The sequence below is a fragment of the Ctenopharyngodon idella genome, chromosome 14 (assembly GCF_019924925.1).
Source record: "Ctenopharyngodon idella isolate HZGC_01 chromosome 14, HZGC01, whole genome shotgun sequence".
NCBI classification, from domain to species: Eukaryota; Metazoa; Chordata; class Actinopteri; order Cypriniformes; family Xenocyprididae; genus Ctenopharyngodon; species Ctenopharyngodon idella.
The window spans coordinates 23,134,918-23,279,096 of record NC_067233.1 but is presented as its reverse complement, the minus strand read 5'-3'; the positions used below and the strand labels follow the sequence as shown (position 1 = coordinate 23,279,096).

Here is a 144,179-nt window from a genome sequence, read left to right as displayed (position 1 = left end):
ACTGGGGGGAAAAAGTTACATTTGAGGTGTTCTGACACTTTTGAGTGGGAGGAGTATGAGTGTGATCCCTAAATGGCTAATTGTTTAGGATTTATAATTGTTTTTTGCATCTTACGCCAAAATCTCTAGAAGGCAAACAGCTGAGGAAAGAGAGGCGGGTCGTCAGCAAGCCAATCGGATGCTGCTTCAGCTTCAGGCCGACGCCCTCCAGAAGTCCATGAGCGAATCGGTGTCATCGGATCCTCTATGTGTCCATAACTCCTCCCTCTATGCCCTCCAGAACCTCCAGCCTTGGGCCCAAGAGAGACCTGGTAAAATGGCCCCAACATCCACTACACTGGCTTAACATCACTCCCGTGGTGCTTTAGACTCACTAAGAATGGAAAGATTGAACTAAGATGATAAAACCACTTTATCTGGAAATGAATCAGGCTTTTTGACCGGTTATTTTATATGTGTGGAGCATTTGTAAATCTCAAACCATCTAAGCACTTTTTGTGGGAAAAGTGAACTAATGATGTCTATGTGTTTGTTACGGACAAAAAAACGTAGATGCTGCCTTTTGGAAAGAAAGGTGAAACGTTCACAGAAACTAACTGGCAATCAATCTGAATCACAGCGCTGTAAATATATGAACTGCTTAAATGATGTCTGTGAGAAAGTCTACAAAATATTGTTCTGGTCATGAAAAAAATTGTAATTATTTTGTGCTATTATGGTGACGATACATTACCGCCTAATGTCTGTCGTTGTTGACGTGCTTTCAACTGGAAAAGCAATGGTGTGTAAAATACAACACTGAACAATCAGCATTATGCATTGAAAATTTTATTGTTAAATAGTTTATACATCATTTCAACAAGAGGATATTTAAGCTTCCCGTCTCCTCAGTCTGTCTGTCTGATTGACCGTCTGTCTCTCTGTCACCTCAGAACAGGTTTCCCCGTCTCCTCTTTTACATCATCATGAAAAATAATCGGCACCTGTGCTCTATAAAGCTTATTCAGTTTTATATAGATACTGCTGCTACTAATCGGATCATTCAGGCCAACTTTGCAGAGTATAAAATATACAATGTGTGTAATAAATCAAATATCATAGGCTACTGTATACTTTAAACTCATCACGCTGTACCGGCACAGTGATTGCTCAAAAACACATCATAATATGATCCAAAAAATGATCAGAAACGATAATAATAATAAAAAAGCAACACTAAGGTTATCAGAGCATATTAGAGTCTGCCAGGACTGTTTGTGACCGTGATGAACACGGGTTTAACTTTCAACACACTTTTTACCATGATGGCTTCAGTTTCCTGCCACAAAAGTACTTGTTCACATTTTTAGGAGCTTTTCAATGGCTACTTTAAAGTAGTGCTGTCAAACGATTAATCGCATTTAAAATAAAAGTTTGTGTTTGCATAATATATGTGTGTAGTATGTATATTTATTATGTATATATAAATACACACATACATATATATATATATATATATATATATATATATATTTAAGAAATATTTACATACATATATATATATATATATATATATATATATATATACAAATAATTTATATATAAATATATTTTTGTAAAATATATACATGTATGTGTGTGTATTTATATATACATAATAAATATACATACTAAACACATATATTATGCAAACACAAACTTTTATTTTGGATGTGATTAATCGTTTGACAGCACTACTTTAAAGTCAAAATGAAATCTAAATTGACCATATTTACTTTCTCTCTTTTATATATATATATATATATATATAATGCCTACTTTCTTGATCTAATCAATTTAATACAAATTGGGTGCCACCTTACATGTTTTTAATATTTATGTCAGATTATACAGTAAAATGGATTGTGAATGCTCTTCATGTTGAGTTTAAACATCATGCTTGCTGTCTTTAAATTAATTTCCTTATAATTATTATTTTTCTTGCTTTCTCTTCACAAATTACATCACAGTAAGGTGGCATTATGGCTGTATAAAACAGTACTAAGTTTTGGCAATTCACAGCTTTCACGCAGTAAAAATAAAATGTATTTACATAAATATTACACAAACAAAGACACAAATATAGTAACTGCTAAAGTTTGCTACGGCACCTGTCAATCAAAATCCATTTTCACAAGGAGAGTCTCCATCTGCACAAGAGTGAAACTCAAAACCAATTAGTCATATTTCACCCCAAAATCAAAAAACAAGAAACTTGCTGCCTTTAATTTATGCATATTTCAATAAATCACTGCATTTCATTTATGAGGACACTGGGGTGAAATGTGACCTGGACGTGATGTCATGAGATTCACCCACAAACATGATTCTGACAGACAAACAGACCGATCAGAAGGCAGATATTCGAGTGGGCGGAGCTAAGAGCGATCACAAGCCAACAGAGACAGGTACGAGTGACGAGGCTATCACTAGTAATGGACACGAACACACATCAGATCAACAGCGAGCAGTGATGATCAGAGACGGATGACAAGATGCACAAATACTGTCAGAAACAGAAACACAGCGTAACACTGGCTCATGGTTCACCGCAGATTCAGCAACTTCTGCAGAAAGCCAGTTAAATGACTGGTCGTTCATAAGAAAACCACTGAGACACTGGTTATACTACTGGATCAGAACATTTCTATCTAAATGACGGACACATCAATAATGTGCTACAAATATTCCGCACATCTTTTTGAGAAATATCACAGGTCGAGTGTATCGGATGTTACATACACAAAATCCACCATGGACAACTCAAACTGGTTAAAATGCTCGGATGCATCAAACATCAGGACATGATGCTTGATGCATATTTTCATATGCATATTTTTTTTAAATCCCTCACAGTAAATTCAGTCGGTCCTGTGGAAAGAGTTCAGCTGGGTTCTACAGGACCTCTTGGAAACCCGCTGGGCTTTTGTAAACACGGCTTTGACACACAATTACTCACATGTTCTTTTAACTAGCTGCTTTTTTTGGTTATAGACATACAATTCTCACATCTGCAACAGAACACCAGGGTTTAAAGGACATGTCGTTTCCCGGCATGTGAAGCACAGAGCCGCTGTTTGACGTCTGTCAAACTTCCAGAGTTATCATGGTGATGGGGTAAAAGTTAACAGAACACTGGTCAGATTCAACAGTTCAGTGGTTTGTTTCTCTCACTAATTTCCCTTTTCCTCCCTTCATCCTCCTCTTCCTGTGGCTCTATATCACATTCTCAAAGAGCTGCAGTGATCGCATGATGTTTTCATCCTGAAGAGACAAAATATGAACAGAAGAAAGAAGGAAAGATTTAATGAGAGATGGCTAAAGAAACACGAGGAAGAGACAGAGAGAAGGAACACAAACAAGCTAATTATTCTTAAAAACTATTACAAAGGCAAAAGAAGAGAAATTCTGTCTTTAGACTATCTGAGTATTCTAGTAAATAAATAAATAAATAAATAAAAGTACCACAATTATCAAATAATACAAAACTAAATATTCATTTTTGAAAGATAAAAAATGAGGGGAAAAATGTGGACATCTGGCAAAAACATTTCTGGCATAAAGCACATAAAGGAGAATATTCACCACTTTAACAAAAACTTATTCTGGAGTGGCCTAATATTCAACAAAACTAACATTAAAAAATAAAAAAGTAATATTTTCAAAACTAGAATAACCCTTCCCAAAAGATTTTATAAATTCAAATAGGACTGGATGGTATGGATGGATTATTTATTTATAATTTTTATTTTATTAATATATATTTTTAATATTTAAAATTGTTCAATAAAATAAAATTAATTAATTAAATAAATAATACAAAAATAAATAAAATTTAAAATAAAAATATAAAAATAAATAAAACATAAATAAAATAAAATAAATACATACATATATACATACAATTATTTGCATGGCTAAGAGGCCATTACTCCACATTTCTCCAAACATTACTCATGATGAAGCAACATAGAATAATGTTCCAAATGAGCAAAATGAAGAGTCTGTTATTTGTTTTCACTAATTTTTTGTTGCTGCTTTAATAAAGAATTGAACTGCCGTTTAATCAATGCTTGCAGTACTCACTCTCTGACACTAGAGGGCACTGCTTACATTTAAGAGAGAAAGAAAGCGACATGCTATGATTAGAACAGAATACTAATGTACTGCTTACTACACACTGCACAGTATATACTATATTCTTTTTAAAGAAATCGTACGTGAAGCAGTATGCAACGAGAAAGTCTACATCATTGTCACAATCTCATTATGTTTATTTTTTTTGATAATCTTAGAAATAAATGTTTATTTTTGCTTTTTGAAATGTCTTCACTTTCAATAGTCTGATCTAAAGGTAAAAAAAAAGGTGTTAAAAACAACAGTTGATAATACTTCCAGTAGACTTAATCACACTGAACATGGAAGGCGTGTGTTGCATTGTGTGACACAGAATTTAATGCACTGTACTCTGCTCATATACTGCACATTTTTGCAAATGGTCTAGGTCATTCGGTTATTCCATGCATACTAATTTTGTATGGTATTTTAAACAGGTACCTCTTGACAGGAGAGGATAAACTCATCAAGAGTGACGAATCCATCTCTGTTCTTGTCCATTTTCTGCAAGGGAAACACAGTCATCTGTCTTTATACAAATAGTGATTTATAATGTAATAAGTAAGGAATAATTGATCAAGGGCTGTTGAATTATTAGAAACTAATGATGCACATTATGATGCACATACTACAGTTACCACCTCAAGACATTGTTCATTTCAAGACATTTGTCAGGTTTTCTCCTTAAAACTCTTGTGTGTGGGACTATATTCTTACGTATCTCATCCCACGCCTCCATTGCTAATTCCAAAACGTCATTTTAGAGCTAGTAACAGAGGCTTGAGCCATTTATAGTAGACTATAGTTATTAACGCAGTTATTTGCATGACGCGTTTGTGAATTACCCGAGTCTGTGCGTCTCTCAACAGTGTTCGACAGCAGCGTCTCTACTAATAGCGAAACTGTAAGTTTATCTGCTTCAAGAACAGCGCTGTTATTATCTCGCTACTGAGGAATGTCTTGTAGCTTTTAAGTTGATAAACTATTTTACTGATAAAATCGTCAGAGCAGCGCTGACAACGTTTCTGTGTGAGTGTGTGTCTGTACTGTATGTGTGTGCGTTTGAGTGAGAGAAAGAGAGTATGTGCTTTCCGTACATAATAAAACGTCATTTTGTGGCAAAAAACATGGAACTAATATGTTGTTTTTATGGTATTGTTTACTATATTTATTTGCTTGGTCAGTGTCGTTGTGGGTTTTGGTTCTTTTGCTGTTGTAGTCTGTAAGAACCTTTAAATTAAACTGAAATCATCTGGTGAAGTGATATGGAACTGTAATGTGGTCAAGACCTGTCTGGAACTACTTTAGCCGTGTGTTTCCCTGAAAATAATTGCACACCTTAGAACGTTCGTCTCAAGCATTCAACAGCCCCGTAGTGTAATATGTGATAACATTTACGCTGCACTGTCAGAGTCTGACCTGAAAGAAAGCATCCACGTGCTGTTTGGTGGTGTCTGTCTTCAGAGCAGGATACGTGAAGCGGCCCATCATGTCATATATGGCTTTCACTATATCGGTCATTTCCTGGAACAAAACATACACATTCATACAATATTATTATTTGAAAAACATGATTACTACATAATTCAGATGTGTTATTTCAGTGTTTAAATGATTGTACTATTATGCTAAAATGTGGAAAACAGTCATCCTAAAGAATGAATAGATGTGTCCAAGCTTTTGACTACAGTATTTTACGTAAAATAAGTCACATTTTGTCAAAATTGCATTCTTGAGAGGAAAAAAAACACAGATAAGTCACATGTTATAATTACATTCAGAAGTATTCTAAAACACTTGCAAATAAAACAGTGTATAAACACTGTAAACATGCATTTTAGTTTCTGTCACTCCACAACAAACTTAAAATTTAACCCTATAAAGCCGACTGTATCATATTTGATACACAAATTTTGTAAGACCTCTAAATGATCAACATGATTAAAACTTTGCAGAAAAACCTGTGGCACACAATCTTTATATTCCTCTAGACACTCATTCAAAAAGGGCTAATGTGCAGCAGACATCTGGGCTAGTCGTGATGTAAATTTGAGTGTTAAAGGAGTAGTTCACTCAAAAATGAAAATTCTGTCATTTATTACTCACCCTCATGTCGTTCCACACCCGTAAGACCTTCGTTAATCTTTGGAACGCATTTTTGTTGAAATCCAATGGCTCTGTGAGGCCTACATTGGGAGCAATGACATTTCCTCTCTCAAGATCCATAAAGGTACTAAAAACATATTTAAATTAGTTCATGTGCGTACAGTGGTTCAATATTAATATTATAAAGCGGCAAGAATATTTTTGATGCGCCAAAAAAACCAAAATAACGACTTATTTAGTGATGGCCGATTTCAAAACACTGCTTCAGGAAGCTTCGGAGCATAATGAATCAGCGTGTCGAATCAGCGGCTCGGAGCGCCAAAGTCACGTGATTTCAGCAGTTTGGCGATACGCTGATTCATTATGCTGCGAAGCTTCATGAAGCAGTGTTTTGAAATCGGCCATCACTATGTAAGTCGTTATTTTGTTTTTTTGGCACACCAAAAATATTCTCGTCGCTTTATAATATTAATATTGAACCACTGTACTCACATGAACTGATTTAAATATGTTTTTGGTACCTTTATTGATCTTGAGAGAGGAAATGGCATTGCTCCCTATGTAGGCCTCACGGAGCCATCGGATTTCAACAAAAATATCTCAATTTGTGTTCTGAAGATGAATTAAGGTCTTACGGGTGTGGAACGGCATGAGGGTGAGCAATAAATGACATTATTTTCATTTTTGGGTGAACTAACCCTTTAATAAAGCTGGGCCCAACACTGAACCCTGAGGAACTCCCTGTCAAACTGGTCCATATAAATATCAGCATCTGCACTAAATTGCATATTTTTGCTAAGTTTGGACTTCTGAACAAAATTGAGTTGTTTTTTCCTCCTTGAGTTTGAGCTCCATATTTTCACTATATCATATGAGCCATAAAAGCCTGATGTTTCAAATATGATACTCAACAAAAACATATATGCAAACGTTTTTTGTTTTTTTGTCTTAAGGTTCTATAAACAGGTTTTTCTGACTATTATTTCAAATGTCAGACTTTAACAGGATAACAGTAGTCAGAACAGAACAGGAATTAAAAATATAAGCATAAAACAAATAAATTATAGACAACATTTATTATAAACACCAAGCCTGAATGAAATTATTTAAAGCAAAACTATTAGAATGTGGGAAATGCACTATACAAATGAACTTGGACTCACAAATATCTCCCATTCAACACAAATCCAAAAGAGTTCGCTTTGAGCATGTTTTGTGTGCCTGATGTCATTCACATTATATACTGTAAGTCGCTCTGGAATATAAGTCACACAACATTTCAGATGATAAAAAAACATGACTTATATTCCAGAAAATACAGTAGAAGTGTACGATCAAACACACCTCTTTATTAATGAGACCATCTCTGTTAATGTCATATAGGTTGAAGGTCCACTGTAATTTCTCTGTTGTTGTTCCTCTCAACAAGATGGACAGAGCCGTTACAAAGTCCTGACAGAGAGAAAGAGAAACAATGGGCCAAGAGGAGTGATTTATCATTAATGACGCAATCAAAAACCCCTGCTGTCACAGAAATGAAAATAACAATAGAATAACAAAGTGGGTGAAGAACAATGAACGAATGGAGAGAAATGTCACCTCAAATTTGATTGATCCGCTTTGGGTAGAGTCAAAAGCGTTGAACAGGTAATGTGCATATGTGCTGGCGTCTGCAGAGAGAACACACACACACACACACACACAGAGAGAGAGAGAGGGTATTGACAGGGTTTTTAAAACAAATGTAAGACTTTTTGAGACCTTTATGGGGACTACTGTGTGGGGGTGTTAGGGCAATGCCTATAGTAACATAGTAACAGTAAAATGACTGATTTAAACATTACGGTTAAAAAAAAACAAAGTTTTATAAAATAATAAACCTCACATTTCAGCCTTTTAACCATTTAAGAAAAGGGATGATTCGACATTTTAAACAATCATACAGTATATATTCCCGTTTCCGTCCTTAAATATAAGACCTCTTGAAATTATAATTAAACTTTTTGTGCGCACGATTTACATGCATACGATTTACTTGTTCTTTCCCTCAATTTACTAAATTGTGCGCACACTTTACTAAGTCGTTCCCTCGATTAATACACTGTGCGCACGACTTACTAATTCGTTCCTAATGCACACGATTTAGTAAATCGAGGGAACGATTTAGTAAAGCGTGCGCACGATTTACTTTTTTTCCTGCATGTCATGTGCGGGGCTCCGTACTCTACTGTGGAATTGTTTACAATTAATTTCTTTGGTGAAGTAGAGCAAAAACAGACAATATTCTGAGACTAAAATGTAAGTCACCTAATATTAACTTCTTGTTTATTGAACTGTTGTCTAAAACTGATATCACATTTGCAATTGTGCTGATATTCGGGAAAACCGCACTCTTGCTAATGTGATATTGCTTAACTAGCTATATCCTTTATAAAAATTTTAAAAACAAGAACTTACACAGAGACATTTTTTGCCCCATATCTTAAATTTTGGGGGTATTTATATTCATTTTGGTGGTTAATTTCCTAAACGTGTGGCTACTTCTATTGCGAGGCTCGTTTCAAGTGAAACGGAAGAAATGTAGCAAAGACCGCTACTGCTCACTGTAGTAAGCAAGATAATGTTAACTAATGATGAAAACTTTGTAACTCCATAATCAAGCAATGTCAGTGCTGTGAGAGAGAATGGATAACTGCAAACACACTGACCCCCGTGAGGAAAGAACTGCGAGTAGATCTGTTTGAACGTCTCCTCGTTGACCACGCCACTGGGACATTCCTGAGAAACAACGAGAAAACACACAAGTGCATGTGTGTGTGAGTTTAATTTCACAGCAGTCCATCAGAAAATCATGTCTACATGTGTGTGAGCCTGCATACGTTTTTAAAGCCTCTGTACAGCACTTGCAGCTCTTTCTTGTTGAATTTCGTTAGAGCCTCCAGCTGCTCCAATCCCTCCGGACGGTGGCATACTACAGACAGCTCCAGATCATCATCCACCCTATCTACACACAGAAATTAAAAACATTTACAATAAAACGTGCAATCCATCGTATTTCATTGGTATATGATGCATTTAATATATATTCAATAAAAAAAAAACTGAAATAAATTAACTACATGGTAAAAAAAATGTCTCTATCATTTCAGAGGCAGAGTAAATTACATTTTAAAATAATAATAATGTGCTCTTTTACATATAATCATGTTAATAAAATGCAATATACAGTGTAACATTAAAAAAAAAAAAACTCTATAAAATACCATGTAAAAAAACAGGCATGTAAATTAATTTCCTTTCAAATAATGTCTTTACAGATCCATGAAATATACAAATAGCAAACATACAAAAATAGATAATCATCCCAGAATACATCTATTTCATCTCTAAACCTTATTGTTTAGCATTTTGATTGACATTACACTACTGATCATAAGTTTGGGGTCAGTAAGAAGAAGTATTTAATACTTTTATTCTGCAAGGACACATTCAAATGATCAAAAGTGACAATAAAAACATTTATAATGTTACAAAAGATTTATATTTTAAATAAATGCTGCTCATTTGAACTTGTCCATTCATCAAAGAATCCTGAAAAAAATATGGTTTCCACATTGTCAACATTAATAATAATCAAAGCAAAGCAAATCATCATATTAGGATGATTTCTAAAGGATCATGTGACACTGAAGACGCTTTGATCACAGGAATAAATTACATTTTACAATTTATTCAGGTAAAAAACAGCTATTTTAAATTGTAATAATAGTTCACAATATTACTGATGTAGATCTAAAAGTCTGTATGAGATGCACTGTCTCCAAAAAAACACACAGTGAGAGATGTTGTCCTGGATTTGAAGCACTCAATCATTTGCTTCTGAAACGAACAAGTACAGAGGAAGTCCCATGTGTGTTAAAGATGACGACAGCACCGCCACACCGCAGGAAAACACACGTTTGACATTTACAGCATCGGATCACTTGTTCATTTACATTTATTCATTTAGCAGATGCTCTTTTATCTAAAATAACAACAATGACAGACATCACAAGCTATCTGACCTTTCAAAATGTCTTTCAGTATGTTTACATATGTATTTTTAATAACAGGATTATTAAATAAATTAAAATGATTAAATAAAAGGTAAAAAAAAAAAAACCTGTTTCAGCTAGTTGCCAAGCCAACATTTCTCATTTTAATTAAAACTGAAATAAAACTAAAACTAAAATAAAAATGACTAAAAACTAAATATACATTTAAAAAACATACACAACAAACTTACTAAAATTAAAACAGAAAATATAAAAATGCAAACAATTAATAAAAACTATAATAGTTTCTCAATAACTCTTCTGTATATAAACTCTACTGTACCGCATAAAGCTCAACTGAACTGAATTGAGAAAAACAAACAGACATTCAGTTTGAAATATGAAGGTGACACATGGCTAGGATCTTTTTTGCATGTTAATCATCATACATAAGGACGGACGGTATGTGTGTGTGTTAGAGCACTGAAGGACACACACAGGTGAGGTCAAAGGTCATGTGCCTGAGGCTCTCACTGCTGCTCAATGTCCTTTCCAGCACTGCACTCTCTCTAACACACACACACACCTGCACATATACACAAATCTGCAAGAACACACACAGCACAACTGTACAATGTAAAAAAAATGATTTGTCAAAATTGCAAATAAAACAAAGGTAATTCAGTATGACTTTCTACTTCGAAATTCATGTTTAATTCAATGCATTACTTGCCATTTCTTTGTAACTATTTGTGAAATTTACTATATATATATATATATATATATATGGAAGTCCAAATATATATATATATATATATATATATATATATATATATACATATATAATTATAATTTACATAATCTGTAAATAAAACATTCCTACAACAATTAAGTCTAAAACATTTTCCCTGTTTGCTATAAAAATGATCACGATGAACATTTCTCTCTTTTGATCTTATTCCGCAGCTGGTAAAATTCATTTTTCCACATTAGAATTACAGTGTGAAAAATGTGACTCTCTGGCAGAGGTTAAATCTGATTCAGCAAATATCAAACGTGGCAAAAATTCATTATCAGACGTCTGTTTGAATCGCTGTCAGGTTTAAATTCTGTTAAACCCACACAAACATCTGATAAAACATCAAAAACTTCACTCCATCCATCCAAACTGTTCATCTCTCTGCTGAAACTCAATGTCACTATGTGTGTGCGACTCACCGTCAGTGCTGATGAGTCCGAGCGTGTGCAGAAGTTTCAGAGCTCCACACAACAGCAGCACTATAGCTAAAGTTTGCAGTCCTTCTCCCTCTCCTTTCTCCATCACTCCTGATTCCATTTACTAGCCGTAATATTCTTTTCTGTACTTGCTGAGTCCTCAGCATCCATCTTTATATACCTCTCTCTCTCTCTCTCTCTCTCTCTCACCTCTTTGACATCTGATTCTTTGTTTCCCAGTTTGTCCTCTCTCTCTCTCTCTCTCTCTCTCTCTCTCTCTCTCTCTGTGTGTGTTTGTGTTTCAGAAATATTCACTGTGCTATTTATCAAATATTCATTGTGCAGGACAATCAGAGTTGAGCAAAATACAGAATTTGCCCCTTTTCAAATCACGAGTATGAATATGAATTGAACATCAGACAAAATGTTAAAGGAATTTACAGAATTACAATTCAAAGAAATCACACAAAAGTAGTACAACACAAATAATTACACATTAATTTTGACTGTTAACACCATTCCCTGATATTTTGAGTAATACTAAAATATATTCTAAAAATATTCTAGACTCAATGTCAAAACAATTAACACAAAATATATGTTTATAAATATGAAAAAGATGGATGGATGAATGGATGGATGGATGGATGGATAGACGGATGGATAGACGGATGGATGGATGGATGGATGGATGGATGGATGGATGGATGGATGGATGGATGGATGGATCGGTAGTCCGACGGATGGATGGACAGATGGATTGACAGATGGATGGACGGACGGCTGACCTGAATGACCAAATGAATGAATATAATTTTCATATCATTTTAAAAAAGTCCTAGAGGACTTGAGATATTGCCAAACAGATTTTAATTTTGCCATACAGCACTATAAAATGTCCATCAAACTGTTTTCAAATTATCAGTATAGCAGGTGTATGATGTATATTACAATGTTATGATGAACTATATGCCTATATGAGTTGTTCATAGCGTTTGTAAGGATACTGATTTTTAGAAGGCAGCTGTCTGACTCTTGAGATGGTAAACAGGAACATGGTTTGTGTAACAATAGCAACACATTATTAGCTGTTTGATAACATACTAATCATATTAATTACTGTTATGTGTCCGATGTTGTAAAGAGCGATGCCATTGTGCAGAGTTACCGAGTGGATCTCTGAGCTCGTGTTAGTGAATGGAGGCGGGGCTAATTAGTATATTCATATATCAGCATATACTAAATTAAGCAAGCGTGTCGAGTTACATTCAAGCTATTTTAAGGCATAAAGAAATTTTTTCACAGGAAAAAACATTTAAATGTGTCATTTTGATGTTCAAAGATGATTTTTAAGGGATAAAATTATTGACTACAGGGGGACTTTAAACATTAACAAAGATTAATAAATACTCTAATAAATGTACTGTATTGCTCATTATTAGTTGACATTAGTGAAAGCATTAAGTAATGTTAACAAATGAGACCTTATTGGAAGACCTAAGTGTTACCAGTAATTCACACTGAAAAAAATGCAGCTCTATTTATACCATTCCATTTTAATTCTCTTCAATTCAAAATACTTCAATTCACATTCATGCATTTTGGATTCTGAATGACGCAGAAGCCTGAGCGGAGTGTGTGTGTGTGTGTGTGTGTGTGTGTGTGTGTGTGTCCTTCACACTCTCAGGTGAGACTGCAGCCCCAGGTGAGTCCTGCCCTCAGGTAGGACATTAAGAACAATGTCAACTCATCGAGTGTGTGTGTGTGTGTGTGTGTGTGTGTGTGAGAGTGAGTGAGAGAAGAATGAAAATTAAATACCATGGTTTGTAGATCCGAACATTGTTGCTATAAAACAATTCACAATAAACATCACATCAGAATTACATCACAATGTCCTCCTAAAAAAAAATAATTGTTATGAGGAAGAACGAGTCAACACATGCACACACACACCCACATGCACACACACACACACACACACACACACACACAAGTAGTGCTGCCGGTTTGATTAACGAGCCTCGTTTAGATGGCGAAGTTCATGTACAACACACAGAGACAACAAAAGATATATTAACCCAGACATATTATTCCAGATCCAAATATACCAAAACATGAATTAATTCATTAATGGTGCTGTAAGTGATTAATATTTATTTCATAGAATCATAAAGTAGAGCACCTTTAATTCATGAAACTGCATGTTTCTACTGTCTTTAGTTTATTTGTGTATCTACAATGTTTCTGATGCCTGACATTCACTACAGTGAAGAGTAAAGAGAAATATATGATAGTAATAAATTAATAAATATTTTATATTTTCTGTTTTCTTTATAATTTCAGTTAAATAAAATATTCTTGTTATAAAAAAAATTAATATTCTTGTTATGAAGAAAAAAAATTCTCTGTTATTTAATCATTCTTCCATTTGGAGGTTAAAATGGCCACTAGATGGAGACAAACATCCACAAAACCAAACAGCATCACCCGCAGCTTGGCATTCAAATTCATGTATTCATAAATAAATAAATACAAAAGGAAATACTACATCACAACACTTTTACTACAACATTTCATACACCTATTATATGGCGGCTGTTCTAAATCCGCAGGGACTCGTTTTCAGTGTCATGACACACACACACTCACTTCACTGTAATCCTCGGTTTAACTAGTTTGCATAATCTGAATTAGCATAATCTTTGTACTAACATAGAAAAGGAGAAGAGCTCAGTTTTTTGAGAGCGAGAGTGAAATATATCCAGAGAAATACACACACTTCTCTCAAACACACACACACACACGGTTGTGTCGACAGTAGTGAGAAATTACACTGCGCAAATCAAGGCTTGACGCATCACTAATTAAGACAAACGTTAATCACACACACTTCTCATCACTCCAGCCGTGTAAAAACCCACTACATGCCGTTCCACTTCAGCCATCTTCCTGAAGCTATATTCAGCTTATAATGACACAAAGAGGACGTTTTCTGTGATTTTGTACATGTTAATTACAAATCATTTATCTTACACCATCAACAACAAGCAACCAATATTAATATATTTTTAATTCTTGCATTAACATTATATTTATTATAACATTTTGTGCAAGTTTAAGCAGTAAGCAGTAAGCTTCAAAAAATGAGTGCAGGTGTCATGATGACCGCAGACATGGGAATGAAGATTAAAAGACGAAAGGTCACTAAAAATGCAATTCACTCACTGCAAGTTGCATTTTATTGACGTTACTGAAATCAAACCTGCTGACATTTGAGTGAGCGAGATGTTTACTTGATAACTAGTCTGTCCATTACCCCCCCAAGCCTGACCTATTTAGGCTGATTTGCAGACTGGTTGGGCCTGTTCACATCTGGTCACTTCAAGTGTTTTCGGACCAGGGCTGTGTCCGAAACCGACACCTATACCCTTAAATAGGGAACTATTTGAGGGGACAGCCATTTGTAGTGGTGTCCGAAACCACTATAGAGTGCACTCATTCAATCCCACTATGCACCACAATAATGAGTATACTACCGATGTACGCTCAACGGCTAGAGAATACCCATAATGCACTGTGAGAGTTGCGCACTGAATGAATTCCCGCATCTGACCAGAAGATGGCCAGAATCATTCATTCATCCATTTTCCAAACCGCTGGTCCAGTGTGGCTACCAAGCGATGTGTCTGAAATCGCCCCCCTATACCTTCATTCACTATTCCCTACATTAGTCCACTAATATAGTTCACTTGAAGGAGTGAATGAAAACGAGTGACTTTTGCATAGTTTGTGCTTGCTGTTTAATTATTTGAAACTTAGCAAACTGGCAGCTGCAGTAGTAATGAAAAGATTTACCTTGAACTCTGTCATGGAAACTAGCATGTATAAACCTTACAGGGGTCCTTGAATATGATTACACTTTTTTAACTTTAGTTAGTGTGTAATGTTGCTGTTTGAGCATAAACAACATCTGCAAAGTTACGACGCTCAAAGTTCAATGCAAAAGGAAATATTTTCTTTTATAGAAATCGCTTTTTAAGAACTACAACAAACGGCTGGTAGGGACTACAACGAGCATCTTCCCGGGTTGGTGACATCACAAACCCCAAAATAAACCCCGCCCCCAAGAACACACAACAAAGGGGGCGAGGCCATGTTGGGCTGCTTTAGAGAAGCGCTAGAGTTGTTGTAGTAGAGTGTTGTTGTCATGCCGTCATTTTACGCCGGACTGCTTCACAAACGAGGGTCAATTCAACGCTGGATTTGCACAAAAGATTAACATGACGGCACATGCTAGTCGATGAGTTGAATCAACTCCACAGAAACTACATAAATTTATCCATTAATCATTCAGAAACATCCAGTTTCATTCTAAAAGTTGTAACTTCTTCCTGAGTCTCTCCATCAGTGTCGACTCCGGTTTGAACAATGTAAGGCTGAACACCGTTACTGACAATCCTCATTTTGGCTGCGTGAGATTCTCCAGCTTTGTTGTTGTTGAGCAACCGAAGCGCGAGCTGTTAAAGCTCCGCCCTCTTCTGGAAAGGGGGCCAGGAGCAGCAGCTCAAAAATGGCATGTTTTTGCTCACACCCAAATAGGGGCAAATTTGACAAGCTATAATAAATGATCTGTGGGGTATTTTGAGCTGAAACTTCACAGACACATTCTGGGGACACCAGAGACTTATATTACATCTTGTGAAAGGAGCATAATAGATCCCCTTTAATTAAACAAATTAATAACCAATTAATGTTATTCACATTTGTTATTATGCTGTACCCACATTGGACCAGCGGTTTGGAAAACATGCAATGTTTATATTATATATTCACTTAGTATTAACTGTGTGTGTGTGATATTTATTGTTTTAGTCCTCGTGACCACCTACTACTTGTTATTGTTGTTCCCTGATTGAACCGTTTCATTTTTATTCATTGCCATGCGATGTGCTAAAAATGACAATAAAGCTGGCTTTGTAATTTAAACTAGATGCGCATTCAGACACATCAAGTGTATAAATAACTCTCTCTGACTCTCAACAACACAGAAAGAGCTCTGCTGCAGTTCTCCATCAGTGTCCAAACCACACACACCAGTGCAGGCAGAGAAAGAGAAGAGAAAATAACGCAAAAAAGCGAGCGGTCGACCAGACATCGATATCTAGAGAGTATGGTGGCCAGTAAACGAGATGTGCACAAGAATGACGTACGTTTACACAATATTTACTCAAGATTTTACCAAAATAATCCACTGACAGGCCTTGAGGATCAAGTAGAAATAGATGATGCTGATAATCTCAAATTATCCAAGTGCAACCAGAATTATTCAGCCCATCTGATATATGCAAACACATTCTTACAATGTTTGTAACACACAGAGAATGTTCCAGAAGAGTGATTCAACAAACAAGCAGCAACTTAGAGAGAGTGAATGAATGGTGTGTGTGTGTGTGTGCGTGCGTGCGTGCGTGCGTGCGTGTGTGTGTGTGTGTGTGTGTGTGTTGGGGGGGGGGGATTAAGACGTAACTGCAGGCAGTGTGGGTGTGCAATTCAAGACATCTGAAATATTCACTAGAGAAAAACCTACAGCCGCAGGTTTATAACACACACACACACACACACACAAAACATCCTGAATAAACTCTAAAACTATATATTACATATTTATACTAAATATTTTCATACCTTCATATTGCCTTAAGGGTATTCCACATTTTGTAAATCTAGGATTAGTATAAATGTTCTTCACCTAGTTAACCCTCTGGTGCTCTTTGGTCATTTTTGACCGAAAAAATGTTATGTTTGTTTGTTTGTTTGTTTTTTTTAGAATTTTTTACTTCGTCGGAATGCTAAAAAAGTTGGTAAAGGTTTTGGTACTTGCTATGTGTACACAAAAAAATAAAATAAAATAAAATCATGGACATGACTTGAAAAGTTAAATGTTCCTGAAAAAAATAGTTACACTTATATCGTTCGCGGTCAAAAATGATCGCATTGGAAACGAAAGGGAGACGAATTTCATCTAGTGGAAACATTTGGTACTGCGCCCAAACAAAATCTTACTGAAAGCTCATTTTTTGAGATATCAACCTCAAATTTGGAGAATAATTTGTTTAAGGCTTTGATTTTCTCATGGTTTTAGAGTAAAATGTGTTTTGGAAAATATATATGTCATATAAAATTTGAAAATAGTTTTTTGCGCATTTCTCATAACAAATAAATGTAAAATTCTATAACTTTTTTTTTTAAGTTCACCTTTTTTCAGCAATAATCTGCCAAGTGTCATGTTTAAAAAGAGACCATACTTCAGTCTGTGCTCCAAAGCATTCAAGATTTATGACCGTTTAAGTTGGAAATTTCATTTTCAGGACTATGCCCAAAAAGTGAATAAATGAATTATAAATATAATTTAGTAGCATAAAATCCCCTAAAAATACAAACTATTAAATAAAAAACTTTATCGAACTAAAATATAGTACATTAATTTCATTGAAATAAAAAAAGGTCATTTTTGACCGCCCCTCGAGCAGCACCAGAGGGTTAAATGATCTTACTGTGAAGACATGTTTATCAATTTATACATATTCAATCAAAAGTGATCAGCTATTCTGAAGAAGCTTCTGTCAGATCAATATCTCACTCTCTGCTGGCCGTCTGAGCCGATGACGGCTCACATCAATCACTGACGATGCATGTAAAAAAAATCTGGCATTTAAATTCTGTCCGTACTCTCGTGTTGCTGCGGTTTTCCCATCTTGAATTTAATCTACAAGCTACATCTGAATTCAAAATGATGAAAATTATTCATTGCTATCAATTATTCATGGTATCTAACAAAAGTAATTAGCTTTCATAAAGCAAACAATGAAAGGTGAGTGATTAATTTCACACTTATTGTCTATAAGCTGTTCTGTTCATGGCGCCTTTAAAATGATTGAAATGCAGCGTGAATAAAATCATTTTGCAAAGTCATTCACTACCATTCACAACAAAATTGCTTTCTGCTACGTTTCAAACTGATACGCTTCCTCACAACTCTGCAACTCGTGGATCATCTATAGTTTAGCCAGACAATTTTGAGAAATATCCTCTCATTTCTGTCTGCAATACACATCAGGTGGTCCATTACCAGTTCTGTTGGTGTGGAACTAAACAGGAAGTGACATCACAAGCACTCTTAATTGGTAAACGGAAGCGCAAGAACAAAGATCCCAGACTCATTAATTTACAGGCCTAGACTGAAGATTTCACACACATGAACAAGAACAAGAGAGCGAGAGTGAAAGAGTGAGAACTTAATAGAGCGTATCGAGTTTAATTTATGGATCACTGTACAGATGATTTCATATTCCTCATGCTTTGCCCCATTTTGCTAATTTTAAATGCTAATTTTGAAGCTGCATATTATTAACAAAATTAATGTGCGACTTCAGCTCTGAAACATGTAAATGATCAGATTTGGATTTGTTTTTTAATGCCATGCCAGTTTCTTTAGATATTTTTATAGGCGAAACTGTACTTGAGTTATTCAAATTTAAAATAGAAATTAAAAATGTAAAATTAATATAAAATGTAAAAAATTAACAAAATGGCTGTGTGACGTCAGGTCTCAGACATGTAAACGATCAGTTTTGGATTTGTTTGTTTTGTAATGTCAAGCCAGCTTCTTTGGCTATTTTCATGGCAAAAACTACTTTAGTTATTAATTTAAAATAAAAAAATTACATTTTATTGTAACCTCAGCTCTCGGACATGCTTTTGCTATTTTCATAGGGAAAACTATACTTGAGTTAATTTAAAAAAGAAATTTTAAATAAAAAGTAAAAAATGTAATGAAATTAATGTGTAACTTCAGCTCTCGGACATGCAAACGATACATTTTGGATTTGTTTGTTTGTTTGTTTGTTTGTTTTTTAATGCCATGCCAACTTCCTTTGCTATTTTCATGGGGAAAACTATACTTAATTTGAAAAATAAATTTTAAATAAAATTAAAAAAATTAACAAAATTAATGTGTGACTTTAGCTCTCGGACATGTAAACGATTAGATCTGGATTTGTTTGTTTGCTTTTTAACGCCATGCCAGCTTCTTTGGATATTTTATCTTATTGTAGTACTTCCTACAATATCTTTACTCGCTGATAACAGCTTTGGTCTTGAACGGTCAGAAATGTGAACAATTTTATTTAATTTACTGAAATAATTTGAAAATATTAGTACTAATTTTTATTTGCTGGTAACATTTTCATGTCTAATGCCCACTGCCATAAGTCTTTCCTTTCTTTTCTCGTTTTATAATTTTTCTTTAAAAAAACTTTTATCTGTAAATTTTAATGTCTTTATGGTCCTTCTAACATCTGGACTAGGGGTGGGTGATATACCAGTAGATTAACCGGTAGAAATTGGTCACATAATCTTATCGTTTACATGAGTTTTAGGCATTGCGGTTTAAAAACAAGTGATTTTAAACCACTGAAGAGCAATAAGCAGTCTGAGTTCTTTTTGACGCGTAATTGGGCTTGAACGGTTAAATACACATACTTACGTGTATAAATGCCCGTCTTTGCAAGTATCCACGTAAACACAGTCATTTATATCTTAAGTGAACGTAAATAGTTGAGAAAGAAAATGCATGTGTAACAGTATATTTGATCCGTGCATTCGCTCTTAAAGTGACAGCAGCCTAATATTTAACATGTAACATATAAAGACTACGCAGCTAATATTGTGTTGGTCCCCCTTTTGCTGCAAAAACAGCCTTGACCGGTCAGACTCCACTAGACCCCTGAAGGTGTGCTGTGGTTTCTGGCACCAAGATGTTAGCAGCAGATCCTTTAAGTCCTGCAAGTTGCGAAGTGGAGCCTCCATGGATCGGACTTGTTTGTTCAACACATCCCACAGATGCGTGATTGGATTTGGAGGCCAAGTCAACACCTCAAACTCATTGTTGTGCTCCTCAAACCATTCCTGAACCATTTTTGCTTTGTGGCAGGGAGCATTATCCTGCTGAAAGAGGTCACAGCCACCAGAGAATACCGTTTCCATGAAAGGGTGTACATGGTCTGCAACAATGCTTAGGTAGGTGGTACGTGTCAAAGTAACATCCACATGGATGGCAGGACCCAAGGTTTCTCAGCAGAACATTGCCCAAAGCATTACACTGCCTCCGCTGGCTTGCCTTCTTCCCATAGTGCATCCTGGTGTCATGTGTTCCCCAGGTAAGCGACGCACACACACCCGGTCATCCACGTGATGTAAAAGAAAACGTGATTCATCAGACCAGGCCACCTTCTTCCATTGCTCCGTGTTTCAGTTCTGATGCTCACGTGCCCACTGTTGGCTCTTTTGGCGGTGGACAGGGGTCAGCATGGGCATCCTGACTGGTCAGCAGCAGTTTTGGAGATGCTCTGACCCAGTCGTCTAGCCATCACAATTTGGCCCTTGTCAAACTCTCTCAAATCCTTACGCTTGCCCATTTTTCCTGCTTCTAACGCATCAACTTTGAGGACAAAATGTTCACTTGCTGCCTAATATATCCCACCCACTAACAGGTGCCGTGATGAAGAGATACTCAGTGTTATTCACTTCACCTGTCAGTGCTCATAATGTTATGCCTGATCGGTGTATGATTACTTTATACAATTTATGTAGTATTTCTTATTTCTAGGGCTTGAAGTTTTTCAGGTAGGTCTATTTCATTTGTGTCTGTTCTATTGTACTTTTTTGTCCTATTGTTTGTAATTAGTTTATTTGTTCTTATGTTATTGCTGAGTGTTTACTTCTGTTTTTCAGTAATTTTGAGAGTTTTTTTTTTTTTTTTACTTAGGCTATAGTAGTTTTTTGTGATATTGAAATTGGCGACGAGAATTATGAAATTTCAATAGTATTAATAGTATAGTATAGTATAGTATAGTATAGTATAAATTTTGATATAAAAATAAATTTGTATAAATATTAAGATTAAACATTAAAAATATAAACTAAAAATATTTTCAAAACCCATTTTTCCTAAAAGATCTAAAACTAAATATGGATCAACATTATTAAAAACCTTTTCAAGGGTGTTATATTGAAACAATTTCCAATAAGCTTTGGAAAAGCTTCATGCGTAGCTTCCTCTCACTACGGATCACGTGAACACTGAAGACAGCCAAATCAACAGGTGCTGCTGATGTCTCTCTCTTTCTCTCCCTCATCCCTCGCAGTCTAATTCGTCTTTCAGCTTTTCGGACATGAGCGATGGTTCGGGACCCTTCAGACGTGCACACAAAAACACTCCATCGCCGCGTTACCATGACAACAGTGCTTCCAAGGTAACAGGCGGGAACGGATTGAGTGTGTGAGTAGAGTAATAAACAACATGAGCATGTTTCAAACACATATGCAGCATACATGACCCGAAAACAAACACACACACATCAGGCACGCTCTCTTCTCTTCTGCAAGCTAACTCACTTCACATTAAAATAATCCGCAGCTTCACGAGTCACGTGTTTGAGCGTTGACTTTATTACAGGGCAGAAACACGCAGCTGCGACACAGGCGTCAGTCAAACGGCACTTGTTGCACAGATCAGCGAGGATGTGTGTGAGTCATCTAATCACTGAAAACACACGCATGCATGCATGCACATACAGACACACATTCAGGCATTCATGTTATTCAAGGATGCACACACTCATGCACGCAGTTTATATCTGAAGTTCTCAGTCTCTCTGTCTGTCTCTCTGACGCACACAGACAGGTAGACTGAGCTCACGTCTTACCTCTTGATGGTCGTCGCTGTCTTGTCTGCAAGGTCAATGTGCCAACAACTGCCCCCATGTTGTCACCGTAGTAACAAGCGTGTGTGTGTGTGTGTGTGTGTGTTTTAGTCGCTCGCGCTCTTTCTCTGTCCAACTATCATTCTGTCTTCTCTGAATCTAACGCGCTCTGATTCCAACTGCTCCCTTTCTGCCTCGATTTACCCCTCCCTCCACAAACTCTCCCTCTCTTTCTCTCTGCCTCTCTCTTTCTCTCTCTCTCTCTTTCTCACACATACACACGTTCATCTTTACTCGCTCCATCTCACGAAAACATGTCTAGGTCATATATATATATATATATATATATATACACACACACACACACACAAATATATATATATATATATATATATATATATATATATTTTTTTTTTTTTTTTTTTCCAAAATGTAAAAAAAATCATATTTTGAATTTTAAAAAAAAAATAACCATAAATTAAATGCTTTAGTACAATTAAGATTTGTTTTTGCAATTAGATTTTCATATATTAATTTAATATATTTTTATTTTTTGACATTTTAATGACAATTAAAGGTGCAATATGTAAGATTTTGCAGTAAAATATCCAAAAACCACTAGGCCAGTGTTATATATTTTGTTCAATTGAGTACTAATAATATCCCAAATGTTTCCAACTATTTGTAAATCGTTAGAAAATTGCAGTTTTAACCAAGGCTCCGGGACGTGTGAGGAGTCGCCTGTCAATTGCGTCATACCCGCGTTACCCTCGGTTTCCGGTTTTATTTTGTAAAAACCATGGAAACACCAAAGACTCTTTAATATATTACATGTTTTAATAGACAAGGGAACAACTGTTTGGTTACATTTATAGACAGAAAACTAATTGTTGTTATATAGCTCAACACGTTTGGTTTTATTGTTTAAATCTAATTTTCTTGATTTTTTTTGCGAGTACCATGCTTTACCATGCCTCAGAGAAAAACACTATTTTGTCAAGTAGCTAACATAGCATAATCAGATGCAGCTTTATTTTTAGTAACAGTAATACAGAATTTTCTCCATCATACAATACGTTTTAAAATTAATTGTATGCCATTTATCAACACAAGCCATCCAGCATTTATTATGATATTCTAAAATCAATCTAGCTTTAACAGTGTCTCACAGCAGCCGCCGAGCGAACGCACGGAGTAACGTTATAACACTCTCAAATGTATCTAATATGATAAACAGAGCTGCGTTACCAACATACTCATGACCGGAAAAGCGGAAGCAGCGCCGGCGACTGTGTCATAATAAATGTTCCGCTGCTCGTGAGGCGTGTGTTGCGCAATCGCTCCAGCGGCCTCGTTCAGCTCCGACAACACTCGGTCCTGCTCTGCTTCATACTACAATAACGTTAATAATCGCATCCATGAACATGATTTCTTCCCGAGTCCTAACCCTATTCTTTTGCACCGGCTGTGAAGTGAAGACCTTCTAATTTTAAAAATAATTAAATATTTTTATTGTAATTTTAAAAAAATATTTATACATAATGTTAGAAATTTCTGATGACTTACTCATGAATTACAATAATGTGAATCAATATTGAAAATTACAAAAAAAAAAAAATAATTAAAAAGTTAATGCAAAAAAAAAAAAAAACTTAATGGGCCAAAAAAATGCTTAATTTTTACGCAATTCTTTATCAGTTATAAAAGACAGCATTGCATAAATCCTTAATGAGCCATCCCAGAATGCACTGCAACAACATTAATGAAAAGATTCACCCAAGATGGTAACAACCTGAGAGAAATTTCATTTCAAAGTTTACATTTCATTCAATACCAAAAAGTATAGCCAAAAATAGTTCTGTTGCTGCCTGCGTTCCAGATCAGTTACTACTAACATACTTTATACGCAGATAGTTAAAGCTTAAAGAGATAAAGTGCATCTCTTCTCATCAATCGTGAGGAAATATCTGCCAAGAACGTCAATGTAAGAGTGTCTAAGTTATGACACCCTCCTGCTGATTCATAAGCATTCCAAGGAGTTGAAATTACACCGTCATTAATTATTAACGAACAGTCATAATTACCCAAACCTGTTCTTGAATCATAATGAGGTGAAACCACAGAACCAATGGAGATTATAAATGTATTACTTGTAACGTCTGCTTAAGATAAAAGGTCTGAACCCGAGCAGGGTGATGTGGATGTGTTCAAAATACTACCGTCATACTGTTTCATATACTGTTATTTAATACGAGTATGTCGTATATAGTGCACAGTATGCAGTGACCCTAGACTTTGACATTTTCTCATGACTGTTTCCTACAGCTCACTCTTAAAATGGAATGTTCTTTATTAGCATCGAGAGTTCCATGAAGAATCTTTAACATCCACGGAACTTTTCAATTCCACAAAATGTTCTTTATAGTGGAAAAAGGTTCTTTAGATTATTTAATCACATTTTATTATAATAACAGAAAGGTTCTTGTGGAACCAAAATTTTTATATGGCATCACTGAGTGAAGACGATTGAACTCACTTGAGACGAGCTCTGGAGACTGAGATATCGCTCCAGAGACTTACACAATTATAAGATATGATTCCAGTGGATCAATTATGTAAGGGATAATACAGTTAAAATAAACCCTGATAAGGTGATCCGGTATCGCCATGAAGGGGGTTATGCTAACCTCCTGATCCCACTCATTACACAGATACTTACTAGGGGTTCTGCCACTAGTTGACCAGTTGGGTCTGTGTTGGTGAGACATGGATCAATTAGATGGCAATTAGAGAAAAGCATGTCTACGTTTCTCATCCTCATCCTATGGATCTTCTCTCCATGCACAAATGCTACCGTTATGCAGTAACAGCAAAGACTGCTAATGCTGCTCAGAGTCATTTTCATAGGGTAAACATTGACCTGACAATTAAGGAGCTTTCGAACAGGGTAGTAGAAACTAGTAGAAACTCTGAAGTGTTGTGAGCCGGCCGACAGCGATGCCATTTAAGCGCGGCATTCAACAACGTCAACAACTGGCGGACGCCATGATTGGAGCTGCATTTTTGTTGTGTGTCGTGAGTTTCGTGATAACGAAGATGGAATTACATAATTTTATTTGAGTGTAAAATACACTCTGAAACTCAGTGGTCTTCACTACAACCCGTCAAAAATAAAGGTTCGGTTTAATTTCAAGAAATATATTACTATTGTACATAATATACAAATATATTACTATTGGGTGCCGGTGTTTCTTATGGCATGCGTTCGGCCAATCAACGTACACTTACGTCACTGGTAGTTCCTATTGTGTGGGGTCAGACCCTACTCTGAAGTAGGAGTTAATTTAGTCCCCCAAAGCAGTTCTATAACTAAAATCGTTCCCAGTACTTCTGCCAGTAGTTATAGGAAATATGAAAACGTTCCTCCAGTGCAAAAGCCACTTTAGACAACTACATTTCTGGATGATTGGTCAAAAGTACCGGTACTTTGGTACCAGTATCATTTTGAGCACTATTGAGCAGATTCTGAACAACTTAAACACCTCTGATTGGCCGTTGTGTTCATGCACTCATGAGATACATCTGTGTCAAATGCTCCTGTGAGCTCGTTGAACAACATGTTTTTGAAGCGTTGAACCCAGTGGCCAATCAGAAGTGTTTAATTTAGTCATAACAGCGCTCAAAATGCTAGGGGGAAATGCTGGTATCGTCACATTTTTAAAATTTCAGTACCGACTTAGTATCGATCCGGTACTTTTGACAACCCTAGATTGGTCTAGTGGTCAAAATGTGTATTAGTGCAAGCTACATACTTACTAAAAATTAAATAAATAAAATGTAAATAAATGAAACAAATAAATGTATAATTTATTAAATTAAAATGAATAATTTATTACAGTTCATAAAAGTAAATAATATAATTTAAACTTAATTAATTAATTAATTGTTAACATTAATATTAATTTAAATAATTAATAAATATTGAGTATAAATTATTTTATGTGAAAAGAAAGAGAACCTGGTGTTATGCAAGAAACATGAAACTAATACAGCAAAATCTGTTGCCTGGAATAAAAGGCACATAATAAGCTTATTTAAATATTTAAAACATCATAAAGCTATTAAAGCTCATAATTGTAAGAATGTTAATAACTGAGATTTTCAAGGGATGGATGTACACAAGGTTTTATGTAATGTGTTCTTCTACCAACTGAGAGATGAAACTAAATGAAAAGGTGGGTCTTTTCCAAAAGACAGAACTTAAAATTTAGATTTAAAAAAAAATAGTGCACTGCATCAGGACGTTCAATCAGAGACAGAATAACGCTCAGATGTGAGGGCTGTGAGACGTCCATCTCACTCGTCTGTCTGCGCTTTCTCTCCTCCTCTTACACGCAACAGAAACAGAAAGAAATGTGTTTTTCTCCAGACATGGTATGAGTTCTTTGATGTTTTACACCCAGCAGCGGTTTAATAAAGACTGAAACGGAGATGGAAATGGAAGATGAGGCGAGAGAGAGAGAGAGAGAGACAGACGGCCTCAATAACATACCGCCATGCCTGTGGAAGGGGAATTGGCTATAGAGTTATATTAGAACGTCGCTGACAGAAGGGATGAAAAAGGCAGGACATGTTTTGATCGAAGGATTGTTGCCGTCTGTTTCTAAATGATGTCAGTGAAGGAAACGACTGCATGCCAAAAAACATGAATATAAATGTTGCTCATTCATGTATGTGTTTATGTCATGAAAAGCTGGGCAATATATTTGCAGCCTTCTGATGATCTTATGTTTTTGCTCTGACATAAAGGGACATAAAAATGAAAAATCTGTCATTATTTAATCATCCTCACACGTTGCTACAAACCTTTATTTCTTCTGCTGAACACAAAAGATGTTTTTTGTTTTTTCAATCAGAGTAAATTAATGTATATATACAGTATATATAAACATTTAAATATTAAATGCAAATAAAAACACTATGACAATCTAAATCTTGTTGAAGACATAAATGAAGGCATGTTTTCCACAGGAAGAATTATATTTTAATTAATTTCTTTAAGTTAATAAAATGCCACATGAACAATGCCACACAAAGACTTCAGTGAATGATAAGGGAAACAAACAAATCAAAATACTGAATTGATTTGATAAAATAGACAGCTACAAATGAATCAAATTTAAAATTATATAGTGTGAAATACTGTTGAGCTGTAGTATTTTAATGTATTAGCTAGTCACTATTTTGTCAAATATGCTGTAAATCGTCAGACCCAATAGTCAAATTTCATGATCTGATCACACTGACCAGAAGTGAACATCAAAACTCTTAATTTCAGCACAAATCACTTCACGTCTGGTATTCTTAGGACCTGGTGGAACAAAAGTACAAAAAATGTCATATAAAAACTATGGAAATGAATTGTAACCATGGCAGGAAAAAAACTGCATCAAAGTATTTTTCTCTTTCACACACAAACTCATCTAAAAGAAGTCTGTAAAACTGAATAGTGAAATTCACTCAAATAATAATGAAAGTTTATTGTACTTAATAGAAAAAAGTTGCGTGAACTCAAAATTTGATTGTAGTACGCTGAACTTAATATGATTGGGTTGCAACTTCCAGCAGACTTCTAATTCCCAGCATGCTACACGTCAGACTGAAAAAGGAAAATAAATGTTGAAATTAAGTGTTATTTTGTGTGTTTTTGCACAAAATTAACATAGGGAGGCACAAGTTAGAGTTTAATGTTGTGTTATGTTGGGATTTAAAGGGGGTTCATATTCTGTTACGTTAGTTTTGTCACACTTTTGTCACACAAAACTAAGTTCTACTAACTTAAAAAAAAAATGAATTAGTTTACTTAAATGTTTTGAGTATTGTGAACTTACTGAGTTTTACAGTGTAAATGAGGATATACCTCAGACCTCAATTGTTTTATATGAAGCTAATTATAACAATCAATAACTCAAAAACATTATGTAATTCATTTATGAATCGTTATTAAGGATGTTTCCGGATTTGCTCAAAGGGAGGTTTTGTCAGATTTAGCTCAATTCAGGGTAAGTAAAGCAACACACACACACACACAAACACACACACACACACACACACTCACAATTATAAAGTATATCTGACAGGACTGTGTTATGCAACAGGCCTCAGTAATTACTGAGCATACAACAGCATAAATCAAATGTCATTCTTGAAAGCACACATATTAATTCAACAAATAATCACACACAAACACCAAACGTGTACACGTCAGCTTGACTAACAATCTATTTGTCGGGTTAAAAATGGAAATATGATGAAATGAACATTACAGGCTAATTGTTCAGGTCTCGGAAGCAAATCTTATATAACGTATAACTGACTAGCTTAATTCCGCCAAACAACGTGATACTGTGACGTTCCCAGCAAACCCTGCAAACATTTTACATCACCTGTTTGTAGTCAAATACTGCTGTTTATCACAATGTTATCTGAACAAGTAACATTGTGCCACACTGTGTTTATGTTTGAACATGTCAGTCAGCTCTCAAGGGTGAAACTTTCACGTGCTTCATAAATCATGCAATCCTTACAAAAAATGTACCATGGTAACTATTACTTTTTCAGCAAAAAGTACTACAGTTTTTGCAAGGGTATTTTTTTGACTGAATAATTGACAAGACCTGGTCCTTCAGAGCTGCGGTCGAGCAGTTCCAGTGCATATGTGGATTTCGAGGTATGTACTGAAAGGAATAACTGATGAAGCACTGATGAATTATTGAAAATTACAGTACACCTATAGTGCTCCTTGAGCACACATAAACTTTGAGTTTTTCCACCTACATCATGATTACCACAGGTACAGCTTCATATAATGTGTTAAGGCATTTTTAGGTTTTTGTGCATAAAACGCTCATGTGTAGAAATAATTCACAATACTGACTGTAAATAATAACAGATTAAAAAGTAATCTTGGTGCAGGCCTTTAAAGGTAGGGAAAGCAATTTCAGAGAGGCTAGTGATAGCAAGCTAGCTTTGAAAGCATGAGATCCCACCTTCCCTTCAGGGCGTCTTCGAAGAACTTCTGGATTTCTTCCATGACTCTACTAAGAAAGCACTAACTAAGGGCAAGGGCAGTCTGACTAGTCTGATCTGCTTGGCGTCTCGCTCTGCTCATACTGACATATTACAAATAACAATTAGCCCGTGATGTTCATTTTCCACAGCTGAAGTCGCACAGCACTGACTGCTGCCAACATCTCACGGGTGCAGCTCCCTCTGCTTCACAGCTTCTCTCTTATGTTCATTTCCTCCAGTGGGAATAAAGCAGCTCCAGATAACAGCTTAAATCTTAATGCGCTTTAAGAGCTCTGAAAATTTGCATTTGCATACAAAAAAAAAAGTATCAAATGTACCGTGGTATCACCAAGAATATGTACCATGGTTTTTAGACACGCTTTATGCTAAAACCATCCATGTTTGTCATGTTTTACTTGATGCGCCAATATTAATGCTGAAAAAGGTGACATTTGTATTGTTGCGAGGCAGAGAAATGAAAATGCACGACAAAGAAAGCGGATGCGTAGTTCCGTCTCTGTCTCATCACCCACACTTTTCATTCATTGCCTTTGATTTTTTCTTGGTATCCTGACCTGATTTTCCTCTCTCTCTCTGTGGAGGTCTCAGTAAAGAGCCACACGTCTTTATGTAATGAATGAATCATCTGTAATGTCTGCCATTTCAGGGCCGTTAAACTCATACAGCTGGAAGACGGAGAGAGAGAGAGAGAGACATTGAGAGAATTCAGAGACATTTAATCTGCCCACAACCTGTTTGTTCAACAGTCCATAAAAGAGCCGTGTAATAAACACACCTTATGTGTGTTTTTCAGCTGTTCATCCATACTCCACTCGCTCTCATTCTCTCAGCACAGAAACATCTAGAACAGAAACTGCTTTCCACACCATCAGGTTTTCTTAAAGATGTTAAAATACTCTCTCCTAACTTCATTTAATCTACAGACTACAACTGAGCCATTCATAGGTTGAGTCCACAAAATCACAGTGTATACACTACAGCATTATCAAAACATTGCTGTGAGTGTGGGGCGGTACTAACTGTTTGTCTGAGCAATGGCAGACAAGGGAGTGTTCGGGACCGAGGCCAAAAAGAAGTCATGACAAGCTGATTTTAATAATTATTTCTGTCTATAAACTTAAGTATTTTGCCTCAAGTATGGTATTTTCAGAAGAGATACACAAAAGTTAACAAAATTTTGCTTATGCATTATTTTTATTGAAAAAAAAAAATAACAATGTGATTATTTATGCATTTTCCATGCATATTAGTGAAAAACAGCACAGGTCATACTCACAGCATTATAGTATCTCAGTGCAACTGGACCCGTTGCAAAAACTGAACACATTGTTATTTTAATTTTGGTGGCTAAATTTGTTCTAGAAAATGGAAAATAAAACGTGATTTTCTTTAGTAGGTGGTTAAATTCTAATTGCTCACATCACCTACATAAGCGAGGATCAAACAATCATAGTCTGGTTTAAAACATCTAATGTTGCCATTTCTAACAAAGATCTCAGCTGTTTTATTTACCTGCCAAAACTAATTTTACCTTAATTTAGCATTTGGCAAGTGTTTATATTGGGCCCTGGGCATCAGTTTCACACACCAATCTGCTGATATATTGAAATTAGGCTTTCAGAGCAGGTGTTTAGCTCCAGTGGGAGGGAAAATACACTGAAAATATTGATAAATCAAGACAAAAATCATACAAAAACATGTGCTACAGTTTCAATATCTTATGCCTGTCCACTTTAACCAATTTTAGCCATTCATGCCGTGATGTTACATCCAAATTACCACACATGATGACATTTGACCCGATTGTCCTCCATATACCATGCATTATGTTTTTATTTACAACATAAATTCAGGATGCCTGAACAACCTATGCAATATTGCAATATTAACTTTATTTTCTATTGCAATGGACAGATGTATAACTTAAAATTCATCACTTTGCAAAAAAAAAAAAAAAAAACTATATTGGCATGCATTATATTCTTGTTATTAAAGTAAAATGAAATATTATAAGATATTATATTCCTTTGTGGTTTAATTATAGATGCATCACTGTTAAATCAACAGCAACTAAGTGGCTTAGTGTGAATTGAAGCAGCACACACAAGCCTACGCACACACACATGCATACACACACATACACACACACGCATACACACACATACATACACGCATGCACACACATGCATACACACACACACACACACACACACACACACATCAGCTCAGTGGAATGCTTCCGCTTCATTTAAAAGAATCTGAACAAATGGAGCCAATTTTCCATGGCACAGACCCCTGGGCCAAAAGTGCTTCATTAGTATGACTTATACAGACAAATAGTAATCTAGAATTTATTTATTCCAGCCATTAGTTATTAGCGGTGGATACCTGTAATCCTACAGCACAGACCTCTGTGTGTCTGGATACCAATACAAAAGCAGAGCAGCTAGTGATCTGAATGCTAATGCAGCCCACAGTCTCAGATCTGACTCGATGACAATTAACATACTCAATGACCAAAAGTCACAATCTATAACCAAAGACTGAAACTTTCAGGACGTATAAGTGTGAGCTGGTCAAAAGGGTGGGCGGGCTCTTTTGACTTAGGCCAATAAGCAACCACCCAGAACACGATAGAGTGCAACAGTCAGTTCCAGAAGTAAAAGCTCCATTCATTTTCTCCATAAGGATATTGATTTTGAATAATAACTTAAACCTTTAAAGACAGATCTAATGTGAGGTACGAGGTTGTTAATCCATGGTATTTGCTTCTGTTGAAGCATTATTTCAGCTTATTTTAAAGGGGACCTATAATGCCCAAGATGTAATATAAGTCTCTGGTGTCCCCAGAATGTGTCTGTGAAGTTTCAGCTCAAAATACCCCACTGATCATTTTTTTTATAGCTTGTTAAATTTGACCCTGTTTGGGTGTGATTAAAAACACGCCATTTTTGTGTGTGTCCCTATAAATGCAAATGAGCTGCTGCTCCCGGCCCCCTTTCCAGAAGAGGGCGGAGCTTTAACAGCTCGTGCTTCGGTTGCTCAACAACAACAAAGCTGGAGAATCTCACGCAGCCAAAATGAGGATTGTCAGTAACGGTGTTCAGCCTTACATTGTTCAAACCGGAGTCGGACACTGATGGAGAGACTCAGGAAGAAGTTACAACTTTTAGAATGAAACTGGTGTCACCAACCCGGGAAGAAGCTCGTTGTAGTCCCTACCAGCCATTTGTTGTAGTCCTTAAACAGTGAATTCTATAAAAGAAAATATCTCCCTTTGCATTGAACTTTGAGCGTCGTAACTTTGCAGATGTTGTTTATGCTCAAACAGCAACATTACACACTAACTAAAGTTAAAAAAGTGTAATCATAATCAACCACCCCATTAAAATAGTCGTGTTTAACAGTGGAATTCCTGGTTTAAAACTACATTACCCATGATGCTGTACAGAAAATGACACCACAGAGTTGGAAAAAAGCAGCAAAATAGCTTTTTAGCTCCGCCCACTCCCATGAAGCACTACAAATAATCGAGTCAATCTCCCTACACTCTCAAAATACTGAAATGTATATATGTATATATAAATATATTGTTTTTATACATAATCAACATTTGTAAATGAGTAAATAAAAGAAAAAAAAAATTCCTGAAAAAGGGCACTGTTGCACTCTATAGCAACCACATAGCAACACCCTGGCAACCACCCAGAACACCATAGAAACCACATAGCAATGACCTAGCAACTACCTAGAACACCTTAGCAACCACATAGCAATGCCCCAGCAAAAAAACAGAATACCCTAGCATCAGTGAAAAAGTGTCACAAAAGAAAGCGCCACTAACATTCTATTTTGGAAATCTGTTGCTACGGTTACATTGGATACTGAGTTAGAGATGAAGACTGACTTTATTTACCTGTTCATACCGCCATCATTCAATCCACTCTGGTCGGTTAAAAGGTCACTATTAATTACAGTTTTCAATTTCAAACTCTGACTGTGAGTGCAACCTATAAGCTATTACCGTATATAAAGGTTTCAAGACAAACATTACATTTAACCTTTGTAAAATGATTTCTTTACCCTTTTGGTTCCATTATTTACACAAACACACACACACACACACACACACACACACAGACAGTGTTCACTCTCTTACACAACTGGTTTTCCATCATGAGATTGTTGTTTTTATACATTAAAATCATTATTATAAATTATATCTCATTTTTCCTATATAATTATATTTATTTACGCTATATTTTCTATCCAAGCATTTTTCAGGTCAACACAGACAGGGAGCCATGTGTATAAAATTATGTCAAATTGTAAGCCAGACTTATAATAACAATTGGACGGAATCATTTCGGAATATTTTTATATTTGTATTATTCTTGCATTCAAAGCCATTAAAATAATCACTATAGTAGTAAGCCAATTTTTCCATATACATTTTAATGTGGGAAATATATACACACATATATATACACTTTTTATTTTAATAAAACTTTTACAAGTAAGTCCATAACGTATGTAGCCCCGCCCCTTTCAGCGCTGCGCTCGATGTGTTCTGTCTTCCGGTTTGTATTTCCACCGCATTAAGGTATGATATTACGGATTTATGAATGAATTGCTCGTTTTAAAATCTTCCTGGTCTAACTGACTTTTGTTATGACATCCGCTTCAAACATTACAGTGCTCATGATAACTTTCGTTAACTCTACAACAAGTAAATCCACTAATTACTCTTCGACAGCGATACCATAGAAATATACAGAGCTACCGCAAAAAAAGGAAGTTCAAAGATAAAATTCTAAAGATGGCTGCGCGCTTGTTTCTCTGGCGCATAAGGTCTTTATATTTTCTGATTTTTATAAAGACACACACACAGAGAACAGATGATTAAATGCTAGAGTGAATACCATAACCTTTTATAGACCACCAGCTCATTCTGTATTTACACAACGTCTCGTCCGGGAACATCGCCCATAGAGACAGTCAGTGTACGCGCGAGCGCGCGCACGAGAGAGAAATCTATGAATGAATAACGTTCATGAATAACCATTGTTTTACCCTGAAGACACACAAACAAACTCCTACTAAACAAAAGCATCTCTCTCCTTCACGTTTGTTTTTAAAGGTAATGCACTTCACGTTTTATTGCATACCAACAAAATTAAAACAGCTGGAGTTATAAAAGAGGTGAAAAAAAAAAAAAAAATCCGACACAGACGCACATCGAAGGAGGAACCCGAGTCATCTATACAGACCAGAAGATCACAGAGACGCTTTTCACTGCAGACAGTAAACAACCACATAGCAACCACACAGCAACATACTAAAACAAACATAATACACAGCAACCCCAAAACAAAGCCCTATAGCATCATAGCAGCAAGTTTTCCATGTGCAAAAAAAAAAAAACCCTCACATTTTCTTCAAAAAAATCTAGAAAGCATAGTTTTAAATTTATTTTCCCACACAAACATGTGTGGTCCGCTTACCTGTGTGATAGTTCACCTGTTTGCTCTGCATCGAGTACGTTCCCATGACGGGACCCATAACTGAATCTGCAGCTACACACCTGTAGCATGAGACAGCAACTCGCTCAGATGAGACCGAAACGTGTGTTCGTTGGCGGTAGTTCAGCTTGTGTGTGTGTCTGCTCTCATATCATAGATCCTTCCCCTCTCTCTCTCTCTCTCTCTCTCTCACACACTCCTCCTTTCTTTATCCACCTCCATCAATGCATATTAATCTTTCTCTCTTTCTGTCCATCAAAATCTCTCTCTCTCTCTTTTCCTCCCACCCTGGAGACAAACAGAAAGAGTGCGAGAGAGAGTTAATGCCAAAAAGGAAGAGGACAACAACCAGGGAATGAGAAAAACCTCAGGGAGACAGAAACTCTCTGGCAGAGGAATAGAGAACAGAGGAAGTGAGCGAGCGATTCTGGTGTGTTTCAGCGTGTGTGTCGTCATCCTAAAGCAGAAACGACAACCCAACCTTTCAGACAAAAGTGAAAACACTTCAGAAAATCCATCTTTTATTATTTGCTCATTTCACAGTGCTCCACATGAAGCTTCTCCTGTGGTTTAAGGCAAGACACAGAAGGTGAATATATAACAATTTAAACTCCTTAGATATCAACATACTTCTTCAGGTCATTAATCACAGTACATTAAGACTGCTGTTTTGCATTACAAGTTTTCTGAAATGGTATGTTTAAATATGCAAATGACACATTATCTAATTAAATATGCACTAATTTACATACATTTCCAGAACAAACATTTGTCAAAACAAACGCCTTTGTTTGGAATAAGTGACCTCTAGCGGAGAAAATTACATATTGTGCCTTTAAATGTCTGAAAACTGAAAACGTGTCAAAAAATATTTTGGTTTTACAAATGTTGCACACACAAAAAACATCCAGTAGAATTGATTGATTTAGCTGTACTTGAAACCATCGAATGAGGTCGTTGATTAATTGAACTTATTGACACTATATTATCTTCTGTAGAGCCGCATACAGTTGAAATTGAAGTTGTACTTATAATTGAAATGACTGATTCCTGAAATTAAAAGTTTTTGTGACTGAAAAATATGGTCAATAAGTCAACAACATATGTTTTACATTACTTTAACTCAAAGTAAATTTAAAAAAAAAAATTGCTAAACTTATTTTGATAAGTTTTATAAGATTCAACTCATTTTTAGTCAGTTTAATATAATTTAAGCTGAAATTACTTATACAGCCAAGTTGATTGTACATACTTAAAAATTTAAGGCAGCAAGTTATTTACAGTGTTATATATACTATTATATTTTATTTCTTTGATTTAGCTTTATTTTTATATTTTCACTTTTCATTTTAATTTTAGTTTTAATAACGTACTTTTGTCATTTATGTATGTATATATATATATATACATATATATATATATATATATATATATACATACATATATATATATATATATATATATTTCTGTTTACTTTTTATTTCAGTTTTAGTAATATCAGTATTTCAACAAACGTTTTATTGCAGTTAGTTGACAGCAACATTTCTATTTTTTGTTCATGTTCTTTAAGTTTAACTTTTTCATCTAATATTTACATTTTTATTTTATTTCAGCTTTATTACAATAAACAATACCTTTTTTAATAGTTGAAGTAAACCATAACAACACTGACATTGTTTTTCCTGTTTATTACTGTAAAGCTGCTTTAAAGCATATTGTATAAAGCTATATAAATTAACATGAAAACTATATAAATAAACATGAATTGATTCAACAAAAACACCAAAAAACTTAGAAGTGAAAAGAAAAAAAATATGTAGAGATTTTGCGGCCTGAATTTCTGTCTGTCCAAAAGTAATAAGACAATTACAAAACAAAACCAAAACCTTCAATTGTGCTCAAGATTCTCATTTACTTGCTACGTGCCTCAAACAAAACCTCTCAAACTTTGTCAGTTCCAGCGACTGGTTTTTGTTCGTCAAAAATGCTGTTTGTAGCTGTCGAGACGAAGGCCATTTTGTGCAATATGCATCAAGCAATATGTGAATGATCTGACAAAACGATATGAGCAAAGCATAAAAGCAAAGATTGTGTTTGATTGTTTTTTTGAGAACTCAAATCTCACTTTGTCACTGAGTTTGTTGTTTTGGTTTTACATTGATCTCAGTTTTTACTCAGAGCAAAACCTAACACATCAAAGAAAGACACTGTGGATGAAACCGGGTGAAAGAATAGTTTGAAATGAATGAAAATTAAATTATACACTTAAGAACAGCTTGTCTGCTTTGCACAACTCTGTTCTCTGTATATCCTTTGGACTATAATTAGTGGTCTTTAAGAAGTCAAGCATCACTGTAACTATTGCTTATATGCAAGGATAGTGATTTGAACCAACCCAGTGGTTGAAGTTTAATACTAAGTATTAAACTTCAGCATGTTCACTGTTTTGTTTGTATATGGCCAGAAAAAGCGTCAAAAGAAATCAGCACTACTGCATCTCTCTCTCTGACACATGCAGTGAGCCGTGCGTAAAGGTAGCACATTCTTGCATATTCCACGTTTCTAAACATGGACCGCTCGATAAATGCTAAATAAACGTGTTAATTTGACATGCAAATACTGTCACACACATGCTTGCGTCATCATTACCTGATAGCTCATCGAGCAAAACACAGTGAAACGGGTGAGTAAGTGATTCAATGAATCATTCATTAAGACTTGCGTTCTTGAATGAATCAGTTGATTTCAAATTAATAGGTTGAATGAATGATTCAATGACAAACACACCTGCCTATACTGATTTAATTTGATTGGTAACAGCCCGACTGTGTCTTATTATTCTAATTTAATGTACTGTTTTAATACATTTTTAAACAAGTTTATACATTTAAATTTAAGAATTTGACATAAATTACATTTAATAAGGTTAGAAAAAAATGCCCTTACATTCAAAAGATTCAATTTAAGGAGGCAAATATCACCTCGTAGTTGGAAAGTTAATTGATCAGAAGGCGCTCCTAAAATATTATATAAGTGTAGAGCCGTGCTTTAGCAGTGTAACAGCTTGAGTCGCTGCAGTAGCACCCTCAAAAACATCTCATACCTTAGTGTACTACTACTAAAATGCCCCCCTTTAGGGTTAGATAACATACAAAGGTGTAGCCTACCTTTGAGAGTACTGGCCCAGTACAGCTAAAGGTTCAACACTTGCACTGTTATTATGAAGGTGTACTGTGTAACACACACACACAATGTATTCATTTGATATTCATTACAACACAAGGTAGTTTTAAATGAGGAGAGGAGAGAAGAGGAGTCAGCTGTCGGACACATGCTTTAAACATCTTCTGGACTGAGGCAGATATGAGCTTTATTTTATTCCCTATAATATATATTTAATTCAAAATGAAATATTGATATTTTAGAATTGAATGTTTCAGAGGGACACCGTTTGTCCTGAGGGCTGTTGGGTTGCATGTGGGTGTCCTGTCACACTGCATGGGCTATGAATGTACATCACAACTTCACAAAACAACACATTCTCACGCAAAATGCACCTACAAATGAGTTTGCGAAGACAGAAATACACATGAATACAGAGAATCAGGGCACTAGTACAAGACAGGCTAAATTCAGCTCCAAATCCTGTTCTGTTCACACACATAGATTGGTTATGTATAGAAATGGCATGATATATGAACCACATTTAATATTTCTGTTGGCATCATTTCAACAAACAAATTTGACTTTTACGAGCAGCTCTTTTTAGTGAATGGAAAACATGCAGTGTGATCAGTGCAATCTGATTCACAAACAAATGACTCTTATGAGTCGGTTCTTCATAGTGAATCAAAAACATTTGCGAGATCAGTGCAGTCTGATTCACGAACAAATTGTTTTTAGTGAGTCAAAAAATATACTGCATGGTCAGAGTAGTCCGACTCAAACAAATGAGTCTTGAGTCGGTTCTTCTTAGTGAAAGCTTTAGCACGACCAGTCCAGTATGATTCCCAAACAATTTACTCTTATGAACTGGTTCTTTTAATGAATACTAAATGGATAGTTCACCCAAAAATGAAAATTCTCTCATCATTTACTCACTTTCATGTCGTTCCAAACCTGTAAGACTTTCATTCATCTTCAAAACACAAACAAAGATATTTTTAATGAAATTGGAGAGATTTCTGTCCCATTGACAGTCTATGCAACTACCACTATGACACTTCAAACTGTTCACAAAGAGACAGTAAAACTAATCCATATGAAGTTAATTTAGTCACGATCACTTTATATGATGAACAAATTAAATTTAGGCTTTTATTCGCATATAAACATTCATCAACGCACATATCAGTTGTGGTAAACAGAAGCTCAAGCATGTTCGTTTGATGTGTGAAAACCAATGAGGTTCATTCGTGTGTTACGCAGCATGTTTGAGCTTCAGCAGGAACCAATGAGGTTCATTCTTGTGTTACGCAGCACGTTTGAGCTTCCACAAGAACCAATGAGGTTCATTCTCGTGTTACGCAGCATGTTTGAGCTTCAGCAGGAACCAATGAGGTTCATTCTTGTGTTACGCAGCACGTTTGAGCTTCTGCAAGAACCAATGAGGTTCATTCTCATGTTACGCAGCACGTTTCAGCTTCTGCGAGAACCAATGAGGTTCATTCTTGTGTTACGCTGCATGTTTGAGCTTCCACAAGAACCAATGAGGTTCATCCTCGTGTTAAGCAGCATGTTAGAGCTTTTGCAATAGCCAAAGAGGTTCATTCTCATGTTACGCAGCACGTTTGAGCTTCTGCGAGAACCAATGAGGTTCATTCTCATGTTACGCAGCACGTTTGAGCTTCTGCAAGAACCAATGAGGTTCATTCTTGTGTTATGCGGCATGTTTGAGCTTCCGCAAGAACCAATGAGGTTCATTCTTGTGTTATGCGGCATGTTTGAGCTTCCACAAGAACCAATGAGGTTCATTCTCGTGTTACGCAGCACGTTTGAGCTTCTGCGAGAACCAATTAGGTTCATTCTTGTTACGCAGCACGTTTGAGCTTCTGCGAGAACCAATGAGGTTCATTCTTGTGTTACGCAGCACGTTTGAGCTTCTGCAGAACAATGAGGGGTCATTCTTGTGTTCAAGGGGCATGTTTGAGCTTCCACAAGAACCAATGAGGTTCATTCTCGTGTTACGCAGCACGTTTGAGCTTCTGCGAGAACCAATGAGGTTCATTCTTGTGTTACGCAGCACGTTTGAGCTTCTGCAAGAACCAATGAGGTTCATTCTCGTGTTACGCAGCACGTCTGAGCTTCTGCGAGAACCAATGAGGTTCATTCTTGTGTTATGCGGCATGTTTGAGCTTCCGCAAGAACCAATGAGGTTCATTCTTGTGTTATGCGGCATGTTTGAGCTTCCACAAGAACCAATGAGGTTCATTCTCGTGTTACGCAGCACGTTTGAGCTTCTGCGAGAACCAATTAGGTTCATTCTTGTTACGCAGCACGTTTGAGCTTCTGCAAGAACCAATGAGGTTCATTCTTGTGTTACGCAGCACGTCTGAGCTTCTGCGAGAACCAATGAGGTTCATTCTTGTGTTACGCAGCACGTTTGAGCTTCTGCGAGAACCAATGAGGTTCATTCTTGTGTTACGCAGCACGTTTGAGCTTCTGCGAGAACCAATGAGGTTCATTCTCATGTCACGCAGCACGTTTGAGCTTCTGCAAGAACCAATGAGGTTCATTCTCGTGTTACGCAGCACGTTTGAGCTTCTGCGAGAACCAATGAGGTTCATTCTCATGTCACGCAGCACGTTTGAGCTTCTGCGAGAACCAATGAGGTTCATTCTTGTGTTACGCGGCATGTTTGAGCTTCCACAAGAACCAATGAGGTTCATTCTCATGTCACGCAGCACGTTTGAGCTTCCACAAGAACCAATGAGGTTCATTCTTGTGTTACGCAGCACGTTTGAGCTTCCTCAAGAACCAATGAGGTTCATTCTCGTGTTACGCAGCACGTTTGAGCTTCTGCAAGAACCAATGAGGTTCATTCTCGTGTTACGCAGCACGTTTGAGCTTCTGCGAGAACCAATGAGGTTCATTCTTGTGTTACGCAGCACGTTTGAGCTTCTGCGAGAACCAATGAGGTTCATTCTCGTGTTACGCAGCACGTTTGAGCTTCTGCGAGAACCAATGAGGTTCATTCTCATGTCACGCAGCACGTTTGAGCTTCTGCGAGAACCAATGAGGTTCATTCTTGTGTTACGCGGCACGTTTGAGCTTCCACAAGAACCAATGAGGTTCATTCTTGTGTTACGCAGCACGTTTGAGCTTCCTCAAGAACCAATGAGGTTCATTCTCATGTCACGCAGCACGTTTGAGCTTCTGCGAGAACCAATGAGGTTCATTCTTGTGTTACGCGGCACGTTTGAGCTTCCACAAGAACCAATGAGGTTCATTCTTGTGTTACGCAGCACGTTTGAGCTTCCTCAAGAACCAATGAGGTTCATTCTCGTGTTACGCAGCACGTTTGAGCTTCTGCAAGAACCAATGAGGTTCATTCTTGTGTTACGCGGCATGTTTGAGCTTCCACAAGAACCAATGAGGTTCATTCTTGTGTTACGCGGCATGTTTGAGCTTCCACAAGAACCAATGAGGTTCATTCTCGTGTTACGCAGCACGTTTGAGCTTCTGCGAGAACCAATGAGGTTCATTCTTGTGTTACGCGGCATGTTTGAGCTTCCACAAGAACCAATGAGGTTCATTCTCGTGTTACGCAGCACGTTTGAGCTTCTGCAAGAACCAATAAGGTTCATTCTCATTCCGACTCACTTACTGAACTGCAGGTTATCATTATTCTGTGAAACATAATTAGCGACCAGAATGTAAATATGGTTGTCAATTTTTCAAGAGTAAGTTAAATTGAAAACATACGCACATGGGAAGTACCACTGTGAAGTGTTTTGATGGCTCAGAGATCTAGATCCCTTGAGAGAAAAATGTGACCCCTCCCTGACAGCAAACTTTAATTAATCACATTAATGATGACAAATTACCATTTCAATTTCAAAGACAAGCACTCCCTGCAGGCAGAGATATAGCCTAACAAAGTACATCTGACTCTGTGAATACAAATATCTTCCTGTCTCATCAGAAAGATGCCTTTGAACGATGATTAAAAAATAATGTTAATATTTAATTGAGAATCTCAGTGAAAGTGTAGCTGGCAGAATCTGTGTCCTAACCAACTCAAAAGCAGATCTATGGTTGTATGACAAATGAATATCCGTAATTTTTCCAGTCAATCATGATTGCTGGATGATTTTTCTAATCTAGCCGATGAAATGCAGTATTTGAGAGCTCAGTGTCATGTCTTAAATTAATCAATTGTCATGAAAAAATGGAAACTGCATTGTTTTAACAGCATCCACCAATACCCACATAGGTCTACAGATGAACAGCAATGTCAAAAGACACTTTTAATTAACATGTCTTGTCAAACAGATGTCAGGTTTAATTGGCCTGTCATTGAAAATAAAGACGCACTTTCCGCCCTCTAGTGTTTAAAAAGAACATCACAGTCAACCACACAGAGAGCTGAACAAAAGCACACAGCTGCCACCCAGCGGCAGACTCAGGAATTACAGGCTGCAATATCAAAGCCAGCACACAAGACAACAGCGAATTTTAATCAACACACATTCAGACAACAGCATATACAGTCGCACTTTATGTGTAAATCCCAATTACAGAAGCCCTTATCAACAATTAAACGAAACTTTCATTTACAAAAAAAATGCATTTTTCAAGCACTATGGCGTCCTCTTGGTCATGCTTATCATCAGACCTGACAATAAATTAAAGAATATAAAGCTTACGGAAGACATGATGGATTCAGTATACAAATGTGAATTTATATCGTAACCCAGTCAGTGTGAAATCTTTATTTTGGCCTTTTCTCTCCTTGACTTGCTAATAGTGCATCTCTGAAGTATCATAGGAGGAGCAGGTACGCTAGGGGGGGCCAATAAGCCTAAATAACAATTTTCATATTTTAATTATTTCGTTAGGCTAGAGTTCTATTAAAATGTCTAGGTGTTGTTTTTATATAATTTATTTTCTATAGATCACTCATGAGGCAGTACGTAGACGGCATTGTCACATGATACCTGTTTTTTTTTTTTTCAGCGTTGGTCAGAATTCATCAATCACTGTCGCTTGTGATTACAGATTAATTTTTAAAAAATAATTCTGACCGAAATCTACACTACACGAAGCCATACATCACTGCTACTTTTTAAAAACAAGTAAGTAAATAAATAATGCTATCTTGATAAAGCAACAGCTAAATTAATGGTCTCATACGAAATTTGCAGCGGTATATATATATATATATATATATACACAGTGGGTACGGAAAGTATTCAGACCCCCTTAAATTTTTCACTCTGTTATATTGCAGCCATTTGCTAAAATCATTTAAGTTCATTTTTTTTCCTCATTAATGTACACACAGCACCCCATATTGACAGAAAAACACAGAATTGTTGACATTTTTGCAGATTTATTAAAAAAGGAAAACTGAAATATCACATGGTCCTAAGTATTCAGACCCTTTGCTCAGTATTTAGTAGAAGCACCCTTTTGATCTAATACAGCCATGAGTCTTTTTGAAAAAGATGCAACAAGGTTTTCACACCTGGATTTGGGGATCCTCTGCCATTCCTCCTTGCAGATCCTCTCCAGTTCTGTCAGGTTGGATGGTAAACGTTGGTGGACAGCCATTTTTAGGTCTCTCCAGAGATGCTCAATTGGGTTTAAGTCAGGGCTCTGGCTGGGCCATTCAAGAACAGTCACAGAGTTGTTGTGAAGCCACTCCTTCGTTATTTTAGCTGTGTGCTTAGGGTCATTGTCTTGTTGGAAGGTAAACCTTCGGCCCAGTCTGAGGTCCTGAGCACTCTGGAGAAGGTTTTCGTCCAGGATATCCCTGTACTTGGCCGCAATCATCTTTCCCTCGATTGCAACCAGTCGTCCTGTCCCTGCAGCTGAAAAACACCCCCACAGCATGATGCTGCCACCACCATGCTTCACTGTTGGGACTGTATTGGACAGGTGATGAGCAGTGCCTGGTTTTTCTTCAAAAAGTTCTATCTTGGTCTCATCAGACCAGAGAATCTTATTTCTCACCATCTTGGAGTCCTTCCATGCAGGCTTTCATGTGTCTTGCACTGAGGAGAGGCTTCCGTCGGGCCACTCTGCCGTAAAGCCCCAACTGGTGGAGGGCTGCAGTGATGGTTGACTTTCTACAACTTTCTCCCATCTCCCGACTGCATCTCTGGAGCTCAGCCACAGTGATCTTTGGGTTCTTCTTTACCTCTCTCACCAAGGCTCTTCTCCCCCGATAGCTCAGTTTGGCCGGACGGCCAGCTCTAGGAAGGGTTCTGGTCGTCCCAAACGTCTTCCATTTAAGGATTATGGAGGCCACTGTGCTCTTAGGAACCTTAAGTGCAGCAGAAATTTTTTTGTAACCTTGGCCAGATCTGTGCCTTGCCACAATTCTGTCTCTGAGCTCTTCAGGCAGTTCCTTTGACCTCATGATTCTCATTTGCTCTGACATGCACTGTGAGCTGTAAGGTCTTATATAGACAGGTGTGTGGCTTTCCTAATCAAGTCCAATCAGTATAATCAAACACAGCTGGACTCAAATGAAGGCGTAGAACCATCTCAAGGATGATCAGAAGAAATGGACAGCACCTGAGTTAAATATATGAGTGTCACAGCAAAGGGTCTGAATACTTAGGACCATGTGATATTTCAGTTTTTCTTTTTTAATAAATCTGCAAAAATGTCAACAATTCTGTGTTTTTCTGTCAGTATGGGGTGCTGTGTGTACATTAATGAGGAAAAAAACTTAAATGATTTTAGCAAATGGCTGCAATATAACAAAGAGTGGAAAATTTAAGGGGGTCTGAATACTTTCCGTACCCACTGTATATATAATGATTGCTCTATGAATCCAGTAGGTGGCAGTATAAACTAGAAATCATCCCCCTGCTGCGTGTACAGGCTCCCAAAGTGAGTTCAAGCAAGCTGCGAGTTTAAAGGTAAGATAATAGAGTGTAAGTAATGAAATAATGCGTGATTACAGGCATTCCCACTGACTGCTTGAACACACATTTAAAGCAGATCAGTTCTACTAAACCTGCTCATGACAGAGCCCAGAGCACTTTTACAAACATAAAATACGTCGAGACCGTGGAAAATGAATTCCATGCATCAGAAAGGCTGAAATTGAAAAGTACAAGTGTTAGAAGTGAATGGTTTCCGCAGTGAGGTTTACAGTAACTGTCTGAAGGGAACGTTCACCTGCAGCAGCTGAACATGATGATGAGAGTTTCTTCATGCTGCAGGGAAGGAACATGATGACTCGAGAATCATTAAAACCAGCAGGAGAACTGAATTTAACGACAGAGTTGGGAAAAATATGAGGAACATGTTGAGTGTTTCTTCATCTTTTAGTCATATTGAGTTTAGTAAAACAATATTTTCAAAGATTTCAAGATAGTGTCAAAAAGTGTCATGGTATTTAATTACTACCGTGTACTATGGTATTCTTAGAAGGACCTTGTACCTATTATATATGTAGACTCAAACACACACACACACACACACACATATATATATATATATATATATATATGCACAATTATTGCAATACATACAGAAAATGGCAGTGAACCAGCTTTGTGTTTTATGTGGCTGTGACCTTTGTCATGGTAAATCTACATCAATATGTCTGCTTTCTATAAATATAGGACACACACACACAGAGCTGTCAGTCTTAGTGTTGGCTGGGTCTGGATGATATCTGCCCATGCCAGAATATCTCCTGAGGTTACTGCACTTAAAAGGCAACAATGCAAATACAACTTCACACATTTTCAATGCTAGGAAGTGAAATCACACAACAAACACAGACGCATATGCTGTTAAAGCCAGAGGCGTGATGTGCGTTCCCTGTGGGGATGGGCATAAAACACACACACACACACACACACACATACACACACTGGACTGTGTCTCTGCTTCAGCTCAGGGCTCCACGGGGAGCTCTTTGTACCATCTGAATCTGAGGAAATCACATTACTTTAGAGTCATCGAGTGTGTGTGTGTGTGTGTGTGTGTGTGTGTGTTCAATGCAGCACTTATGGCCTGAAGTCACACAAACAAATACATTCTATATACAATATCAAAAGTACAGAATGGAACTTGCTTAGTGAATGTATGTACAGTATGTGCATGTACAGTACATAGTCACTTGTCTCTTAGATGCAGTAGTCTTTGCCTGCAGGTTTACAGCAAAACACAGTGATATTGTGTGTGTGTGTGTGTGTGTGTGTGTGTGTGTGTGTGTGTGTGTGTGTGTGTGTGTGTGTGTGTGAGAGGGAGAGAGAGAGAGAGAGAGAGAGAGAGAGAGAGAGAGAAACAGCTTTAGCATTAAAAGGAATCTTTACATTTTCAGATTTTCACATGCATATGTTGTTTTTCACATACGTATTAGAATCCACAGTAAAGGAAAATCACATGAGATCTCTTTCATGTCAGCTGTCTCACCAACAATCTTAAAAATAAAGGTTCCAAAAATGGATTTTTGCAGCAATGCCATTGAAGAACCATTTTTGGTTCCACAAAGAATCTTTCAGTGAACAGTTCTGTGTCAAGAATTGTGAGGACTCAGGTGCAGAAAGTATTGAAGGGTTTTATTTAATCAAAAAATAAACAAAACACAACTTAAACCACGAATAGGGGAAAAACACAGTCCAAGGCAGCAGGATTGGAGCAAGGCATGACAAACAGATAAGGCTTCCACACGAAGAACATGGATAATGATCTAGCACATGATAGAGAACAAAAGGAGAATAAATAGGGAAGGAAATCGGGAGGGTAACAACAGAGAGCAGGTGGGGCAAATGAACCAATAATCAGGTAACAAGAGGGCGGGGCAAACACTAGAGACTGACAGAAGAGCACATGGCACACAGAAACAAACAAAAAGTCATGTGCAAAATGCATATGGCAACCAAACATGACAGAAGCCAGCCATGTGCTCTCACAAACCCACAGGACAGAAGAGCACATGGCAGACGAACACGCCCATCCACCATGTGCCCAAACAGAAAACAAGACACAAGACAGACAGAAGTGCACAGAGGATGGATGTCAGAACCCTGACACCGAAACTGAACCAAGACTAGACAGAAGTGTCAGGATCCAGACACCATGCCCCGAATACGCTCACATAAACACGAGACAAACACATAAATGTGTCAGGATCCTGTCACCAAACTAAAAACAAGACCAATCAAGGTGACAAGACCCTGACAAGTTCTTAAAAGAACCATTTTTTCTTAGTGTGAAGAATAACCTAAAGAACATTTTTCCAAAGAATCTTTTGTGCAATGGAAAGCCTCTAGGGATGAAAATGGTTCTTTAAGAAACCATAGATGCCAATAAAGAACCTTTATTTTTAAGAGGGAATGATATTAAGTGAAGAGTCTCCTGCTCCTCAGACGGTTCTCCAGATAATCTCACATGTGTCTCCTGAGTTTCAGAAGAGATCTCAGCAGTGTCTCAAACTGTGCTCAGATTTGCCAGAGATCTCAATATTATGAACTTGTTTACATTAAATTTCCTGAGCTGCTATCCACATTCATTTGTATGACAACTATTGACTAATTTGCATCTATTTTATGTTTCAGAAGGATTTTTAGGAGAAACATCTGAAGTTGATGCTTTAATGAGTTATGAAAGAGCAAACGCTGAGCAATAATAGTTTATTTGATTTGTATGAAAACTGGTGGCAGTTTTGTAATGTTTGATGCTTTTTATTTCTTTTCTTTTTTTCTCGTTTTTTAGCCCATGTGTGTACCTAACCATTTTTGGGGACAAATTTGTACCCAGACCAGAAGTGAGCTAAACCTGACAAAATCTTCCAAAACCTCCTTTTGGGGATGCCTATATTTGTAAAAACAGTATAAAAATGAGCAAAATAATTTTTTTAAATTGTAAAGATGCAGAAAATTTTCTGTTATAGGCCTAGGGTTATAGTATCTATAACTAGCTGCATATGCGTGTGTGGTCCTGGTAAACCCTATGTTATGAGAACAAAATGTCCCCACCAAGATGGCAATATCCTAAATCACTGTGGGGACATTTTTGGTCCCCATGAGGAAAATGGCTTATAAGTCATACTAAGTGATGTTTTTAGAAAATGTAAAATGTTTTCTGTGATGAGTAGGTTTAGGATACGGTTATTGTAGGGGATTGAATATACAGTTTGTACAGTATAAAAATCATTACGTCTATGGAATGTCCACACAAAACATGGAAACCCAATGTGTGTGTATATGTGTGTGTGTGTGTGTGTGTGTGTGTGTGTGTTGTATTTTGTTTTCCTTTCGTTCTATTTGACAAGTGGCAGTAAAATCAGATGGTAAATCAAAGCAGTAAACCAATCACACACACACACACACAAGATTACATCCAATGTGTGATCACTCCCATAGGTCTTTGCTCACACATAAAACACACAGTCTCCTCTTGTAAACAACACCATTACCTCTATTTCTCCCACATGACGCTCACTGTGCACGGCTCACACATAAAATATAGTCATCACTGTTGTTCCACCCAGCAGTCAATATACCATAAATATATGACACAAGTGCACGGGGTTCCTCAGATGCCCTGGAGAATCTCTAGACACCTTGTAAAGAGGCCTTGAATATCCTAGTGTGTACTCAAAGAACTTTGATTTATAATTCTACACAGCAAAATCACAGTTAAATCAACTCTGCTCAGAGTACATATGGTCCCTCTCTAAATAGTGCTAAAGTAACACTAAAGCAGAGTTAAAGTTAATGAGATAATTAAGTGATTAATTAAGTGATGATTAAGCGTTAGTGATGAACACCTGCTGTTAACAAGCAGAATCAATGAAGAAAAGAGAAACACAAGAAATACAACTGACTTCAGCCACAATCTTAGATGAAATCAACTGAAGATAAAATACATTATATCTCTCAAGATCTCAGCAGAGGCGGATTATATTTCCTTCAGTGATTCTGCTTGTTAACAGAAGGTGTTCATCATTAATGCTCATTCATCAATTAATTGCTTCATTATCTCATTAACTTTAACTCTGCTTCAGTGCTACAGAGTTGATTTAACTCTGGTGATTTTGTTGTGTAGTGCATTGAAATATTTCCTTTATTATAAAGGAGCTGAAGGAACAACTGACAGTGACAGAGTTCATTCAGAAGGTAAGATTCATTTTGTACATTCTTCAGCTGTCTGTCCTTTATTCAAGATGTCTAGAGGTTCTCCAGAAGAAACCAGCTGTGTGACGATCTGAGGAACAAATAGTGCCTCTAAAACCTTTGACACTGATGTTTCCGTACCGTGATGCTCTCAGTACTAGCAAACACAAAACATGCTTCAATGAATGCAGATTCTTTGATTTAAATAAATAGGCCTACACTAAATTGCTTACAAATAATTACAAAGAAATGGAAAGTAATGCATTAAACATTAAATTTTAAAAGTAAAAAAGACTGGAATAATATTTTCTTGAAAAACGCACTCCAAAAACCTTTGGTTTATATACAACTTCCAAAAAAAAAAAAAAAAAACATTTTCGGGGTGTAGATCATCCATATTTGAGTTATGTACCCTTTAAATTAATTATGCACACATTTTCATACCTTTAATGAGTGTTCCAGTCACCAGTCTGCTCACAGACAGAGCAAACTTCACTAACCCATGTTTGCAGCGTCTGGCACAGCCGGGCATCCTCAGAAAGTCTCGGGGTGAGAGCTAGTTAAATCCAAAACTAGTTCAATATTCAGCTCAAGAAGAGATCAGACAGTCAACAGAGTAAAATAGGACCATCAAGAAGGAGATGCAAAGTTCAGGAGCTCAGAGAATCAACTGCAGGCGAACAAAAGTTAAATCCACACCAACTCGACTGAAAAGTGTTTGATTGTCTTCTACAGTGTGAAATCCTTCACCTCTTCACTTTTCTTTCTTCAGTTTCCGCTCAGATGAAGGATGCACAAAAATCAATGAAGGGACGAATCAATGAAGCACCATGAATAAAAAACAAAAACTCCATATAAAGTCCAACTTTCAATAAAACAGGAACTTTGTGTCCTCTCTTCTCTAAAGAAAAAAAAATGAAAAAGGACAGAAGAATGAATAATCACTGAATGAATAATTAAAGAATGTCAGAGTCCCTCTGATGAAGAGTGATGATCAGCCTCAAACTGACGCACAGCTCGATTCCATCCGCTTTTATTCCCACCCTCTCTCTCTCTCTCTCTCCCTCTCTCTCTCTCTCTCTCTCTCTCTCTCTCTCTCTCTCTCTCTGCTGCAGAGCACCGTTTCACTTCCAGCACTGTTATGTGGACGTTTCCCTCCGAGGCAAGATGGTTCAATATTACAGATGTGCCTGCATGTTCTTTCTCTATACTGTATCTCCTCCCTCTCTCTTACATGCTCTGCCCTTCTCTTTTTTTTTCTTTCTTGAAGAAGGTTTTGCATGGATGGAGCCATGGAGGACATTACTGTGGTTAGTGATGAGAAACACTGAAATGATTTACTGCACTGTATTGTAAGAGGAAGCTAAATAAATAATAATAAATAACAAAATAAATAAGTGATGATTGGTTCAGTGCAATTTAATCTCAGTTACTGAATGCAATTTTGAGTCATCCTTCAAAATCCCAAATTCACTAAAATGACAATTATCAAAACATTATTGTTCAAACTATATATATATATATATGTGTGTGTGTGTGTGTGTGTGTGTGTACATTATATATATACTGTGTGTTTGTATGTATATATATATATATATATATATATATATATATATATAAAACATTGCACATAACTGTACATAGATCTGTAATCTCTAGCATATCTGTATTTTTATTAGTGTATTTTATTGTATTTAATTGTATTGTTTTTTTTTATTGTGCTTGTTGTGTTCCCTTTTATTGTCTTTATCCCTATGTATGTACTTTTTTTCAGCACATGAAGCAAATTCCTTGTCTGTTTAAACATACTTGCCATTAAAGGCACAGTAAGTGAGTTTCTGAGAAACTCTGTTGATATTTGAGACACAGGCACCTTCCCCATCATGAGTGGACACGCCCCTTACTGCTGATTGGCTACAAGTGTGCTGTGGTGCTCGATCCACTTTCATCAGCATTTCTCAGAAATCACTTACTGCAGCTTTAAAGCTCATTCTAATTCTTAAAAGTCACGTGATAGGAGGCAACGCCTTCGTCACACTGTGATTGGCCTATTACTGTGTCTACACAATAAGTCCCGCCCATCATGTTCACGAGCGTTACGCAAATCTGACTGAATTAGGGTGTACTCACACTAGATACTCTGAACCGTGCCCGAGCATGTTTGACCCGCAAAGCCCGGTTCGCTTGACTAGTGTGATCGCTCCGAACCATGCCTGGGCATGGTTCGTTTAGCCGGCTCTGGCCAGCTTGGAAGAGGTGGGCCAGAGCGCGGTTCAGTTGGGCTCGAGCGCGGTTCGCATGAGCGCTAACCGTGCCTGAGCACGGAACAGCTGCTACTTTTTCTGCTCTTTTTTACTACTTTGAAAATCGATGCGTGGCATAAATGATAATATATATTTCTTCCTGTTTTCTTCCATTCTAAAAGTTGCATCCTAAATGACGTAAGCGTGCTCCAGCCTGGAACGTTAAGTGCATTGTGAGTGCAGGGCAGTGGGGGAGTGGGGAGGGGGAACAATTGCGCTCGGTCTCGGTTCAAGGCAACCGTGCCTAATGTGAGTACACCCTTAATCGAAACTGGTGCAAAAGGACAGATTCATTAAAAAGCAAACAACTCATCTGCGTTCAGATTTCACAGCTTTCTGTCCAAAACAAACTGGAAATAATATAATAATGATCTGTGAAGTGTTTTCTCCATAGTGCCTGAGACCGTCAGTAAATGTAAGTAAATGTCAGCAAGTTTTGTTCAAAATTAACAAAATTTAAATAATGAGTCTTCACATCATCCATACTTCTTCTAAAACGTGTTTTTGTCTTACCCTGATTCACTATGGTAAGCCCATTTGTTTATATTTTAGCAGGATGTTTTTCGCGTGAAATTGCGTACATACATCACTCGTCCCCGTAAATAGAGAAAAGTTGCTCTGGCTACGCATATGGGAGTGGTAGAGGTTAGATGTCACAACAACCATGAAATGTTGACATGAAGAAGCTAAATCTCCAACCTCTGGGGAATCACCCATTTTAAACAAACACCTAACAGAGGAGCTTCTGCCTGCAAAAAGAGAACGTAATAGAGCTCGTAATAAAACAAGAATCAACATTAGCTTGTCTTTTCGGGATAGCGAGAACTGTGGGATTTGAAATATTGTATTGTAGCTCTCTGAAATCATTTAAAAGCATTATCTATTGTGAAGGGTCATTTCATTATGGTTATTGTAGCGCTGTGCTGGATTTATTTTCAAGCAAGTATTGTGTCTATTAATGGATAAAGCTACAGTAAAGTTTTCAGCAAGGATCCTTTCCATCTAAACCAGTTATATCTATTAAACATAGTAGTGAATGTTTTATGCGCATAGGAGAACCATATTCATCCGCACAGTCACGAAGAGCGAAGCACAACCAAAACAATGTTCTTCCGCAAAATGCATGCAGTTTTGTTTTAACCACTAGAGGGCCAAAAGTTACATAGTGTAGAACTACCTTTAATCAATAGAATGTTAATGTAAACATACAAAATATATTGTATGGACTTTTGTTAATAGTGTAAGTTTTTATTATTTTTATTTATTTATTTATTTTACCTAAAAAGTGTATAAGTGTTACGTAAAACTGGAACGTTAAGAAAGGGAGATGGATATGTGTATTTTAGCTTGTCGTATTCCTCATTTGTAAGTCGCTTTGGGTAAAAGCATATGCTAAATGAATAAATGGAAATGTAGTCAGCACAGGCTCTGCACTGGAGCGCATGTAAAGTATCTGTTGATTTGGCTGCATGGCTCTAGTTTGTCTCGGCCATGTTTAATCTTTAGTACACAACAAGATTCCCAGGACAAACCCAGACTTTACTGTCACTGGATGTTATATGCAAATCAGATCAGAATTACAGTAGGAATCTCAGAGGATGCTCTTCTTATCTGTACTAACCCAAAGCTCTACAGCTTTACACCTGCAGTGTGACGCAGACATTGTGAAGCACAACGGATCGGAAGAACACCGGATCTCTGTCTGCATTTAAAGTCATATTCTATCCATCCTAAATAATATACAAGATTTAGGTCCAGTTCTACAGACAAGGATTAAATTAAGCCAGGATTAGGCCTTAGTTAATTAGGACATTTAAGTAGCTTTTATATACTGTATGTCTTAGAAAAAAACATTTCTGGTGTGCATCTTGAGACAAAAACAAAAATTAAATTTTTTTTAAAGCTATGTCAGTGCAAGTTGTATTAGTTGAAACAGCTCAAACATACATTTTAGTCTGGGATTAGGTTTAAGCCTTGTCTGTGAAACTGGGAATAAGATTAGTGAGTCCCAAATCATAGTGCATATAGGAAATAGTATGCCAAAGTTGCCGAGATTGTGTACTATTTCCAGTGTGTTTTCAAATTTCATTAAAACTATCACTTTGCTCTGCTATGAAAGAGATCTGTATTTTATTAATCAAATTACTAATAATTTGAATTAAATATTTCAACAGTTTTTTGAGAATGTTTATTAAGCAGACCTTATTTACAATAATATACTATATAGAGAGACGTTGTTTCTAGGGACTTTCATGCACACCGATAATTTATTTTTCTCTGTATTCTCGGTGGTGGCAGAGATGCATTAATGCTTATAATGAGAGAAAATGTATTTTAAAAAAACCTTTCCGTGTATTTTCTCTCTCTCTCTTTCTCTTGACCCACCATAATCTCGCTGAGCCCACATATATTCATCACTGTTTATCTATAAGTCCCTTAATAGAAAAATGAACCCCTCTGTTCCCACAAGCAAAGAGCCTCATCACTGGAGGAAGTGCAAAGACGGAGAGGAAGTTATTAAACCTTGATGAAAGGCAGAAAGAAAGAGAGCGAGCGAGCGATGTGTCTGACTGAAGGAAACTTGGCCCGTTTAGCGACGCTGCTTTCTGCTTTATGGCTGTTCAAATGTTTGGTGCTTGGAACAGTTTGTGTTATCAGTCAGTTCTTCCAGGCCATCGCTATAGAAACAGCATGGTGTTAACTTCACGTTGTTACAATATATCTGAAAATGTGTATACTTTGATGTGAAGAGAGGAACGGATGAGAAAGAATGAAAAAAAGATGAAGTAGTTCTGCATTTTCTTCAGAAAATGTGCGAAACTCACTGCCACAATGCTAAAGTGGTTTTTAATGCATTGTTATATGGTTGCTAGGGTATTATGGATGGTTGCTAAGTGGCTTCTTAAAGGGATAGCTCACCCAAAAATGATCCCTTCAAAGGGTTACTTCACTGCTGGCAAATATCAATAAAACTTGGCTGCCTATACAGTAGAAAGGTGGAAAAAAAAAATTGAAATCGGTGCTACCTGACAGAGAAAAAACGCTGTTGTCTTCCCTTTTGCCACTTCAACACCCATAATGCACTGGGCATGTTGCCGTTTGAGGCAACTCAGCATTTTGCGTCATCTGGTGGACTTTTGCTGACAAAAAAAAAAAAAAAACATTTTTTGGTGGAATGAGTAAACATTGTTCATTTATATATACTACAGACAAAAAATCTTTAGGGGTACAGCGGCGAAAAGTACGAAATAGCTCATAACTCCTAAACCGTTAGACATAGGCTCAAGTGTCTTATATCGTTCAAATCCTTGGCTCAGGACGGAAATGTATGTGTTGCGAAATTTTCTGGAATTTTGGATTTTCTGAAAAACCTGCTTTTTGCGAACTAGTCCTAAGAATTTGGCCCGATCGGAACAAAACCAGTGTTAGCAAGAATCTCTGGAGTCCGATTGTCAGTAATTATCAAAAAAAAAGTTGAAATTTCGATTCATGGTCTCTAAGGGCCGCCAAAACGTTCAAAGTGGATGTAGCCAATTTTACTAAAATGGCTATAACTCGTGAATGGAATGAGATATTTTGATACTCAGAACATGTGTGTATGGGCTCAATCTTTGGTCACGTGGGAGAAAAAAAAAATCACAGCAGTTGGCCACTTGGTGGCACTATAACAGGAAAAAACTTGTAAATGACTATAACTACTTCACCGTTAGTCTTATTGACTTGAAAAATGGCATGCAGTGTCTTTGTCCAAGGTGCCGCGTTTGTCTATGAGGACATTGACGCATCTCAACAAACATGTCCGAAATCGACCAATGAAGAAATGTTAAAGAAATTGGCTACCGTTTTTCACATGCGTCAAGGATCTTATATCACACAATTTTTCGCACACGCTAATAACATTCATGCCACACGGTAGAACTCCTCTTTCTGAGCAACTTTGCCTCTAGGACCACCACTGTCCTTTGAATAGTTCGTTAAATATTGGAGATTATTTAAAAAACCAACTTTGGCGAACTAGTCCTAGGTTTTTGGCTTAACCTCGATAGAACCACTGCAGCAAAATTCTCGGGACTCTCTGGGTTAATAATTATCCAAAAAATGTTGAACTTTGGCCTTTGGATAGCTATAGCAAGGTCATTTAGAAAAGAGGCATGGCCAAGTCTACCCAAAAGCCTATCAATCCTAAACAAAAACTTTGCATCCTCAGGTGAGCATGTGCGGCACATGATTCTAAAGAAAATGGAAACTTTTATGGACATCAGGCAATAGGTGGGGCTATAACTATTAAAAAGGTGTAAAAACCATATATTTATAAATTGCCTGTATTGGCTGTAAATGGTCTTTTCCATCTATGATCAAGATGGGTACGGACTTTCAAAATTAAAACATTATACCTTTTTACGCATGTGCTTAAAGGCCCTAAAGGGATTGAACCCCGATAACTGCTGCTTGCAGCTATATTTCTTTTTTAAGTTGTAAAAAACTATTAGAGTCTTTTCATGAAAATGTCATGTTTGATTCAGTGTGTTACTTGCCATTTCTTTGTAAATATTTGTGAAATGTACTATTTCTGAATGAAAATAGTTTCTACAACAGATTTGTTTCAGTGTTTTATTCAGCAAGTGAAAAAAAAATGTAGATTTAAATGAGGATTAGGGCTCAAAGTATTAAACAGCATTAATAACGATTTGAAGAAAAGCCAGTGAAAAAGACAAGATGTTTTCATATAAACCTTCCTGTTTGGATTAAAAGAACAACAGAGAGATTGAGGAGCATTATGAGATTTGCATAAAGACGCAGATATCTGTGAGATTTGGCTGAAATGAGTTTGTTTACGCTGTAATGGATGGAAAGGGAAACGATTCTCTGTGTGAAGAACGAACCTGCTTATCGCCCGTGTGATTAAAACAAAGATTAAACATGAAAAATGAGGAAGATTCAATAGAAAAATAGGAATGTGTGAGCGCAAGAGAAAGAGCCTGCAGGAGTGTGCGACAGATTTTAACAAGTCTCTAAATTTACCATCGGCCCCTGAGATAGACAGATAGACAGACGAAAAAACGCCTGCAGGGAGAAGAGGAGAGAAACAGTGAACAAAAGGAAACAAAAGCCTCTGTTTTGAGCAATCAGATCACTCACAGAGAGAAGAGGGAAGATGAAATGATACGAGAAAGAGAATGAGCAATAGATTGATTCATTCATAGTCTCACAGAGCTCTAGTAGATCAAACAATGTTAAGAACAAATAATGAAGTGCAACTAGCCATGTAATCATGTATAGCTATGGGACAGCAAAATAAATGGGTACAATGGAAGAGAAAACCATTAGTACACTATTTTGTATGTTTGTTGCATGTTTTATCCTGCTAAATTTATGCTGGTGTTTATGCATTTGCAAAATTACTAAAAAGTGTTCATATTCAGCATATGGCATGTAAAATATTCTGCATATTGTTGGGTCTTTTCGGCACTTAATTTAACTTATCTTTTGTATATGATAAACAGTTTTAGGACTGTGTTGGTTCACAATTTGATCCTAAATCCAATCCTAAAATATGAGAAATAAAAATACACACAAATGAGTCAATACTGAGTTTAGTCAAACAATGCAGCCATATTAAGCATTCAGTGGGTCTGAACCACAATTTGAACTGCATTAATCCAACTAACAAGCTTTTTGGTTTGACTTATAGCAGAGTATATCATAATAAAAAATCTGAATTGAGATGCATAACTTGTTTACCTGTTGCTAAAACTTCAGAAGAAGTAAACCAAAAGAAAACTACAATAATGAAGTGAATCTTGTTGTTTTAAACAGACACAAATGAATCAATATTTGTCATCCAGTAAGAAAGCTAAAATGAATATGGATAGTATTCGATGAGAAATGTTTATAACAAAATCTGAAATCTTTGGTGAAACTCTAAAGGAGACGCTTGTGAGATCTTGGGAGCTTTTTCTCAGGAAGTCTCAGTTTGCTGTCCATCTAATCTGATTGCCATAGGAGAGTCTCAGAATCATCTAAGATATTAAATTTATGATTTTTCTTCCCCACAGGATGACACACAAGACAGTCTGCCTGAGCTACATCTAACACACACACACACACACACACACACACAACTGTCACATAAGGGTCTTAGAAACAGCTGCTACCCTTGGAAACATCAGACCGTCTGGGACACACAACACACACATACACACACACTCTCTCCTTTAGTGGATAACTGATTTGCTTTCATTTAACACATAAATTAGCATGCTTTGCAGGCAGACAGCGAGAGAGTGAGAGGCTGGGTGAGATGTGATTTGCTCTTCTGGCAAAGTGTTGCTGGATATGAAATATTCTCTCTCGGTGCAATTAAATTCATGCATTATGGAGCAGTTCTCCGAGTGTGTGTGTGTGAGAGAGTGTGTGTGAGAGAGAGAGAGTGTGTGTGTGTGTGTGTGTGTGTGTGTGTGTGTGTGTGTGTGTGTGTGACATATCAGGACACAAATTTGTATAATGACATGGGTATGACATAGGTAATACAAGGAGAGGGTGACTTATGAGGACATTACCCCATGTCCCCATTTTTCAAAAGGCTTATGAATCATACAGAATGAGTTTTTTTGAGAAAGTAAAAATGTGCACAGTTTCCTGTGATGGGTAGGTTTAGGTGTAGGGTTGGTGTAGGGCGATAGAAAATACGTTTGTACAGTATAAAAACCATCTATGGAATGTCCCCACAATTCACAAAAAAAAAACGTGTGTGTGTGTGTGTGTGTGTGTGTGTGTGTGTGTGTCAGTCATTCAGTCAGACAGTGTGTGTGTGTGTGTGGGGGGGGGGTGTTTCTCTAATACATTTTAATATGAAACCGTGTGCAATTTATGCATTAACAAATCAATAAAAACATATAGTGACCCCAAACATCTCTCTTTTTGTTTCAATTAAAGTACATTATCAGATATAATTGTTTTAATTATCATACTGAAAAAGCATCAATATTAAGGAAATAAATAATTTTTAATCATTCAAATAAATAATAATAATTAAATAACAAAATAATAAATTTGAATAATTATATTAATTTTGATAATTTATATCAATAATAGTATTACAAAAAAGTCTTGTTGCCATGACCTTTGCCAACATTATAACTTAAAGAAGACTTAATTTCTGTCAATTTAAAAAGTATAAGTAATATTTATGTGCTTTACCTTTTGCACATTTATTTAAGGAAGGACATTACTCATCACATGAACGCTCATGAAACAATATACATGTATAAAATCAACAAAATGCCACACAAACCTCAACACACGATACGTGAAAAACTTCAAGGGTAACAATCAACTCGACTAACTGATCACTTTAACAGAGGAACAAACTCATCCTGACATCACAGAGCAAAACGTTACCAAACATGACAAACTCAACAACGATACTACAAATAAAACTAGCAAATGGTCAAACAATGAAACCATATTAATCATTCAATGGGCCTGAACCACAATTTGAACTGCATTAATCCTTCTTTTTTGTTTGACTTGTACCAGAATATATCATTACAAAAAAGCTGCATCAAGATGCGTACGTTTTTTACCTGTTTCTGGAACTTCAGAAACTATAATAATAATGGAGTAAAACGTTGTTGTTGTTGTTGTCGTTTAAATGACTTGAATATTTTGACTTGAATACAGACATCTCTTGAATACAGTATGTCGATCAGAGCGGAGCAGTGGTTTGATTCAGATGGTTTCTCTCTCTTTCTCTGGACTCAGACCTCTGAGTAGTTCATTAACTGAGATCAACACATCATTGGAGGAGATCAAAGAGATTTTGATTTAGTTCTCTAGCTGCTTTGATAGGATGGAAGATTGTTGGTGTGAACATCAATATAAACATGGTTGTAGTCATTATAGTGTTTAATGATCCCTCAATAATCAGATGACAATATTGCATGCAATAAAAAACACATCAGCTCACCTCAATAACAGGAATAGTTACATAATTGAAACCGTTTAATTTTTAACCCTGGGTTAATGTAGCGCACAAGTCGTATGTAGCTACTACTTTTATGTCTGTTTGGAGCAGTGTTGCCAACTTTGCAGTTTTCTGTGGAATTGGGCTACTTTAACACAGTTGCTGCAGGTTGTTTTTCCATGTCTGTGGGTTGAAGTGACCCCAAACAGCATGACATTTAGCTCCTGGAATATGAATTTTATTAGAGGAACCCCCCAAAACTTTACCTGCAAGAATGTGATTTTGGGGGACCTCCCTGAAAGGCAACTGGGCTAGTTTTGAGCAGCAATTGGGTGGGTTTTGTTGTGAAAACCTGGCAACTCTGGTTTGGAGCTAAATAACCACTGGTTGTGCAAAAAATGGGGTATGCAGTATGTATATGTAGTCTAATGCACCGCTCAAGGGGGCGCCATTTTCCCGAAATCACTCTGTGAAAATCTTCTTCAATAAAAAGTTATAATCAAAAGCTTGTTTGTTAAAAATAATGAAAGGAAACATCTCTATTTAACTGCTGTTTAGTGTAACCCCTCAGGTCCGACTCACCACGCTCTACGCGGGCCTCAAACCCGGGTCTCCGGCGTGGTGATGTTTATCTGCACAGCTCTTACTAGCTGGCCTCTGATGCATTAACTTTTTTAATTAGTTCAAAATGTATTTTGTTATCAAGTGAGTAGCCTACATATCAACCGCTCACCCTTCGACATTACTGTCAGAGAGTCACATGACCAAAATGAATAGAGGAGGGAAACGTTCTGGGGTGCAGAACAGAAAAAGACAATGAAAATGAAAAACAATGCATTAAAATGAGGACAGCAATGTCCAAGTGAACAAACAGCGATTGGTAAGCTTCACCTATTGTTTTTGTTGGGTTTTTTTCATTGTAAGTCATGAAGTCAATTTAACATTTAACGTTGTTGTCTGAGAGGGCAAAGTGATTAACGTTAATATCAGTTCGCTCAAAAAATTAAAAATGCTGTGGTACGTTAGTGAATGGGTGTTCGATTTACATTTGATTTACATGTTAACAGGGATGCAAACTAGTCACCTTTCGCCAAAAATCGTCATTTTCAATTCAAAATGGGCATTTGTGTGATTAATGTTGATCCGATGAGATTTTCTTTTTAAACTACTTCATACTTCAGTACAAAACAGTGCTGAACTTTGGCAAAAAGTGCTTTTTAAATGTTATAATAGTGATTTTATAATGTGTAAATATGAATCCAAAAGCTAAACATGTGAAAAGAACTATATTAGCCAGTGGAAATGGCAAATGAGCCAATGAATGAGTGATCCTCTGCAGCCATCTACTGGTTATAGTGGTAATATCATGTCATTTTCATTTTAAAAGTGTTTATTTTCCACTAGGTGGCAGAAATCTTCCACTTAAGTATGGCATATTTTCCATGAATGATCTCCATGAATACAGATTTTTTTTAAAGTGAATTTTACAAATAATGTTCCCATTTTATATAAATATATACAAAAAATATGAATAATTGTATATTTAAATGTATATTTAAAAAACGAGTTCTACTGTCTGGGGTCGAACAGCCGTCAGGGGGTTAAGGGGTTGTTATTATACACACTATACACACACTATCAAAAATGGGGGGAGGGGAGTCACATCTTTGTCACTTTTTTCACTCCTGATGAGTTTGCATCCCTCCAAGCATGAGCTAGTTATTGGGCTTTTGGCCTCATCTTCTGTTAATGCAGATGAGCACATTATATCTTGCAGTGTGCAGTCAAACATGATATCAGAAACAATTGGATGTGTGAGTATTACCTCATCCAGATGTAATTTCATAATTACAGAGGCTAAGTCATTGACTTGCAGAAAGTTTTGTGTAAGGGTTAGTGTTAGGGGACAGAATATACAGGGAGGCGCCAACACTGACTTGCAAACCCTTCAGCAAATATGCAGTTTTGCTCCTGGTTACGTATACTTTCATTGTATATGGACAAGAGACATCATGCTGTGCTCAATGGAAGTTTGAAATGACAGTAAAATTCAGTAAAAGATAACATTTTTATTTTTTGGGTGAGCTATTGCGTGCTATCGTGAGCTATCATGCATTTTCAGTGGCAGCGCCCCAGTTGTGGAATAACTTGCCTTTTAACTTAAAGGCTTATGGACTGGAGTAACTGCTGTATACAGTTTTATTTTGTGTGAATTTAGTGTTGTGTACTACTTGTGATTTGTTTTTATTGCTAATAGCATAATTCTATTTCTCTGCGCAGCACTTTGGTCAACTCTGTCGTTATTAAATGTGCTATATAAATAAATTAAACTGAAACTGAGCTATCCCTTTAAATATGCTATATTTTAAAGAAATGTTCTGGATCAACAACAACAAAAAATAAATACTGCAGCTGTTTGCGTCAGTCTTTTTGAGTTATGACAACTTCTAAAGAAAGAAACAAAGTTTTAAGTTGATTATTTTTTCCAACCTAAGTCATGCCCCCCAGTGGTGAACCATTGAAATTTCGAAACACTTATGACGTAACGAAGCCTCGTTTACTGAAATCACGTGAATTTGGCATTTTGATACGCGCTCTGAACCACTGATTCGAAACAAAAGATTTGTAAAGCTTCATGAAGCAGTGTTTTGAAATCACCCATCACTAGATATTGTTGAATAAAGTTGTTATTTTGGTTTTTTTTGCTCACAAAAAGTATTCTTGTCCCTTCATAACATTAAGGTTGAACCACTGTAGTCACATGAACTGTTTTAAATATGTCTTTAGTAGCTTTCTGGGCATGTGAAAGTGTTAATTGTCTTGGTGGCAATAGAGGCCTCATTGAGCCATCAGATTTTATGAAAAATATCTTAATTTGTGTTCTGAAGATGAATGAAGGTCTTACGGAAATCCACTGCCCAATTTCCAAAGTTATCAAGACAATTTCATTAAATTACTACTATAATAAAAAAAAAAACAATTAACGCAAAAAATAGTTTAAATTACACACAACATTAAGTTGATGCAATGATCACCATTATTATGTCAACAGAACTCATCCAAATAATGCTTGTAACTTAAGATTTAACTCCATCAGTAAATTTATTTTATTTGCAACCATGCATTTATTAAAGTTGTGGTAATGGGGCTGCTGAATTTCTTTTTAGAGTGTGCCACAATATGTTACTCTTACAACACATTTTCTCGGGTACAATGTGTGAACAGATTTCTATTCTGAGACACAAGGAGAGAAAACAGACTCATAATAGAACATGTAAATAGACTGAGAAAAGAGAGAAAAAGAGAAACTTCCCACTGAACTGTGATTCTCAAGGGACTGGTAAGCAACATTTGGCACTGTCGTTTAAAGCTGTCTACCTAATGCACACACACACACACACACACACACACACACACACACACACAGACACACACACACACACACACACACACACACACCAGTGCGTCAGCAGTGCACAGAGCCTTCTTTGCATAAACAGCCGATTAACGACGCCACAAGAAGCGCTGAAGAACTGTCACAGACTCTGGAAGTGAATGAGGTGATTCTTCAGAGAAACAGACTGCAGTAAAACCACCTGCTTTAAAAGCGCTCCCTGCAGGCGCTATTCAGCTCCTCTTACTCAACAGCTGTGGTGCAAGCAAAATAAGATTAATTAAACACACGGTGGGTTGTTGGACTTTGTCAGCAGCATGTCAAATGAAATGGGGAAGAAAACCTCAGAGGTCTTTTTTTGTGTTCCACTGCGCTGCTTTCCATTGTTTTTCCATGTGAAACATGCACTAGATGGATGTATTTGACCGTTGCGCTCGTATATTGCATTTTTGGAGTGCACCTTAAAGGAATAGTTCACCCAAAAATTCTTCTTTGAGCAAAAAACAATTGGAGTTTTATTAAATAACATCCGCTTCCCAACTTTATAATGGCATTGAATAGTGCCCAAGTTGTTGAAGCTCCAAAAAGTGTAAAAGTAATCCATATGGCTCCAGAGGGGTTGATAAAGTCCTTCTGAAGCAGCAAAGCGATGGGTTTTTGTAAGAAAAATATCCATATTTAAAACTTTATAAACTATAATCACTGGCCTAGGGCAACGGCCGTACAAGTGTTCACGAGAGAGTCGCGTTCTGGCGGATGGGTGACCTCTGACCCGACGTATGACGTAGCTCCTCTTCTCTTATATTGAAATCCTCCGACATTTTTCTTTGAAACGTCTTGTTTTAGACTTCTAATTAGTGACCAGCGTTTTGTTTTGCTATATCCTCTGCACTTCTGCGTTTGTATTTCTTTATGCACTTTTTGGAGCTTCAAAAAACTTTCAATGCCATTACAAAGCTGGGTAGAGCCAGGATATTATTTAATATAACTCTGATTGTGTTCGTCTGAGAGAAGAAAGTCATATACACCTAGGATGGCTTGAGGGTGAATAAATTATGGGATCATTTTAATTTTTGAGTGAACTATTGCTTTAAGACCTAAAAGGATATAAAATACATAAAAGCAATTGCTCCTAGTTATTTTGAGCTTATTTTAATGTGCTGACATGTAGACAGTGTCAGAACGCCGTTCCTGTAGCTCAAACAGCGATGCTTGACTTGATAAAATGCATGACTTGAATTCAGTGTGAGTTGGTTTACTTAAAAGTGTCTGTCAAATGCATGTAAATTCATATGGTCAGGATTCACTACACTAATTGCAAGTGTGCAGTCCTGTTAGTCATAGTTTAAATTAAAAATTCTGTCATTATTTATTGTCTAACAAACATTGGACCCCTTTGAATTTCATTGTATGAGCAGAATATTTTTACAAAATATCTTGTTAAAGGTTTAGTTCACTTCAGAATTCAAATTTCCTGATAATTTTCTCACCCCCATGTCATCCAAGATGTTCATGTCTTTCTTTCTTCAGTCGAAAAGAAATTAAGGTTTTTGAGGAAAACATTCCAGGATTTTTCTCCATATAGTGGACTTCACTGGGGTTCAACGGGTTGAAGGTCCAAATGTCAGTTTCAGTGCAGCTTCAAAGGGCTCTACACGATCCCAGACGAGGAATAAGGGTCTTATCTAGCGAAATGATTGGTCATTTTCTAAAAAAAAAATCCTGCGTTAGCGTCAGTTCTGGCAGATCACGTCAGTCAAGCTCGCATCAGCTGACTCCCAGGTGATTTACGTCTACCTATAGGAATTAGACGCCTATCACAGCATCCATATATAAGCTCCTCAGTATTATCAGCAGCTATTGCATTTCTCAGGAGCTAATTACCCTCCTCCATCCCCAGCTCCTCCTCTCTTCAGTCAGGACTGGCCTTATGATTCCCCTGAATCAAACTAATTCTTGAAATATGTGTACATATTAAATTATTGACAATAATTATATCTGCATATGTTGGTTCTGTTCTGTTTACCCTAGGGGGGTTGTTGCTGCTCCCCCTGCTCTTATCCATGCTAGGTTGCATGGATGTGCAGGGAGTTCTTGCCCAGAACAGAACCATACCGCCAATACAAACTCTATGCAATTATCAATTATATTTGACGATAGTGGTCCTGACAGAAATAAAAATTATATACTTTTTAACCACAAATGCTCGTCTTGCACTGCTCTGCAATGCTACACACATTATGTAATCACGTTGGAAAGGTCACGCGTGACGTAGGCAGAAGTACTGAGCAAGTGTCTACTGCAAAGACTAAGTCAAACGCCCTTTAAAAAAAAAAAGGTAAAACAAAGACGTCGGATGATTTTGAAGTTGGAGGAGAAAATGAGATGGAGTTTTTGCCCTACAGCGGTACTTCTACCTACGTCACGCGTGACCTTTCCAACGTGATTACATAATGCGTGGCGCATCTCAGAGCTATGCAAGATGAGCATTTGTGGTTAAAAAGTATATAATTTTTTTTTTTTTTTTAGAAAATGACAGATCGTTTCGCTAGATAAGACATTTATTCCTCGTCTGGGATCGTGTAGAGCCCTTTGAAGCTGCACTGAAACTGACATTTGGACCTTCAACCCATTGAACCCCAGTGAAGTCCACTATATGGAGAAAAATCCTGGAATGGAAATATGACATGTCTGTGTTTATTTCTCATTCAGCATTTATCTCAGCTGTCTGTCCTTGGACTGGCATATGCTATTTCATATAGCCTCATGTGCATTTATCCAGGAAATCTTTTCTCTTTCCCCTCATTAGTTTAAATGTTAAGCAGGATGTGATATGGGATGTCACGCTCTCTTCTTAAATCATCTCATCTGAGGGAATTTGAGATGCTGCCTGAACTGAATCACAATGAAAAGACATATGCAGCATATTTATCGTTGTGTTTGCTATTTGAACAAACACCTATTAAACTTCGGCTTTTACTTTACTAATTCATCGGATGAATCAGGCGAAAATCTGGTTGATTTGAACAAGCAAGCAACCGCCTAGCAAACATCCAAAAATCACTAGCAACCACTTAGCAGTGCCCTGGCAACCACTCTGAACAAACTGGCATTATGATGGCAAGTTTTGTATGAGCAAACACCGCTAACATTTTCCTAAAAAAGCTTTTGGGCTGTTGGTGCTGTAGCATCTTTTGATTTCCCCCCAGTAATGTTCAGTCAACGGAAAACATAGAGCTTCTGCTGATCGGAACGATTTAGTGCCGCAAGATCATTAATTTGTTTTGCAATAATGTTCAGTCAACCGTTCTTCTTCATAGTCTGTGTGTATGTGTGTGTGTTTTCACATATATTTTCTCTCTCTAGCACATTTAGCAGCACAACAGAACAAACTCGTCCTGCTGCAGTGTTTTTGCTGAGGTGTGTGATTTAGACGATAACACACCTTCCCCCCCAAAACAATAAATGACGGCAATAAACCAGCGTACACTGCTGGATCTGCCTGCACCAAGACCAAGACATAAACAACAAAATCTGATTTCCAAGCTATGCGGAGTGCTAACACTGAATTTATTGGCATCATACTGTCAGTCCAGTGTTAATATGAGTTGTAACACATTAGTCTTCGATTAAACTTCCGCTACATTGCACACAGAGGGGGTGAGTGTTTAACTGCTCAATTAAACCTGATTAACTTCACGGAAGACCTTGATGGCCTCTTGAGAAAATATGTGGAAATATGATGCCATCTACTGGTGCTAAACAGATGTAACAGAGGGACTTCAATAGTTGCGTCCTAACTGATACACTATGCACATATACAGCAGCCTATATACTCAACTGTGTAGTGTATGTTGAATAAATGCCGTGTCCAACATTTCACACTTCGGTTTTTCAGTTAATTAAGTGCATCATCCGGGTATTTAAAGTGCACTTTTTCTTTTTGGATTTTCCAGTGTGAACACCCTACTCACATTATTTATACAAAACGGTATAGAATAGTGCATTAGTACGCCAATTGGGATGCACCTAATGACAAATAAGGATGGCGACAAAATCTACATTTTTAGAAGTACAATATCCATATTCATGTTGGTTTTATGTTTTTTTTTTTTTTTTTTTTTTTAATAAATACTATTTTCACCAATTGGTCTGATTTAATTATTAATGGACAGTGTTATTTCAGTATCATTAATATACTTTTTTATATAAGTCTATATAGTTATTATTAATTTTAGTTATTTTAACCCTCTAATATGGGATATCGTAATTTATTATTAATGGACAGTGATATTTTAATATACTATTATAATTTTATTAATTATTTTAACTAGTTTTTATTTTGTATATTTTCTGTCTTCATTTTAATTTTACTTTTTTTAGTTTTAGTAAAAAAAAATTCTCAGTTTAATTGGCTTTAAATAAGTCTATATAGTTTGTATTAATTTTAGTGGTAGTTATTTTAAGACAACTAACCTTAACATGTCAGAAACATCACATTTATTTTTTTTATATTGTGCTTGTGGTGTCACTTTTATGGGCTCACAATCAATCCTTGTTTATAGAATAATTTGCATCCAAATTATTCCATAAAATAATATCACATGAACGTTAAACAAAGAAGAGAAAGAAGAACAGAAATAGAAAAAACAATTCAGACATAAACACACAATGCATTTTACTGTCAGTCGGTCTAGAATTATATACCAAAATTGGGTCTTGTAGTGAATCATTAGCTACTCAACTGTTTGTTTAACACGTACAGTGGTTTAAATAGCACAGGGAGAGATGGAATAATCTGTTCAAATCCCACAGACTATGATCAACATCGCACCATAGCTGGAGAGTCCAGGTCAGACCAACCTGATCACTGAACAGGTCATGTTTACAACCACAGGTGTGTGTTGGACCCATGATGAATATGAAGAAGGTAGAGTAATACCTGTACTTTACTGCCATGTGAGCAAATACAACAGAATTCCTACTCATACAAACAGACAATACAACACATATTAAAACTTCACAGCACAATAAAATACAGCATAAAATAAACATATAAAACAATAAAATTATAATGCACAAGTGTCTGTGTGTATAGTGTTAGTGTTATGTAATACATTACCAAGGTATTTATGGGTTTTAATAGAGGGCTTTGGTTTGTAGTAATAATGTTTTGTTTTGTTTTTTATGAATAATTGGGGCATGCTGGGAGTTTATGCCCTGTGGTGGGTTAATGAACAGCATGTCTTGCTCTTACATCATCTGTCCTTTACTGAACTCTGAGTTTTATCTCCACTATCTCAATAGAAAGTTCTAGATGACATATGTAGTACTATTATATTATTACACTGGTGTCATAACAACTTATTATTTTAAACCTGTGAGAAGAGTTGAATTGTCAAGCTGTTAAAGCCACGTGATTTATATTATTAAGAAAGTCAAGTGGATTTAGCATTGTACTTAAAATCACAGACTTACATCAAAAGTTTGGGGTCGGTAATATTTTTTGGAAAGAAATCTCTTATGCTCACCAAAAATGCATTTATTTGACCGAAAATTATCAGTTGTTTTGCAAACAGAACTCAAACGCAGAATAGCCAGGGAAACTCAAAAAGATCTTTATTGAAAAATAAAAGGCAATACAAAAAACTGGGCAAAAACAAATCCAGACATCAGCCAGCAGAGCTGGGAAACAAAAGGCCCATGGTAGGGCAACACACACACACACACACACACACACACACACATACAAACACACACACAAAAAAAAAAACACAACGAGAAAAACCAGCAGAAGATCAACAGGCCAAATGGTAACTAGAGACACAAGCAGTAATACAAAACAAACCAGCACAGGACAGATGACAAAAAGAGAATAAACAGGGAAGTAAATCAGAAGGGTAACAGCAGGTGGGGCAAATGAACAAATAATCAGGTAACAAGAGGGCGGGGCCAAGACTAGAGACTGACAGAAGAGCACATGGCACACAGAAACAAACAAAATCCATCTGCAAAATGCATGACAGAAGCCATGTGCTCTCACACAAATACCCAAAATATAAGACATAAGAGCACACAGCCCAGGGAACAACCCCAAAACCGTACACTCACACAAGGACAAGACAAACAACGTGAGCCCTATTTTAACGAAGTGCATGGTCTGAAGCGCACAACGCAGGTGCACTTAGGTCATGTCCGCATCCACTTTTGCTAGTTTAACAATGGAACAAATGGTCGGTGCCCCAGGTGCATGGTCCAAAAGGGTTGTACCTAGTCTCTTAATGAGTCATGGGTGTGTTTTGGCCATAATATGCATTAAACCAAATCACAGTCTCCTCTCCCATTCCCCTTTAAAAGCCCGGTGCACTTGCATCATGGCAGATTGCTATTTACATGATGGAATATAGACACCCTCAATCTGACGGGTCAGTTTAAATACATGCGTGTATTGCCACGATTGGTCAAATAATTAGCCAATTTCATCCGTCATTACTGCAAATAGGTAATTCTGATACATGCAATGACATGTAGGCATTTTTATCTTTATGTACACAATAATAATCTTTTACATTGTAATCCTTTTATTTTTAATATCTGGCATGTTTGTGTGCTGCTGCACGTCCTTGTGTGTGTAACAAGCAGAGTGTACACGTGTTGTGCACCCGCCTATAGGCGCATATTACTAACACTCTCTTTAAATAATAAAAAAAAATACTGCGCCATTGACTTTAGAGCAGGTTTTTGTTGGTCAATGGCGCAGTCGTTTTCAGTTGCCTCAAGATAGCAACACGCCAACAATGCACCTGAACACACCTCGTTTTCAGACCAGCACACCCATGGGTGAACAGATATGCGCGAGTGCATTTGCTATTTAAACAACGTGGCGCTGGCCGTGAAAATGATAACTGCATCGGGCTGAAACTAGCAAAAAACACTGGCGTCGCATTGTTTCCAGGTGTATGATAGGGCCCTATGAGTGTCAGGATCCTGTTACCAAACTACACTGTAAAAAGAATTGTTGGTTTAACTTAAAAAAAGGAAGTTACCTGGTTATCATAAAACTGAGTTCATTGAAATTATAAATTTGAGTTAATACAACGAAGATTCGATCTGTTTAATCAACAGAAACTCAAAATATTATGTTATCTGAACCACATTAATTATTTAAGTTGATTTGACAAAAGAAAAAATGTTATGATAACAAATCATGAAAATTATTTTTTACAGTGTAAGAACAAGACCAATCAAGCTGACAGGACCCTGACAAAAACACAGTAAAAACACTAATATTGTGAAATATATTATTACAATTTAAAAGAAGTTTTCTTTGTGAATATATTGTAAAATTAAATTTTGTTCCTGATCAAAGCTGAATTTTCAGCATCATTACTCCAGTCTTCAGTGTCACATGATCCTTCAGAAATCATTCTAATATGATGATTTGCTGCTCAAGTATTTTGTCATAAATGTCAGCTCAGGGCAAGTGGTCATATTTTCAGTAAAGTATGTTTTATATATTCTAATATTATAATAATAATATCTGCTACACAACAGCTAGACACATCTAGTGTTATATGGTATATGTTATATCTATGATACAACACCACTCATTTGATTTAATAAGGCTCTATTGTTGTTGTTTATTTATTTATTTGACCTTTTTTAAATGTAGCCAGTAATAAAACGTTAAAAATAAAACTATCCAGAGAAATGAATTCAGGCATATGAACCAGTTTCAAAAAGTTGTCCAAACTCATCCTTACTGGAGTAGCGTGACAAATATCCCTTATTCTCTAGTTTTCATCTGTAATCTCATGCATGACAATATCACCCTTTTCCGCTATATGGAATAAAAAAAAAGATTATTCCAACATTAAACAATGCAAAACAACACAATAACAACCATTTAAAGCCTACACACGTGAGCACAATAGAAAACAGCGCAATAAGGGATTGAATTAACAGATTAATTATCAAATTAACTGCTGGCTTCTTTCCACTCTTTAGCAGCTTTTGGCTGCAGCAAGCATGAGGCAATATTGCGCAAGGAGCGCGCATTCCTGTCCAGAGCGCGCATGGAAACGCGTCAGCACTTTTTCTAGCAGAAGCCGGTGCTCGTGTGTTGAGCTTTAATTATTGCGTTACGTTTTCCGCATGTTTTATAATTCTGCATCGCCATTAACTGGCCTGAGGAGGGAGATACCTGCATATTTCTCTCTTCTCCATCTCTCCAATCAGAAAGAGTAAGGATATGGTCTCATTCGGCTCTGACGCCTCCCTCTCCATACGTGCATGAGTGAACCCTCACTGAACGGCATATAACAGTCCGGACATAGGTAAGGCTGAGGTGGAGAATCCTGTTCCAAAATTGCGTATCATAAACCCTCCGGTTTTCATTAACATTATTATTCATGCGTAAAAGCGCAGGTCTCCGCCCCTCGTTCGCCCTATAGTGGTCAGCAGGGTTTATGAGTCCTGAGCCATACAGACTCGGACAGGACAGCGCGCACGAGCATTTAAAGGGACACGGAGACGCGCTGAACAGATTGTTCTGATGTAAAAGAGTTTGATTTATATCTGTATATAAGTGATTTCATTGTATTTTATTTCACTGATCATGGCCCAAGGTAAGACAAATACCCATGGAACTTTTTTCCAATGTCAATATTTTGTCTTTTACACATATATTGCCTGTATGAGATGATGAAATTAAACTTAGGTCTACCTGATGGGGCATTTTAAACATGATCTCATCTCTGTTTTTAGATATTTCTAAATTAATTAAATGAACACTCTAAAAAATGGGTTTGGACAAAAATGGACAAACCCAGCGGTTGGGTTAAATGTTTGACCAACCTGCCGGGCAGTTTTATTTAACTCAACTATTGTTTAAAAATGACCATATGGCTGGCTTAAAATGAACCCAAAATAGGTTGGAAATTAAAAATCAGACTCATAATTACTAGTGGCAACAATAATAATCAAAAGGTGAACATTTATTAATAAGCAATTTAATAAATGTTTATTGTTTAATTATTATTCATTAAACTTATTAATAAATGTTCATTTCCAACATATTTTGGGTTAATTTTAAGCAATAGTTGAGTTAAATAAAACTACCCAGCAGGTTGATCAAACTTTTAACCCAACCGCTGGGTTAAAACAACACAATCGCTGGGTTTGTCCATTTTCAACCCAACTTGGGTTGTTTTTAACCCAGCATTTTTGAATGCTTTGACCGTGACATCATTTTTGGAGTTTATTTATAATTGTATATACATTATGCACCCTACTAATATGAATATATTATGTATGAACTAATATGTACATTTTATAGGTACTAATATGCACCCTTTAGGGGTAAATAAGGTACAAAGGTGCATCTTTTGATCAGTGACAGCTTTTGTGCCTTTTTTCTTCTGAGAATGTAGGGATCTACCCATTTTTATGGCCAATAGTAATTTGCCAAAATGAAAATACCTTTATAGGTATAAATTTAATACTTTATTACACAACATTTACTCAGAATTGACGGCAACACTTTAGCATGGGGAACACATATTCACTATTAACTATGACTTTTTCCTCAATAAACTCAAAATTTACTGCTTATTAATAGTTAGTAAGGTAGTTGTTAAGTTTAGTATTGAGAATGTAGAATAAGGTCATGCAGAATAAGGCAATAATATGTGCTTATATTAATAAACAGCCAATATTCTAGTAATATGCAAGCTAATAAACAACTAGTTAAAAGACCCTAAAATAAAGTGTTACCGATTTCACCATAAATATGCATTGAAGATGTGCAGAATTACTAAAGTCAATGTTTGAAAATCTATAGAAACATCCTCAGCATCCCTACCTGGTTTGTCTCTGTAGAAAGTGAGAGGAACACGATGATGGAGTTCTGGAAGGAGCACTCCAAGCTGGCAACAGTGGAGGAGATGATGTTGGATTCGAATGCGCAGGAACTGACCCAACACGAGCTGCCAGAGATCCTCTCCCTGCTCCCTTGTCTGACTGGTTCTGATGTGCTGGAACTTGGTGCTGGAATTGGGTCAGTGATCACATTAGATTAGATCTCAGTGATTCCCATTAGACCGCTGATACCATACGAGCATGCTCAGGACATGTGTCATCCTAAAATTAAAAGCATGGGAAATGATGTTTTGCATGAACTTAGATGTTTGACTTGTTGTTTTTTTCTATAATACTCATTATTCTCAATGCAATGAATACCGTATACAACTTATAGAATATATCAAAGACATATCACATGATCCTTCAGAAATCATTCTAATATGCTGATTTGCTGCTCAAGAAACATTTATAATTATTATCAATGTTGAAAACAGTTGTGCTGCTTCATATTTTTGTAGAAACTGTGATACATTTCCATCAGGATTCTTTGATGAATAGAAGGTTCAGAAGAACAGTATTTACTTAAAATAGAAATCTTTTGTAACATTATAAATGTCTTTACAGTTTTTTTGATTTTGTTCTGTAATTCTCATTATTCTCAATGCAGTGGTTTTTCTCATGAAATTCAACAAAAGCTACAGTACAACAAAACAACCATGATGTATGAATACTTTATGGCTTATACTTTATATTTACAAGGTATCAAAGATGTATAAACAAACAAGATATCATTTTTATCATAATTTGTTCGCATAATTGCATAAATGCAGTGCTTTATGGTCATAAAAAAATGTAACGTTCCTAAAAAAGGCTTCATTTTCTTTTAATATTGAGATGTTTTTGACATATTTCATAATGTATTTAATTTTAAACCAAAATAGGCTCTTAAATTTCTGATTTCTTTATTTGAGGCCATATTGTCCCCTGTGTGGAATTATTTATATTTACATGTATTCATTTAATTTACAAATGAGGAAATTGAAAAGCAATTTGTCACAGAGCCACCAACATTCGTTGTATATACAAGTATACGCTGAAAAAAAATTGGTGTAAAAACAATTACTCAAAAATTACTAGTAAATTTCACAAACAAATTAACAGCAAGTAACACAGTGAATTAAAAGTGACATTTTGAGAATTTTTTTGAAAAACTGAAGTTTTCTTCTGTAAAAAAAAAAAATAATAATTTTTACAATATACAATTATATGCAGCAATAAAATTTTATGTGCCAGAATGATGGAAATCTGATGAAAATCGAATCAAATTTAAACTCTCAGGTCAGATCTTATGGTAATCTGTTTCTTGACCAGTACTGAGCTTTTAAGCTCGCATTATTTGCTCCATTGTTATCATGACCTTTGCTCTTTTCAGTCGGTACACACGTCACCTCATTGGCAAGGCCCATCACGTGACCGCTGTGGACTTCATGGAGAAGTTTGTGGAAAAGAACAGAGAGGAAAACAGTCACCTGGGCAATGCTGAGTTCATCCAAGCTGACGTCACAAAACTGGACTTTCCTAAACACAGGTAAGAGAAACGGAACAAATGGCCTTCAGCAAAACATGGAAGAAAAAAAAAGAAATATATATATATATATATATATATATATATATATATATATATGTATATAAGTATACATGTATATTTATATATAAATATATTTTTGTTAAATACATACATGCATGTGTTTGTATTTATATATATATATATATATATATATATATACAATAAATATACACAGTACACACACAAATATTACGTAAACAAACTTTTATTTTGGATGCGGTTAATCGCGATTAATCATTTGACAACATATATATATATATATATATACACACACTAGTATTAATTTTGTTAACGAAAACTATGACAACACTTAATTCTAATAGACAAGACAATGACGAAACGACAACATCATTAAACACTTACTGTGACTATATCAACATGCAATATTGTTGACGAAAATGTAGTTTAAAGAATTAAAACTTTCCGAAAATACCTCTATATTTTCTTTAATAAAAAAAAAGAAGAGAAAGCAGTTGACTAATCACAACAAACTGTATCATCTGACCAATCAGAGCAGAGCAGATCAATCACAATAGACTGGGTCATCTGACCAATCAGAGCATTCTCACTCTAAAAAGCATTGTTTAGACAAAAATGTAAAAATGCTCCTGAGGAGTCATCAAAATTTTAGTCCTTTTTCCTGGATGAGAACGACAGTAAATTGTAAATATGAATATATGAGCTAGCTACAGAAAAACATCCCATCTCATCTAATGTCATCCATCCATCACTTCATCTCTCTGTCTCTGTCTCTCTCTCTCTCTCACACACACACACACACACACACACTTTCTGTTTCAGTTTTGACCTGGTCTTCTCTAATTGGCTGTTGATGTATCTGAGTGATCAGGAGCTGAAGTCATTGGCTGAGAAGTTTCTCAGGTGGCTCCGCCCAGGCGGCTACCTGTTCTTCAGAGAGTCCTGCTTCCACCAATCAGGTTAGAGAAGCAATGTGATATTTCTTATTTTCACAAATTATATTGTAATCTTATTGTCTGATTGGTGAAAAAAATAATTTGATAAAAAAAAAATCTGAATAATGGGACAACTCTATATTCTATATACCTATAGTTACGCAAATAAACCATATTATTTATATAAACATTGATATAAACACTTTAGACACAGTTTATTATCACTACTGGAGACTGAAACAGGTTAAAATATGAGATGATTGTATCAACTGGTACCTGATTGTATGGTGAAAGTGTCTCTGTGACAGAATGCATTATAGGAATCACGCTTTATTGCTTTCATTATTGGTTTTAAGTTTAAGTTTTTCTACAGGTTTAAATGTTCGTCTTTTTGACCTCCACAGGTGACAGCAAGCGAGATTTTAACCCCACGCACTACAGAAGTCCTGCTCACTATAACCACCTGATGACGTCAGTGCTGCTGGATGATTCAGAGAAGACGGAAAAGAAATGCTACGGCTTTGACATGGTGCTCAGTAAAACAGTTCAGACCTATGTGAAGGTAAACCAGTCTGTCATCAAACTCTTATGAAGACATGAACTCTGTATTAAAAAATGAAATCAAAACTGTTTTGTTTTAGATGAAGAAGAACCAGAACCAGTTGTGCTGGCTCATGCAGAAAGCCTGTCGTGATGCGATAGAGCAGCATCAGGGAGGCTTTTCCACATTCCAGGCGTTCCTGGATAACCAGCAGTACACCCGAAGAGGAATCTTACGTTACGAGAAGATGTTCGGCTCTGGATACGTCAGCACAGGAGGACTCAGCACGACCAAGGTCAGGGGTGCAGAATACCCAAAGTCATACATCGTCAAAAGGGTCAAGTGATGTTAATTTAAATACATACATAAATGCTATATATTAATATTACAGTTCAGCAAGATGTCAGTATTGTGTAATGTATATTTTAGATACAATACTGCCAACAAAAATAGTTGCAAACGATGCCACTGCAGAGCCGTTGTAACACCGAGCTACATTTGTTAAATGATTCATTATCAACAAATTGTTTAATGAATGACTCAACGACATATTCATACAGAAAGTCCTGGGTCTGTTCATGAAGGAATGGGCATTTTTGAACTAATTAGTTGAACGAATCATGCAAATGACAGTCGCTTGTTTCGTTCCTAAATTAATCTTTGTTTTAAAAGACTTGGTTGAATGAATGATTCAATGACTACTTAAGGGTACGACTAGATGTACTAAAAACGAGAAAGTTTTTCCTTTGTGTTTTTCACATACAGATGACAACATTGTCAAAACAATCCCCAAAAATGACTAAAAATGCTGTATTCTGCTGCCAGGCCAGTAGATGGCGATGTCACTTTGTAAAGAAACACTATGCGCCTATAGACTGAACACGTACTACGCATGTGCATGACTTCATGGTTTTCCCAAATTCACATCTTTGTTGTTTACACAGAGACAATAACGGTATCTTTTTCAAAAACTTGCCCTTTGAAACCCATTTTCAAAAGTGTGTGTTTTCAGGCCTCCAAAAGGCTGTTGTCATGTAAATGAACGGCCAAAACGCATAAAAAGTTTTACATTTTTAGTTGAAAACAGTGTGGTGTAAACAGCCCCTCAGACAGCCCCTTAATTGTTTTGTTCCTAAACGATTGTGTTTTTTAACGAATTGCGGTTAAATGAATGATTCAAGGACTTGTTCGTTAAAAACAGCCACTTGTTTTGTTCCTGAATGAATCAGCGTTTTTAAATGAATCAGTAAAATAAATGATTCATGGACTCCTTCATATATGCAGCCACTTGTTTTCGTCTCTGAATGAATGAATAAGCATTTTGGAACAAATCGTTTGAATAAATCAATAATTGACTCACATACAATACGGCCACTTGCCGCCACCTACTGGAACAATTTTCAGAGGGAGTAACTGAAACGTTCATATCCACTCTAGATCAGTGATACCAACTGTTGCCTCATTTTTTCTTTGGACATCAAGTGGCGAACAGAGTACAGTAACTAAATGGTCTACCAGACTAAAGTGCAACAAAATGTCACTGCAATGCTTATTAACAATTTTAACACACAATTTAATATTTCTGTCATCTTGTATTGTTTTTTAACTTTTTTTGAGGATATTGTCCATGTTGGTATCTGTCTAATTTGACCAACTTCTAAGAAGTGACAGATGAATTTGTAAGAAAATACCGTAGATTTTGATTGGATGCATAGCCAATTAATGGGAAGCATTAATCTTCCTGTTTATATGTAATTACTCAGTTTATTTTGCTGTCCTACCTATGTACAATTATATGCTTAGTTGTGTTGTTTGCCTTTGCCGTTATTTGCATTTAGCATTGTGTGTTTTCCATGTGACTCATTATTCAGCAATGGAGAATTACTGTTCTCTGCATTCTCAGTGTTATCTCATCATTTAGTGAATAATTAATGGTTTGTTTTCTGTTGATCTCTTTGATATATTAATCTGTAACCCATCAGGAGTTTGTCGATATGCTGAACTTAACCGCAAAACAGAAGGTTCTAGATGTCGGCTGTGGGATTGGAGGTGGAGATTTCTACATGGCCAAGGTGAGCCAAAGGTTGACATATGATGGGTTTATGTGTTGCCACAGAACGTGTTTCACACTCTTTAAGTTCACTTTCCTCAGGACCTTTAAACTTTCTAGAGACGTCAATGTTATGAAACATAAATTCAGTTTAATCTCTATTTTAACAGGTGTTGGCTTACAGTCTAACTACTTCATCATTCATTGGTCATTCATGATCATTCACAGCTGTTTTTTCTGATTACAGTGACACAATTAATTACTGACTATATGTTTTAATGACAGACCTTTGGAGTGGAGGTTTTGGGGATGGACCTGTCCTCAAACATGGTGGAGATCGCCATGGAGAGAGCCGTCAAAGAGAAACTCCCATTAGTAAGTTGAGTTTTTTAGCAAATACATAGCAACACTTTGGCAACCACCCACAACACTCTAGCAGCCACATAGCTAAGGCAAAAAAAAAAAAAAAAATACTCAAAACAGCTTCTTAACTGCATAGCAACATCCTGGCAAACACCCACAACACCCTAACAACAATCTAGCAACACTCTGGCAAAAACCCAGATCACCTTAGCAACCTCTTACCAAATTATACACTACACAAAACAGCTCAGCAACTGCATAGCAACACTCTGGTAACCACATGGACACCCTAGTAACTGCATAGCAAAGGCAACAAACTACTCAGAACAGCTTCGCAACTGCACAACAACACCCTGGCAACCACCCACAACACCGTAGCAATCTTCTATAACAATCTAGCAACTGCATAGCAACACCCTGGAAACCACCCAGATCACCCTGACAACCACATAGCAAAGCACATCTACTCAGAGCAGCTCAGAAACCATATATCAACACTGTAGCAACCACCTATAAAAACGTAGCAACTGCATAGCAACACCCTGGCAACCACCCACAACACCCTAACAACAATCTAGCAACTGCACAGCAACACTCTGGCAACCACCCAGATCACCTTAGCAACCTCGTACCAAATCACACACTACTCAAAACAGCTCAGCAACTGCATAGCAACACTCTGGTAACCACATGTACACCCTAGTAACGTCATAGCAAAGGCAACAAACTACTCAGAACAGCTTCGCAACTGCATAGTAACACCCTGGAAACCACCCAGGTCACCCTGACAACCACATAGCAAAGCACATCTACTCAGAGCAGCTCAGAAACCATATATCAACACTGTAGCAACCACCTATAAAAACGTAGCAACTGCATAGCAACACCCTGGCAACCACCCACAACACCCTAACAACAATCTAGCAACTGCACAGCAACACTCTGGCAACCACCCAGATCACCTTAGCAACCTCGTACCAAATCACACACTACTCAAAACAGCTCAGCAACTGCATAGCAACACTCTGGTAACCACATGTACACCCTAGTAACGTCATAGCAAAGGCAACAAACTACTCAGAACAGCTTCGCAACTGCATAGCAACACTCTGGCAAAAACCCAGATCACCCTAACAACCACATAGCAAAGCACAACAACTCAGAACATCTCAGCAACCACATATCAACACTGTAGCAACCACCTATAACAACCTAGCAACTGCACTGCAACACCCTGGCAACCACCCAGAGCATCCTAGTAACTACATAGCAAAGCACAACTACTCAGAACATCTCAGCAACCACATATCAACACTGTAGCAACCACCTATAACAACCTAGCAACTGCACTGCAACACCCTGGCAACCACCCAGAGCATCCTAGTAACTACCTAGCAAATGCAACAAACTACTCAGAACAACTGCATAGTAACACCCTGGAAACCACCCATCACACCATAACAACCAGATATTACAACCTAGCAACCGCATAGCAACCACCCATAACACCATAGCAACCACTATAACAATCTAGCAACTGCAATAAAACACCCTGGAAATGACCCAGAAAGCCATAGCAACCACAGCAAGCACATCAAACTACTCAGTACAGCTTAGTAACTGAATAGCAGCACCTTGGCAACCAGCCACAATACTGTAGCAACCACCTATAACAACCTAGCAACTGCATAGCAACACCCTGGCAACCACCCATAATACCACAGCATCCACCTATAACAAAACAGAAACTACAAAGCAACGGCCATGGCAACCACCCAGAAAACTTTAGCAAGCCCACAGCAACATCACAACAAACTACTTATCAACAACCAAGCAACACCCTTGCATTACTATTCAACAATGTGACTGCATTGACACTATTGTATGAGAACTGAACTGAGCTGGACGATGACATCACTGTTTTCTCCAGAGCTGCTGTTTAGATAAATTAACTAAATTAATAACTAATGAATTTTACAACGGAACTGAATCAACACTGAACTTACTTAAGCTGGACAATGACACTATTTTCTTCCAGAGCTTCTGAACAGCCAAAACAATCTTTGTTGCATAATTGTATCACTGTAAAGCTGCTTTGAAACAATCTGTATTGTAAAAAGGACTATATAAATAAAGGTGACTTGACTTGACGTTATGGCAGCGAGATTTTCCACAGGAAATGTAAAAATCTGTTATTTAACCGTTTTTTTTTTATATACATTTTAAATATGTCTAGCTTTGAGAATAAACAGAGCTGCATTCTGGGACAGCTTTGGCTGTCGTTCTGCACTTCTTGATAGCAGATTAACTTTGTCTTTCCTCTGCAGGTGCAGTTTGAGGTGTCGGATGCCACAAAAAGAAGGTTTCCGGAAGAAGCATTTGATGTGGTTTACAGCAGAGACACGATTCTGCACATCAGGGACAAACTTGACCTCTTCAGAAAATTTTACGTGAGTGTTCACACAGGTAAACAGGTGCTTGTGTGCATGTTTTCATGCCTGTGAATTTATATGTAGTAGAAGTAGCATATATTTGTGTATGTGCATGCTTAAGGCTTGTGTGTGTTTGTATGAGGACATACAAATGATTATCTGTATGTGTAAATGTACTGTCAGTGGGTAGCAGGTGTGTGAGTGTGTGTGTGTGTGTGTTCCGGTGAATATGTGTGTTCAGTGTTTGTGGTTCTAACAGTTAACGTCACCTTGAGCTTGCTTTATTTTTCACTAAGAGGACTCAAATGAGATAACACATTACCTATGGCCTATAAAAACAAGCCTTTGTGTTTGTATTGATCTATAGTGGATAGTATCCAAATAGGCAAATGCAATGACATAGTATGCAAATAAAGCTGACTTGCAAAACAATTCTCAGTAAATAAGACTATAGGGCAAACTAAATGTGCATTGCCTGCCCTCTAATGGACAAATCATGTGTTGTCATAAGAGTACATGGTAACAGATTGTTTATTTTGAAGTGAACTATTGCTTTAACGTGTATATGCATGTGTTTTTCAGTCATGGCTGAAGCCAGGCGGTAAGCTGCTGATCAGTGATTATTGCTGTGGAGAGAAGCCCTGGTCTCCGGCGTTTCAGGATTACGTCAACCAGAGGGGATACATTCTCTACACACCTCAGAGATACGGACAGGTGGGACATGGGATACACGAGTACACCTAACAGACCTAATAAAATCATAGTGTACTATTAAAGCTTGAGAGCTTGGACTTAAAAGAAGCACTGGTGCCTTGTTAGGGCACCCGCCTCCCACACTGGAGATGCCGGTCCAATCCCGCTCGGAGCAAGTCGAGTAGGACCAGTTACATTTGGTGCCGTGACCCAGATGGGAGTGAGGTTTAGGGGGGTGAGTGTAATGGAGACAAGCTAGTAAGAGCTGTGCATGTAAATCTCACTCCTCTGATCTCAAGAGGCATGTTAGGAACTGCTGTCTTTAGCACCCTTGTTAGCGTGCCTGCCTCCCATGCCGGAGACGCCGGTTCGAATCCTGCTCAGAGCAATTACATTTGGTGCCGTGGCCCGGTTGGAAGTGAGGTTTAGGGGGGTGAGTTTAACAGAGGTAAGCTTGTAAGAGATTGTGTGTAAATCTCACTCCCTTGGCCTCAAGAGGCATGTTAGGGAACGCGGTCCTTAGTGTCCTTGTTAGTGCGTCTGCCTCCCATGCCGGAGACGCCGGTTTGAATCCCGCTCGAAGCGGTTACATTTGGTGCCGTGACCCGGATAGAAGTAAGGTTTAGGGGGGTGAGTGTAATGCAGGCAAGCTAGTAAGAGCTGCAGTCCATAGTGTCCTTGTTAGTGTGCCTGCCTCCCTGCTCAGAGCGGTTACATTTGGTGCAGTGACTCGGATAGGAGTGAAGTTTAGGGGGGTGAATGTAATGTAGGCAAGCTAGTAAGATCTGTGCGTATAAACCTCACTCCCCTGGCCTCAAGAGGCAAGTTAGAGACAACAGTCTTTAGCGTCCTTGTTAACATGCCCGGTTCCCATGCCGGAGACGGTGGTTCAAAAACCAGCTCGAGAGGTTACATTTGGTGCCGTGACCCGGATGGAAGTGGGGTTTAGGGGGGTGAGTGTAATGGAGGCAAGCTAGTAAGAGCTGTGCGTGTAAATCTCACTTCCCTGATCTCAAGAGGCATGTTATAGACTGCGGTCTTTAGAGTCCTTGTTAACGTGCCTGCCTCCCATGCCAGAGACGCCAGTTCGAATCCCGCTCGGAGCGGTTACATTTGGTGCCGTGACCCAGATGGGAGTGAGGTTTGGGGGGTGAGTGTAATGAAGGCAAGCTAGTAAGAGCTGTGCATGTAAACCTCAGCTGTGCATGTTAGCGCACCCGCCTCCCATGCAGGAGACCCCGGTTCAAATCCCACTCTGAGCGGGTTAAGTGGGACCGGTTATATGTACTGTACGTGCCAAGCAAGTTGGCACAGAAACAAAAAGCTTCTTTTATGCACCATGACCATGGTAATATTGAATGTGTCTGTGTTGGTTTTTCAGTTCCTGAGCGAGGTGGGATTCAGTAATGTTCGCGCAGAGGACAGGACAGACCAGTTTATTCAGGTCATAAAGTCTGAACTACAGAGAGCCGAGGAAATGAAAGAGGAGTTTATACAGGTAAACACACACACTTATGCTCATCCAACGTCTACTTTACATTTGCAACCTCACATTTGCATACACACTGTTGGAGGAATTTTATTTCCCCTTTTCCCCCCTTTTTTATTTACAGTCATTGAAAACGTGTTGAGCATTCATTAAAATTTGTTTGAATATTTTTGGAAATGCCGTGTACGCATGCTGATAGAGCTCTTGTAATCGCTGTCTCCTCCACAGGAGTTCTCTAAGGAAGACTATGATGCCATCATAAACGGATGGACAGAAAAACTGCAGCGCTGTGAGACAGGAGACCAACGCTGGGGGCTTTTCTATGCCACCAAAAAATGAGAGAGAGGAGCAATCTAACTAATGATCAAATCACCATTTTTCAAATTAAACTCACTGGTAATTCTGTGAATTATACAACAGTGTTGCAACATTTGAGTATTTTCAGAGCCGTAAGACCAACATACTTTAATGCAGCATAAGTGAATAAAATTCCACTTTACTCTTTTTCTTTGTTGTATTGAATTTATGTGCTTTTTATAAGTGTTTGATAAAATCCTCAAAATCCCATGTGCAGTGAAAGTCTATAAAGTGTACAGCTGTTCTAACACACAATGAGCTTTAGATCTTATTATGAGCTGCAGATAAACAGAAAAAAACAGAGAACGAACAAACAAGACACATCCATTTTTGTTTTTATAGCTAATATCTCCTTACAGAGAGAATCCTCTTTGTCTGTCATGTCAATGGCCATGTCATGGCCAATGTAATATATATATATATATATACAGTCAAACCAAAAATTATTCAGACATTTCTGATATATTTTTACTAGTGGGTGCAGGACACTATAGTTCATTTATGTAAGTGAGGATAGCAAAATAAAGTAAACTGTGACATATTATACCCAAAAATTCTTCATACAGTGGACTACCAGTGAAATTGATAAAAAAAAATTGGAACCAAAAATTATTCAGACACTTTGACCTGACCATGTTTTGCTTAAGTGTTATCTGATATAATTAAAAAAAATTTCTGACACAGTTTAAGAGATCTTCTCATATTTTATTACCATTTTTTTAAACTATAGTGAATAAACCGTATTAATGAATGAAATGTTCTTGCGGTCTCAAATATATACACACACACACACACACACACACGTATATATATTTACAAACTTTTATGATCGATTTGACAGCACTAATATTATTAAAATGTATTTCATACAGCTATAATATTAATACTAAATTATGGTAACACCTTATTTTAAGGTGATGTAATTACACATTACTACATGTACTTACTATATTAATAACATGCATAATTACAAGTAACTAACCCTAAACCAAACCTAACATAACTAAAGTATAATGTAGATAATTAATATTACTCAGTACTTATTTGAGTAAGTACAACTATGTCACCTTAAAATAAAGTGTAACCTAAATTAGATAGATAGATATCTGAAATAATAATATATAATAAATAAATATAATGATAAACAAAGCATTTAACTAAATACATATTTTATTTTATTTGTTTTATTTTTGTAATAACCGAACAGTGTTTTATCAGATTACCCAATGATGTAAGAAAATCAAATAAATTTTCAATAATAATATATATATATATATATATATATATATATATATATATACACACACACACACACACACACACACACACAGTCAAACCAAAATTTATTGAGACAGCTTGAACATTTCATTCATTAATACAGTTTATTCACTATAGTTTAAAAAATGGTAATAAAATATGACAAGATCTCAGAGTTAATCTGTGTCAGAAAAAAATTAATCTTAATTATGTCAGATAACACTTAAGCAGAACATGGTCAGGTCAAAGTGTCTGAATAATTTTTGGTCCCAAATTTTTTTTATCAATTTTACTGTTAGTCCACTGTATGAAGAATTTTTGGATATAATATGTCACAGTTTACTTTATTTTGCTATCCTCAACTATAGTGTCCTGCACCCACTAGTAAAAAAAAAAAAAAAAAAAAAAAAAAAAAAAAATATATATATATATATATATATATATATAGAATATATCTAGTGTCTGAATAATTTTTGTTTTGACTGTATATAATAAAAACAAATGTGATACATACTATATATATATATATATATATATATATATATTCCAAATTCCAAAACATTAATAATTATATGATTCAAATTTGTGAATATCCATTTTGATCTTATTAACATAGAGGAAACATCAGCTCTCAAAAGAAAAACCCCTTTGTAGATCAAGCTGTGCTCTGTGCAGCTCTGGATGGGAGTGTCACATCACACACACACACACACAAAGACACACAGACACTGAAGGAGGAAGCGCTCGTGCTGCACGGATGAAGAATGAACCATCTGCATCTCTTCTCATCTGACGTGTGTTTTCACCCTCATGATGGCGAGACTGAGCGAACACGGGATCCGGCTGAGCTCTGTGTGTACTCTTTCTTATCTTCTCTAAAAGTCTTTTCTCACGCACTACCATGTACTTTACGATTAATATATTGCGTAATGTTGTTTTTTTAGATGAGCCCGTCGTACCTGGAGAGCAACTCCACCAGTCACACATGGCCCTTCAGTGCGGTCGCTGAACTCATCGGTGAGCTAAACACAAATGCATTTACGTGTTCGAAGGAAAAACTCTGTTTTGTAAGGAACCTGTGATACTTTCGGTTTAAACTTCCGCCAAATCTCATAGACAATAAACGCACACATCACTGGATAGACCTTTTCGCACCTGTTGCAGCTCGCATGATGGAGTCTACAATCAAAGATAGATAATGATTTAATCGTAATTAATGGCGTGATGTTAAAACGCAACACACATCATGCATTTTGCGCGGTAATGTTACGTTTCGGTTGTAGTTTCAAATGTACACTGGTTGCGTAGCATCTGGACACATAAACATGTCTGGATGTCTTTGCATTTGATGACAAACTCATTTCTGTTGCTGTAAAGCAAAACTAAGATCTTGGGTTCGTGTCCCAGCGAATGCATCAACTTATACAAACGTAATCCTGTAAGCCCGTTTGTATAAATGCATCTAACGCATTAAGATATTAAAGTAAGTTGCATTAATGTAAATAAAGATGCACGAGCACACTTTACAAACACAGCAGAAGTTTGTTGGGTTTGCTGAAACAATAGATGTAGCTAGTGTTGTCACTTTGTGTTATGAAATGTAAGTGAGACACGTTGACAGTTAATGTGATGAACTACACCTGTGGTTTCTCTGCTACGATAGATGGTTTATGGTTAAGGCTGATGGAAATATGTGACACTTTCAGGATCGGATCTCAGTACCGTTAGAGACAGGAAACTGGCGTTCATAACATGGAGATGATGGTGGAAACATTTCTAAATGTGCTTGTCTTTGATCACTTAATAATCAAGATATGAGGTTTAACTAAATCCGTCTTAATACGCGTGCAGTTTCTTGTCTACATCCTGTTAAACGGCTTGTGTGTCTGGTTTTGGGTTGTAGGCTATAAGTTAAATTTAGAGTTCTGCATTTTTGCAACTGCTTGCAGTTTAAGAGAAGAAAAGGAAAGTGATTTTTATGTCAAATTGCATTGCGAAAGAAAAAAGTAAAGCAAACGTTGTGCATGTCAGTATACGTTTTTCTCAAATGATTTGAATAATCCAAATTCTCATCGTAGATAATGCATCTGACCCGGGCGTCACAGCCAAGAACATCTGGATAGATGTCGTGACGCTCAGAGAACAGCTGTGCCTCAGTTTTACGGACAATGGCAGCGGTATGACGCCCAATAAACTGCACAAAATGCTCAGGTGCGTTAAAACACCCACACCAGTGACGCCTCAAATCATGCATCTTGTTAAGCAGTTCATTTTGTAAGCATTTCTAAGGGTGGTGAAGGTGAATCTTTCTTTCTCTTTGCAGTTTTGGGTTCACAGAGAAAGGCTCTAGTAAAAGCAGCCATCAGCCCATCGGTGTGTACGGAAATGGATTTAAATCGGGCTCGATGCGTCTGGGCCGCGATGCTCTGATCTTCACCAAGAACGGCGGCTGTCAGAGCGTAGGCATGCTGTCTCAAAGCTTCTTACAGGCTATTAAAGCTCAGGCTGTGATCGTACCCATCGCCCCGTTCAACCAACAGACCAATATCCTTCTGTTCAGCAGAAATACTAATTATTATAATTCAGAATGGATCTCTCAGCTCAACATTCAACCAATTAAAGGGTTAGTTCACCCAAAAATGAAAATTCTGTCATTTATTACTCACCCTTGTGTCATTCCACACCTGTATGACCTTCGTTCATCTACAGAACACAAATTAAGATATTTTTGATGAAGTCTGAGAGGTTTCTGTCTCTCCATAGAGATCCAACGCAACTACCACTCCAAGGTCCAGAAAGGTAGGAAAAAAAGTACTCCATTAAAGTACTCCATGTGAATCCAGTGACTTAAACTCAGTTTTATGAAGCGATGCGGGTGCTTTGTTTGCGCAAAAAAGCATAATTTACCACTTTACTTACAAAAATATTGATTTGCAACGCGCATTCATGAGAGCATCTCAACGCATGCGTTTTGTGTTCACGCGAGAGCTGACATTGTTGTGTGAACACACTTTGGATAATATTATTTTGTAAATAAAGTGGTAAATTATGTTCACGTCGCTTCATAAAACTGAGTTTAAGCCACTGGAGTCACATGGACTACTTTAATTTCTGGACCTTGGAGTGGAGGTTGTGTTGGATGTCTATGGAGAGACAGAAACCTCTCAGACTTCATCAAACAGATCTTAATTTGTGTTCTGAAGATGAACGAAGGTCTTATGGACGTGGAACGACATGAGGGTGAGTAATTAATGACAGAATTTTCATTTTTGGTTGAACTAACCCTTTAAACACATGTTTCTGTTTGCAATTCTAAAGAAAAATATGATGCATGGATTTGTTTTGCATGCATGTGTTCTGTATGTACTCTATTCATAGAGACTGTAAACAGATGTTCATCTCCATCCTCAGTAGCACAAAACATCGCCCTTAACTCCCATCTCACAGACGCTGGTGGTAACGGAGGATTCGGAGGCGAGTCTGAGAGCCATCCTGAAATATTCTCTCTTCCAGAGCGAGTCTGAGTTACAAGAGCAGCTGGACTCCATACAGGGCAAGAAAGGAACCAAGATACTCATCTGGAACATCCGCAGGTCTGTGGCACAGCTCTTACATGCTAGTTTTCTAACTACTTTGCCAGAGTTGCATGGAAGTAGTCAGTCGTAATGATGAAGATGAAGATGTTACAGAGCAAATGCAGACAGTAGAGCCATTATGTTCAGTCTCATCATTAATTTGCATGTGATTTGAATGTTGCGCACAGGCAAGTGCACTGACTCTGTCAGAACAACACACTCCTGATTTGTGTTTGTTTTGAATATAACCCTGAGCTGCTTAGTTTAACAAATTAAGTTATTTTAATCACCCAAAAAGCATATAATTCTCTCAACTATAACAAATACCATATTTAAGCAATCAGATACGCAACTGCCCATTGTATAATCATATTTTTATGTTGATTTTTATTTTATTGAAGCAAATTTACTAGCTTTTATCTTTTACAGTTTTCACTGTATTTTACTGATTGCTGTTGTTTGGTTTGAAGGTAGATTTTGTGTTAGATGTTTCATTTACGCATTTAGCAGATGCTTTAAACCAAAACTACTTACAAAAGAGGAACAAAAGTCATTTGTCGAAGAGCCAGCAATATTTATAGTATACAATGGCAGGTTTCTTTGATAACTAGCAAAAAAAGCGAGCTAGAGAAAAGAAGACGTGCATAGAAGACTAGTACCAGTGTTTATTTGACACCTTCCTTGCTAGATTAAATGCAACAGTCAAGTAAGCTATGCTTTATCAAATTCTGAGCAACTGAGAAAGGGCTGTTGAATGCTTGAATCTGATTGGTTAATGAACGTTCTAAAGTGTGCAATTATTTTCAGGGAAACGCACGGCTAAAGTAGTTCCAGGCAGGTCTTGACCACATTATATGTACATATCACTTCACCAAATGATTTGAGTTATTTTCCTAAGGTCCTTATATAGACTACAACAGCAAAAGAACTAAAAACCCACAACGACACTGACCAAGCAAATAAATATAGTAAACAATAGGATAAAAACGACAAATTAGTTCCATGTTTTTTGCCACAAAATGACGTTTTAGTATGTACGGAAAGCACATACTCTCTTTCTCCCTCTCAAACGCACACACACACTACAGTACAGACACACACTCACACAGAAACATGTTGTAAGCGCTGATCTGACGATTTCATCAGTAAAATAGTTTATCAACTTAAAAGCTACATGACATTTCTGACTAGCGAGGTAATAACAGTGCTGTTCTTGAAGCAGATAAACTTACAGTTTCGCTATTATTAGAGACGCTGCTGTCGAACATTGTTGAGAGACGCACAGACTCAGGTCACACACTCAATCTCTCTCTCTTTCTCTCTCTCTAATACCTGCATTAATAACTGCATTAGTCTGCTATAAATGGTTCAAGCCTCCATTACTAGCTCTAAAATTACGCTTTGAAATTAGCAATAGAGGCTTGGGATGATGGAAGTCTAATCTGGAAATCTAATCTTTATCATTTTATCTGACAGAAATAAAGATGGAAAGCCAGAGTTTGACTTTGACACCGATGCAGAAGACATCCGTCTGCCAGAGATCCGGTCGGAGGAGACGCAGGGAAAATGGAGGAGAGATTACAGGCAGCGCAGAGACAGTAACAGCGTTCCTGAGATGGAGTTTTCTCTCAGAGTGAGTGAGAATGAGAGAGAGGGATGGCCAACAGAGCGAGAAACTTCCTGATATTTATGGCCTGTGGTTGTTTTACAGTGTGAATGCAAATGTGTGTGTGTGTGTACATTTTGGGTGGAGCTGAGAGAATGTTAATAAAGTGTCACATCGTGAACTTTGAGACTGTAAAGTAACTTTGTGGTGCAGAGATAATGAGCCAGAGCTATAATCTTTAAATCATAGACTATTATTATTAGTTACTTTTTTTTTACCTGAGGTACAAAATATTCTCCACAAATGTAAACACTGTCTTCACATGCGAAATGAGCTTACAGTCCATTTCTTCTAATAGAGCGCTGTAGTGATGATGTATTTTTGTAGGCTGACCTGTAAGTTTGCATCACCCTGGTTACCTCAGCAAAAACCCAATAGGATTTTTTCATTGGCGGTCCGGATGGAAACATGCCGGGGTCCGGATGCGGACCGCAATCCACCATTTGAATGTCGGTGGTTTAGTTTGTGTAAAACATGCAGTAGCTTATAATTCATTTGGCAATTTTTGGTTGGGGGAATCACGATGCAGGTTCAACATTGTGATGTCTGTCAGCCGTCTATTAGCCCAACCCTATTCAGAACAAGTCGTTTTTGCAGCTTGGTTTCTGTAAATGCTTTTTTTTTTTGGACCAGGAAGGAACTTTTGAATATGTTTTATCTCAAGATCAAGGACAGTTTGATATGAGCCCTTTAAGATCAATGCAGACGAGACTTAAACATAAACACTAACACAAATATATTTCCTCTCTCTGTCACTGCAGGCGTATCTCAGTATACTTTACCTGAAGCCCAGGATTCAGATCATTTTGAGACAGAAGAAAGTTCAGACTAAGCTGGTTGCCAAGAGTTTGTCCATGATTGAGAATGATGTCTATAAACCCCAATTCATTGTATCCTTACACTTCCCTCAAAACCTGAAGTTAAAGTTCCCTCAAAACCTGTTTCTGTGTTTTACATCCAAAGCAGGTTATAAAAATCAACTGAAAATGGAAATACCATTGGGAATGTTGTTTGTTGTTCGTTTGGATTTATTTGTTATGTCTTTTCACATCATTCCCCAGTCCAGCTCATTTGGACATTAAAGTTTTCTTTAAATGCTACTGCTCAGAACGAGAGAGTGAAAATAACTTTTGGATTCAACCGGAAAAACAAGGAGCACTATGGAATTATGATGTACCATAAAAACAGACTGATAAAGGCTCATGAGAAAGTTGGCTGCCAAATCAAGGTACTGTAATCATTAATCTAAAATGCCTGTTATACATTTCATTTTATTATTATCCATTCCTCAAGACTCCACAGATATTGTGAAAAAAACCCTAGATTTTTAAAACAATAACTTGCCATTTGGTGGACGTTTCACTGTGTTTGACTCATCACTTCCTTTCTCTCTCCTTTAAGTCATCAGGTCAAAGGTCAGGGGTCGGGGTCATCGGAGTGATTGAGTGTAACTTCCTCAAGCCTGCTCATAACAAGCAGGATTTTGAGTACACCAAAGAGTACAGGTGCATTTCAGCAGCTCTCCACAAACTTTCACGCTACACCAGTGGCAGCCGGCTCAGATAGCTCCTGATTTGAATGTCGGACTGACATTCTCACATAATTCAAATCTGCTGCCTCAGAGAAATGATTTTATTCTACAGCTGATATTCTGATAGCTGATAACTGATCAAAAACAATGGGTTTAAGTACAGAGTTAACAATATAAGTCAAAGAAATGTCTGTACATTCTTGTTTTATTTTATTTTTTTATAAAAAAAAGTATAATTTTATTTAATTGATTAATTTTTATAAATTATAAAAATTAATATATATTTAATATAAAATATTTTAATTGTGTATATATATATATATATATATATATATATATATATATATATGCAACAAATATGTTGTGATCATCTTTAAAATATAAAAAATAAAATACAATAAAACATTTAAAAAATAATATATATTTCATGTAAAATATTTATAATATATGCAACAGATATGTTGTGATCAACTTTAAATTATTAAAAGTAAAATATAAAAATTAATATATATTATAAAATATTTTAATTGTGTGTATATATATATATATATATATATATATATATATATGCAACAAATATGTTGTGATCATCTTTAAAATATAAAAAATAAAATACAATAAAAATATTTAAAAAATAATATATATTTCATTTAAAATATTTATAATATATATGCAACAGGTATGTTGTGATCAACTTTAAAATATTAAAAGTAAAATATAAAAATTAATATATATTTAATATAAAATTTTTATAATCTATATGCAACAGGTATGTTGTGATCTATATATATATATATATATATATATATATATATATATATATATATATACATACATATATATGCAACCAATATGTTCTGATCAACTTTTAAATGTTAAAAATAAAATGAAAATATTTAAAAAAAAATATACAAAATATATTATAATTTCATAGAAAATATTTTTAATTGTATATATATACTAGGTCTGTCAAATCGATTAATCACATCTAATATAAAAGTTTAGAAATATATAATATGCGTGTGTGTGTGTGTATATATATATATATATATATATATATATATATATATATATATATATACACATATTATACATATACACATATGTGTGTATACACATATATACACAAACCTATGTTAGATGCGATTAATCATGATGAATGTATTTGACAGCACTAATTGCACATACATTTATATTTAATGTATACATATATTTAATTGCATTTTTGTATTAATCATTTCCATTTTTAACTGCGCTTTTCCCCTGCTTTTCCCATAGACTTACACTAGCTGCTCTTGGCCTTAAACTGAATGACTACTGGCGTGAAAAGAAGGAAAAGAAAGCCAAAGAGAGAGAGTTTCAAGCCTTAGAGAGAAAAAGCAAAGAAGGTGATACTGAAGAAACAGAAGAAGAGGATGATGAAGAGGAAGAGGAGGAGGAAGAAGAAGAAGTGTATGATTGTTTTCCTCCAAAATTTTTCACACTACAGTTTTCTCATACCTGCTTTGCTCTGCTGGTGCAAGTTTAGCCATCTGTCAGTCAGATGGCCGGAATAGCACCGGCCTCACTGAAACGTGGGTTTGTGGGTAAAAAATGAGAGATGGTGCAACTTAGCTTACTAAAAACTGACTATTTGTCTGTTAGACCACAAACCTCGCACATACGTGCATCACAGAAAAAAAGTGTGATGTCTTATGATGGCAGAGGTCGAGTCGAGCTGTTAAATGCAGGTGGGCGGTGCTGAGAAATGTGGAACTGTTAATCACACGGCTAAAGCAATAGCGTGGTTTATAGCAGCAGTACATCTGTGATGTCTAAGAGTAAATCATGCAGCAGATAAAACAATTCGACGCACGTGATTGATCACACATTTGCATTAAAGTTCCCATGAAATCAAAATTGCTGTTTTGTTAGCATTGCAATTTAGATGATTCTTGCAAAGACTTAATCAGAATACAGGAATAGTTTTCAAACACCATCAAAGGAAAAACAGGTTTCTTCAGCAAAACCCTCTGTGAATAAAGTGCTGCAGTGATGACCTATTATTGCAGGCCAACCCGGACATTTGCATCACCCTGGTTCTCTTCCCTGCTGAAAAATCGAACATAAACCAGCATGAATTCCATGTTGGTCCAAGCTGGTTAGAGCTTGTGCTGGACCAGCCCAGCAACGTTCTCAGAACGTTCTCTCAAAGTTATGAACGAACATTCTTTCGGTAACGTTAATAGGACGTTAGCTCAAAAGTTATCTTTAATAATGTTCTCAGAACTTTGCCTAACATTCTGCCAAAGTTCTCTCAGAGTTATGAACAGTAACGTTAATAGAACGTTTGCTCAAAGTTATCTGATTTTTAATAATGTTCTCAGAACGTTTGCGTAAAAACATATACATTGACCATAGAGCGTTTTTCCTTTTCTTGTTTCGGAACGTTCAGATAACATTATAAAGTAACATTCGCATAATATTTGCAAAATGATAAAATGTAATGTTTCCTGAATGTTCACATAACAAAGAAAAAAAAAAAAAAACATTGAACATTAAAAAACACAAAAATGTTCAGAGAAAGTTTTTTTTTTTAAAAATCACAAGGGATTTTTTACATTTAACCAAAAACCATTCAAAAAACCCATTGACTTCAGGATGATGGAACTGATAGTGCTAAAATGCAACTCGTTTTTGGTCTATAAAAATATGTAATTCCTGAAGCTCCACCTGCCTTTGACAAGCAATAAATCATGGCTGAACTAAAGGCTAGTGGCTTTTTTGAAAAAGAGACAAGCCCCTACTTTCTGTTTCAACATATGAACAAACCTGCTGCCGTCAAGCTCTTTCATGACTGAAATATCTCCACAGAACAACTTCTGAACAGCTGGTGTATTAATGGCTTTCTTCTGTCATAAGGGATGTGACGTGGATTCAGTGTGAGGAGTGTTTGAAATGGAGAGGAATCACCACTCACCTGTTTGCTGGAAGCGTTCCTGATCCGTTCAGATGCTGCATGCACCCGGTACCACGCTTACGGTGAGTCTGTGCCCATCTGATTCCGAACGAAAAACTAGTATGCTACACATGCTATATTTTCACTATGTTTACTGTTTGCAATTAGCAAATTCACGGTCCATGCACAAACATGAAGTACCCGTCCCGGATGATCCTGCATTCAACCAGAGCACAATATGTGAATGAAGTAGTGTATCCCACAATGCAATGCTCTTGACCTGACATGTGACAAATGAACTGGAAGTATTATGTGCATTGTTTTTTATCTCTATCATGACTTAACTAATTAAACTGACAAAACCTTAAGGACAAAAAATGCAAAATAACATTTGTTTCAGAGATAACTGGACTTTGCTTGCCGAATTAACATGCAACACTATGAGATCATGTGATAAACAATGAGGTCATGTGACAACATAGCACATCTATGTTTCACATACTATTTTTTGAAACACAGTAAAGTAGTACACTAGTATTCCATTCCAAACACACTCCTTTTCTTCACTTGTTATTTGATCTGACTGCCAAGAGTTTTTTTTTTTTTTTTTTTAACCAAACTGGCTTAAAAACACAACCCGAATTCCGGAAATGTTGGGACGTTTTTTAAATTTGAATAAAATGAAAACTAAAAGACTTTCAAATCACATGAGCCAATATTTTATTTTACAATAGAACATAGGTAACATAAATGTTTAAACTGAGACATTTTACACTTTTATCCACTAAATGAGCTCATTTCAAATTTGATGCCTGCTACAGGTCTCAAAAAAGTTGGCACGGGGGCAACAAATGGCTGAAAAAGCAAGAAATTTTGAAAAGATTTAGCTGGGAGAACATCTAGCAACTAATTAAGTTGATTGATATCAGGTCTGTAACATGATTAGCTATAAAAGGGATGTCTTAGAGAGTCTCTCAGAAGTAAAGATGGGCAGTGCTGTGAAAGAGTGCGTAAAAAGATTGAGGAATACTTTAAAAACAATGTTCCTCAAAGGCTTTGCAAATCTCATCATCTACAGTGCATAACATCATCAAAAGATTCAGAGAAACTGGAGAAATCTCTGTGCGTAAGGGACAAGGCCAAAGACCTTTATTGGATGCCCGTGGTCTTCGGGCCCTCAGACGACACTGCATCACTCATCGGCATGATTGTGTCAATGACATTACTAAATGGGCCCAGGAATACTTCCAGAAACCACTGTCGGTAAACACAATCCGCCGTGCCATCTGCAGATGCCAACTAAAGCTCTATCATGCAAAAAGGAAGCCATACGTGAACATGGTCCAGAAGCGCCGTTGTGTCCTGTGGGCCAAGGCTCATTTAAAATGGACTGTTTCAAAGTGGAAAAGTGTTCAGTGGTCAGACGAGTCCAAATTTGACATTCTTGTTGGAAATCATGGACTCGTATCCCCTGGGCTAAAGAGGAGGAGAGGAGGGAGACCTTCCAGCGTGTTATCAGCGTTCAGTTCAAAAGCCAGCATCTCTGATGGTATGGCGGTGCATAAGTGCATACGGTATGGGCAGCTTGCATGTTTTGAAAGGCACTATGAATGCTGAAAGGTATATAAAGGTTTTAGATCAACATTAAATGAAAAATACGTCAAAGATGACCACGAACTCTTCAGCAGCTGGAAACCTATATCAGGCAAGAATGGGACCAAATTCCAACACCAAAACTCCAGAAACTCATAACCTCGATGCCCAGATGTCTTCAAACTGTTCGGAAAAGAAGAGGAGATGCTACACCATGGTAAACATACCCCCGTCCCAACTATTTTGAGACCTGTAGCAGGCATCAAATTTGAAATGAGCTTGTTTTGTGCATAAAATTGTAAAATTTCTCAGTTTAAACATTTGTTATGTTATCTATGTTCTATTGTGAATAAAATATTGGCCCATGTGATTTGAAAGTCTTTTAGTTTTCATTTTATTCAAATGTAAAAAACGTCCCAACTTTTCTGGAATTCGGGTTGTAGAAAATAACTATATTTATTTCCAAAAAAATTAACTGATTGGCTGAAATGCTAAATCGCTGAAATATTAAACATGCAACTTAGTGAGATTGTCTAATGCTTATCATTCCATACTACATACTGTACTCAGGAAGAAAACATACTGTACATTACCATTCAAAAGTTTGGACAATTAAGATTTTTTAATGTTTTTTAAAGACGTTTCCTCCTAAAAGTTGCATTAATTTAATTAAAAATACAGTAAAAACAGTAATATTGTGAAATATTATTCCAAATTAAAATAGCTGTTTTCTGTGTGAATATATAGTAAACTGTAATTTATTCCTGTGATCAAAGCTGAATTTTCAGCATCATTACTCCAGTCTTCAGTGTCACATGATCCTTCAGAAATCATTCTAATATGATGATTTGCTGCTCAAGAAACATTTATGATTATTATCAATGTTGAAAACAGTTACATTCTTGTAGAAACTGTGTAGAAACATTTTTCCCCCAGGATTCTTTGATGAATAGAAAGTTCAAAAAACAGCATTTATCTGAACAGAATCTTTTATAACATTATAAATGTCTTTACTGTCACTTTTGATCAATTTGACGAATCCTTGCTGAATAAATGTATTGATTTCATAAAAAAAATAAAGAAATAAAAAATTAAATCTTACAGACCCCAAACTTTTGAACAGTACAGCATAGTATGTCCTAAACCGCACAATAATATTATATTCCAAAGCGTGTCTTATTTATTCTTGGGTTTTTGTTGTTCAGGAGCTGTTTGTTACCGGAGGATACGGACGAGAATGCTGATGTCAGATCACCCAGCTATGAAAAAACATTCAAAAAACAGTTAAGACAGTATAAATATCTCTAAACTTTACACTAATGGTGTGGTTCCACATCCACATCCTGAAATTGGAGTATGAACACAATACTGTTAATGTGTGTGTGTGTGTGTGTGTGTGTGTGTGTGTGTGTGTGTGTGTGTGTGTATGTGTGTGTTTTTAAACTGCTGTCTGTTTTCTTCTGCGCAGGGAACATGCCTCAGTCAAGAGAAGAGGAAGATCTATGGAGGTATACACCTCTATTTCTGTTTCAGATGAGGAAGTACTCATTTCTAAGGACAGGAACTTTGGTTTCTGACTTCTCACGAGTGTCAGGGTGTGATCACAGTCACTGTGGGCTTGTTGACTGAGTGTGTGTTTGGTCTGTATAAAAGTTTTCTGTAGGTTGCGTGTGGCAATCTTTTGCATGTGACAGACATGACAAATAACCTGTACGAGCATGAATGTGGGAGCTTTGCCTATGCAAACATAAATTGTGTGTGTGTCAGTGTCAGGGAAACTCCAGTACTTTGATACTGTATTTTGCCAAGCATCTCATAATTTATAGTTTAACTGCAGTCTGGCCAAATAAATAAATATAATCTGTTTTTAATAAATAATTTATAGTTAATGCATCTAGAAACCACCCTATTTTATCTGATAGATAGATAGATAGATAGATAGATAAGATTAGATTAGATTAGTGCTGTCAAATTGATTAATTCCGATTAATCGCACCCAACATAAAAGTTTGTGTGTGTGTGTGTGTGTGTGTGTGTATGAAGTATGTGTATAAATATACACCGATCAGGCATAACATTATGAGCACTGACAGGTAAAGTGAGTAACACTGAGTATCTCTTCATCACGGCACCTGTTAGTGGGTGGATATATTAGGCAGCAAGTGAACATTTTGTCCTCAAAGTTTATGTGTAGAAGCAGGAAAAATGGGCAAGCGTAAGGATTTGAGCGAGTTTGACAAGAGCCAAATTGTGATGGCTAGACGACTGGGTCAGAGCATCTCCGAAAACTGCAGCTCTTGTGGGGTGTTCCTGGTCTGCAGTGGTCAGTATCTACCAAAAGTGGTCCAAGGAAGGAACAGTGGTGAACCGGCGACAGGGTCATGGGCGGCCAAGGCTCATTGATGCACGTGGGGAGCGAAGGCTGGCCCATGTGGTCCGATCCAACAGACGAGCTACTGTAGATCAAATTGCTTAAGAAGTTAATGCTGGTTCTGATAGAAAGGTGTCAGAATACATGCTGACCCCTGTCCACCGCCGAAAGCGCCAACAGTGGGCACGTGAGCATCAGAACTGGACCACGGAGCAATGGAAGAAGGTGGCCTGGTCTGATGAATCATTTTCTTTTACATCACGTGGATGGCCGGGTGCGTATGTGTCGCTTATCCGGGGAAAACACATGGTACCAGGATGCACTATGGGAAGAAGGCAAGCCGGCGGAGACTGTGTGATGCTTTGGGCAATGATCTGCTGGGAAACCTTGGGTCCTGCCATCCATGTGGATGTTACTTTGACACGTACCACCTACCTAAGCATTGTTGCAGACCATGTACACCCTTTCATGGAAACAGTATTCCCTGGTGGCTGTGGCCTCTTTCAGCAGGATAATGCGCCCTTCCTCAAAGCAAAAATGGTTCAGGAATGGTTTGAGGAGCACAACAACGAGTTTGAGGTGTTGACTTGGCCTCCAAATTCCCCAGATCTCAATCCAATCGAGCATCTGTGGGATGTGCTGAACAAACAAGTCCGATCCATGGAGGCTCCACCTCACAACTTACAGGACTTAAAGGATCTGCTGCTAACATCTTGGTGTCAGATACCACAGCACACCTTCAGGGGTCTAGTGGAGTCCATGCCTCGACAGGTCAGGGCTGTTTTGGCAGCAAAAGGGGAACCAACACAATATTAGGAAGGTGGTCATAATGTTATGCCTGATCGGTGTATATCTATCTATATATATATATATATATATATATATCTTCTAAGATAGAGAACACAGACATTTACATGCACTAGTGGTGTTTGAGAAGCAAGAACCGTCGCTCATCTTTAGGACGGAAGCTAGTACACAAATGCATATGCAAATGCTCAGTCAATGTATTAGATTTTTTATTTAACATACTTAAATGTTGTTGTATTACTGTGGCGTATTACATAAGTTTGTAAAAGTGTGTATATATATATATATATGCACACACATTTACAAACTTACATTAGATGTGATTAATCGCGATTAATCGATTTGACAGCACTATATATATATAAGTTTATGTATTTAATATATGTATAATAAATACTTACAATAAATACATTTATACTTAATGCATCTATAAACCACCCTATTTCTATATAAAAAAAAAGAACAGCTGCATTTAAATAAGAAATAAGAAACTGTGTTTTAGTAGTTGGTTCTCATGGCTGCACTTCTTTCTTTGTGGCCATACAGAGGCATTTATAGAAATTATCTACATTAATGTGAAACTCTATTCTCATTTTGGTTTTGACACATTGCTCTCACATCAGACTATATTAAGTGTGTGTGTGTGTGTGTTGTAGATGACTAAAAGCCCAGTGCGACTTCTCTGTAGAGGACTATCTGAACCTACATCAGTGAGCAAACAGGATGAGGTCACCGTTGTCATGACGACAGATGCACAGGATACAGATGAGGATGGAGTCCAAGTCATTGCCACAGAAGAGGAAGAGTCTTCACCTTCCCCGAGGTCTGATAGACAGATAGAGAACACAGACATTTACATGCACTAGTGGTGTCTCTTTGACCGGAAGCTAGTACACAAATACATATGCAAATGCTCAGTCAATGTATTAGATTTCATGTAACATACTTAACAAACATTCTTGTATTACTGTGGCTTGACAAATGCCTGACCCTCTGTGAATTAAATTAAATTAAAAAAAATTAAATTAAATTAAATAAAAAAATATATTGAACTATATATAAAACTCTAAAAAGTACATTTAAAAATGTTTTTAAAATAATTAAATAAATAAATACTTTAATATATATATATATATATATAAAATGTATAATTTTGCTTTATTATTCAAGAGAAAAATTGTGTAAAAATGTAAAAAAAAAAAAAAAAAAAAAAAATTATAAAAATAAATAAAAGTTAAAATATACCAGATTTATTAATGATGGTGGGTAGATAAAAGATAGTGATTAACTTATTAAATATAACTAAATACACTTTATAACTTATTAAAAAAGTAAATATTTTTTACACATATTTAAAATATTCTTTTTCTTTTTTACAGTATAAGTGGGTCTTCATACATGGAATTATAAAGCTTCTTTTATAATTTAGTGGGTCCCAGAAAGGGAATCATCATATTCTGGCTTCCATGGCATGATGGCATCTTGGTTTATCTGACTTTTTTTAACTTATTTTTTAGAAAAAGAAGGAAAGAAGCATGTTCACACACTGAAAAGGGCAATAAATCCCCAAACCGTGCTGGATCTCCAGACGCCCCATCTGAGGGAGAGACAGAAACAACAGACAAAACGCATGAAGTATCAGAGACAAATACCGACTCGTCACCAGCAGTGGATGTGGCCGCTCAAGAGGACAGCATTGAGCCCGAGGCCGCTGTGCTCGAGGGCCCCGTAGAGCCCCAGACATCTCAGGGGCCACAGATGGCCAAAGATCAGCCAAGGATCCCGCCTCACCCGCTCTCGCCACACACCTCCATGACCATGGCTCAGACAGTGGTCGTCACTCCTCTCAGCCGGTCTGGATTTCAGCCCGTGTCACCGTTACCGACGGACGGCTCAGACCGCACCGCTCTCGCTCAGAGACTCGCTCAGCTGGAGCGGGAAGCGAAGCGGTTAAAAAGAATCCTGGGTATCCGCGAGCCGGAGGTTGCCATGGTAACAGAGGCAGAAGGGGGCGGGCCTTCTGATGTCACCACGGTTGAGGAGCGACTTGCGCAAAATGGAAGTTCAGTGTCATGTGACCAAAATGCTGAACGATTGAACCCAGTGTCAACCGAGGAACTTTCTGCTTGTCAGGTAAAATTAAAATGTGTTTAAGAAATGTGTATTCATATAGCGATTTTCACAGTGTTTCAAAGCAGCTTTACAGAAAATGTATGTTAATGTTTATGTCTCATCATCTTCATGCCTTATTGTTGCATTAATAGATTAGAGTTGGACGATAATATAGTTACATTTTGCGATGATACAAGCAATCAAGGACTTGAGATTTACTATATAGTATATGGGTGATTCTTACAAAATCTTAGTTTCAAACATGAAAAAATTTTAAACATGAAAAATGTAAAAATGTTTGTTTCAACAAATTTCCTTTTTTAGACACTGAGAGCAAGGTCTGAAGTGTTTGTGATCATTAATTTTAAAAGATATACTGACAATTTCACACATTTTTGAACATATTTTCCAAAAATATCTCATTACCGCAACAGTCTGAAAATGTCAATACTGTTAGGAAAGCTAATACATTTTCACGTTTTTAAAAATTGATTATTAACAGTCATGCACAGTTACTTGAAACTCTGAAATAATATATATTTTTAAATTAACATTTTTATTTGATTTTGACTGCTTTTTCTCATTACCGCAACACCTGCCGCCATTTACAACCAAGTATTTTTATTATTTTATTGAAACCTGACATATTTTCAGAATGATGTGGCAAACCTTAAAGAACATATTGTATAGATTCTGCACATGCATTTAAAAGCAAACTACTATTTTTTTATTTTTTTTAAAATAAACATTAAATTATCACCTGTTGCGGTAATGATACATAAGTTACGGAAATGAGGTTGCTGATTTCGGTAATGATAGTAAGTATATTAAGAATGAGGTGCAGTTAAAAAATAAAAAACTTTAATGTAGAAAATAAAATAGATTATATTATCACAATCATCGATGCAAGTTCAATAAGTTTGATTTTGCAGTGCTTCAAAAATGTAGACTTGCATAGGCTAAAAACCGAGAACATTATAATGTGCATTTGGATATACAACATGCACCACTCATTTCAATAGATTAGGAATGAGAAGTATTTATAAACCTGTTACTGGCCTAAACAAGTGTATGTATGCAGATGTATATATATCCAACTTTATAATAAAGAGCTGGGCAGTTGAGATTTGCTATGTAGTAGCTTTACATGTATGCAGATAAAATTAAAGGATTAGTTTAAAATTTCCTGATAATTTACTCACCCCCATGTCACCCAAGATGTCCATGTCTTTCTTTCTTCAATCGAAAAGAAATTAAGGTTTTTGAGGAAAACATTCCAGGATTTTTCTCCATATAGTGGACTTCACTGGGGTTCAACGGGTTGAAGGTCCAAATGTCAGTTTCAGTGCAGCTTCAAAGAGCTCTACACGATCCCAGACGAGGAATAAGGGTCTTATCTAGAGAAACGATTAGTCATTTTCTAAAAAAAATAATAATAATTTATATACTTTTTAACCACAAATGCTCGTCTTGCACTGCTCTGTGATGCCCCACGCATTATGTAATCACGTTGGAAAGGTCACGCGTGACGTAGGTTAAAGTACCAATCCAGTGTCTACAAAGCAAACGTGCAAAGACCAAGTCAAACACCCTTTACAAAAAAAAGTAAAACAATGATGTCGGACAATTTTGAAGTTGGAGGAGAAAATGAGGTGGAGTTTTTCGCCCTACCGCGGTACTTTCCAACGTGATTATGTAATGCGTGGCGCATCGCAGAGCAGAGCAAGATGAGCATTTGTGGTTAAAAAGTATATACATTTTTTTTTTTAGAAAATGACCGGTCGTTTCGCTAGATAAGACCCTTATTCCTCGTCTGGGATCGTGTAGAGCTCTTTGAAGCTGCACTGAAACTGACATTTGGACCTTCAACCTGTTGAACCCCAGTGAAGTCCACTATATGGAGAAAAATCCTGGAATGTTTTCCTCAAAAACCTTCATTTCTTTTCGACTGAAGAAAGAAAGACATGAACATCTTGGATGACATGTGGGTGAGAAGATTATAAGGAATTTTTAATTCTGAAGTGAACTAAACCTTGTTAAATACCTTCAATCTGTAGAAATCAGAAGAACAGGAAAACAGGCCTCCTGCGCAGCAGAGCAGTTCATCCCCAATCCAGCAGGAGGCAGAAACGAGTCCCAGAGACGAGCTCTACTGGAGTAAGACAGTAGCCAAACTCCAGAGTGAGAACCAGGCACTGTTAACTGATCTGACCGAGCTGAGAACAGAGAGAGACCAACTGCTGAACCGAGTGAGACAAACAGAGAGAGACACACAAGAGAGGAGAGACCAGAGCACCAACACACCCAACCACACTTACAACAGGTGTGTATGTCTGATAACAAAATAACTTGAAAACTTTTATTATATTCTACCATATTCTGACCATATATATATATATATGCACACAAATTTCATATCATATATATTATTTAGCAATGATGCATTAAATTGAACAAAAAATAACATTAAAGACATTTAGAATGTTACAAAAGATTCTGTCAAATGCTTTAAATAAATTCTTTTGAACTTTCTATTTCACAAAAATATGAAGCAGCACAACTGGTTTCAACATTGATAATAATCAGAAATGTTTCTTGAGTAAATCATCATATTAGAATGATTTGTGAAGGATCATGTGACACTGAAGTCTGGAGTAATGATGCTGAAAATTCAGCTTTGATCACAGGAATAAATTAGATTTTACTATATATTCACATAGAAAACAGCTATTTTAAATTGTTTTTACTGTATTTTTTCTCGTCAAATAAATGCAACCTTGGTGCGCAGAAGAGACGTTAAAACTCGTACCGACCACAAACTGCACTGTGTATTTTTTATGTATACAGTATATGAACATCTCTCTGTCATTGCTCCCTGACAGCAGTGTGACATTGGAGAGGCTGCGGTCCATCCGTCGGAATGTGGTTGCATTATTGTCCTCCATCCTACCAAACCTGGATATGCAGGGAATCAGCTACGACACGATTGATGTAGACAGCATCCTACATCAGATCATACAGGCCAACAACCTGTGATCCTTCAACCATGATTACAGACGGCTGCCTTATAACAGACAAGCATATGGGAGCGAATAACATTCATCTGAAGCCAAACAGAAGGCAGAAGTTTGAAGGACAGATTTTAGACCGAGAGGTCACCACAGCATTGGTGCATGCAAAAACACAGCATTAAAAGTTCTTTTAAAAATAAGTTATATGGCAGGTTAAAGCTACATTTCACACACAAACACATTCATATAATTATTCTGAAAGCTGATAAATTTTCATAGATGCTTTGCAACAATATGCACAAGTGTATGAGCCTTGATATTTAATGCATATGACATTCATATAACTTGCATTTTGCATGCAAGCTGTCTCTTGAGTGCTGCAAGTCAAAGTACTTTCACAATCATGTCTCAAACGCTTGAGGTTTCACACACATTTCACTGCCCTTCATTTCAGCTGCACTGCTCTTTTAACGCTCGAACGCATGCATTTGCATGCAACTTTTTGCTTGTACATATTTAAACCTGCTGTTCTTTAACAGCTTTTAATACAAACATTTTTTAGTATTATTTTCTATAAAAGTTTTTAAATTTTGTAACCACTGATGGTCTAATTTTGCAAACAGATAATAAACACCACGTCTTTTATTTGAACTTTCAGCTATTTCACTTTTGTTCATTACATACTAAAAGTCAGTGTTTTGTTTTAGTTTTTTGTAAGAGGTTTCTTGGCACATTTCTTTCAATCATGACCAGTGTTGGGTGTAACGCGAGTTACATAATCAGATTACTTTTTTCAAGTAACTAGTAAAGTAATGCATTACTTTTAAATTTACAACAAAATATCAGCCTGAGTCTTATTCATTTCACTTCTGGTATGAAAGGGCCTTTACATTTTGCCAAAAATAGAACTTTTTGTTGTTATAAAAACAAACAAACAGCCCAACCCAGATGAGAAAAAGTAACACAAAAGTAACGTAACAAGCATTACTTTCCATAAAAAAGTAACTAAATAACGCAACTGGTTACTTTTTTTGGGAGCAACGCAAAATTGTAATACATTACTTTTAAAAGTAACTTTCCCCAACACTGATCATGGCTATGATTACAAGGTTTGTCGCCCTGTCTATGACTATGCAATAATTTGCTTTTGGAGAACTCAAGTTAAAGATACACATTGTAACTTTTTTGTTCAAAATTAAATGAGTCAATACATCATCAATCCTTCTTCCAAAATGTGTTTTCACTCTGGTAAGCCTATTATAAGTGTTTATAGACCTAACAGGATGGTTTTCACAGGAAATTGCGTACAAACGTCATTCGCTCATGCATGCCTCATATCCGTAAATAGAAAAGTTGCTCCAGCTACTTTGACACATGGGAGTGGCAGAGGATAGTTGTCACAGGGAGCGAGAAAGGATGACATGGAGCAGCTAAATCTCCAAATTCCTAGGAATCTGCTGGCAAAAAGAGAACGCGACAGAGCTCGTAATAAAACAAGAATCAACATTGGTTTGGCTTTTCAGAGATGGTGAGAACTGAGGAATTTGAAACGTTGTAAAAGCGTTTTTATTACCCAACAGGTGAGTAAGGTATTTTATTTAACAAATAAACTGCCATATGTAGCTCTCGAACAGAGTTCATTGTAAAGCATTATCTATTGTGAAGGCTTATTTCATTATGGTTGTAATAGCACTGTGCTGGAATTTATTTTCAAGGAAGTACCGTGCCTATTAATGGGTATAGCTACAGTGGCCCTGTCTCAAATGGCGTAATTCATGTGGTTTTTTGGACTTACAATGGCCGCATGTCCATTAAGTCCACGAGACCATAGGGTGTCCCATTTGTCATTTTAGGTTTCAAAAGGGTGCTCGCGAGTGCCCTCTTCGTGGCCAATACGCGCCCTCGATGTGCACTTTTGCCAAGCTCCGCAGCAGACTTCTGCCCGACAGTCAAAGCAGCATTACGCCACGAAAGTATGGACTCGGAGGACGAGCTTAGGGTTCCATTTGGGAACATCTTCAGATAATCAGCTTAAGATCTAAACACAGGTACCGCAAACCATATTCATCCACAGTCACGCAAAGCCGAAGCACAACCAAAACAATGTTCTTCCGCAAAATGCATGCAGTTTTGTTTTTTAACCACTAGAGGGCCAAAAGTTAAATAGTGTAGGGCTAACTTTAAGTGGATGTGCATGAAAACTAAATACGCTCAGGCTTTCCATAACTTGATTTTTATTACATAATATTACACAATACTGGTTTAATGACAATAAGTTTTGAAACAACTTTTAAATGAGTGGACATCAGATAATAACTGCAGGTCACAGACAGAAGCTTATAGAAGGAGAAACTCCACCAAGAGAACAAGAATTCACTCCTTTTGCGAAATGAATGATGAAACTGGAAACAGTGTTAGTTTATGCATTAATTAACATAGTTAATTAGAAACACAGTGAAGTGAAGCCAGAGTTATTTTCACAGTTAGACAGAGGTCAGGGGAGATTCATTCACATTCAGATTCACTGTAAATGACAAAAGTGCGTTTCATAACGGAGATGTGGAAATGGGCCGTACCACCAACATCTGCAGAGCAATTTTAAAAACATTTGATATATTTTAATGCCTCATCGTTAATTTAAAATCTATCATTTCTTTTGGTTCGAATCTTGTTTTCAGAATTCGGACAGGTTTATATCACGTTCATATTTTAAAGCTCTTTAAACAAAATTAACACTGAAGCCTTTCGGGATTTGTTCGTTATGGAGCTGAACAGGCTTAATTTAAAGCTAATTCACTAAAGTACAAAAGCAATTGTTAAAAACCACAAATATAGAATAGAAACGGGACAAACAAAAGCAAAGCGATACATGACTGAAAACAAACAAGAACGATCACTGCAAACGATTTGACGTTAAAACTTCTGATATTAGAACGTGATGTGTGACTATTTACAGGTTGAGAAGCTCGATTACATCTGATTAAATGCAAGCTTCCAGATTCTTTCAGTCATGTGATTTGAGATCAGGATGAAAATGACAAGTCTGTCTTTAAACAACAGGTTCTAGATTCATCTCAGTGTAAGTTCTTTTTAATCATGAACCTAGTTCTAGAACTTAATGTTATGGCTGAGAGTTCTAGAAATCTCCAGGCCAAAGGTTACAGAGTTCTTCATTTGATTAAAAGGAAGCATAGCGATCAAGAAACGGAAATATAGTTCGCAACTTTTACTGCATTTTCCAAAATAAATGTAACAGGGCTTTATTTATAAAACACACAAGCAAAACTAATTTCTGTAAATCAATCATAAACCATTTTAAAGATTTTATGGAATTTTTACGGAGGAAAAAAAATCTGTTAACTTATTTTATTTAATGCTATGATTTATATAAGAATGGTTTAACTAAATTCAATGTATCAATTAATTTTAATACAATTTAATATGAATATCATGTAAAGCATACTGAATGTTTTCTTTTAATTCAACACGGGATGCCTTAAAATCACTTGTAAAATGATTTAATACAATTTACATAATTTTAATTTAGTGCATCAATTTACATAAATTTACTGTTTTACAAACTTTATGCAACAGTTTACTCAGATATGGCTGCATAAATGTTTTTGTGCATTCCAATTTACGAAGGTTTTTTTAATTTCAATGTTACAATTTGCATACAAATTATGGGTGATTTACACAAATTCATTCTGCTTGATTTTCATGAATGAAGCCCAATGATTGTACTTGCTTTGGCCTGACAGCAGAAAATATTGTGGCGAATAAACGAGAAACAAGTCTTGCTTTACGTGGTAAAGGCCATTATAGTGCTAAATTAATCTGCTACATTTTTTACTGTACCTATCATTACGGTTTGGACGACTAAGACGAGTCAGCGCTGTAATGTTTGTGTAGCTTCTGGCAAATAAACATCTGAACAATGACGACATCCTCGCAACACCACAACAAACATGTGCAACGCTGTCCTCAACCAACGGTAAGAGTCTTTTAAGCAAGGCAATGACCTACTTAGAAACACTAAATCTGATTTTTAACACACAGAAACACGGCTTTGAACCAAAGCTGAGTGCAGAGTGAACAACTGTTTCCATCCGAGGTGTTAAAGTGAATCTGAAGAGTTAAAGCAGAGCATTATGAGGCAGACGCTTCATCACCTAAAGGACACTTCTTACCGCCAAACACACCGATATATATCCTGCTATAGCACACGTGCAAGAAAGCATTAGTGATGTACACTTTTAGTGTGAGATAATCACTCTCATTCCTACCTGGGACTCAAGACGAGTGTGCAAATCAAATATTTAGTGTGACGTTTCATTCGTTAATCTGTATAATGAGCCGAAGCAGTATAATATACACAGTTCCTATAGATATATTTAGATTTGTGTGGGCCATATCCCATAATCCTCCATTCCAGACCTGCAAGTTCACGCGTTCAAATGATGAAACCCAGCAAAACGGGACACTAGGATGGAACGTGGTCATCTAAAACCTCTTTTAAACATCATTTGTAGACTATGACACAGAAGTATCAAACTCCTATAGACAGCATCCGGACATACATACACATATGCTTGTTTTGCATCTGTATGTGTGTGTTTGTGTGTTCATGCATGTCTGTATGAGTGTAATCATTGTGTGGTCAGAGAGAAATCATGATCGCTTGATGAACTGGTCTGTCTTTCCACCGCTCTCAGCAATTTGCACGCCGCTATTTTGCTCTGGATGTCGTGTTTCTTCTCGAAGTAGTCAACCAGCGATGTTTCCGTCAGGAATGATGCTAAAACCTGCTCGAATGTGATCGACCAATCGGCATCCGGCGCGCTGCCCCGCCTCCGATCCACTCCATCTCCGCCCACTCCGCTCATGCAGCCAATCAGCACGGTGTCGTCGGCGATGTCCTCGCACTGCAGCGAACCGGCACTCACCACGGAGTAGGACGAAACAGACGTGTCGTCTTTGGCGTCTTCATCGGAGCCAGCCGCCGTGGGAGGTGGCGTCTCTAGCTGCGCCTCCGCCAGGGCCTTGGAGACCAGGGACTGTCCTGATCCTCCCTCTCCGGACGAGTCATCCCTCTCTGGCTGCAGAGCGTCAATGGTGGAGGGCAGCAGGGCCTCGGCTTTCTTTCCGCCGTTGTTGGTGAATTTCTTGCCCACTTCTCCGATGCGCAGCAGGAGACTCGCCACCGTAGCAATGCCGTGATACAGCTCCTGCTCCATGGGATCTTCGCTGAACATGTTGTAGAGAGTCTTACACATCTCAATGAACTGCTCCTGGAAAAGTATGAACACATGAAAATGTGTTGTAGTCACTCATGTTCATGTCAAGGCCATTTTAAGAGGTCAAACACTGTAGTACAAGGTTGCTACTTTTAATACTGATTTGATGTGAATGTAAATATAAGATATAGTCAAATATAATTATTAAAATGATTTAAAGTGCCCACTATTATGCTTTTTTAGATATTACCTTTCATGTAGTGTTTTATAGCTGTTTGTGAATGTAAAAGGTCTGCAAAGTTTCAAAGATCAAAGTGCAGATGAATGTTTTTTCTCCCTAAAGAGAGAATCGATTCTGAACTGTCTGAAATGAGTCATCATGTATGTAGGTCATGACCTATGTAGGTTTGTGACAAATTTGCATTTTGACCCGCACTTAAACATTGTATAGTCGTAGCTGAGACTGGAAGATCCACTTTGATGCTCTTCTAAAAGGATGAGATTGATATGGTAAAACTGACACCATTGTTAGCTGAAATTCATATAAGCAGCTGACCAGTCACAACAGACTGGGCCATCTGACCAATCAGAGCAGAGCAGCTCTCAGAAAGGCGGGGCTTACAGAGACCGAATCCTTGATCGAACGTTTGAGACATAAGAAAAGAGCTGATGCTGCAATGGATATGAGAAAATTAAACCTAATTTAAAAATATTGTAGGAGACTTCAAAACATTTAAAATAAGATAATAGGGGCGCTTTAAGAGAAAAATAAGAGGTTAATTTCGAAATATTATAATTGTAATTGTTAATCAACGGTTATTAACGGTTATTAACATATCATTGGGTCTCAAAACATTAAAAAGCTTATTATACAAGTCTTTAAACTGGATAATGGCACACATTTCTCCATATTTTTGTTTACATATTTTTCTTTTTCATCTCAAAGTCTGAAAACAGCCCAACTGCACGTTCATGATCAAATTTTACGTGTCAATAGCTACGTTTACATGCAAATGTAAATAATCATGCCTTCATGCAAACATGTTAAGTGGTCAAATGAATATGAATATTGGTCACCTGATTCATCCGGGGCAGATCTTTGATACTCTCTTTCTTTGGCTCTTTTTCTTTGGCCCACATTCTCAGATAGTACTTATAGTCCTTTGGCTTCTCCTCTGAAAAACACACATGAGCTGCAATGAGACACTGCCAATAAAACAATGACCATGAAAAGGCAAGTATTATCAGTGCACCTTTTCTGTCATCGGTGTCTCCGGCCGCTGATGTGTCTCCTGACTCTTTCAGCTCCTCTCCTATTAACATATTAATGCTGCATTAATAAACACTTACATGATAATGACATTTAGCCATTACCCATTTAAAAATGTCCACCAGAAAGGATTCATGAAATAAAAACCATGATTTTATATTGTATAAAAAAAAAAAATAAAAATAAAAAAAAACACACACCACAAAGGTAAGATAATGCCATGTGAAAGTGAGAGGGTGAAATGATACAGACTTGAAAACACCAAAACCGACAGAGGAGGCGGTTAGTGAAAAAAAAAAAAAATCTCATCTGTACTGATGCCCAAAAACACCATCAGAGAGAGAAAACACACTCGAGATGACGAACAGACACAAACCTGAGGTCACTTCCTGTGCCAGGAAGTCCAGATGAGACAGGAAGGGAGGATCTGGAGTGATCAAATGAGAGGGAAAGAAAGAAAGAAAGAAAGAAAGAAAGAAAGAAAGAAAGAAAGAAAGAAAGAAAGAAAGAAAGAAAGAAAATGTTAGAGTTTAAAAGAGAGCAGGGGGATAAGGAAGACAACAAATGAGGAAAATGAGAGTGCAGAATATTAATAATTAGTTATCAATCAGTAAACCTGGAGCGAACCATCAACAGATACATGCAAGACAGATCAGAACAGACAAAACATGCACATTAAAAATAATAATATTCATAGAACTAAAAGAAAGTCATATAACTCGGAACAATTAAATTTGTCAACATTTAAATAAATTGAATATTATCTCAGATAGTGTTAAAGGAATAAAATACAAGATCAGTACAAATTAAGCTCCATCAGCAGTATTTGAATTCATCCCTCCAAAACAAAAATTGTGCTTACAGAGACACTTGGACACAATAGATATGATGACGCAACAAAATAAATGAAATAAAAAGGAAATAAGAAAAATGACCAGTCATGTTGTACCACCTCTAAACAGAAAATGTGACATTTTTGGCTTTTAAAGTCGACATTAAATGGAAGTTGCGACCAACTTTACTACTGTACTGTATATTTATGACACATTCTAGAGAGAAATTATTATAAAACAACAAGAAACAAGGACGGGTTTGATTTTATTTGGCTTTTGTTGATGGATTGTGAAAAATGAGTGCTGTGTACTAGAATACAGACAGATCTGAATGTGATAAATATCAAGTGAACAAAAAAAAAAAAAAAAAAAAATTTACATAATTATTTTTTTATAGACAGACAGAGATAGACGGATGAACGGATGGATAGATGGACGGACAGATGGAATGGCAAATGAATAGACGGATAGACAGACAGATAAATGGATAGATGATAGATAAACAGAAAGATAAACGGATAGATAGATGACAGACAGATAGAATGACAGATAGATGGATAGAATGACAGATTAGACGGATAGAACGACAGATAGAAAGATAGAACGATAGATAGATAAACAGATAGATAAATGGATAGATGACAGACAGACAGCCAGCCAGATAGATAGATAGATAGATAGATAGATAGATAGATAGATAGATAGATAGATAGATAGATAGACCAATATAACAATAGATAGATAAACGGATAGATAAATGGATAGATGATAGAGAAATAGAAAGATTAATGGACAGACACAGACAGACAGACAGACAGATAGATGCTGATTTTATAGAGACTTTAAACCCCCACAGTCCATGATATTCCACCGTAAGCTCATCACTGTAACGATGATTTCTGCTTTTTTGCAGGAAAAACTGCAAAATATCTCTCTGTGGAGCTTGACTTGTATTGAACCTGGAACATTTCTTTACTGTTGATTTGAACTGATGTTCAGGGAATAAGCGTGTCTCAGTGTTTGTACCCTGTGGCGTGTCGTCGTCAGTGAAGAACTGCGTGGCCTCCAGCGCCGACTCTGCTTCCTCTGGACACAACGCTTCAGAGAGACAGAGAGAACAGATCAGCACGTGACAGACACACCCGCTTTACAAACCTTCTCATCTTTTCTTCAAATCTTCTTTACACACACAGTCCAAACGAACAAAAACGTGCTAGTTTTCTCACTTTAATTAGCCTCACACACACTTTCACACACACAGAGAGTGTTTGCTAAGAGCGGCGATCCGGTTTCCTCACGCTGTGCTGATGTGTGCTGTACACTGGTGTCAGTCACACCTCTGTACTTCACACTAAAAACACTAACAATGTTCTTTAAAAAGGTCTTTTGTTTTTCTCTGTTACACTCTTTCTCTGGCCTGTTTAGTAAAAGTCTCATGTGACTGTAAACGTACCTGGAGGCAGGTGGAGTTTGTAGAGAAGTTTGAGTTTTTCTGTCATATCGCCATGATACATTCCACCTGAGAGAGAAAAAGCAAAAACTGTTGCAATGAAGATGCAGAGAAGCTCAGATATACAAGTTTTGTCTTTGATTTAAGTTGTTGACTAATTATATACCTTTCAGGTATTTTACCTTCTGTTTTCTATAAATATATTCCTAATATCATATGCAACCAAACGGTGTTGCAAAATGTTGCAGTGTTTTTTCAAGTGTTTTTTTTCGAGCAGCAAATCATCATATTAGAATGATTTCTGAAGATCATGTGACACTGAAGACTGGAGTAATGATGCTGAAAATTCAGCTTTGATCACAGGAATAAATTACATTTTACTATATATTCACATAGAAAACAGATATTTTAAATTGTAATAATATTTCAAAATTTTACTGTTTTTACTGTATTTTTGATCAAATAAATGCAGCTTTGGTGAGCAGAAGAGATGCTTTTTCTTTCAAAAACATTAAAAAATCTTAGAGAACCCAAACGAATCACTGAATCAGAGTTTAAATCAATTCACTGAAAGACACTTTGAACCGATACATAAAAAATAAAAATAGATCAAACCTTAATTGTCTTACAACTTGAGAGAATGAAAGTATTATGAAAGTAATGGCAGTGATGCAAAAAATTTTTTTAAATTTTATATTAATTTATTGTGAATACTCAATATCTAGGCATGAGTAGTACATCAATGATTATTTACAAATCAGCTAAATATCCTTTTTAGAAGCAGTATCTGAAGTGGTAATAGCTTTCACATTAAAGTCACCATGAAATCAAAATGGGCAATTTTTATTTTTTTGGAATATTGCAGTATTTATTATTAATTTTTTATCCATGCACATCATTATTGTTTTAAATTCATGTTCCTTGTAATCTTGAATCAGAATAACTTCCCCTCCCTCTTTCAATGACATCTCTTCTCTTCTCTGATGATGAGGGCGGGGCAACCTGTCACTCACATGAGATCCACTAATAGCAAACCACAACCATCCAATCAATTCCCCACGGACAAAATCAAGCCCCGCCCTACATTTGTTCTTGTTCCAGAAGCTGTTTCACTCTGATATACATCAATAAGGGAGAAAAGACTATTGACTTCAATCAAACTCTGACTCAGTCCAATCTAAAAGCTTCTACTCACTGAGTCCGGTGACAAACTCTTTAAAGTTGATGAGAGTGTCTTTGTTTTGGTCGAGCAGGCGGAAGAGTCGGCTAGAGAGCGTGTTGGTGTGAAGGCCGCAGCTCCAGGGCGCCAGAGCGGAGAAGAGCTGAACGAACTGCCCGCAGTCGATGCGGTACTGCTCCAGATACGGCAGGCTGGGGTCGTGACGCTCCGCCGCCGTGCTGCTTGCACCCCAGTAACAACTCATGATGTGTTTCGCCTGGGACACACACACAGAAGTACATAAACATGCACACAATTACACTGACAATAACTAGAGCTGGGCAGTATGACAGTATGTACTGTATAAATATACTATAAAGGCCTGCACAGTGTTGGGGGTAATGCATTACAAGTAACTTGAGTTACGTAATTGGATTACTTTTCAAGTAACTAGTAAAGTAACGCATTACTTTTTCAATTTACAACAAAATATAAGTTTAAGTAAAACTTTGTTTTCACATTTATTGACAGCTCTCCTGTCCCCATGTTGTAAAAAAGCCATGAACCATGAAAAAAGTAATGCAAAAGTAATGTTTCGCATTACTTTTGCATTAAAAAGTAATGCAATTAGTTACATTTTTAGGGAGTAACGCAATATTGTAATGCATTACCTTTAAAAGTAACTTTCCCCAATACTTTGTATACTGCAAATAAACAATCATCCAATCACATTACATCAAGAAAAGAGAAGCACCTTTCATTTGGATGAATGGAATTATCCATTAAAAAAACTATATTATGTTACCATTTCCATGATCTAAGCTAAAATGTACTATACTATAGCTTAAACAACTATAATGTACACAAATACACAGACAGCTAGTGGTTTCTTTAGTTCAAAATGAGCATTATGGTGCTTGGAAGAACAGATCAGATAAAACACAAATGAAACACATTTATACACAAAATAAATAGATAAATAAACTCATAAATAAATTATTTTAATTAATAAAAATGAATGTAATACTAATATTAATATTTATTTTTATTTAATTTTTCAATGCCATATTTTCATTGCAACAACAAACTTAATAGCAAAAGTCATACAATTAACAAAAAAAACTACATTTAAGATTAATACAAGACAAAGATTCTAGAATACACATGATTTTTTAAAATAAATATATCAGTTAAACATATCTGTATAAAAATACTGTCTGTTTAAATTATGTTATAATAATAATCACACAATATTCAATACTTATTATTAATTTTAATAATTAATATCAAATAAATATATAAAATCTGAGTTTTATCTTACCTTAAACAGAACATAGAGTTCTTCCAGCTCCTCAATAGTGAAAGCGGACTCTGTCATGATAGCTCTCACCTGAACATCACAAACACACATACAAGATCACATGTGGAAATGTCTAAAATTGTGAAATATGTCCTCTCGATTCACACACACTTACCACACTCCTCTTGGCTGTGTCTTCTAGTGACTGTATGACCTTTAACCTTTGTTTGAACCTCATCTGCTCGATGACATCGGCACGCAGGCTACCAAACTTCTGCAATTAGACAAAAACGAAATACTCAGTTAAAAAGAATAACATTATCATAGGGGTTATGCACAATCTAACTTCCGTATTCTGTAAAACAGATAAGATCGCTTCCAGTTTAGGTCTTTTGTATGTGCTTCATGAAAGAAAAAATTTGCTGTTTTATTCAAGATAACTTAAAAGGAGCAAGCAAAGATGAGCATAACTGATGTCCCCCGCATATGCAGATTGATATTTAAAAGCTTTTTTCATTTTTCTTCTTCACACTAACGTTTAGATATTTAATAGAATAAAACACCTATAACAACGTGAACTAGGTAGTTTCGCTGATTACCTTAAAAGTCCATAGATATGCGGTCAGCTCATACTGCTGTTAACACTTTCTCTGACAAGCGAATGCAATGAGACCAGTTTTCCGGTTTGGTCATGTGACGTTCGACATATACCCTATTGGTCAGGAAAACAAAGCACTAAGCCCCGTCTCTTCACCTCATAGGATGCTTTAATGAGCTCAAAGGCGTCGATCTCAGGTGGAGGGTTGTTGCCACTGGTCAACAGAGCATGAAGGTGGGGAATGGGTGGAGAAACCGTCTGCTTATTCACAACATTATCCAAATATCTACAGGACAGAGAAACAGTTATGACAGCACAAACATTATTAAGAACATCTTCATGAAGCTCAGACAGAAAAGGGCAAATAAATTTTGTTTTTTAAATGGAACAGTTTATTGAACCTTTAGCAACATTTTAAAAAGAAAGGTTGGCATATGTGTGTTTTTGTTGAGCATCATATTTGATACATCAGGCTTTTATGGCTCATATAGTATGATATAGTGAGAATATGGAGCTCAAACTCGAGAAGGAAAAACAGTTCAATTTTATTCAGAGGACCAAACTGAGCAAAAATATGCAATCTTGTGCAGATGCTGATATTTATATGGACAAAAAGATGAAATTTTGATGCTTGTAGATCAATGTAAATCAATGAGATCTTTATAACAGTATAGCAGATACATAAAATGCATCTAAATATCAGTCGTCGCTCTATATCTGCCAATAATGTCTTATTAAGATGATATTTAAATACTTAGTTTTATGATCAAAGCTCTGTAGTTTTAAAACAAATAATGCAATGCAATACAATGATGATTGAGAGATGAACAAATAAACCTGATGATCATATTTGATACTCACATTTAAACATGAATTTTCTAAAAAAAACGATGTATGGATAATCAAGTAAAAAAAAAGTTGCTTCAGTCCAGTAAGTGTTCATCTTGAAATATTACTAACAATATAAAAGTTATTCTTATGTTTACTTTATAAAAATCAGTAAATATTTCAGAGCAAAAAGACCCATAAACCATGAGCTGAAGGAGGACGTTTACAATTATACTAAAAGACATTTTACTTGCTATAAAAGTATAAACTATCAATCAGACAACAGAAGGACTTCATCAGAAAGGCTTTATAAGGCTAAAACTGATTCATGAAATTTAAAAGAAGAAAACATGAAATGCTTTATGTAAATGTCAAAACTATTAAAATAATACTGGCATCACTCTTTATTCATATTGTACATATAATGAACTACATAATGCTGTATTATCCACACTCACCTGCCCAGAATAGTCATGGCCTCTCCCTCATCTGAACAGGACAGCAGCTGATCCATGTTTGCATGTAGCACAGCTAATGACACCTGGACAAGAGTGACAGACACCTGTTAGCCTGATTTACATGTCAGACATCACTTGAGAGACTTTCTAATAAAATCATGTTCTTTGGGAAATGTTACTTTAAGAAACTCCTACAGTCCGTAGGACTAAACTGCATGATTTATATGGATTAGTTAGTTTTTACGACCTCTTTATGAATATTTTGAAGCGTCAAAGTGGTAGTTGCGTAGCTGTCAATGGAGTGACAGAAATCTCTCAGATTTTCTTAAAAAGATCTTCATTTGTGTTTTGAAGATGAATGTAAGTCTTAGGGGTTTGGAACGACATTAAGGTGAGTAAATGATGACAGAATTTTCATTTTTGAGTGAACTAATCCATTAATGGGGAAAAAAAAAAACAATAAAAAACTTTAGACTTTTGTGTGACAAAAATTGTCAGAGATTTCCTGTATTATGAATGCACGATATATCGCCACCATATCGGTATCGGACGAAATATGTTAATTTTTTATGTTATCGTTATCGGCCCAATAAGAAAATCTGGCCGATATATTAAAGCCGATAAATAATGGATTATTTCCTTCAGCTGAGACACTTCAGATGCGAAACTGTCCACCATTATGGTTTTGAATAGCTTGAAATATGAGTGGAGTCACTTCAAAAAGGAAAATACAGTTAAGTGCAACATGTGCAGTGCAAGTCTGTCATGTAGGCTACATAATATTATAATTGTGTGTTTGGGACATGGCTTTTAATGGTGAGACTTTTGTTTTTGTAATCAGGCTCTCAAAAATTATATAAAAATGTGGATTTAGATTTATCGGCAAATATATCGATTATCGGCTTTCAAATATAAAGAATTACCGGTTATCGGTATTGGCCAAAATTTTCATATTGGTGCATGCCTATCCTGTATACATGCAAAACACTCAAAAAAGTTTTTTTTGCACCTGGAAAATGACTTTAATGCCCTCGTAGAAGAAGCAGTCGACCAGCAGCACCGCGCTGTCGAAAGGCATGACGGACAGGAAGAGAGTGAGAAACCAGGACAGAGAGATAGTAGAGATGACGCCCAACTCCTGCATGCGCTCGTACAACAGCGGCAAACACTCGCGGGTGAGCTCCTCGAACACGCCCTGATCCACCAGCGCTCCTGGCACAGAGAAATACAAGAGAAAATACTGGTGAAAAATATATACAACCAGAAAGTTGCAGCTGCCATCATGTGCTTATATTTGCGTGACTGACCTACAACTCTAGTGTTGTAATAGTCGGGCAGCATCCGTTCACACAGAGCCACAAGCAGCCAGAACGCCTCCTCTTCAGTACAATACAACAACAACACAGACGTAACAATGTTCATCGCCTGGAGAGAGAAAGAGAGAGAGGACACAGAACAATGCTAAACAGACTCTCTCGTACCACTTTTCTTCAGAAAGACACTGATAATGTACTTGACATACACAGATTAAAACATCATCATCAAAATGCAAGGCAATAAATAACAAAAGATTCTCATAGAACTAGATTTCTCTCATTAAATGAAAAAAAAAAAAAAGCCTTATTTCAAGTGACCGATTTGGCACATCGCAAAGCGAATTTGGCTAATCTGTAAAATAACCTTTTGCAGCATTTACAGCAATGTTCATTAATATGCATTGTCCCTGTTAAATAAAAAATAAAAAAATAAAATTTGCTGCAAAAGCACCTATCTGAAAAGATGCTCTTATTTATAAGGACAATATGAACTGCTACATGTGTAAACTGATAACTATAAATTTAATTATATATATATTATATTGTGATTATATATTGATTATATTTGATTATATATTTACATAATTTCTGACAGTTACATTAAAACCCAGTGGCAGCATAAAAATGCTCAATTAAAATTACTTTAAATTATATTTTACTTTTAATTTACCATCTACCCCATGAACAGTTAAATGCCCCCAAAATTTTTCTCAATGTGCAATAAAAACTTAAATGGTTTAAGTTTGCAAACACTTTTTGGGGCAACTGAAATGTCTATCCAACATTAGACTAGTGTGTGTGTGTGTGTGTGTGTGTGTGTGTGTGTGTGTGTGTGTGTACCTGGCAGTATCCGATGCCAGGGTTCCTGTAAGCGTAGGCCGTCAGGACTCGTCTCAGCGCAGCGATGCCCATCTCGTTCTGGAAGGCGTGATGCTCAGGCATGGAGCGGTGGAGGTCTCTCTCGATCTCCTCCGTCGCTAGAGTACATTTACCCATCGCCTGCTCAACCAAACTGCCGTAGTAACCCGGGTGTGTGGCCATCTCGTTCTGAGCACCTGGAAAATGGGAAAAAGAGGACAAATAAAGCCTGGGCAGAGCAGCTTCCGCAGATCATCAACATGACCACATTCATCTCCATGACAAGAAGTGACACCGATCTTTTTCTGCTGACAGTGTGTGATATCTCACACTGATGTGTAAATCTTTGACAGTCACATATACAAGCAGAAGAAGTCGACACACATTTGGACAAGCACACTACTCTCACTCGCATGTTAACTGTGTACAGTATACAAATACATTCTCTAATGATGTACTGCCGAAATGTGCAGGATATAAACAGCAGAATATTGTATGTATCCCATAATGCAATGTGCTCGACTTGATCTTCCATTTCCAATGTGCAAATAAACCTGAATAAACACAATTTTAACATGTCTTTCTTAACAAACTGGATTAAAAATGTAAAATTACAATATTTCATTCTGAATCAAGAAGCAAAACAATTATGTTACAACGTAATATCAGTGTTGGTATTGTTAACTAAAACTTTTTTCAATTTCATTAATTGCAATAAAGCTGAAATAAAATAAAAATGGAAAACAGAAAAACGTTTATTTCAAATAGATGCCAAGGCAACATTTTTCATTTTTGTTTATGCTTTTTAAATTTCAGCAGAAATTACTAAAACAGAAAAAAGTAAATGGAAGGGAAAAAAAACCCATAAAATTACTAAAACTATCTAAAATAAAAAAATTATATAAAAATAAAATCTGCAATAAAATAAATTCAATACTCAATTCACTATTTACACTTTAAATAGGCTACTTCTTTATTCCATTCCTTGCATAAATTTATCTGTATATAGCATATTTGAAAATGTAAAGAAAATAATAATACTAAAACAACTGTGTAGCACACATAAAAATATAAAGTAAGTACACTAGAATTCTAATCCAAACATTCACTCTTTGATTACAGAGATCTGTGCTGTTGAGGACAGAGCAGACTGCCTCTTGAAAAGCACTGTCAGTGGTCTGGCTGAACGGCGCCTCCTGGTGTTTGGAGGATTCATTACCTGAGAACAGCAGCCACAGCTCTCCTCTCAAACTCTCAGGTATCCCGTTCAGGACCAGCTCTCTCGTCTTAGAAGTGCGGTACATACACACTCCACGTCCATACTCAAAGAAATGGATGTTCCATGATTCCTCTTTCATCTTCTCTCTTGTCTGGATGAACAGAAAGGAAGGTCAAAACAAAACCGAGGAAACACCAGGCAACTCATGTCCTACATAGCCGTGCTAGTTCCACATCACTCATATTCCAAACTCTCTTTCTTCTCACATAAAAATTATTTCAACTCAAATCAATATTTTATGTCTATTTCCACAAATGTTCAAAAGTTTGAGGACAGTAAGATTTTTGCTTTTTGAGAGAGAAATTAATACTTTTATTCAGCAAGGATGCATTAAACTGATCAAAAGAGACCATAAAGAATTTATAATGTTACAAAAGATTATATTTCAAATAAGCTTTCTATTCATCAAAGAATCCTAAAAAAAAAAATGTATCACTGTTTCCACAAAAATATGAAGTAGTTTTCAATATTGATGATAATCAGAAATGTTTCTTAAGCAGCAAATCATCATATTAGAATGATTTCTGAAGGATCATGTGACACTGAAGGATATGTGTAATTGTTTGAACCACTTCACATGAGGTCTGATTGTCATGAGGGGTGTGTCTCACCACTTTGGGCCCCAGCTCCTCCGGGACGTCCTGCTGGTAGATTTGCAGTAGGCCCTGCTTGGCGGTGGGCAGACTGGGGCTGTAGTGTTGGTTTTGGGGCATCTCTCCGAGTCCCAGCACAGAAGGGGACGGGGGCAGAGATGGCGGTGTACTTGGGCTGGGATTCTCCTGGAGATGGAGGTCACATGACATGTTTACAACAGACCAGCAATGAAGAATGTAAAAATGAGTTATGCTCCAATGGGGCAAATGTCTGTAAGCATGAAAACTAAATAAGTTCAAAAGTTTGAGGTCAGTACAATTTGTTTTTTTTTGAAGGAAATTAATAATTTTATTCAGCAAGGAAGCAATTCATTTGAATGACATTATAATGTTGCAAAAGATTCTATTTCAAATAAATTCTGTTCTTTTGAACTTTCTATTCATTAAAGAATCCTGAAAAAAAAAAATGTATCACAGTTCTTTTTTCAACATTCATAATAATCATAAATGTTTCTTGAGCAGCAAATCAGCATATTAGAATGATTTCTGAAGGATCATGTGACACTGAAGACTGGAGTAATGATGCTGAAAATCACAGGAATAAATTAAATTTACTAATATTATATATATATATATATATATTTTTTTTTTTTTTTTTTTTTTTTTCACATAGAAAACAGCTGTTTTAAAGTGTAAAAATATTTCACAATATTGCTGTATTTTTGATCGAATAATTGCAGCCTTGCTAAGCAGAAGAGACTTCTTTTTTAAAAAATATTAATTCATCTTACCAACCTAAAACGTTTGAAAGGAATAGCATATAAAATTAAATACTATGCAAATTCCTTACATACATCACCTTTAATGTCATAGAACAGGTTAAAATATAATAAATTCTGATGAATTCTGACTCACGGATTGAGCGTTTAGGCCACATGGCCTGTCAGGCGTGCGCTGCAGGAAGTCCGAAATTCGCTGTACCAGGAAGTCACGGTCTTTGAGGTTGGCAAACAGGAAGGTCATCTTGTTTTTAGTGCTGATCGACAGTGGACTGGGCAAAACACTGCTGCTGTCTGCTTTTTCCACTATGGTCACCTACAGGGAGAGAATGAGGGAGTGACACAACTATATGCGAGTGTGTTGTGCAAGCGTGTGTGTGTGTGTGTGTGTGTGTGTGTGTGTGTGTGTGTGTGTGTGTGTGTTTACCTCTCTCAGTGGAATGATAAGCTGACACAGATCTTCCTCTCGACTGGCAAAGCAGATGTAGTTGTTAGAAACAAACATTTGACCGACGACATGCATCTTAGTGAACGGCGTCCAGAGCGTACAGTCGGTGTGTCCATCCAAACGCTCGTCCTGCGTGAGCCGGAAAAGCGCCCTGTACCGCTCGTTCTTTGCACGCGCATCCAAGTCCCTGAAACGTGAAAACTAGCTCAGTTTAAAGTAGTTAAACCAAGATCTGTTTATTTATACTGACTCTTTAAAAAAGTTTCAATTATATTACTATCAAATTACATGATTTATTTTTTAAAATCATATTTGTTTGGCACAAAAACTAAAACTAAATGAAAACACACATAATAAATAAATAAATAAATAAATAAATAAAATATACACATGGGCTGTCATGTTATTAAAATTTTTAATCTAATTAATTACACGATGTGGTGATTAATTAATCTAATTGATCACAAATTAATCGCACATCAAATTTGGCTGAGAAATTACCCCCAAAAGATCAATTAAAGTCATTATTTTGTTAAATGACAAAAGCATCAAAAAGTATCTTTAGAAAAATAAATGCTTTTATTTGATTCAATATAGAATTTATTACACAAACATTTAGGCTTCAGCGGCCATGAGGGTGAGTAAATGATAACAGAATTTTCATTTTTGTGTGAACTGTACATTTTATTAATATGGAAATATTAAACAATTTTTTAATGAAATAATACTCTAAATAAGAAACTAAAACTGCCATTAGGTGGTGGTAAATGTCTAAATGAGTAAGTCATTTAGTCATTTATTCATTCGATTCGTTCAAACAGCTGATTCATTCAGGAATTAAGGAAATGGTTCTCTTTATGAATGAGTCATTGAATCATTGGTTCAACCCGATTCCTTTAAAACGCGGATTCATTCAAAAACTAAACACCGCTGTGTGTTGATCGGAGACGCACAACAGTTCTGCTATGGCTTTACGGTTAATATTTTCATTGGCAAAACTGAGCAAAAACAGACAATATTGTGTCTAAAATATAACACAATATTAACTTCTTATTTATTGAACTGTTGTATAAAATCAATATCTCATTTGCACTCACGCTTATTCAGGACAAAAACATCACTCGTGTGATATTGCGCTTGTTTTTCCTGTGATATTGCTTAACTATATCATGATGTAAATATGAGACAAAAACTCATTCAGGGGCATTTCTGACCTGGTATCTTGAATTTTAGGGGAATATAACTGCATTCTATCTATAGGCTACATCACACAGTTTCATATTTGCACTCATTCCCATAACTAATTAATTACATGAACGATTTAAATCAACAGCCCTAATATATATATATATATATATATATATATATATATATATATATATATATATATATATATATATATATATATATATATATATATATATCTCATGTCATGCGGTTTGCTTACCGCTTGAGTGCGGAGACGTTTTTTAGGGTCTTGCCGGGTTTGGGGAGGAAGCGATCGGCGGCGAAGCTCTCGTTGTCCAGCAGCTGTCTCATGGCGATGTTGGCCAGCTGCTCCATCAGTTTGAAGGTCTCGTTGATGTTGAGGAACATGGAGAAGAAGTGCTCGGTGTCACGAGTGCTCACGCGGATGCTCTCCGGGAAAACCAGCGTGGCGTTCTTGTCTAACTGCGTGACCTCCGTCCACTGCACCACCAGTGAAACTACAGTGAGAGGAGATGGTGAAGAAAGAAAGGAGAAAGAAGGAAGATGCAGTTAGAACAAATGAAAAACAAGAAAGGGGACAAACAGATTTTATTAAGCATGGCAGAAGAAAAGAAGCATGCACTAACACAATTTCACACTAAATAAAGAACATTTAATTCAGTATGAATCAGCCCTTTTCAAAAGACTCAAATGACATCACTAAATGACTCTCTGGAACACTGAATCTGATTGTTCGGTCTTGGCCTTCTGTGGTTGACTATTTTTGTATAATGACCACTAACAACAAGATCTCCTCACTGTGCTTTAAATAGATTTAAAGTCACCATGAAATCAAAATGGACAGTTTTGAATATTGTAGTGTTTATTATAAATTATTTACCCATGCATATTTTTTTTTTTAATTCATGTGCTTCGTTATCTTGAATCAGAATAACTTCCCCTCCCTCTTTCAGTGACATCTCTTCTCTGATGATGAGGGCGGGGCAACCTGTCACTCACATGAAATCCACTAATAGCAAAATTAAGCCCCGCCCTACATTTGCTCTTTTTCCACTTGTTCCAGAAGCCGGTCGTGTTCTAATTTTCTTTTGTCATATAATAAATTTAGTTCCACTGTACATTTTGAAGTATGCATCAAGTCTGAATGTGTCTCACCCTCTTTTCCCAGCAAGAAAGAGTAGAAGCAAAGGTGGTTGACGGACAGGTAGATCCAGCCCTGCCGTGGGACTCTTCCCTTCCAGTAGCTGCAGGGGTAATAGTTCACCAGCTTCTCTTCCTCTGGCATGCCGAACAACTTCCGCATCTTCAGCTCGGCTTCACGGAACTTCCCAGGATCCTCGTCTTCCTGAGGTTTGCCGCTTTTATTCTCTTCAGCGATAATGCCCTGCAAAGAGAAACAAACTTCAGATGACGTGTGTGTTTTAAGAATCATTTTGCATTCAGATAGACCTGTTTAAAAGTTTGGAGTCAGTAAGATTTTGTAATATTTTTTGAAATAAGACTCTTCTGCTCACCAAAGCTGCATTTATTTGATCAAACATACAGTAAAAATTGTGAAATGTTATTCCAAATTAAAATAACAGTTTTCTATGTGAATATATAGTAAAATGTAATTTATTCCTGTGATCAAAGCTGAATTTTCAGCATCATTACTCCAGTCTTCAGTGTCACATGATCCTTCAGAAATCATTCTAATATGATGATTTGCTGCTCAAGAAACATTTATCATTATTATCAATGTTGAAAACAGTTGTAATGCTTCATATTTTTATAGAAAAAGTGATGCATTTTTTCAGGATTCTTTGATGTATAGAAAGTTCAGAAGAACAGCATTTATTTGAAATAGAATCTTTTATATATTTAGAACATTATAAATGTCTTTACTGTCAAGTTTGATTAATTTAATATGTCCATTCTGAATAAGTATTAGTTCATAAAAATAAAAAATAAACCACCTGAACGGTAGAGTACTTATATATATATATATATATATATATAGAACATTTAGACCTAGATTAAGATTTGAGAAGCTAATTAACTATAATTTGTGAAGAAATTAATTGTTGTTAATCCAACAGCTCCAATATATTTCTTAACTTTGACAAATGAAACAAATCCCACCTGTATTTTGCCCTTGACGAAGGTGGTGATGTCATCATCGTTGTCAAAGATCGACAGAGTCTGGAGTAGATTTGTCTCAAGCCACTCCCAGTGTTCAGTGATCTCCTTCCGAGACGAGCCTGAGACACACACACACACACACATCCATCAGAGCAGCTCTGTTAACCGTGCCACAGCTTTTAATATTTCACTCAGATTCAGGGCTGCAGTTAAAAGGTCAAGTGAGGTTTATACGAGATACGGTGAATGTTAATGTGGGCCGTGTGACTCAACAACACAGTCACTTTCCAGATTTTCATCACTGTTCTGCTGCTGCTGCAGACAACGCTGAGATGTTGCCACAAAATGGCCCTGGGTAAAACAACTACTTGTGAAGTCAAAGAGTAACTATTTAGGAAAACAGCAAGACAGTTTCCTTTGTTACCAGACTATCTAACCCATGTGTCACCTGACTAAACAAATCTAGACAAATCAATTTGTCTGAAGAAACTAAGACAAATCAACTGTTATCTAGACTGAGAGCTCTTGATCACCTAAACACACAGTCAGTACTAGTTCACAGATGTGCATTTTTGTCATTTTGATAGATTAATCATTTGAGTACTCTGGGTTGATGGAGACAGTTCCGCCCAGGGTTATTATCACTAACTAAAACAACTAATAACACAAAAAAAAAGTCATTACTTGAAATAAAGTAAACATGAACTTAAAATTAATATTAAAAAAAAAAAAAAAAAAAAAAAAACTTAAACTTCTTTTATTCCAGCTGTTTGCCAAGGCTAAAAAACTAAAAATAAATAATCTAAACCTAAAAACTTAATAAAAACTATATAGACATTTAAAAGAAAAGAATGACAAAAATAGAAAATATAAAAAATTAAATATAATTCAAAATTTTAAAGGGGGGGTATCACACACAGTTTCTGTCAATCTCATGTTAATCTTAAGTACCTATAGAGTAGTATAGCATCCTTCATATCGCCGAAAAGTCTTTAGTTTTATCATATTTATAAAAGATACATACGCTGTACCGAGTCTTTCCGAAAACAGCCGAGCGCCTGGAGGCGTGTCGTTGTGAGCGGAGACAGAGTGACGAGCTGTCACGAGCACGCGCAGCTTTTGTGTAGAGATCGGCTGCAAGCTATCAATGGTCTGCTAAACAAATATATTTAAACACACGCAATACACCATCGTGTTTTCCATGGATAACTTTTGAATCACTATAATGAATATAGCGCATAGTGAATGATGAATAATGAATTTATGAATTCGCTACGTTCGTATTGTTTACATTATATGTACTTAGGTGCCTATTGCCAACAAAACAGACATTTGACGCAGTTTTACTCACCACCTGCTGTTCCGACTCATGACCGGGATCATTACCACTTATTACTCCATCTTTTAGTTTCAAACGATCTGTAAATCCAGCATGGAACTGGGCCTTGTTTATGAAACCATAAGCGCCGATCCCGAGGGCTCGAACAGCCACGGAAAAACAGGAGATATTCTCCATTCATTTTAACCAATAAAAAGGTGTTTGCAACTATCAGTTTCTATGGTTATTTTAATGACAAATATCGAGAGTACATCAATGTAATGCGTGAGAACAAAACTCTCAGCTCCACTTAACGCTGGGTTCTTTGGGAAGCAAGGTTATCTTTCCCTCACAACCAAAAACACGCTTCTTTGGTGACATTGTTGATTTTGTGAAGTCCTGTGACCTGTGCAGCACTGCCGACGACTTCCGTAAAGCCGAACGCGCGTTGATGGGCGTGCTCTTGCTCTCTCTCTGGTCGACGTGTACGCGTGCACCCTTCCGGGAGAAGTGCCCGTACAAGAAATTCCGCCCCCGTTTGCGTCACTCAGGCCCATACTCGAAAACCCCCCCCCAAAGTTCGTGAGAATTTGGAAGAGAATTTTTGGCACAGAAATACTCCATCATACGTCCAACTCGTGTTTTGAAACTTTGGGCATGTTTAGCATTATAATCCAACTCTTTAACGGTGTAAATAAGTCAGAATGCATGAAATAGCATTATACCCCCCCTTTAACAAAAACTGTAATAGTAAATCAATGATATTAAAATAACACTAGCTTTTTTAATGTTGGTCTGTGACCATCTACATTTGGACATTTCATCTCACATAAGTGTCTTTAAATTGTATTTTTAGATATATGTCTGTAGCACAAACAGTGCAGGACAAGTTGCACAAAATTTAATAACTGCTTTAATTACTTATGATTACTGATTTAAACTAGGAAGATAAATATATTGATTGCAGGCTTCAAAAATTAAATCAAATCATAATCATATTGTGGCCTGTTTTGAGGTATATGCAAATTTTGTATTGCTGGATAAGAGAATTGATGTCAGACTGTATTGTGATGAAACATCAAATTTACACCTTTTAATATATATATATATGATATGTATTTATATATTATATTTAATTAATTACTTAATAAAAAAAATTATAAAATGTAATATTATTAATATGTTAATAATATATTGATTTATATTTAATATTATAACATTATATAAATATATTGGTTTCTTTAAATAAGCATTACTGATAAAACGTTTTAAAGCTAAAATCATGCAAGTGTTGCTTTTTCATCATTGCTGACAATTCTGAGTACTCAAGCATGCATGCACATCCCTATTTTGGTGTACATTGCTGTATTTATTATAAATTATTTATCCATACACATCCTTATTGTTTTAAATTCATGAGCTCATAATCTTGAATCAGAATAACTTCCTCTCCCTCTTGCAGCGACATCTCTTCTCTTCTATGATGATGAGGGCGGGGCAACCGGTCACTCACATGAGATCCACCAATAGCAAACCACAACCATCCAATCAATTCCCCACAGACAAAATCAAGACCCGCCCTACATTTGTTCTTGTTCCAGAAGCAGTTTCACTCTGATATATATATGTCACAATAGGGAAGACCAGACTATCGCAACTTCTATTACATGCTGACTTAAAATACAGACCACAAGCGATGTTCCAGAAGATCTGAGACTCTCCCGTCTGGTGCAGAATCCTGTACGGAGCCACACGAGCACTCGAGTCCAACACAACATCCAGTGTACCCACCAGCAAACCTGAGAGAAAAAGATAAGAGTTAACACGTCATAGGTCACGTCCACATGCTGTGTGGAGGAAAAAAACCTCTAAGTCAATAACAGCCATCTGAGCGCAGTGGTTTTCTTCAGTTCTCATTGCTGACACACACACATTCAGCCAGATAAACACACTGTGTGAGAGAGAGAGAGTTTCAGAGGAATTTAAGACATTTGACACACACGTCTTGACTTCCTCTTACAGCAGTCACATGGGCAGTTAATGTGTGATTCTGATGGAGAGATAAACACATAATTTGGCTTCTTCAAAAGGAATGAAGGGTTATTGCAATCCATAAAACACTGAATATTACACAAGCGTGTTATTAACACGTACCACAACTAATAACAGTCTCACTGAAGTTTGCTAAAACACCCATATGACGCAACTTCCAGACAACAACAGGTTAATGCTGAGGTCTCCCTAATGTAATTGAATTTATAGTCAGGTTCAGAGGTGAATGCAGTCATTCTGCTGTCATGTGAGGGACTCGTCTTAAAAAGTGCCTGTTTTTGTCTGTTTGGTTTTAGGTGCCAGGGAGACACATGTGAATGTCTTTCTCATGAGGGAATACAAGTTAATATATCTCATTCTCATGACACCCAAACCATTTATGATAAGAGTTTTTTTCTGTCAAGAAACTCAAATATATATATATATATATATATATATATATATATATATATATATTATATATTAAGGATTCAGGATAATATTAAATATCAAAAGATCATCATATCTGAAGGGTAACAAACAGAAAAAGAGCAAGTTGTGAGTAATAAATATTATATTAGGCAACTAGAAATGTTAAACTTCAATTTCAACCATCAGTTATTTATTTACTACTGTGTTCCTGAACAATAAAGAAAAACGGCATTAAACCATATACTAATAATTGTAAATGTTACACGAAAGATAAGAGTGTATGTACCTCTATATATCTCATAAATTTCTCAGATAAAAATAAACAGATGACGCAAACAACGTCAGCATCAATGAAGAGATGCAACATAAACAAACCCACCTACAGATTTTTTCCTAATGTTATAATGAATCAGGAGCACGCATAAATCTCTTGGTACACTATATTTCATTATTCATGAGTAATCATGCATATGGCAGCGATGGTTTATATTTAGATAAATATCTCGCTCGTACCCGTGATGCCTCCTCCGCGTCCGTGTCCCTTCCTCCTCTGCAGGATGAAATACGGATTCGCCCGCTCGCTCACCCACAGCGCGTTGGCCAGTAACACCTCCTCCGGGGTAATCCACATGGCTTACCGGACACGTTCACTCTCTAGCTGCGGTAAATGTGTGAGTTTTAATCATGCCAGAATGGACAGGACTCAGCTGATGTTTGTCTGCATGAGCCGCCCAACTCAATGCGAGCGAAACCTGCCACCGTGGAGCCAAAACGTTAATGAAACTTCAAAATAAAAGCCTTTACCACTACGGATGATAATAATATAATTAAATATATATTGAATCATATTTATTATGTTAAGTGCTATTCAAACAAATATGATTTTAATTTAACTTTTTTTCAGATTTATTATTTTGAAAACCCATAATTTAGTCTATTCACTAAAAGAGTTGTAAATGTAGTATTAAAGGGATAGTTCAACCAAAAATTTAAATTGATTTACTCACTCTCAAGCCATCCTAGGTATATATGACTATTTCAGACGAACACAATCTGAGATATTTTTAAAAAATATCCTGGCTCTACCAAGCTTTATAATGGTAGTGAACAGGGGGCCTGTTTTGAAGCCCCCAAAAATGCATCCATCCATCATAAATATAATCCATACGGCTCCAGGGGGTTAATAAAGGCCTTTTGAAGTGAAGCGATGGGTTTTTGTAAGAAAAATATCCATATTTAAAACTTTATAAACTAAAATAACTAGCTTCTGCCAGACGACCGTATGCATACTGCGCAAGTCTACTTGTGCCAACTAAGTAACCTCTGAAGCGATGTATGACGCAGGATGTAGGAGTATCATAAGCTTAGACGCCTCTCGCAGTTTAAACAAATAGGGCTGTGCAACAAATTCAAGCTTCTCTTATATCGAAATCCTTCGATATTTTTCTTTAAAATTTCTCGTTTTAGACTTCTAATTTGTGAATGGTTCATTGCGTCATGTGTCGGGTCAGCGGTCACTCTTCCGCCGCAAATCGATGCGTACGGCTATCTGCCGGAAGCTAGTTATTATAGTTAATAAAGTTATAAATATGAATATTTTTCTTACAAAAACGCATCAGAAGGCCTTTATTAACCCCCTGGAGCCGTATGGATTATATTTATGATAGATGGATGCATTTTTTTGGGGGACTTCAAAACACGCCCCCTGTTCACTACCATTATAAAGCTTGGTAGAGCCAGGATATTTTAAAATATATCTCCGATTGTGTTCATCGCAAAGAAGATAGTCATATATACCTAGGACGGCTTGAGGGTGAGTAAATCATGAGATAATTTTCATTTTTGGGTATACTATCCCTTTAAAGGGTAGATTCCAAACCTGTATAAATGTCTACTTGACATCAAGACATCTACTTGGTTACAATCATTCTTCAAAATATCTTCCTTTGTATACAGCAAAACAAAGACATTTATACAGGTTTGGAATAACTTGAGGAAGAGTAAATGATGACAGAACTTTCATTTTTGGTTGAACTATCCCTTTAAGCACTGAGATGCAATGCAAATTCATGCCCATATGGTGGCAATGTTGTATGCTAGAAAAAAATAAGTGGTTAGAATGGAAATTACAGATGCGCCCCAATTAGCATTTAAAGGTCTTTACAAATTACATGGTACACCAGTATAGATGGATGGATGGACGGACAGACGGACAAATATATAGATAGATAGATAGATAGATAGTGGGTGGATGGATGGATGGACAGATGGATGGATGGACAGATTATTAGATTTATTAATTTCTAAATGTATAATGTACTGTATAATGTATTATTTTTTGCATCAAATAAATCTGACAAAAAATGAATAAAAAACAAAAACTTCCATGTTGTATTCTATTTTACTTTTCCATTAGAACAGCACACATATTGTCATTATCGTAGCACATTTTCGTAGGAAGATTGTCAGGTGTTTGAATACTTAGAAAAGGCCTGCAGCATCTTCAGAGTGTATGAAAAAAAAAAGGTTATTTGGTTTCAATTCCATTCTGACTTATATAAAAAATAATAATTATGCAGACAAAAAGCTATTAAATATGTCACAGATGTCAAAGACACATGAGCTCATTGTAAACATGTTCTCCTTCACTGACTCCTGTAATGATCTCTGTGTCAGACTGAAGCACTAGAAACACCAGATCCAGAGCTCTTCTCCAGGCCTCAGTCTTCACTGTCACGTTATCATACACACCAACCCCATCTGTGTCCCTAAAAGCTTGTAATATGGGCTCTCCATCTTTATAAAGTCTCATCTGATGTGCAACAGCAGTCCAAGCCTCTGCTTTAGATGCCACCGACCCGCTGTTCAGCATCAAAGTGGAGACGTAGTCCATCCAGGCTTCGGCCATCAGCTCCAGCACCACATTTTCCTGCGGGTTTTCCGTCTCTCTCCGTTTGTATTGCTGTAGCTGGTGGATGCAGTTGAGTTCAATGGCTCCTGCACCACGAAGCAACTTCCCATCTGCGAGCGCCTGGTGCAGCCGGTGAGCACAGCTCCAGAATTCATCCTCCAAGATTTGTAGTTTAGCAGGAACAGAGCTGGTTATGACCGCAGTGACCAGAGACGTGCTTGCAGTCGCAATGCTAACGGACTCATTTTCCCCACATCGACTGACTTTCACTCCTCGGCCCACGCAGCGCCTGTCGAGCTGAGTGATGTATGAAACTGGGACGGCCCCTGTGTATGTGCTGAAGTCCTTCAAAATGGTGCTTTTAACACCTTCAATAACCAGTACGCTTGAGCAGCGCTCTTTGAGCTTCACATTAACCACACCGCTTACAAGCACAACACCTATGCTGAACTCATGCAGTGTTTTTAATGCATTCTCATTCCAATGCTCTTCCAGACTCACACTTGGCATGTTAGCACAATCTGTGATGTGCATGACATTCGCAGGCCTGTTGAAGCCCACGTGGCGATATTTCTCGCACAAGTCGCCGTTCACCAAAGCGATATTTAACACCTGACCCTGAAGGCGCTGAACCACCGAGGCCTGTTCAACTGATAGCAGCGTGACGTACCCGTGTATCACGCGTGAATGCTCCTCGGACGGGCCCGGTATGGAGCACGTAACCAGTTTTTGGATATCCAAAAATCTGTTCTGTGCACTGGTTTTGGATTGCAACTTGCAAGCTTTTAAAACTAAACTCATGGAGGCTTGGCATCCGTGGCTGATGGCTTCCGCTATGCCAGTTACATCATTCAGAGCTGGTTTTGTGTTTTCAGCTTGTGCATCATGTGAGCTAAAGTGCCTGCTGTGTTTGAGGGTGGTCAACCTGAGATTATGAGGGTCCTGAAGCTCAGATTTAAGAGCTGGACTGGGTTTGTGCCCCTTTAGTCTCTCACAGGACACTTCTTGCACGCTTACAGCCGATTGTTTGCACGCCTCCAAACACACCTCCAGTCCTTTGCTCATGGCTGTTTTGATGTCCGACACACTTATTCCTCTGTTGAGACACTCCAGTGCAACTCGACTCCAGACTCCAGCCAGAAACATCAGCGCACCCGTCCCAGAGTGGAAGACCTTCTGCTGGGCCCGTACCGTCTCGTGTAGCAGCTGTCCGACCGAGCCGCCTAACTCGATATGCTCAAGAAGACGTGGACAGGTGCTGACCAACACCGCATCCCCGGCGTCTTCATCCCGGATGAACTTCAGCCGTTTGTTGGGGCCGAGAAAGACACGTGTGGAGGAGGATATGGCCTCTAACTGCTGGAGTCCAATATGGTGGTGCTGAGCGACACTGCCACTTCTAGACATCTGTGGAAGAGGAATAATGACATGCTGGTTAATATAATATTGCTGGTAATTTAGTCATTTAGCTGTGTTCTGATAGGGTTGAAGGAAAAAACAATCCTAAATTTAAATAATAAAATGCAACTAACCATATACATAAATAAAAATTATCCAAAGTTTTTTGGGGTTTTTTCTTGAATAATTTAGTCCTTCACTGCTTTCGGAGAATTTTTATAATCCTTTATTAGACTTAATAATTTGTACATTTATAATTTGCATGTATTTTTGTATAAAAAAAATAAAATAAATAAAAATAAAAATCTTCAATGTTCTATCTATTCTATGTTAACTTTCTTCAACATTTTTTTTATTCTTTTTTTTCATTTATTTCAGGTCATGAAATATAACTATTAAATCTTCATAATGTTATTATTATAGCCCATTTTTACCAAACGCTTGCAGGTTTTGGGCTAATTTTATAGAAAAGCCCTTTTAGATCATTTAGCTGTGTGTAGATAAGGCTGCGGGAAGGAAAAAACAATGCTAAATGCAAATAATAAAATGTAACCATATACTTGTATACATATATATTTAACAAAATAATTTTTCTATTATAATTGTACTGTTTTGAGTCTGTCAAATAGATGTCCAATGTAAAATATAGGCCCAGAAGTAAATCCTGTTGAGAAACACTGATTTTTGACACTTTTATGACATACAGTACCATTGACATTTGTAATAAACAGGAAATGACAGTGTTAATGTTGCAAAATTCCTCTCGTCCGTTAGTGAAAGTACAGTCATACTGATATTTTCTGAATATTAATTAATTAATTAATTAATTAATTAATTAATTAAGACCCCATTTTACGTGAGAGTTACGTGAATGTTGTGCACACTTTTCACAAAGATGACTGCAATTAGATTAAATGTTTAAACTATGCATAAACTAAGTTGATAAAGACAGCAAATGCCGTTATATATTAGGTAAAATGAGTAAACAGACTCTTTTTTGTACGACATAATGGTCGAGGTTGTATATCCAGAAATGTCTTATTAGCAAATTAGCTTCTATTTCATTTTTATGCAGGCAAAACAAAGCATTTAAACTATCCGGGTATCATTCGGATCAAATTCGAGTCATATACACTAAAGCTATCGTATATAAAGCCCTAATCAAACCGAATCTACAAACCTTCAACGCAGAGCTGTATTGTTTACAACCGGGTCCATATTCTGGAATGCGCATGCGCACTGCACTACTACGCTAGCCATAGACTCGTTGCTAAGAGACGGACGCCAAACGAACCAAACTGTCAATTACACCTAACATACCCCGCCCGCTCATGTTTGATTGGTGGAATACGTAATTCAAAGAGTAGCTACACATTCTATTGGATCAATCTGCTGTCACTTACTCAGACGCCACGCCCATCCAAACGCGCTCAAGGAAACCAACGGTACTGACAGCATTTCGTTCTCTTGTTTACTAACATATCACACAAGTTGCAAAGCTGTGGTTTGGTTCTGCTGATACTTTCGAGATGGTAAGTATAGTTTAGGTTACTTTTAGAAATTTGTGAATGAATTCACGTGAGCATAAACTTAATTAAAAGGTTACTACGTTGTTTGTTAGCCTAAGCTGTTAGCTTGTTGGCGTTATTGTTGTGGAAACCAACAGAGACTGTCGTTCACTTCATTTGTTGAGATGAATGGCGAAAATTGTGCGATTTATTTAATATTATGAATGATATACATTTATTGAGGTGCACATATTCCAAAGTGTACAGTAAATGTGTTTACCTGAATCTAATTAATTAAATTGAAGTTTTGTAAATCTACCTGTGTGATTATGAAACTAATCAGCTCTTACAGCCTCTCCCCAAATGTAGATTACAGATTACCATAACTTATGTAAACATGTGATTCAATTAAGTAACCTTTATTTATCCTTTCAAGTTGCAAGTTCAACTTGCAAGTTGCAATCCAAAAACAGCATAAAAAACAACAGAACAGGTCTTTGAATATCCAAACATTGCTTAGAATAGCCTATATAGTGTAAGTGTGCAGATAATTATAAAACATGCTGAAATACAGGATATACAATATACAAAAGAAACAGAGGATAGGCAACATTTAAGATGTGATCACTCCTATCTGTTTTTCCTCCTCTGTTGCAACATGGACAGTATTTTTAGTTCAGTTTATAGTCTGATTCTTTGATTATTTTATGATTATTTCAAACAAAACTCAATAAAACAGTAAGAAAGCTATGTAACAGGTAATGATAACACCCCCTGGTGGATGCATGGCTGAATCTCTCTCTTTCTGCTTTTATTTTCAAGGCTTCCAGCTTCAGGAAACCCAGTGCCACAACGAACCAGCGAAAGAGAGCAGGTCCCAAACCAGAGCTGACAGAGGAACAAAAGCAGGAGATCAAAGAAGCGTTCGATCTGTTTGACACAGACGGGTCTGGAACGATAGATGTAAAGGAACTGAAGGTAGAAAGGGTTTGAGACCCGTATCACTAATGTTAGCTATTAAAGACCACGAGACGGCATCTGAACTTAAGAAGAGGGTAAATCTTGGAATGATCTAATCGCAAAATGCCAGCTGAGTGACTAATCTTACTCCTTACCTACTACTGACTAATGAATTACTAATAGACTTAATAGACTTTTATCTTTAATAGACATTATTACTATTTAACAGAAATTAGAATTATTTATTGACCCAAAATTTCAAATATATAAAGACTATTCTACATACATAGTTCGTTTTGTAAACAGATTTAAACACAGGCATTATTTATTTTTGTCCTCAAATCTAATTTCAAGCATTTAAAGGGATAGTTCACCCTAAAAAGAAAATTAAGTCATCATTTGCTGTTGTTCTAATGCCATATGCCCTTCTTTCTCTTTCGGACCACAAAAGGAGAATTTTTAACAAATGTCCCACTCGTGCTTGTCCATATAATGGCAGTGAATAGCTCCCAGCATCAAACTTTTTTTAAAAAGACACAGAAATATCACAGAATGGTCCAATGCTACACATGTCGTATATATTCCAAGTGTTCTGGGGGTATGCGATAAGGTTTGGTGAAAAACAAACTGAAATTTAATGCAGTATTTAACGAAAATCCTGACCTTGGTTGTGGGTCATCTGTGGGTTCATGAGACACTATTAGCGCCGCCGTTCACTCGCCCAGAAAAACAAAAAAGTTGTGAGAAATCAAGATTAATAAATACCTGACATGAAATACAATCCATGTACCTCCTTCTCTGAGGTGAATATACACTGCCCGGCCAAAAAAAAGTCTCTGTTTGGATTTTAATAGGCAAATACTTAAAAGTCTATGTATCATTCTACATCTATGTATCAAAAGTCTATGGATCATTATTATAGTGATTTTTATGTTTCCAGCATGTTATATGTTTGGCAATGGTTCTTTTAACCCTAAAAGATGGAGTGTCTAGCTTTTCATTTCTTAAACAACCATGTATTAATATGTATCATGGCCATATTCCAGTATGACAATGTCAAGATTCATCAGGCTCAAACTGTGAAAGAATTGTTGGGAGGGAGCATGAAGAATCATTTTCACACATTAATTGGCACTGACCTTAACCTCAGTGTAAGTTTTTGGGATGTGCTGGAGGAGACTTTACAGAGTGCTCACCTCTTGCATTGTCAATACAAGATCTTTACCAAAAATTGATGCACCTCTCGATGGAAATAAATGTTGTGATGTTATTTTCATCAAGAGGTGCATCAATTTTTGGTCAAGATCTTGTATTGACAATGCAAGAGGTGAGCACTCTGTAAAGTCTCCTCCAGCACATCCCAAAAACTTACACTGAGGTTAAGGTCAGTGCCAATTAATGTGTGAAAATGATTCTTCATGTTCTCTCAACCATTCTTTCACAATTTTAACCCTGATGAATCTTGACATAAAAAGGTGACTTTAAAGGTTAAAAGAAAAGGTTAAATCTTGACTTTAAAGGTTAAAAGATCTATTGCCAAACATATAATATGCTAGAAACTAGAGATAATCACTGTAATAAGAATCTATGAATGGATCATTAAGTATTTGCCTATTGAAATCCAAACAGCAACTTTTTTTTGGGCCGGGCAGTGTATTTGTTCGTCATAACAAGAAGTTATCAAGCTCAGTCATTCTGACTGACAACCAGAGTTTCGGTCTGGAAATAATTAACTCGGTAAAGAAAGAGCACGGATTCTTTTTGGGGATTTCTAGGTGTTGTATTTCATGTTGCGCTTTTATTGATCTTGATTTCTCACAACGTTTTTGTTTTTCTGGGTGAGTGAACTGCAGCGCTAATAGAGTCTGATGAATGCGCACGTTGTGCAAAGAAGACCAACGGCCAAGGTCAAGAATTTCATTAAATAATACATTCAATTTCGGTTTGGTTTTCACCAAACCCTATCATATACCCCCAGATCACTTGGAATATACGACACGTGTAACATCAGATCATTCTGTGATAGTTCTGTGTCTTTTTAAAAAGCTTGATGCTGGTCGCTATTCACTGCCATTATATGGATGAGCGTTAGCGGGACTTTTTTTTTTTTTTTTTTGTGGTCCATAAAAGAAAGAAGAGCATACAGCATTAGAACAACAATGAGTAAATGACGACTTAATTTTCATTTCAGGGTGAACTATCCCTTTAAGACAAGACAACACTACAGGTTATTACGGTAAAACAATTAAAGGCACACTATGTAGTTTTTGCCTCTAGAGGTCGCTTATTCAAAACAAAGGCGTAGCTTGATGATGCCTTGATTTTGCGGAATCATGGGGGTGAGGTCTTCACGTCTACAGCTGGGGGGAAAAAATCAGACAGGATTTGGGCAGAAATCATATTCATTGATGAGCTAATGTAAATGATGAGCTAATAAAGCAATTGCTTTATTATGACACATTCGCCACTTTCTCCGGTCAAGCGATTGTGGGGTAACGCAGCACTGTTCATCATATTAGATACATTTGTGTGTTGAAAGTTTTAATTATGCTACTCTGTGTGTTCGCTCGGCGGCTGCTATGAGACACTGCAGTAAGCTAGATCGATATTAGGCATGGTAAAACATGGTACTTGCGGTGAATCATGAAAACGAGATTTAAACAATAAGACTTACTGTGTTGAGCTATATAACATGATTAGTTTTCTGTTGACGAATGTATCCAAACAGTTGCTCACCTGTCTAATAAAACATGTAATATACTAAAGCATCTTTGGTGTTTCCATGGTTTCTACAAAATAAAACCGGAAATCGAGGGTAACGCGGGTATGATGTCATTGATAGGCGACGCACAGACATGGTCCGTGTCCTGGTTAAAATTGCTTATTTCTCTGGATTTAAACATTCTTAGAAATGTTTGGGATATTGTAAGTACACAAGTCAACAAAATATATAACACTGTTCTAGCGGTTTTTGGATATTTCAATCCAAAAATCTTACATATTGTGCTTTTAACTAATAGATATCACCATAATTCCCCAGTTGACTGATTACATTAAGAATTACAAATATTTTTTTGTATAACAAGTTTTCTGAAATGTTATGTTAAAATATGCAAATGAGGGATTATGTAATTAAGTATGCACTAATTTGCATAAATCATAATTCCAGAAGAGATATCTGAACACTGGATAAAGCCAGGTTCAAAATTCTTGTTTCATTTTGTTGATATTAGTCGTGGATTTTGGATTTCTCTTTTAATCATAAATCCATGAATCAGAAAATACTGTCAACAGCCAGAAAAATAAGATTTCACCATGTTTTTAGGAATAAAATGTTGTATAAAAAGAAGGCTTTAGAGCAAAAGGCTTAAAAATGAGGTGAAACATAAATCCATTTAAATGTGTGTCCAAACGTGCTGGTTTTCACAGGTACTGTATGTACTAACCGACTACTTGACGTGTTGCTGTAGGTTGCTATGAGAGCTCTGGGGTTTGAACCAAAGAAAGAAGAGATCAAAAAGATGATCGCTGATATCGATAAAGAAGGATCGGGCGTTATCAACTTCAATGATTTCCTTTCTATGATGACACAGAAAATGGTAAGTCCGCAATCTAACCACTGCAGTACACCTCAGATAGTGGCATGGAGAAAGACGTCAATAATTTCTCATTTATGCTATGTGAACCCATCAGACATTATATACTTAACATTCGGTAATTTGTGTTTATACCACTGTAGAATATATTTTCAGTGTGCAGGACTGTTTTACAAGTGAGAGCAGGGAAGAAATTGTCCCAAACATGTCAAGTTGAGGAAGAGCAAAAGCTCAGAAGTGGCTCCTCCAAGTGGAAGTTAAAATTGAAAGTATCCATTTTATAATGTTAGTTTCACTGTTTCAGTCTTTTATTTTTAACTCAGGTCTTCCATGGTTTGTGTACATCAAGTTTGCAACTTAAATAAAATACTTTTTAATTGTAAAGTATTTAATTTAATAGATTATCCAAAAATAGGTTTTAACATGATTATGTATTATATCAGCATTATTTTAGTTTTACTATAGTTTTTAAATTAGCTTTTTATATTTATATTATATTTTAAATATACAGGTGCTGGTCATATAATTAGAATATCATCAAAAAGTTGATTTATTTCACTAATTCCATTCAAAACATGAAACTTGTATATTATATTCATTCATTACACAGAGACTGATATATTTCAAATGTTTATTTCTTTTAATTTTGATTATTATAACTGACAACTAAGGAAAATCCCAAATTCAGTATCTCAGAAAATTAGAATATTACTTAAGACCAATACAAAGAAAGGATTTTTAGAAATCTTGGCCAACTGAAAAGTATGAACATGAAAAGTATGAGCATGTACAGCACTCAATACTTAGTTGGGGCTCCTTTTGCCTGAATTACTGCAGCAATGTGGCGTGGCATGGAGTTGATCAGTCTGTGGCACTGCTCAGGTGTTATAAGAGCCCAGGTTGCTCTGATAGTGGCCTTCAGCTCTTCTGCATTGTTGGGTCTGGCATATCGCATCTTCCTCTTCACAGTACCCCATAGATTTTCTATGGGGTTAAGGTCAGGCGAGTTTGCTGGCCAATTAAGAACAGGGATACCATGGTCCTTAAACCAGGTACTGGTAGCTTTGGCACTGTGTGCAGGTGCCAAATCCTGTTGGAAAATGAAATCTGCATCTCCATAAAGTTGGTCAGCAGCAGGAAGCATGAAGTGCTCTAAAACTTCCTGGTATACGGCTGCGTTGACCTTGGACCTCAGAAAACACAGTGGATCAACACCAGCAGATGACATGGCACCCCAAACCATCACTGACTGTGGAAACTTTACACTGGACCTCAAGCAACGTGGATTGTGTGCCTCTCTTCTCTTCCTCCAGACTCTGGGACCCTGATTTCCAAAGGAAATGCAAAATTTACTTTCATCAGAGAACATAACTTCGGACCACTCAGCAGCAGTCCAGTCCTTTTTGTCTTTAGCCCAGGCGAGAAGCTTCTGACGCTGTCTGTTGTTCAAGAGTGGCTTGACACAAGGAATGCGACAGCTGAAACCCATGTCTTGCATACGTCTGTGCGTAGTGGTTCTTGAAGCACTGACTCCAGCTGCAGTCCACTCTTTGTGAATCTCCCCCACATTTTTGAATGGGTTTTGTTTCACAATCCTCTCCAGGGTGCGGTTATCCCTATTGCTTGTACACTTTTTTTCTACCACATCTTTTCCTTCCCTTCGCCTCTCTATTAATGTGCTTGGACACAGAGCTCTGTGAACAGCCAGCAATGACCTCTTTTGCAATGACCTTTTGTGTCTTGCCCTCCTTGTGCAAGGTGTCAATGGTCGTCTTTTGGACAACTGTCAAGTCAGCAGTCTTCCCCATGATTGTGTAGCCTACAGAACTAGACTGAGAGACCATTTAAAGGCCTTTGCAGGTGTTTTGAGTTAATTAGCTGATTAGAGTGTGGCACCAGGTGTCTTCAATATTGAACCTTTTCACAATATTCTAATTTTCTGAGATACTGAATTTGGGATTTTCCTTAGTTGTCAGTTATAATCATCAAAATTAAAAGAACTAAACATTTGAAATATATCAGTCTGTTTGTAATGAATGAATATAATATACAAGTTTCACTTTTTGAATGGAATTAGTGAAATAAATCAACTTTTTGATGATATTCTAATTATATGACCAGCACCTGTATTTTTAGTTTAATTTTTAGTCATTTGGTATGTGCTTTTGTCATTTTATTAGTTTTTTTTTTGTGTTTGTTTTTATTTTAATATTGCTATTTAGCATTAATTTTTTATTTCAGTTTTAGTTAGTTTTAGCCTATTTTTTACGGTAACACTTTACAATAAGGTTGATTGGTTTACATCAGTTACTTTAGTTAACATGAACTAATATTGAACAACACTTCTACAGTACTTAATTTACTAATACATTATTCAAATCAAAAGTTGTATTTCCTAACTTTAGTTAATGCACTGTGAACTAACATGAACAATGATGAATTTTTATTAACTAACATTAACAAGGATTAATAAATATTGTAACAAATGTATTGCTCATTGTTAGTTCATGTTAGTTAATGCATTAAATGAGACCTTATTGTAAAGTGTTACTGTTTTTATGTATTTCCAGTTAATATTTCCAGAACTATGTTCTAAAATTTCTGTTTTATTGTGTACTTGTATTTTAAAATGTTGTCTTACCGTATGGCTGCTACCTTGGCCAGGTCTCTCTTGTAAAAGAGATTTTAATCTCAACGAGACTTCCTGGTAAAATAAAGGTAAATAAAAAATAAATAAATAAATAAATTATCTTAGTGCTTCAGCTCAAACTTATTTCAGTTTTTTGTCAAGGCAACATTTCTTATTTTCATTCAGGTTAAGCTTTTTTTTATTAATGTTTTATTTCAATGAACAGAAATGTTTTTAATAGTTTTAGTTTACGATAATATACACGGTGGGTGACGTACATACGCAATTTCCCGCGAAAAACCATACCGTCAGGTCTAAAATATAAACACTTATAATAGGCTTACCATAGTGAAAAACACATTTTGAAAGAAGCATTGATGATGCATTGACTCATTATTTAAATTTTGTTAATTTTGAACAAAAAAAGTTATGTAGTTTGCCTTTAAATTCCCAGCAAAAACAAAAATCTTGACGCTGTATACCGTTATTGTGATATAAAATTACTCATACTGTGATTTTGGTCATACTGCCAACTCCTACACTAAATTGATCTGTGTGTCATTTATCTTTCACAACAGAGTGAGAAGGACTCAAAAGAAGAAATCCTGAAGGCTTTCAGGCTTTTCGATGACGACTGCACAGGCAAAATCTCTTTCAAAAATCTCAAGCGAGTTGCCAAAGAGCTCGGGGAGAACCTCACAGATGAGGAGCTACAGGTGTGTCTGCTTCACATGTGGGGAAATACACACAAAAAAAGGATGTTCCTGTATGTAAACCTCACAGACAGATCGGTGTTTCTCCTAAGAAACTGGCTGATTAGTCAGTGGGTAGTAAATGACATAAGATCAGATAAGATCCCTCATCATGGAGGAACAGCTGACATCTTTAGGAAATATTGCAGTATAACAACATGTTTTTGAAGATTGTTTTTTAACATGATTGTGTCTCGGATTTTTCTTTTTGAAACAGGAAATGATCGACGAGGCCGACAGAGATGGCGATGGAGAGATTAATGAGCAGGAGTTTCTACGGATCATGAAAAAGACCAGTCTGTACTGAATCCCCCGTAACCGTCACTAAAGCTATTATAACTGTAAGCCTCTTAAGGGAATTAAAGTGTTGTTTTGTGTTGCTTTCTTTTTTACAAGGTTGTAAAAATATTTTAATCTATACATATTTTGTACACTATTAAATAAAAATGTATTTGCATCTGTCCGGTCTGTCTGAACGTCTCCACATAATGACCAAGCCCAAAAGTGAAAAATGCATGAGAATAAAGAGTATATATGTTATATACGGATATAGAAAAATCCTCTAGAGAACCAGCATTTTGTCCACTGTCTACAGTTTTAAATCCTGGTGTATTTTAAAGTGGAAAATTAATCTTTGACAATTTATTTTTTTCTATTAGATAACATAAAACACATTCATATAAAATAGGCACTATGTACGAGATAGGAAATATCCATTACACTACAGATTAATGGATTAATGAGCCAGATAATATTAAGATGACCTGCAATGCATTTTGTGTTGCATTTTAACATTAACAGAGCATTGCAGGCTAACACACACACATATATATATATATATATATATACACACACATACTGTATATATACATACACACATAT

At 36.6% G+C, this 144,179-nt stretch overlaps 7 protein-coding genes across 17 annotated transcripts in view; 4 read left to right on the top strand and 3 right to left on the bottom strand.

Annotated features, from left to right (window-relative positions):
- LOC127494880 (T-cell leukemia homeobox protein 3) overlaps positions 1-884 on the top strand; it is a 4,367-nt gene extending 3,483 nt beyond the window's left edge. Inside the window, exon 3 of the mRNA XM_051861076.1 lies at positions 130-884. Within this exon, the coding sequence (XP_051717036.1) occupies positions 130-346 (217 nt within the window). The 3' untranslated portion in view covers positions 347-884. The remainder of the gene's footprint in view (positions 1-129) is intronic.
- An 804-nt stretch (positions 885-1,688) lies between these two features.
- Positions 1,689-50,214, bottom strand: kcnip1a (Kv channel interacting protein 1 a). 5 transcript variants are annotated; one of them, XM_051860141.1, is made up of 9 exons: positions 22,256-22,451; positions 13,308-13,334; positions 9,120-9,244; positions 8,949-9,018; positions 7,840-7,910; positions 7,585-7,692; positions 5,554-5,658; positions 4,576-4,638; positions 1,690-3,282 (listed from the first exon to the last, which is right to left on the bottom strand). In XM_051860141.1, the coding sequence occupies exons 1-9, from the start codon at positions 22,311-22,313 to the stop codon at positions 3,235-3,237; spliced, it is 675 nt and encodes a 224-aa protein (XP_051716101.1). In that variant the 5' UTR covers positions 22,314-22,451; the 3' UTR covers positions 1,690-3,234. The 5 variants fall into 5 exon arrangements, with proteins under 5 accessions (XP_051716100.1, XP_051716099.1, XP_051716101.1 ...); XM_051860140.1 differs by lacking the exons at positions 13,308-13,334; positions 22,256-22,451 and adding an exon at positions 49,620-50,214 and having other exon boundaries at positions 1,689-3,282; XM_051860139.1 differs by lacking the exons at positions 13,308-13,334; positions 22,256-22,451 and adding an exon at positions 11,493-13,259 and having other exon boundaries at positions 1,689-3,282.
- A 20,716-nt stretch (positions 50,215-70,930) lies between these two features.
- Positions 70,931-83,312, top strand: pmt (phosphoethanolamine methyltransferase). Of its 4 annotated transcripts, none has more exons than XM_051860137.1 (12): positions 70,931-71,174; positions 72,718-72,895; positions 74,132-74,287; positions 75,128-75,264; positions 75,645-75,802; positions 75,882-76,076; positions 77,764-77,853; positions 78,117-78,206; positions 80,522-80,644; positions 81,209-81,340; positions 82,701-82,817; positions 83,037-83,312. In XM_051860137.1, the coding sequence occupies exons 2-12, from the start codon at positions 72,735-72,737 to the stop codon at positions 83,145-83,147; spliced, it is 1,470 nt and encodes a 489-aa protein (XP_051716097.1). In that variant the 5' UTR covers positions 70,931-71,174; positions 72,718-72,734; the 3' UTR covers positions 83,148-83,312. The 4 variants fall into 4 exon arrangements, with proteins under 4 accessions (XP_051716097.1, XP_051716098.1, XP_051716096.1 ...); XM_051860138.1 differs by lacking the exon at positions 70,931-71,174 and adding an exon at positions 71,202-71,394; XM_051860136.1 differs by lacking the exon at positions 70,931-71,174 and adding an exon at positions 71,202-71,465 and having other exon boundaries at positions 72,680-72,895.
- Positions 83,313-85,107: 1,795 nt separating this feature from the next.
- Positions 85,108-105,245, top strand: zgc:152774 (uncharacterized protein LOC553526 homolog). Its single transcript, XM_051918518.1, has 17 exons — positions 85,108-85,274; positions 85,367-85,439; positions 86,501-86,633; positions 86,746-86,967; positions 87,869-88,015; positions 89,474-89,630; positions 90,425-90,553; positions 90,772-90,891; positions 91,065-91,168; positions 92,473-92,646; positions 94,096-94,215; positions 96,931-97,008; positions 97,194-97,233; positions 99,560-99,726; positions 100,421-101,036; positions 103,073-103,338; positions 103,901-105,245. Exons 1-17 carry the CDS (start codon positions 85,233-85,235, stop codon positions 104,049-104,051), a joined length of 2,739 nt encoding a protein of 912 aa, XP_051774478.1. The 5' UTR covers positions 85,108-85,232; the 3' UTR covers positions 104,052-105,245.
- Positions 105,246-106,243: 998 nt separating this feature from the next.
- On the bottom strand, positions 106,244-130,314 carry LOC127525731 (TBC1 domain family member 9B). Of its 2 annotated transcripts, XM_051918516.1 has the most exons (23): positions 130,057-130,314; positions 128,769-128,879; positions 125,763-125,881; positions 124,797-125,025; positions 123,880-124,138; positions 122,412-122,619; positions 122,121-122,300; positions 121,224-121,391; positions 120,553-120,703; positions 119,316-119,530; positions 118,467-118,584; positions 118,169-118,371; positions 117,160-117,242; positions 116,030-116,159; positions 115,451-115,549; positions 115,297-115,365; positions 114,012-114,252; positions 112,820-112,885; positions 112,393-112,464; positions 110,910-110,960; positions 110,517-110,576; positions 110,341-110,438; positions 106,244-109,317 (listed from the first exon to the last, which is right to left on the bottom strand). In XM_051918516.1, the coding sequence occupies exons 1-23, from the start codon at positions 130,172-130,174 to the stop codon at positions 108,676-108,678; spliced, it is 3,690 nt and encodes a 1,229-aa protein (XP_051774476.1). In that variant the 5' UTR covers positions 130,175-130,314; the 3' UTR covers positions 106,244-108,675. The 2 variants fall into 2 exon arrangements, with proteins under 2 accessions (XP_051774476.1, XP_051774477.1); XM_051918517.1 differs by lacking the exon at positions 110,910-110,960.
- Positions 130,315-131,815: 1,501 nt separating this feature from the next.
- On the bottom strand, positions 131,816-143,104 carry bbs12 (Bardet-Biedl syndrome 12). 2 transcript variants are annotated; one of them, XM_051860613.1, is made up of 2 exons: positions 142,558-143,104; positions 131,816-133,861 (listed from the first exon to the last, which is right to left on the bottom strand). In XM_051860613.1, exon 2 carries the CDS (start codon positions 133,859-133,861, stop codon positions 132,152-132,154), a length of 1,710 nt encoding a protein of 569 aa, XP_051716573.1. In that variant the 5' UTR covers positions 142,558-143,104; the 3' UTR covers positions 131,816-132,151. The 2 variants fall into 2 exon arrangements, with proteins under 2 accessions (XP_051716573.1, XP_051716572.1); XM_051860612.1 differs by lacking the exon at positions 142,558-143,104 and adding an exon at positions 135,033-135,098.
- cetn4 (centrin 4) lies at positions 135,187-143,758 on the top strand. Of its 2 annotated transcripts, none has more exons than XM_051860615.1 (5): positions 135,187-135,297; positions 136,183-136,338; positions 139,791-139,919; positions 143,124-143,261; positions 143,515-143,758. In XM_051860615.1, the coding sequence occupies exons 3-5, from the start codon at positions 139,797-139,799 to the stop codon at positions 143,602-143,604; spliced, it is 351 nt and encodes a 116-aa protein (XP_051716575.1). In that variant the 5' UTR covers positions 135,187-135,297; positions 136,183-136,338; positions 139,791-139,796; the 3' UTR covers positions 143,605-143,758. The 2 variants fall into 2 exon arrangements, with proteins under 2 accessions (XP_051716575.1, XP_051716574.1); XM_051860614.1 differs by having other exon boundaries at positions 135,223-135,384.
- Positions 143,759-144,179: the final 421 nt, after the last annotated feature.

What these genes read in the sequence shown, in the direction of transcription:
- bbs12 (XM_051860612.1), bottom strand. Translation starts at nt 135,086, where the DNA reads ATGCGCATTCCAGAATATGGACCCGGTTGTAAACAATACAGCTCTGCG. An exon ending in AATACAGCTCTGCGTTGAAG is followed by an intron (nt 133,862 to 135,032) that starts GTTTGTAGATTC and finishes CCTCTTCCACAG; the next exon opens with ATGTCTAGAAGTGGCAGTGT.
- LOC127525731 (XM_051918516.1), bottom strand. Translation starts at nt 130,174, where the DNA reads ATGTGGATTACCCCGGAGGAGGTGTTACTGGCCAACGCGCTGTGGGTG. An exon ending in ACGCGGAGGAGGCATCACGG is followed by an intron (nt 128,880 to 130,056) that starts GTACGAGCGAGA and finishes TTTTTCTCTCAG; the next exon opens with GTTTGCTGGTGGGTACACTG. An exon ending in AGACACCGATGACAGAAAAG is followed by an intron (nt 110,439 to 110,516) that starts GTGCACTGATAA and finishes TGTGTTTTTCAG; the next exon opens with AGGAGAAGCCAAAGGACTAT.
- pmt (XM_051860135.1), top strand. An exon ending in GAACTTGGTGCTGGAATTGG is followed by an intron (nt 72,896 to 74,131) that starts GTCAGTGATCAC and finishes TGCTCTTTTCAG; the next exon opens with TCGGTACACACGTCACCTCA. An exon ending in ACCTCTTCAGAAAATTTTAC is followed by an intron (nt 80,645 to 81,208) that starts GTGAGTGTTCAC and finishes TGTGTTTTTCAG; the next exon opens with TCATGGCTGAAGCCAGGCGG.
- kcnip1a (XM_051860139.1), bottom strand. Translation starts at nt 11,610, where the DNA reads ATGGAATCAGGAGTGATGGAGAAAGGAGAGGGAGAAGGACTGCAAACT. An exon ending in GCGGATCAATCAAATTTGAG is followed by an intron (nt 7,693 to 7,839) that starts GTGACATTTCTC and finishes TCTCTCTGTCAG; the next exon opens with GACTTTGTAACGGCTCTGTC. An exon ending in ACGTGGATGCTTTCTTTCAG is followed by an intron (nt 4,639 to 5,553) that starts GTCAGACTCTGA and finishes TTTCCCTTGCAG; the next exon opens with AAAATGGACAAGAACAGAGA.
- cetn4 (XM_051860614.1), top strand. An exon ending in CTATGATGACACAGAAAATG is followed by an intron (nt 139,920 to 143,123) that starts GTAAGTCCGCAA and finishes CTTTCACAACAG; the next exon opens with AGTGAGAAGGACTCAAAAGA. An exon ending in TCACAGATGAGGAGCTACAG is followed by an intron (nt 143,262 to 143,514) that starts GTGTGTCTGCTT and finishes TTTTTGAAACAG; the next exon opens with GAAATGATCGACGAGGCCGA.
- zgc:152774 (XM_051918518.1), top strand. Translation starts at nt 85,233, where the DNA reads ATGATGGCGAGACTGAGCGAACACGGGATCCGGCTGAGCTCT. An exon ending in CCGTTCAACCAACAGACCAA is followed by an intron (nt 86,968 to 87,868) that starts TATCCTTCTGTT and finishes TCCCATCTCACA; the next exon opens with GACGCTGGTGGTAACGGAGG. An exon ending in CTCATCTGGAACATCCGCAG is followed by an intron (nt 88,016 to 89,473) that starts GTCTGTGGCACA and finishes TTTATCTGACAG; the next exon opens with AAATAAAGATGGAAAGCCAG.